At 46.0% G+C, this 108994-nt stretch overlaps 6 protein-coding genes across 6 annotated transcripts; 4 read left to right on the plus strand and 2 right to left on the minus strand.

The window, feature by feature from the left end:
• Positions 1 to 7119: 7119 nt before the first annotated feature.
• LOC128419822 (F-box only protein 44-like) lies at positions 7120 to 10628 on the minus strand. Its single transcript, XM_053400976.1, has 5 exons — positions 10359 to 10628; positions 9707 to 9824; positions 8545 to 8640; positions 7429 to 7564; positions 7120 to 7289 (listed from the first exon to the last, which is right to left on the minus strand). Exons 1-5 carry the CDS (start codon positions 10618 to 10620, stop codon positions 7164 to 7166), a joined length of 738 nt encoding a protein of 245 aa, XP_053256951.1. The 5' UTR covers positions 10621 to 10628; the 3' UTR covers positions 7120 to 7163.
• A 3456-nt stretch (positions 10629 to 14084) lies between these two features.
• On the plus strand, positions 14085 to 34000 carry LOC128419821 (F-box only protein 44-like). Its single transcript, XM_053400975.1, has 6 exons — positions 14085 to 14216; positions 17825 to 18091; positions 21671 to 21848; positions 22083 to 22178; positions 31498 to 31618; positions 33746 to 34000. Exons 2-6 carry the CDS (start codon positions 17851 to 17853, stop codon positions 33959 to 33961), a joined length of 852 nt encoding a protein of 283 aa, XP_053256950.1. The 5' UTR covers positions 14085 to 14216; positions 17825 to 17850; the 3' UTR covers positions 33962 to 34000.
• A 3640-nt stretch (positions 34001 to 37640) lies between these two features.
• LOC128420334 (casein kinase II subunit alpha'-like) lies at positions 37641 to 38623 on the plus strand. Its single transcript, XM_053401939.1, has 2 exons — positions 37641 to 38438; positions 38588 to 38623. Exons 1-2 carry the CDS (start codon positions 37656 to 37658, stop codon positions 38621 to 38623), a joined length of 819 nt encoding a protein of 272 aa, XP_053257914.1. The 5' UTR covers positions 37641 to 37655.
• Positions 38624 to 51172: 12549 nt separating this feature from the next.
• On the minus strand, positions 51173 to 54683 carry LOC128420414 (F-box only protein 44-like). The gene is made up of 5 exons (XM_053402006.1): positions 54413 to 54683; positions 53761 to 53878; positions 52599 to 52694; positions 51483 to 51618; positions 51173 to 51343 (listed from the first exon to the last, which is right to left on the minus strand). The coding sequence occupies exons 1-5, from the start codon at positions 54672 to 54674 to the stop codon at positions 51218 to 51220; spliced, it is 738 nt and encodes a 245-aa protein (XP_053257981.1). The 5' UTR covers positions 54675 to 54683; the 3' UTR covers positions 51173 to 51217.
• Positions 54684 to 58138: 3455 nt separating this feature from the next.
• Positions 58139 to 75379, plus strand: LOC128419823 (F-box only protein 44-like). The gene is made up of 7 exons (XM_053400977.1): positions 58139 to 58270; positions 61867 to 62133; positions 65709 to 65886; positions 66121 to 66216; positions 69509 to 69629; positions 71749 to 71960; positions 74732 to 75379. Coding segments are annotated over exons 2-7 (849 nt in total). The 5' UTR covers positions 58139 to 58270; positions 61867 to 61892; the 3' UTR covers positions 74733 to 75379.
• A 3563-nt stretch (positions 75380 to 78942) lies between these two features.
• Positions 78943 to 81224, plus strand: LOC128419824 (casein kinase II subunit alpha'-like). Its single transcript, XM_053400978.1, has one exon. The coding sequence runs from the start codon at positions 79110 to 79112 to the stop codon at positions 80160 to 80162; it is 1053 nt and encodes a 350-aa protein (XP_053256953.1). The 5' UTR covers positions 78943 to 79109; the 3' UTR covers positions 80163 to 81224.
• Positions 81225 to 108994: the final 27770 nt, after the last annotated feature.

The raw sequence follows: 108994 nt of genomic DNA on the forward strand, positions 1-108994 counted from the left end.
CTTTGCATTGGGTCACCCCAAATTCACCATCAGATCACATAGCATGTCCATGGCTACAGCCTGCACCAAAAAAAATCACACACCCACTGTTGCCTGGGGCTGCAATGGTGCAAAAATGTGGTTACAAAGCATGGATCCACAGGAATTCTCAGGATTTTTGCATTGGGTCACCCCAAATTCACCATCAGATCACATGTCTGTGGCCACAGCATGAAGCACAAAAATGATACATCCACTGTTTCATTCAGAATGTTTTTTCCCTTGTTTTCCTCCTCTAAAAACGATGTGCGTGTTATGGTCAGGTGCGTGTTATAGAGCGAAAAATACGGTAAGTCCAGTCAAAGGCGACTATGGGGTTGTGGCACTCATCTTGATTTTAGGCCAAGGGAGCCAGCATTTGTCCACAGCCTTCCGATCAGCAAGCCCTAGGCTCTGTGGCTTAACCCACAGCGCCACCCACATCCCCCATTGAAATACTGCCCCTCAATGAGGCCAAACTTAGATTCACAAAATGTTTAGGGGTATGTGTACTGCTGCGTACCCCCCCCCCTGAAAAAAGCACTGTGTGGGGATGGGCATGGGTGTGTGTAGGAAACTTGCAGTGGTGGTAGGAAAATTACAACACTGTTGTGGGTTTCAGGGGTCAGTCTGGATCAGTGGCGTGCTACATTTTGGGGTCCTGGAAGCTTTCACTGTCATGAAGCCCTCTTCGCAACCAGCAATGACGTCTGGGTAACTTCTGTTAATCTTCTTCAGTGGGGTTGTTCCACAACAAATCACCACAGTAAATAATAATAATAACTTCCATATCTCAAATTTTGATTAAAATTGCTGTCCTGGATTACCTCCTGTTACACGAAGCACATTTTACAAAATATTCTCTTTTCTGGTTTTTCTAGCAACTTATTCACATACAGTTTCATCCTATGAGAGCTTCCTTGCAATGTCATTTTTCTGGAGATGACGTGCACAACTTACTGTGAGGCTGTCACAACCTCTGGGCTACTGACTCTCAAACCTTTGGGATTGTTAAAATATAGGTAAAGGTAAAGGGACCCCTGACCATTAGGTCCTGTCGTGGCAAGAACAAAAAACCAATCCATTTGAGTCCCTTCCAGTTCTTGGAATCTTGTGCCCAGTGAAGGTTAGGTAAAGGTAAATGGACCCCTAACTGTTAGGTCCTATCACGGACGACTCTGGGGTTGCGGCGCTCATCTCGCTTTACTGGCCAAGGAAGCCGGCGTACAGCTTCCGGGTCATGTGGCCAGCATGACTAAGCCGCTTCTGGCAAACCAGAGCAGCACACGGAAACGCCATTTACCTTCCCGCCGGAGCGGTACCTATTTATCTACTTGAACTTTGACGTGCTTTCAAACTGCTAGGTTGGCAGGAGCAGGGACCGAGCTCACCCCGTCATGGGGATTCGAACCGCCAACCTTCTGATTGGCAAATCCTAGGCTCTGTGTTTTAACCCACAGCGCCACCCGCGCCCCTCCAGTGAAGGTTAGAATCTTATAAATAGAGAATTCTATCATTGAGCTAGTCAGGGGGGGAAATCCCGTAAAACAATAATGTTAGTTGGCCTCTTAAATCAGCATCTCAAATGAATGAATTAGGGTGCAAGAGGCTAGGCTCACTTTCTAAACTCACTTGGGCTGATACAAGGCCAAACTAGATGCAGGATTTTTAAAAAACACAAAGCAGGAGCCCCAGCTGGGGATCACCTGATTAATTAGGATCCCACAAGATGGAGCTGAGTTTTAACCCTTCCTTCTCCAGCTTTGGTGCTAACAAAAACAGCCCTCAAGCTGCTGCTTGGTTTCAGAGCTGGTCTAACATTATAATTAATACGGCTACAGGACAGGAAGCCAGCAAAACCTTTTTTTCAGATCTTTTTCAAAAAAAGCAGCAACTTTGACTCCTCCCCTAATTGAAATCTTTCCACTCCAGCTGGTCATAACAAGGATCTTGGTAAAGTTTGCTTTCTTCCTCCTCCCTCCCAACCTTGTTTCCTTTTGTGCTGTGTGTATTTTTATTTTTTAGTCGTTTTAAGCATGAGGACAGTGCCTTCACATTTCTGAGCTACATTCACAAGCCCCTCCCCTTTTTTTTGCTGGTGAGCAGGGTAAAAATGGTTCAGATAAACAAACACACACAAAGGGAATATTAACGGTATGAAAACAAGCTTCTCTGTACAGGAACAAATTAATGACCGTTCATGCAGGGACTATTGCAGCTGTTTTAAAGTTTGGAGTTTACTCATTTGGTGCTCTGGAGGGAAATAGGAACTAAAAACACATACTCCTTTAAATATATTCCACTACAGCTTAGACTCCCCAACCTGTTTTTCACACTCAACCTTCATTTTATTGCTAGAGGGAACAAAAGTTTTATTGCAAAAGTCTTTTGCTAACAATGCCTTGCATCCAATATTAGTCCTACTCAGAGTGGAACTAATGAAGTTAATGAGCATGCAAGCCAGCATGTGGCGGAAAAGGTGGAATATCAATGTGGTAAATAAAATAAGCCCTAAAAATTCATCCATGCTGATGGCAAATACAGAATACAGAAGCCTAGGCTCCAAGAGGTATGCCACCAGCTATTTTGCCTAGCCTGGAGATAGGTAAGAATTGGCTTTATCAAGCGAAGGAGGGAGTGAAGAGGCACTCTTTCCATGCTCAGAGACCCTATCACCAAAGTGTTGCTGCCTTGAGATTCAACCTCGCAGCTAGTGTAAGCCCTGAGGACACCTCCCAGCCTTACCTCGGTTAAGAAAAGGAATGGCAGCGTCCCAAGCTCTCTGGAAAGACAAAACGAAGGAAGTTTCCGTCTCCGCCCCGCTCAGCATGCAGGAGCAGAAGGCGGGCAAGATAACCCAGGGAGGCGTCAGCGGCCAGGCGCTGCCTCCTTCCTAGGCGGGGCGGAGAAGGGGAACCCCAGCTCATTTGCATTCAGTGACGCGTCTGCAACGTCACGCCCCTTCCAAAAGAACGTTTCCCATGCTAGTGGCAAATCAATGATAGAGAGTTCAATCGCGTCTCCCACCAAGGTGACGTGAGAGGCATTTTCCATATGTTGGATTTTCTTTTTCCTTTTTCAGTTTTTTAAATTTTATGTATACTTTTCAAGTTTATACATTTCACTAATTTTACATTTTTAAAAAACATTTCAGAACTTGACTTCCTTCCGCCTCTTTCTGCGGTTCGTTAAATTTATTTTGAATATCCCCTGCATATCCAAATTAACTTAATTTGCTCATTTATTCATCTACTTCAAATATATACTCTTATAAAACTGCAGGTTATTGCTATAATCCTGCCAATGATCTTATCTGTTTACGATTTATCTATAAATATTCCATAAAACATTTCCATTCTTTTATATAAAAAAGTTTGTTATCTTGAATTCATATTCTTCCGGTAAGTTTCGCCATTTCTGCATATTCCATAAGTTTTTTTATCTATTCTTCCTTTGCTGGGACTTCTGTTTCTTTCCATTTTGGGAGCTAGTAACAATCTAGCCACTGTGGTCGCATACATGGATTTGATTTTCTGTGCACTTTACCCTGAGTTTTAATGACGTTTCTTTTATTTAACAAAATGGGCATATCGCTTGATTGGAAGAAAGCCTAGCAGTTTAGAAGAAATGTGACCAGTTTTGGTTTTTTTAATCAGTTAAAAACATGCAAAATCAACAGCAAAAGTGATGTCAACATCTATGTATCTGGATAGGCTTGTGTGACCAAAAGGTGTTTAAGCCTTAAAGGTAAAGGACCATTAGGTCCAGTCACGGACGACTCCGGAGTTGTGGCTTTACTGGCCAAGGGAGCCAGCAGCTTCCGGGTATGTGGCCGGCATGACTAAGCCGCTTCTGGCTAACCAGAGCAGCGCATGGAAACACTGTTTACCTTCCCGCTGGAGTGGTACCTATTTATCTACTTGCACTGGTGTGCTTTCGAACTGCGAGGCTGGCAGGAGCAGGGACTGAACAACGGGAGCTCACCCCGTCGCGGGGATTCGAACCACCAATCTTCCCAACATCAGGGTCTTTTCCAGGGAATCTTCTCTTCTCTTCATGAGGTGGCTAAAGTATTGGAGCCTCAGCTTCACGATCTGTCCTTCCAGTGAGCACTCAGGGCTGATTTCCTTCAGAATGGATAGGTTTGATCTTCTTGCAGTCCATGGGACTCTCAAGAGTCTCCTCCAGCACCATAATTCAAAAGCATCAATTCTTCGGCGATCAGCCTTCTTTATGGTCCAGCTCTCACTTCCATACATCACTACTGGGAAAACCAGAGCTTGAACCATACGGACCTTTGCTGGCAAGGGGATGTCTCTGCTTTTTAAGATGCTGTCTTGGTTTGTCGTAGCTTTTCTCCCAAGAAGCAGGCGTCTTTTAATTTCGTGGCTGCTGTCACCATCTGCAGTGATCATGGAGCCCAAGAAAGTAAAATCTCTCACTGCCTCCATTTCTTCCCCTTCTATTTGCCAGGAGGTGATGGGACCAGTGGCCATGATCTTCGTTTGTTTGATGTTGAGCTTCAGACCATATTTTGCGCTCTCCTCTTTCACCCTCATTAAAAGGTTCTATAATTCCTCCTCACTTTCTGCCATCAAGGTTGTGTCATCTGCATATCTGAGGTTGTTGTAGGGAAGGCGGGATACTAATTTAATATGGGGGGGGACTCTGATAACGCCTCTTGCTTGCCTAGATGAGGAACAGAGAGCAGCGTGCAAAGGTAAAATTTGCATTCATGGCTCCGCCCCCTTTGTCTCTGGCCCCTCCCATCAGGCATGAGGTTCCCCAGAGGGGAATGAGGTCCTCAGGCTGAGCAGTTTTCATCAGTGCAGTACCGCTTTATTTCCTCTAGAAATCTGACTACTTCCTCACTTTCATTTCTTTATTCTGCTTGCATTCTGGATAGCTCAGTTGGCTAGAGCGTGGTGCTGATAACACCAATGTTACAGGTTCGATTCCCATATGGGACAACTGCATATTTCTGCATTGCAGGGAGTTGGACGAGATGATCCATAGGGGAATTAATTAATAATAATTTATTATTTATCCCCCACCCATCTGGCTCTATTTCCCCAGCTACTCTGGGAAGCTCTCAACAGAATATTAAAAACACGATAAAACATCAAACATAAAAAACTTCCCTAAACAGGGTCCGTTCCAACGCTACAATTCTATGAATCCACCTTTTCATCCAAGCTAGCTCAAGGTGGCATACAGAGTTCTCCTCATTTTATCCCAACAGCCCTGCAAGGGCAGGTTAGGCTGGAAGAAAGCGAGCGGCCCCAGCTTCATATCCAAGCAGAGGATTTGAACCCAGCTCCGAGTCCGCCACTGTATCCGTTATACCACACTGACTTACACCACAGTGTTATCATTTTTTTCCCCTGAAGTGATTCATTGACTTCAGTTCATTATTTTGACACAGCGGAATTGACCGGGGGGTGAGATATATACCATATATCATCTGCCTTTAGTATCACTCCCAGGTACTTATAAGAATGTAAAAAGAGCCTGCTGGCCCAGGCCACTGGCCCATCGAGTCCAGCATCCTGTTCTCACAGTGGCCTAGCACATGCCTCAATGGGAAACCCATAAAGAGGGTTCAAGCACAAAACAAACGTTGCTGCTGTTGTCTCCAGCACCTGGTCTTCAGAAGCATTGCTGCCTCCAACTGCAGAGCCAGAAGAGAGCCATCATGGCTCGTATTATTATTATTATTATTATTATTATTATTATTATTAATACCCCGCCCACCTTGCTGGGTTTCCCCAGCCACTCTGGGTGGCTTCCAACATAATATTAAAATAGGGAAGTGTCAGGGAACTGCCATTGGAGCCAGAGGCGGAGGGAAGGCTCCAGAGGGATGCCGGAGAGGGTCCCAGTAGGGAGAGAGGCAGCCCATCTGCTGGGGAAGGAAATCAGCATGACACCAGGGAGAAAGGGGGGCAGATGGGGGAATCGGCGAGGGGGCTCCAGGACTCCTCGCCGGAGACCAGCGGGGAGAGCACGGGTCCTCTGCTGCCCACACCCTCCCTGCGCAGAAGAATTCCGCGCAGGGAGAGTAGGAGGAGACTAGGCGTCAAAGAACTTCTTTGCTGGAAGAAGTTCAAGAAACGCCCACTGACGGATTCTGCCAGCGATTGAGACAGCCACGGGAGAGAGGCTGTCCAGACAGAAAGGGTTCACCCAGGTAACCTAGCCAGGAGTGGCGACAACTTACGCACGAGCAACCCCTAGAACCATTACAGGAAGCTTTTAATGTTTAATAGATTATTGTAATCAGGGTCGTCTTCAGGTGTCTTCTCAAAGTCTGGTAGTTGTTTTCCTCTTTTACATCTGGTGGGAGGGCGTTCCACAGGTCAGGTGCCACCACCGAGAAGGCCCTCTGCCTGGTTCCCTGTAACTTGGCTACTTGCAGCGAGGGAACCGCCAGAAGGCCCTCGGCACTGGACCTCTCCTCCATGTTGATCTCATATTTAAAGCCATCCAAATTGGTAGCCATTGCTGTCTCCTATTGAAGAGAGATCCATAGCTTAACTGTGAGCTGTGTAAAGGAGGACTTTCTTTTATCTTAACCACGATGGTATATACACACAAACCAAAAAAAAAACCAACCACCCCATGCTGGGAAAATGCTTTTTTAAAAACAAACAAACATGTTTTTAAAAATACATTGAATTTTGCATAGCTCACTGTCACCATCTAGTGTCACATTTGTATACTTTACAACACATTTAAAACGTTTCATTTGCAGCTGTGTAGATGAGTCCCACGTTACGTATTTGTTCAACGCAACTGCAATACCGTGGGCTGGTTGCATTTTCTTTTTTGCAGTATAATATTGTTTGCAGGGTTCCCCCCACCTTCTCTTACAAAATAACATAGACACACCCACACACACACACCGACACACCCTTTTTTTAAAAAAAAAAAAGGTTAACATCCAAAAACTGCACAAAAACACAACTTAGGGGAAACAACTTCGTAGGACCCAGGATTGCAACCCATTTAGCTGGAAAGCGTGTGTGTGTGTGTGTGTGTGTGCGTGTGTGTGTGGAATGACACAACAGAGTGAGCCCTTGTGTGTCTCCTCGCTCAAGCAGATGAGTGGAACTGTCTTCCCCTTATGGTGGTTCCTCCTCTTTCTAGGGAAATCTGGGTCCCACAGTGATGCTGCTGTTAGTTAGGCCCCCAGAGTCCACACCGGTCACTCCGTGTTCAAAATAGATGTAACGGACTCCGGCAGGGTAGTTATGGAATGTATATGAGCCCTAGAGAGGAAAGAGGAGGAGGAATGGTTAGGAGTCAGTTCAACAAAAGGAAGAGGAAGGAACTGACATTTTCAAGAACCGTTTACTCAAGGCCCACGTTAATATCCCAGAGCTGATTCAATGCCTTTTTCCAGCTAACCTCTCTCCATTCTGTCTCTCCGGGCTCACTTAAGACCAACTCTTCAGCGCGACATTTGCAGAGGACTTCAGAATCAGCAGACAAGAGTTTCACGTGCAGAGTGTAGTTGTAGGGGTCCTCGTCAAGGACGTCGCACCTATTTTGGGGCACAAAACGACACATGAGCGATTTCTGAGGAGGAACCGGTCCTGCAAAAAAGAGCTGATCACATTTGGAGAATTTGCAGCTGCCTGCTTATTATGCATTTATTTAGGGTATCTGTATGGAAGTGAGAGCTGGACCATAAAGAAGGTTGATCGCCGAAGAATTGATGCTTTTGAATTCTGGTGCTGGAGGAGACTCTTGAGAGTCCCATGGACTGCAAGAAGATCAAACCTATCCATTCTTAAGAAAATCAGCCCTGAGTGCTCACGGGAAGGACAGATCCTGAAGCTGAGGCTCCAATATTTTGGCCACCTCATGAGAAGAGAAGACTCCCTGGAAAAGACCCTGATGTTGGGAAAGATGGAGGGCACAAGGAGAAGGGGACAACAGAGGACGAGATGGTTGGACAGTGTTCTCAAAGCTACCAGCATGAGTTTGACCAAACTTCGGGAGGCAGTGGAAGACAGAAGTGCCTGGCATGTTCTGGTCCATGGGGTCACGAAGAGTCGGACACGACTAAACGACTAAACAACAACAAAGGGTATCTGTGCCCTGCTTTTCAGCCAAAAAAGCCCCCAGATCAGCTTACACAGAACTGAAACTGAAAACTAGACCACCCCTTCTCGCAGGCTTTCAATCTGCAGCACTTGCTTGCAATCTGCAGCACACAAGAGAGAGAAGGGACAGGGAGGGAAGAGGAAAATCAAAACGTGGGCACCAGTTTCTAAACAGTTGTACCTATAGGGACCAGCTGGCACAATTCAGGGGAAGGAGGTGAAGCCCTGAGATCTTTGAAACCACTAGGAACTTGTTGCTTCCAAATTAAACTGAGTTCTGCTATCTATTGCGTTCCTCGCTTTGCCCAGAAATCATGGCAGACGAACAACCCCAACGGCAGGGGTTTGTTTTGCTTCTGCTATCAAAAAGGGCTACCCAGCCCCAACCCCTGGTTTCATCGACTCTGGCACTCACCAGTCTTTCACAACAATATCAGGCTTGACTTCGTCCATCAGCTCATCCCAGTAGCCATGATCCTTTAAGACGATGACCTGGCTTTTGGGTGTGGGCCTGAAACAGAGATCAAAACCATTATCACCATCACCCATGTGGACCCATTGATATTGGGTTGGAGAGCATGGGTGGGAAATCTCAGGCCCCAGAGCCAACTGCAGCCCTCCATACCTCTCTGCCTGGCCCAGGCTGCAACCCCTTCCCGGCCACATGCCCTACTGACTTTGACAAACTCAGCGACCCAACTCAGAAGCTTTTACCCTCCACGAAAGCATGCAAAGTTTCAACTCCCCATAGCAAACTCACACTGGACAAATAAGTAACTGCTAAGCTCCTTACCTCTCTCGCCCTGACCTAGCCACATGATCCATGCAACGGTCACCTCCAGACTGGATTATTGTAAATCACTCTACGTGGGGCTGCCCTTGAGACTGACCCAGAAACTCCAGCGCGTGCAGAATGCCGCAGCGAGACTCCTTACGGGGTCCTCGCTGCGAGATCACATTCACCCGGTGCTATACCAGCTGCACTGGCTCCCGGTGGAGTACAGGATCAGGTTTAAGGTGCTGGTTTTGACCTTTAAAGCCCTATGCGGCCTAGGACCCTCGTACCTACGGGACCACCTCTCCTAGTATGTCCCACAGAGGAAATTACGGTCTTCAAACAAAAACATCTTGGAGGTCCCAGGCCACAGAGAGGTTAGGCTGGCCTCAACCAGAGCCAGGGCTTTTTCGGCTGTGGCTCCGATCTGGTGGAACGCTCTGTCACAAGAGACTAGGGCCCTGCGGGACTTGACATCTTTCCGCAGGGCCTGCTGGACAGAGCTGTTCCACCAGGCCTTTGGCCAAGGCACAGCCTGACTTCCTCCTTTGGCAATCTTCACAGAACTCTAGCCCAATGGTTGCCATTAATTTGATTTGAATTAATTTTATAATGAAATGATTTTAGAATGTTGTATTATTTTATTGTTGTTAGCTGCCTTGAGCCCGGCTTCGGCTGGGGAGGGCGGGATATATATATATATATATATATATATATATATATATATATATATATATATTATTATTATTAAACACATACCACCACCACCCCAAATTCATTTGATTGGGAATGTGCTCCTTACCCGCTAAATGCACCAAAGCACCATGTTCCATCCTCAAAGGGAGAGTCATCCCTTGACAGCTTCCCTACATCCCAGGCCTCTTCTTGATCTGGCCCAATTTGCCAGGAGTTCAGGCCCTCTGTGGCGAATCCAGAAAGAAAAGGACAGTGAAAGGAAAGGATGCATACAGATATTGAACCTGGGATTTTTGCACTCCCTACACACGAACACTGTCTCCAGATAAAGGTAATCACCCGAGGCAACCAAAACTATTTCCTTCCCGCCAGAGTGGTACCTATTTTTCTACTTGCACTTTGACGTGCTTTCAAACTGCTAGGTTGGCAGGAGCAGGGACCGAGCAACGGGAGCTCACCCTGTCCCGGGGATTCGAACCGCCGACCTTCTGATCAGCAAGTCCGAGGCTCTGTGGTTTAACCCACAGCACCACCCGCGCCCCTATCTAATGCTTATTTTTTGAATTTTGAATTTTATGGTTATTCATGTTTTTATACTGTATTTTATGCTGCTTTTATAATTAAATGTTTTAAATTTGTTGTTAGCCGCCCTGAGCCCGGTTTTTGAACCGGGAAGGGCGGGGTATAAATAAAAAATATTATTATATTATTAAGATTTATGGTGCAGGAGAAGTCTGGAAGAAGTTCTTGCTCCCCACCTTCGCCGCAGGGATTCCTAATGAGGTTCTTCTTCATTCTGCAAAGAATGTAGAGAGTCTTCCAGTCAGGGAGAACACCGGCCAACACCCCAAGTGGGTAGCCGGCCTGCTCACACTTCTCTTTCCAACCCGTGTTCAGAGTGTCCACCATGTCTCGCCACCCGGAGCAAACCAGACGGCAACTGCGAAGAAGGAACCAGGAAGGGAGCCGAAGGAAGATCTCCAGCAGCATCTCCTTGGGAAGGTCCTCAATATTCACCATCTTCCTTCGGGAAATGGAAGAGAAAGCATCTCAAACTCTGGGATTTGCTCCCGCAAGAAGCAGCAATGACCGCTGATTCGGATGGCTTTAAAAGAGGATTAGACAGAGATGGAAAGAAGATAAAGTCCCCGCCAGAGAAGAATGGCAGATCCAGTTGATGGACTATGCCGAAATGGCCAAAAGGACCGGAAGAGTCAGAAATCAGGAAGACCAAAATTTTTATAGGGAATGGGGGGAATTTATAACTTACCATAAAAACCATTGTAAACAGTTAAAGTCGTTAGTAGGATTGGAATATCACTTGTAGTTTAATGGTGAATTTTGGACACAATGGAGAGGTAAAAAAGATTTTGGATTATCATAAGAGATGCTGGAGGAAATGATTAACAATAAGACCCACAAAGGGGGAGGAGGGAAGTCCAAGAGATTCCTTGGAATTTTGTTTTTATGTTGTACATTGGATATGTGACTGTGAATTTTTAATTTGAAAAACCAAATAAATAAATTTAAAAATAAATAAATAAGGATTAAACAAGGTAATGGAGACATGAGAAGAGCCTGCTGGATCAGGCCAATGTTCCATCTAGTCCAGCATCCTGTTCTCACAGATGCCTCCAAGGGAAGCCCACAAGCCAGAGAACCATCTGTGGTTTCCATTGTGATGGCCTGGGACTCGGGCTCGAACCTGGAACCAGAGGAGTCTCAGTCTGCACCGGATCCTTTGCCTCAGGCATCATCTGAAATAAGTCCTAATCCTGAAGGGTCCCAGTCTGCACAGGCTCCCCTGGAACAAACACCAGCTGGGCCGAGTCAGGGGCCTGAGCCTGCCCTGGCTCCAGATGCGGGGATTACCTCGTTGTCATCACCTGGGCCATCACTTACAGCTGCTCCACTACCGGTTGGGTCAGGGGAGGCTGAAGCGACCTCTGGGTCTAGTAACCCACCGACGTCTCCCGAGCTGCAGAGACTCAGGTCTGAGAGAAGGAGAGACCTGAATACTCACAGGAGGAGTGCTCACCTTCGGGCGAGAAGGGAGGTGAGTCACCAGGGGATCAGGACCGGCTGCTACCCTGACAAAGATAAAAGGCTGTCGGACCCTGCCCCAGGTTGCGGGAGCAACATTGCTGTATGCCAGACCCTGCCTGAGATCCTGTACCTGTCCTTGCCTGGGTTCCTGCCTCGTGTCCTGCCTTGACCCTGTCGGACTGACTCCTAGTGGAACCTACAGATTCTGGACCGGACCTGGACCATGGTTCTTGGGTTACCCTCAGGCACAGCACATCCAGCAACTGACATGCAGAAGCATTGCTGCCTCCAGCTGTGAAGGCAAAGCACAGCCATCCTGGCTAGCAGCCACGTATCTCCTCATCTTCTTCCATGAGTTTCCCTAGTCCTCTTTTAAAGCCATCCAAGTTATTATAGAATCGTAGAGCTGGAAGATGCTGGGGACACGATTGGCACTGAGGGTTAAACCACAGAGCCTAGGACTTGCTGATCAGAAGATCGCTGTTCAAATCCCCATGACGGGGTGAGCTCCCGTTGCTCGGTCCCAGCTCCTGCCAACCTAGCAGTTTGAAAGCACGTCAAATTGCAAGTAGATAAAATAGGTACCACTCTGGTGGGAAGGTAAACGGCGTTTCCGTGCGCTGCTCTGGTTCACCAAAAGTGGCTTAGTCATGCTGGCCACATGACCCGGAAGCTGTACGCCGGCTCCCTTGGCCAAGAAAGCGAGATGAGGGCTGCAACCCCAGAGTCAGCCATGACTGGACCTAATGGTCAGGGGTCCCTTTACCTTTACCTAGAGCTGGAAGGGACCCCGAGGGTCATCTAGTTCAACCCCCTGCAAGGCAAGAATGAATCCCAGCGAAAGCATCCATGGCCATCCCAGCTCTGCTTAAAAACCTCCAAGGAAGGAGAATCCACAGCCTTCCACTGTTGGTGGCCATCACTGCTTCTTATTTTCTGATCATGGGGGAAGTTCCTTCTTTCCCTGCTCAGAGGAATTGTGGCCACTTGTGCTCTTGGAGACTGTTTCTGATGTGGGCGTTTTTACCGTACTGACTTATACTAAATACTTATTTACAGCTTGCCCTCGGAAATGCAAGCTTGCTTACTTAGATGATGAGAATCCTCCAAAAGTGCTTTATTATTATTTTTGCAAATTTATTTATTTGGTTTTTCGAATTAACATTTTACACTCGCATGTCCAACATACATCATAAAGACAAGATTCCAAAGAATCTCCTGGACTTCTCTCTTCCCCTTTGTGGGTTCTATCTTTAGTCTTTTCCTCCTGCATCTTTTACATGCATAGGCAAACTAAGGCCCAGGGGCCGGATCCGGCCCAATCACCTTCTAAATCCGGCCTGCAGACGGTCCAGGAATCAGCGTGTTTTTAGAATGTGTCCTTTTATTTAAAATGCATCCCTGGGTTATTTGTGGGGCATAGGAATTATTTCATTCCCCCCCCCCAGAAAAATATATAGTCCGGCCCCCCACAAGGTCTGAGAGACAGTGGACTGGCCCCCTGCTGAAAAAGTTTGCTGACCCCTGTTCTTTAATTATAATAATCCAGATCTTTTACATCTCCATTATATCCAATATTCACCATTAAACTACAAGTGTTACTCCAATCCAACTAACGATTTTAACTGTTTACAATGGGTTTTTAAGAGGAATTATAAATTTCCCCTGTTCCTTATTTTTAAAAAGTGTTGTTAATTAAACCCTCCCACGGATCTACCCCATCACCCACCACCCCCGCCCTCTAGCTCATGGTACCTGGAAGCCCCACCTCACCTCCGGGGTTTAAAGAGTCGTCTCCGCCCGGTTCTGCGCCCAGAAGACAAGGAGGAAGTGAAACTGCCCTGATATGAGGTAACACCACCCAATCTCCGCCTCGAGGAGGGGAATCCTGACTCATTTGCATAACGATGACACCCCTTCGACGTCAGCTGGCTCCTTCCAAAGGAACCCCGTCCCTCCCCTCCCGCTTTAATCGTTTAATAGCTTAAAGCGTCTCCAGATGCAAAGGCAGAGGCGCGCGCAACGCTTCGGTTCCGAGCTGATTCTGGCCACCAGGGCTTCATTTAATCCGGGGCGGGGCGACAGGAGAGGCTCCTCATATTATGCAAATAAGCCTTACTTGGGGATCGCTCCTTGGAGGTGTGCATGGATTTTTTGGAAGCTACAGTATTTATAATAATAGCGCTTTTTTTAAAAGCCAGGGCTCTCCATCGTGGCAGCGAAGGCTTTATAGGGTCCTTCTGCAACCGTGCTCCGGAAGTCAGCCTCCTTGAGCTCAGGCAGATAGACTTCCTTCCCAGGAAACTCAGGAAAAAGTGGACTTGGGAATTGCAGTTGCTCTTTGGAGAAGAGCCTGTGCCCTTGACCGGGGCGCGCTCAATCCGAGAAGCGCATCATCGTGCGCAAAGGCACGAATCCCCTGCTCGCCCGGCCTCCAAGGGGTGGTGCTCCCCGAGAGTTTCCTGCGCCCTCGCCCATGTTCACATTCGCTTTCTTTTTCCTGCAAGGCTGTTGAGTGTCTTGGGGTACCGCGTGGCTCCCGCGTGGCTCTTGCGCATTTTCCAGCCCCGGTAAGCCTGTTGCTGTTTTCTGGAGGGAGGGGACGTTGTGGAGCCTGCGAGCTTCAGTTTGTATCGGAGGGGGGTCCGCCCTCTCCTGCCCTCCGGACCTGTTTGCGGTAGGAGAAGTGAAGGCATGGCCTCTGAGCATGTGCAGAGTGACCCCTCCTTCTTTTCTTCCCTCTAAGTATAAGTTCGTGTGTTTTTTTCCAAGGTTTCAGATACGTGTGAACTTGTGATGGGAGTCCCTCCCCTCGCTATGAAGTGTTGCCACGTGCATGGAGTAATTGCGTTTTGGGGTCCGTGGGGATGCTCAGAATTAAATTTATTGGCCTATCCAGAGGATCCCTGTTAGACCCATAGCCAGAGAAACGTGGGGGTACCAATATGTCAATATAGAACAGTGAAATGCAATAGTTAGTAATGGGCTACTCAGAATAGGCCCATTGAAATGAATGGGCCAAAGTTAGCTAGTTTCACTCATTTTAATGGGTCATCTCTGAAGGCAACTGATGTTGGATATAACCTGATAATAACCCTGCTTAAATTAACATTTTAACGGGGGATGGGGTTTTAACTTGGGTGGGTGCTGTTTTATTTGGGGAGTGGGGCTGATTTAAATGGTTTCTAAATGTAATATGCTAATTTTGGATTTAATTTCACTTCATTTAATTTCATTTCACTTTTAATTGGTATCCCACCTTTCTATAGCACTATACACAGGGTGGTTTGCAAGCAGAAGAAATAACAAAAGATTGTGCACTTTATAACAATATGATCCAATCCATTATTATGACATACAAAAGTTATGTCATAATAAAAACACATCTTTAAAATGAACAACTTATATCCAATAAAGCGTTCTTCAATAACCCATTGGGATATAGTAGTGCACAGTGAAATTAAATATCAGCAAATAAGAATTAAGCACAATTCACTCTTAATTACAATAAACAGTTCCTTTTTTTTATATAAAATTTTTTATTGATTTTCCAACATATATTATAAGACATTACAAATAACAATACAAAAACAAACAAACATATAAACATGTATAATTTCATAACCTTTTTTCCTTATACCCAATTTCGACGACTTCCCCATGCCTCCCTTTTCTGCATCCCTGTTTTAAACTTTTTCAGCAACCCCTGATCTAGATTACTTGTAATTCCCTTTCTTTAACCTTTTTCTCTTACCCAATCATTTATCGCTGCAAATCTGCTTTACCTTACCCATGACATTTTAACACTCAATAATTTTACAACAGTTCTTAAGATAAAGTTTAAATTTCTTCCAATCTTCTTCCACCGTCTCTTTCCCTTGTTCACGGATTCTGCCCGTCATCTCAGCCAGTCCCATATAGTCAATCACCTTTGTCTGCCATTCTTCCAGCGTGGGTAGTTCTTGTGTCTTCCAATACTTTGCTAGAAGAACTCTTGCTGCTGTTGTAGCATACATAAAAAACGTCCTATCTTTCTTTGACACCAATTGGCCTACCATGCCCAGGAGAAAAGCCTCTGGTTTCTTATGAAAGGTACACTTAAGCACCTTCTTAATTTCATTATAGATCATTTCCCAGAAGACCTTAATCCTTGGGCACGTCCACCAAAGGTGATAAAAAGTACCTTCAGTTTCATTACATCTCCAGCATTTATTATTGGGCAAATGATAGATTTTTGCAAGCTTGACTGGGGTCATGTACCACCTATAAATCATTTTCATAATGTTCTCTCTTAAGGCATTACATGCCGTAAACTTTATACCGGTGGTCCATAACTGTTCCCAGTCAGCAAACATAATGTCATGACCAATATCTTGTGCCCATTTAATCATAGCTGACTTAACCGTTTCATCCTGTGTATTCCATTTCAACAGCAAGTTGTACATTCTTGACAAGTTCTTAGTATTGGGTTCTAACAATTCTGTTTCTAATTTTGATCTTTCCACCTGAAAGCCAATTTTCCTGTCCTGTTTGAATACTTCATTTATCTGGTAATAGTGAAGCCAATCTCTTACTTTGGACTTCAATTTCTCGTAACTCTGTAGTTTCACCTTTCCCCCCTCTTGTTCTATAATTTCCCAATATTTTGGCCATTTGGATTCCATATTAAGTTTTTTCACTTCCTTTGCTTCCATTGGTGACAACCACCTGGGGGTTTTATTTTCCAACAAGTCTTTATACCGAATCCAGACATTATATAGTGCTTTCCTAACAATATGACTCTTGAAACCTTTATGAGTCTTTACCTTGTCATACCATATATATGCATGCCAACCAAACCTGTTATTGAACCCTTCCAAGTCCAAAATGTCTGTGTTCTCAAGAAGTAGCCAATCTTTCAGCCAGCAAAAAGCCGCTGATTCATAATACAGTTTTAAGTCCGGCAGGGCAAACCCCCCTCTTTCTTTTGCATCAGTTAATATCTTAAATTTTATTCTGGGCTTTTTGCCCTGCCAGACAAATCTAGATATATCTTTCTGCCACCTCTTGAAACAGTCCATTTTGTCCACAATCTGCAATGTTTGAAACAAAAACAACATTCTTGGCAAAACATTCATCTTAATAACAGCAGTTCGGCCTAACAAGGAAAGTCTCAAATTTGACCATATTTCTAAATCTTTCTTAATTTCAGTCCAACATTTCTCATAATTGTCTTTAAATAAATTCACATTCTTAGGTGTTAAATTAATCCCCAGGTATTTCACTTTATTTGCTACCACTAGTCCGGTTTCACTCTGAAACCTCTCTCTTTCCACAACTGTTAAATTTTTTTCCAGTACCTTCGTTTTTTGTTTATTCAGCTTAAAACCTGCTACTCGACCAAAAACTTGTATTAACTCCAAAACTCTTTTTGTACTAGTGTCTGGCTCTTGTAAAGTTAATACTAGATCATCTGCAAACGCTCTCAGTTTGTTACAATAAACAGTTTCTAAACTATAATCAATAAAAAAGTGCATAAAATAACACAATACAAATTGAGAAGCCAAGACACACAATTTATAAAAAATAAATAATTTTTAAATATCCCTGAACTCCTCTCTTCCCAGCTGCTTCTGCATGGTCTGGGAAAGGCTCCTCCTAGGTCTGAAGGGTGGGCCAGGGCAGGTAGAAAAAGCCATTGCCTGATGGCCAACACAAAATGCAGAATAAAGCTAAGAATGAAAGGGGGCAACAGATGCAGTGTTACCTCGGGTTAAGAACTTAATTCGTTCTGGAGGTCCGTTCTCAACCTGAAACTGTTCTTAACCTGAAGCACCACTTTAGCTAATGGGGCTGCCACACCACCGGAGCACGATTTCTGTTCTCATCCTGAAGCAAAGTTCTTAACCCGAGGTACTATTTCTGGGTTAGCAGAGTCTGTAACCTGAAGCGTCTGTAACCTGAGGTACCACTGTAGATGTGGATAGAGCACAGAATGTTTAACTGGCTCTTAGGGCAGAGAAAGAAACCCAGGGGGAAGAAGCAGGAAAGGAATGAAGCACGTGGCTACAACATTTTGTTGCAGCGTTCCTCTTTACAACTACGTATTTCCCACTGCTGTTCTCTCTCTCTCTCTCTCTCTCTCTCTCTCTCTCTCTCTCTCTCTCATTCTCGCCCTCTTGTGGTTCTTCCCTGGAAGCGGCCGAAAGACCACTCTGAAGAAAGATGCTGACTATCGGAGACTTGCCTGAACGTGTCCTGCTGGAGGTGCTGGCCCGGGTACCAGCGAGGAACCTACTTTGCAACTGCCGGCTGGTTTGCTCCCAGTGGCGACGCCTGGTGGACGACCCTGAGCTGTGGAAGATTAAGTTCCAGCGAAAGAGCGGACCCGAGACCCAAGAGTCGAAGGCTTTCTTCATTTACTCCCACAGGGAGAAGAACTTAATCAAGAATCCTTGCGGCAAAGGTGCATCCCTATTCAGCTGGGGAAGGAGCGGGTTATTGCTTGGTTTCTGTTATTTGTTTTTATTATGTATTTTGTATTCGGTACCTTGCATTTTTACATCCCCAAGATCTACAGATGAAGGGCAGTATACAAATTTAATAAATAAGGAAAGGGAAATGGTCACAGTCCGATAAATGATTTGCGTGACCCTTTTGGAAGGCGGGTGGCGCTGTGGTCTAAACCACTGAGCCTCTTGGGCTTGACGATCAGAAGGTCGGTGGTTTGAATCCCGACGGGGTGAGCTCCCGTTGCTCGGTCCCTGCTCCTGCCAACCTAGCAGTTCGAAAGCACGCCAAAAAGTGCAAGTAGATAAATAGGTACCGCTGCGGCGGGAAGGTAAATGGTGCTTCTGTACCCTGCTCTGGTCTCGGTGTTCCGTTGCGCCAGAAGCAGCTTAGTCATGCTGGCCACATGACCCGGAAAAACTGTCTGCAGACAAACGCCAGCTCCCTCGGCCTGTAAAGGGAGATGAGCGCCGCAGCCCCAGAGTTGTCTGCGACTGGACTTAACTGTCAGGGGTCCTTTACCTTTTTTGGAAGGCACTTTGCTGCGAATGATGGGGAACAAGGCCGAGCAATGCTGGGTTTTCGACATCGCGGTGCATCGCCAGCCAAACATCGTGGTTTGGCGATATACCGCAATTTTGAAAAAAGCTGCATTGGCCCAGCCGGTGAGGTGCCGGGTGAAAACACCACAGATCTCATTGTGGGAGCTGAGGCCTTTTCAGTCCAGTGCCTTGCAGGCTGGGGGCAATACAGCCTGCTGCTCAGCTGGAGGGGGGAAGGGCTCCTGCCCACAGCAGAGCCAGTTCTGAGGCCCTTGGCCTGGCTCTGCTGGGGGTGGGAGAACAACTGCCCCCGGTGGAGCCAGCTCCAACATCCCTGTCGCTCGTGCTGGAGCACAAGGACCCAAGCTGCCTCTACCTTTGCTGGCATTGGGGGCAGGCGAGCTATCTTGCCCCCTCGTCCCCCACTCCCGAAGACTAACCTAGCAGCAATAGCCAAGCACATGGAACCTGTCAGGCTCTGTGCGTTTGACTGCCTTCGCTTGTGCGGGTGTGCTGCCTCTTTCCTACAGTGGGGGTGTCATTCACCCCAGGAGGAATGACACAGCCCACCCTCCCGGGCGCAAGGCGTTGGGTGTCTTCACCTTGTGGAGAGGGGCTGCTGGCGAGTGCTGGGCCTCCCAGCGGCATCAAAGAGCCCCCAAACCGCCTGGCTGCCTTCCACCAGGAGGGTGGGCTCCGTCTTCCTGAGAGGAAAGGCACAGCACCCCCTCCCAGAGGAAGGCAGCCAAGCGGGGTCTGGGTGCTCTCTTTTTCCCCCCAAAAAGTATTTTATTAGTTTCCCAAATTTATAACAAACAAATAGAAAGAAAACATCAAAAAACAAACAAACAAACAAACATTTATCCTAGCTATAATAATTCCACTTTTGTTAACATTGTTGGGTGACTTCCTCAAGTCCCCCTGGCTGAGTTTCCATATAAATCATTGTAGCAGTTCACATAAAATTTACTTGGTCGATTAACATCTTTCTTTCATTTCATTTTTTATTTTTATTACCATAGTATTCTACAACATCACTTATTTAAGTCCTAGGCCGATCTGATACTTGCAAGTAATTCTATTTAAGTTATCTTAACATATTTAGCTAAATAGTCTTTAAATTTCTTCCATTCCTCTTGGTACTCCTCCTCCTCCTGCTCGCGGATTCTACCAGTCAGGTCGGCCAGCTCCCAAATGTCCATCATCTTCATCTGCCATTCCTCCACTGTTGGTACTTCTTGTAATTTCCAATTTTTGGCCAACAAAATTCTAGCTGCAGTTGTGGCATACAAAAACAATCTGACATCTTTCTTGGGCAATTCCAAACCTGTTATTCCAAGTAGAAAGGCTTCTGGTTTCTTAATAAATGTATATTTCAACATTTTTTCCAATTCATTATAAACCTTTTCCCAGAAGTCTTTCACCTTGGGACAAGTCCACCACATATGGTAAAAGGTACCTTCTTTATCTTTACATTTCCAACATAGATCTTGTGGTAAATCTTTGCTAGTTTTGCAGGGGTTAAGTACCATCTATACATCATTTTCATAACATTTTCCTTTAACAGGGGTCTGGGCTCTCTCAGCTGGGGAGGGGTTGCACTTTGACAGAGCCCCCATCCTGCCGCTGGCTCATGCGAGCCGCTGGTGGGTCAAGGGCTCTGTAAAACAGCTTGGCTCAGGCAAGGGCAGCAGCTCGCTCCTCAGCCAAGCAGTTTAAAGAAGCAGAGAAAGGAACTCCTCGCCAGTTCAGCTTGATTCTCCCTCTGCTTGGACAGAGTACGATGGCAGTTTCACCAGCCGTATATCTTCCTCCAGCTCCCAGCTAGTTTGTTTCTCCCTCTGGGCACTGGAGGCAGAAGGACTCCAGAGCGGTGACGGTTTCACCAGCGATATACCGCTGAGTGAAGCCGTCTTCATGGTCTGCCCCCACATAATGGTCCTGGGCGATATATCGATATATTGCCCAGGCATAATGGGGAAAGGCTTCAGTGGCAGTCGGTCAGTGGACTAGAGGTACTAGGCTATTCCCCTAAATGTTCCTGGTATATTTGAGCATTAAAGTACCATATTAAACCCTGACACCACCTTTCCAAAGCCCAGGAAGCTTCTGCCTGACTTAGGGAGGGAGGCGAGATGCTTGAGAGCCAGTGTGGTGTAGTGGTTAAGAGTGGTAGACTCGTAATCTCGTGAACCGGGTTCGCGTCTCCACTCCTCCACATGCAGCTGCTGGGTGACCTTGGGCTAGTCACACTTCTCTGAAGTCTCTCAGCCTCACTCACCTCACAGAGTGTTTGTTGTGGGGGAGGAGGGGAAAGGAGAATGTTAGCCGCTTTGAGACTCCTTCGGGTAGTGATAAAGTGGGATATCAAATCCAAATTCTTCTTCTTCTTCTTCTTCTTCTTCTTCTTCTTCTTCTTCTTCTTCTTCTTCTTCTTCCTCCTCCTCCTCCTCTTCTTCTTCTTCTTGTGGGTGTGATGTCAGTAGGTAAAGGGACCCCTGACCATTAGGTCCAGTCGTGACCGACTCTGGGGTTGCAGCGCTCATCTCGCTTTATTGGCCGAGGGAGCCGGCGTACAGCTTCTGGGTCATGTGGCCAGCAGGACTAAGCCGCTTCTGGCAAACCAGAGCAGCGCACGGAAACACCGTTTACCTTCCCGCAGGAGCGGTACCTATTTATCTACTTGCACTTTGACGTGCTTTCGAACTGCTAGGTTGGCAGGAGCAGGGACCGAGGAGCAGGAGCTCACCCCGTCGCAGGGATTCGAACCGCCAACCTTCTGATCGGCAAGTCCTAGGCTCTGTGGTTTAACCCACAGAACCACCCGCGTCCTGTGATGTCAGTACATCATGCCTAAAACATCCCCCCTGTTGCCCTCACTGGCTCGCATGTTCCTCTCCTTTGTCTGGCTGCCGACTCCTCTGTTGCTTCCACTGACTCAAAAGCCTCCTCCTTCAATGTCCGTCATTTTGGTTTTGGTTTTGTTTCCGCAGAGGGCCTGGACTCCTGGGCGATGAGGGTCCCTTCCGAGGGCCACTGGAAAACCGAGGAGCTGTCCGAGGAGGATTTGGCAGCCCTCCCCATGGAAAGTTTCCTCCAGAGGAATTCCTACGCAAAAAAGAAAGACTCCTCCCCACAGTGGGTCAACAGATGCTTTGCTGCATGTGACGGGTGAGTGTCCGTGGACAGCTGTGAGTCCAAAATGACTCCCTGGCTGCAAATCTGGTCCCTCGGGAACACAGTTACCCCATTTGGGACCAGGGAACCCCACACATGTGTCCACCCCCTGTCCCCCAGAAACAGTACTTCTGTCTTGTCGGGATTCGATCTCAGGCCATCCATCAACCGCCATCCATCCTCCAAACGCCTTCAAACATTCACGCAAGATGTTCCTTTGTGCTCCAGGCTCTGCAGCAAGGCTCAGCTCATCATCCTGAAGGACCTTGGGTACTGGGACGAGCTGATAGATGAAGCCAGACCTAACATCGCAGTGAATGAATAGTAGGTTCAGCGCATCCAGTCTTGGTTATTGGGGGGGGGGCTGCGTGGTCCAAAGGACAGAACAAAAATGTATGGAATATGCGGACATGGGGAAACTTAACGGAAGAATAAGAGATCAAGACAACAAAAGAAAGGAAATGGCTATTTAATATTTACAGATAAATTGTAAACAGAACATTGGCAGGATTGTTGTAATAACCTGCAATTACATACAATTTGCTCATTTATTCATCTGTCTTAAATATATTTAAAATAAATGAACAAATGATTAAATTAAGTTAATTTGGATATACAGAAGATATTAAAAATGAACGTAAGGAACCGCAGGAAGAGGGGGAAGGAAGCCAAGTTTTGAAATGTTAAAATGATTGTAAAATCAGTAAAATGTAGAAACCTGAAAAGCAGGATCTGGTAGGATTCCAGACAGCTCCAAAGCTGGCAATGTGCTCCAACCCAACGCTCTTCAACCTTGGGTTTCCTAGTGTTACTGGACTACTACTGCCATCATCCCTCACTATTGGTGTGCTGGGGATGATGGGACTTGTAGTCCAACCACCTAAGGTTATAGAACACTGTTCATCCACTCTGAGCCTTCCTCCCCCCCAATAATTTTTTTGTTTTACATTTTATAATATTCATTTAAACAACCTTAAAATATCAATTCCTTCCCTCCTTCTCTTTCCATGGTTCATTTTGCATAACATAAATCCCTGCATATTTTAGATAAACTGAACCATTCAGTTTTCCATTATTGCATTCATCCAAACTTATTTGCGCTGTTGAATTTATCTTAATGCTGCCAATGTTTTTGAGTGCACACAATTCCCCCCCATCTATTCAACAAACATTTTCCAATCTTCTTTAAGCATATGTTCTCTTCTTCTATATGTTAAGTCCGCAAGCTGCGCAGTTTAAATTGCCACTCTTCTTTGGTTGGGACCTTGCTCGTTTTCCATTTGGGGGCTAACAAAACACGGGCCGCCGCAGTAGTAGCATATATAAATAACCTTGTTTTGTTAGCACCCTGAGCCTTTTTGCAGCTTTGCAGGCCTTGAATTTCCTGAGCAAGCTGTGCCTCACTGAGATAAGATCCTCCTTAAAGGGCCTGCAGGAAGACATGAATGGCACAGTCAGACATAGCGATGCTTCTGAATAACAACTGCTGGAAAGGCAGGAAGGGAGAGGGTTTTCGTACTCGGGTCCTGCTTTTAGGTTTCCCATAATGGGCATCTGGTTGGCCACTGTGAGAACAGGACGCTGGACTGGATGGTCCATTGGCTTGATCTAGCAGGCTCTTCTTATGTTTTATAGACACACCAAATAATATATTTGCATACAAACATAAGAAGAGCCCTCCTAGATCAGGCCAATGACCCGTCTAGTCCAGCCTCCTTGTGCAACTGGTATTCAAATGTGTCCCACCTCTTGAAAGTGGAGAGAGAACACAGATACCATGGCTGGTAGCTTCAAGAACCACCTCTCTCCATTTGAACCTAGCCAGACCCTGAGATCATCTTCCAAGGGCCTCCATCGTGTGCCGCCTCCTCAAGAGGCCCGGAGCGTGGCAACATGAGAACGGGGCCTCCTCTGTAGTGGCTCCCCATCTGTGGAATGCTCTCCCCAGGGAGGTTCGCCTAGCTCCTTCATTATACACCTTTAGGCGCCAGGCAAAAGCGTTCCTCTTTAATCAGGCCTTTGGCTGACTAACACCCGATGTCCTTTTAAAATGTAGTGGGTTGTTTTTGTTTATATTTTCATTATGTGTTTTGTGGTTTTATATTGCGATTTTATGTTGTAACCGCCCTGAGACCTTCGCGTATAGGGCATTATAGAAATATAATACAGTGGTACCTCGGGATGCGAACGGGATCCGTTTCAGAATCCCATTCGCGTCCTGAAGTGAATGCAGCCCACGTCTGCGCGGGTCGCGTTTCGCTGCTTCCGCACATGCACGTGATGTCATTTTTACTGTCTGCACATGTGCGTGCGGTGACACGCTCCGTTACTTCCGGGTCGCCGCGGAGCGCAACCCAAAAATACTTAACTTGAAGCACATTTATCCCGAGGTATGACTGTGATAATAATATAATAATAATGGCCATTGAAAGCCGTATTCATGCATGAAACTGATTGATGTATATAAGCGTACAGCCATTCGCCATTATTGGCTATATTACTACTAATTATTATTTATTAGAAGTAACTGTTTTAAAGTTGTACATTCAAGTACATGGGAATATTCAAATTCAAATTCAAATTCAAAATCCTTTATTAGGCATAGCACACCTCACATTAACAAACAAACATCATATACAGACTGTATAAAATACGGGCTCAGCGAACACAATTTATCCCAGTCCTATTCTTAACTCCAAGAAATAAATCGATGTACATAAATAATATAATACAACACAACAACTTCACCTACCATTAAAAACCACTAAGTCTCTTTATCATGGCCCATTCTTTCTTCATGGACAGCACTTAAAAATTCAGCCGCTATTAAAGTAATTTTATCATCGCTGTCCGCCAGCAGGTCCTGAACAGTTGGTTGTGTAAAAATCTGTCTATTAAATTTTATTTTTTTTTTTATAATATTTTTTATTACGTTTCTTTCCAAATTTTATACATTACAAACAAGGAGTTTACAAGAAACCATTTTTTTTTTTTTTTAACAAAAATCCCAATTTGGACTTCCCCACCCCTTCCGATTCTGCGTTCTTTATATTAACAATGTCAGCAATTTGTTACCTTATGTCATACCTTATTGTAACTTTTACATGTTATGTATCTATATTCAATGTATTATGTCAGAATTTTTATACCTTTAAAATAAACGTAACATGTTCAATTTCATATTATCTCCTTTTCTCTTTTATCACTTAGTTTACTATTTACTTAATCATAATTGCTAAAGCGTATCATTTTCAAATCATGCACCGTCTTAAGATTCATACAGTTTGTAATACTTTTGCAAGTAGTCTTTAAACTTTTTCCAGTCCACCTCAATTGTTTCTACATCCAAATCTCGGATTCTGCCGGTCAGTTCAGCTATCTCCATGTAGTCCATCAACTGCGTCTGCCATTCCTCCAGCGTGGGTAAATCTTGTGTCTTCCAGTTCTTTGCGATGAGTATTCTTGCTGCTGTACTAGCATACATAAACAAAGTTCTGTCCTTCTTTAACACCTTCTGGTCTACCATGCCCAACAGGAAGGCCTCTGGTTTCTTGGGAAAGGTATACCTAAATACCTTTTTCAACTCATTGTAAATCATTTCCCAGAAAGCCTTAACCTTTGGGCATGTCCACCAGAGGTGAAAGAAAGTCCCCTCTGCTTCCTTACACTTCCAACATTTATTGTCAGACAGGTGATGTATCTTAGCTAACTTGACTGGGGTCATGTACCACCGGTATATCATTTTCATAATGTTTTCCTTCAAGGCCGTACTGGCCGTAAATTTCATTCCGGTGTTCCATAACCTTTCCCAGTCTTCAAACATAATGTTGTGTCCAACATCCTGTGCCCATTTAATCATAGCAGATTTAACTGTCTCATCCTGTAAATTCCACATAAGCAGCAAGTTATACATTCTAGATAACAGCTTTGTCTTTGGTTCTAACAATTCTGTCTCTAGTTTCGACTTTTCCACCTGGAAACCAACTTTTTTGTCCATTTTGAAAACCTCTTGAATTTGAGCATAATGTAGCCAGTCTCGCACCTTATTTTTTAGTTTGTCCTGGCTCTGCAACTTCCAATTGTCTCCAATTTTTTCAGTCAATTCCCAATATTTCGGCCAATAGGCCTCCATATTGGGTCTTTTTCGGGCCTTGGCCTCCACTGGTGATAGCCACCTCGGAGTTTTACTCTCTAGTAAGTCTTTATATTTCATCCAGACTGCAAAAATTGCTTTTCTGACAATGTGGCTTTTAAACAATTTATGTGCTTTAACCTTGTCGTACCATAGGTATGCGTGCCATCCAAAAGCATTATTAAAACCTTCCAGATCTAGGACATCGGTGTTTTCCAACAAAAACCAATCTTTCAGCCAGCAGAAGGCTGCAGCTTCATAATACAACCTCAAGTCCGGCAGGGCAAACCCCCCTCTTTCTTTCGAATCTGTTAATATTTTGAACTTTATTCGGGGCTTTTTGCCCTGCCAGATAAATCTAGATATATCCTTCTGCCATTTTCCAAAGCAATCCACTCTGTCCACGATCTGTAAGGTTTGAAACAAAAATAACATTTTCGGCAACACATTCATTTTTATAGCTGCAATTCTTCCCAACAAGGAAAGTTTCAATCTTGACCAAATTTCTAAATCCTTTTTAACTTCCAACCAACATTTCTCATAATTATCCTTAAATAAATTCAAATTCTTGGAGGACAAATAGATCCCAAGGTATTTCACTTTTTTAACCACATTCAGTTCTGTTTCTCTCTGAAACCCCTCTGTTTCTGTAATTGTTAAATTTTTGGTCAGAACCTTAGTTTTTTGTTTATTCAACCTAAATCCCGCCACCCGACCAAATTCAGATATAAGTTCGAGAACTCTTTTTGTACTGGATTCTGGCTCCTGCAGTGTCAAAACTAGGTCATCTGCAAAAGCTTTCAGTTTATATTGTTTCACTCCGACCTCTATCCCTTGTACCAACCGGTCCTCTCTGATCATATTCAATAGCACCTCCAGGACTGAAATAAATAACAGAGGGGATAGAGGGCACCCTTGTCGTGTCCCTTTTTCAATTTTAAATTCCTCCGTCACCACATTGTTCACTATTAATTTAGCTTTTTGTTCTGAATAGATTGCATGTAATCCATTCTCAAACCCCCGTCCCACTCCCATCCCCTCCAAGTTCTTCTTCATAAACATCCAAGATATATTGTCAAATGCTTTCTCCGCATCAATAAAGATTAACACCGCCCTTATGTTCCTGTTAGTCTGCAAAAGTTCTAAAATGTCAATGATGTTTCTAGTGTTCTCATATAAATGTCTACCAGGGAGAAAGCCAGCTTGGTCTTTATGAATTACTTCATTTAAGACTTTTTTAAGTCTATTTGCCAAAATGTCTGCAAATATTTTGTAATCCACATTTAGGAGTGAGATGGGGCGGTAGTTTTTAAGCTGAGTCTTTTCAGATTCTGACTTAGGTATCAATGTGATGAAGGCTTCTTTCCACGTTTCTGGTGCCCTCTTCCCATCCATAATCTGGTTACATACCTCCAACAAAGGTTGTATCAAATAGTCCTTCAGAACCTTGTAATATTTGGAGGTAAGTCCATCCGGGCCTGGAGATTTGCCTAGTTGCATATTCTGAATGGCACCTTCAATTTCCTGTGTGGTTATTATAGAGTTCAAGATTGATCTTTTATCTTGAGTTATTTTTGATAGTCCATTTATCTTTAAAAATTGATCTATCTCTGATTCTTTCTGGGGCCCCTGTGCATACAGTTCTTTGAAGTATCTGTGGAAGCACCTCCTAATTTCTTCTGGTTTCTGTACGGTCCTTCCATCAATCTCTAAATTTGTTATCGTGTTTAGCTTTTGTCTTTTTTTCAGCTGCCAAGCTAGCAGCTTTCCACATTTATTTGCTGATTCAAAAGATCTTTGCTTCATCTGTTTTATTTTCCATTCAATCTCCTGATTGATCAATTTTGAGTATTCTGCTTGGTGGAATTTAATTTCTCTCAGCACCTCCTTGGACTTTGGTTTGGTTCTCAGTTTTTTTTCTCCTTGGTGTATTTTCTCCAATATTTTGTCCTTCTTTCCGTTCCAGAGTTTTTTCTTGATTGAATTCTGTTGTATCAGAAACCCTCTCATAACAGCTTTACTTGCGTCCCAGATCGTTCTTTTTTCAACTGTAGTATTCAGATTTATCTCAAAATAGTCCTTTAATGTTTTTTGGGCCTTTTTCACAATCTCTTGATCTCTTAGTAGTGTGTCATTCATTCTCCATCTGAAGGAACCGGGTTGAGTTAATCTAAGTTCTATTTTCAAGGCGTTGTGGTCGGAGCATGTTTTTGGGCAGATTTCCACCTTTTTAGTCTTGGGTGCCAGCCCCCTGGAGGTCCAGATTTGGTCGATCCTTGACCAAGACAGGTGGGCCTCAGAGAAAAAAGTTCCTTCTTTACCTAGGGGGTTCTTTGTCCTCCATATGTCAATCAAATCCAGATTGTCAGTCAGTTCGAAAAAAGTTTTAGGCAGTCTGCCATCAGATGTTAAGTTTTGGTTGTAAGACTTATCCATATGTGTAGACACCACTCCATTCATATCTCCCATCATTATGATGTTAGCATAGTCCAGATAGTCCAGCAACGTCTCATGCAGCTTCTTGAAAAATTCTGATTTCCCGTCATTTGGGGCATAAATTCCTAATATCAATATTTTTTCTCCTTGGGTTTGAATTTCAATTGCCAAAATTCTTCCTTGTTCATCCTTAAATAGAAATTTGGGTATCAGGCTCTCCTTAGCATAGATCACCACTCCTCTTTTCTTTACTTTGTCAGACGAAATAAATTCTTGGCCTAATCTTTTATTTACCAAAACCTTCCTGTGGAGCCTGGTCACATGGGTTTCTTGTAGGCAAATAATGTCCAATTGTTCTTTCTTCAATATGTGAAATAACCTCCTTCTTTTCTCCGGGGAATTTCCGCCATTTATATTCCAACTGAGTAGCCGCAGAGACATCCTGAACTATTCTGCTACACCTAGAGCGGTGTATCTTCTTTCTCCTCTGGTTCCGAAGGTGCAGGTATTGCTCCACCTGGGTTGGGTATAGGCCAATTAGCTGCTGCTTCTTTTTGGAGGTCTTCTCCGTGGTCGTGCTGGAACTTTTGTAAGTCCTCTGGTGATCTTATTTTAACCTTCTTCTGTTTGTAAGTGAATGATAGCCCTTGTGGGAACTCCCACCTATAAGGAATTGTGTTGAGTCTCAGTAACTTAGCCAAATCTGAGTAGGTGGCTCTCAAGTCCAATAACTGTTTAGGAATATCTCGATAAATTTCCACCCTTTTCTCTTGTATCACAATTGAGTTTTTGAAGTGTAGGCCTAGTATTTTGTCTCTCTCCTCCCTTGATCTCAAAGCTATTAAGCAGTCTCTGGATCTATCTTTTCTTACTAATCTTCCCAACCGAAAAGCCGATACAATTTTAAAATCAATTTCTTCTTTTAAGTCCCAGAACTTTGTAAACTCTGTTGTCAAAAGTCCTTTCAAATCTTCTTGTTCAATTTCTGGGACTGCCCTTAGTCTAAGGTTGGTCTCGCGATTTTTCAATTCCACCAACGAGAGATAGGTTTGTTGGTCCCCTATCTGTTTATGAAGAGGCTTGACTTCCGCTTTAACTTCCTCGACTTCTTTTTTAGCTGATGTTGCAATTTGAACGGCTTCCCCTGCCAGTTTACGATTCTCTTCTGTTGCTCCTTGCAATTTTTCAATTGCTTGAGTATGTTGGGAAACCTGATCTGTCAATTTCTGAATCGAGGATGTTGCTTGGTCAATTTTTGTTGATTGGTTATCAATTTTTTGATTTATTGCTGACAGTTGTTCCAAAACTTGTTTCAGTACTGCCTCAGCTCCTCCTGCTGCCATATCTTCCTCTTCAGATTTTTCAGGCTTTTCGGTTTCTACTTTTTGTGTCGCAAGCACAGCTGGAACTGATAATCTACGTCCCTGAGTTAAAGTTGTTTGCAAAAGCTGTGCTTGCTTTTTTGCTTTCTCTTTCTCCTTAGCTTCCTTAGCTTTGGCTGCTCTTGTCTTTCCTGTGCCACTCATCAGTCAACGTTCAAGGTCAAGTGTTGTAATCCCATGGGAAAGGCAAGTCCAGAATTAAAAACAGTCTATTGAGAGAAGGTAAACAAAAAAAACTTTCCCAGGCCTCTGTATTCCCAATGTCCTCTAGGGGGAGTGCCACCAAAGTTTTAGTAAGAAGAAGGTAACTTTCCAGAATTAAAGTCTCTTTGTTCCAACTTTAAAAACAATTTTAAAAGCAAATTAGTTCCAGCACGCTAAAAAAAAAAAAGTCCTGCAGAGCCCTTTTCAACATATAACAAAGTTCCAGCAAGGTGCCTGCAATTGTATCCACTTCAGCTAGATGAGCTCAAAAGTTACAAAAGTATCTGGAAGCTTGCAACAGTTCCGCAGTTTAAAGAACTTTACCCGGCCACCCGGGAATTTGGGGTTAGAGTCTTCCCTTGCCCTTGGGGTGTCCGCTCCAGGTCAATTTTATGCTGTATTTATTCTTTAAAAGTGAAATTCAAATGTGCACGAAAGTCCCGATTTAAAGCTTCAAAGCTTCCCTGTTCACAGCGCTTTCCGCTCTTTAGACCGTCTGCTTTGATCTTGAAAGCAGTGTCGGAAGACGGACTTCCTCTTTCTCGTCTCCCGTTTTTAGCCAAATTTTCCGATTTAATTTGTAAAGTCTTAGGTCCTTACTCACGGGTTTGATGTTTCAGCCCGATGTTTCTTGGAAGAAAGGTCAGTGCTCATCCGTGACAGCCGCGCGGCTTCGCCTCCGCAGAAAGAGCGATGAACCCACAGCACCGCTCCCCCTCCTTCACTCCGGAGCCCCTTACGGGGTTCCTTTTGTGAAAATCTGTCTATTAAATTTTAGGGCCTCAAATAATTGTCTTCTGGCATAGCTGCCAAAATCACAGGAAAAGAATATATGCTCTAGAGTATCGGGTTCCTGTTTTCTGCATTTGCAGAGACGCTCTGATTCTGGGATAGCTAAGTATCTTCCTCTCACTACCGCCGAGGGAAACATGTTAAATCTGGCCAACATAAACAGCCTACACGATTCATGTTTCTTCAGATTTGTCATGTATCCCTTTTGGAAATCTCTACACAAAGGGAGATTTAGGTGGATAGGAGAGCAGGTGCTGTGCTTTGCAACCTCAAGCATGGCGAGAACACTTTTTTCTGTGAGGGTCTTCCTGATAATTTCCCATATATCTTTGGGATCAGAGATTTCAAAATCAGTTAGAGTGAGCCCTATCAAATACAGTTTTCTCCTACAAATCGATGATAGATTGTAGATTGCACTATCACTTAAAAGATCGTAAAGTATAGAATTAGGGGATAGGGCTCTATAATGGAGGAAGATCCAATATTTCAAGGTCCTCAGCCATGCTCTTACTGATAAAGGCAGTAGTACATGGGAATAGATTTGTATCAAAAGGTCTAGGCTGCCTTGATTTTTTTATCTGGAGGTTATCGGTCGCGAGATATATACTCTTGGTTTGGTGTTGAGTGTTCAAATCATGCCTAGTTTGGTTTCTGCCCAAACTGATGTTTTTTCTCCCCCCCCCCCAACAAAACCCAGCTATTATTGTCCCCCTGGCAGCCGCTATCAACTTAGTGTGAAGCTGTTGGATGCAGACTTTCAGCTTCTCCACATCCTCCATACGGAAGGGCGCGGTTCGGAAGCTCCACGCTGGCGTCGGGTCTGTAAGCCCCAGTGGGAAATGCTTAGGGTGGGGAGCAGAAGCAAAGCCTGCAGTAGATGGGGGAAGGATTCATCGATCTGAGGGCCAGCATTCCCTTGTATGCAGGCTTCTGGGGGCCACATTCCAGTGATGGGCAGGAGCAGAGGTTGAAGTGGGCAAGCGGGTGCTTATTCATTTATTTTTATCTAAAGGAGTTTGTGGTCATCACAAAAGGAGGGAGCCAGTGTGGTGTTTTAGTTAGAGTGTCAAGACTATGACCTGGGAGACCAGGGTTCGAATCCCCACTTGGCCATGAAGCTTGAGCCCATTCAATGTCTTCTCTAAGCCTAACCTACCTCCCCGGGGATAAAATGAGGAGGCGAGAGTTATATACGGCATCTTGAGCTCCTTGGAGAAAACATGGTCTATAAAAGTAAGAAATGAATACTTTCTTTGGCTCCATGATCACTGCAGATGGTGACAGCAGTCACAAAATTAAGACGCCTGCTTCTTGGGAGAAAAGCAATGACAAACCTAGACAGCATCTTGAAAAGCAGAGACATCACCTTGCCAACAAAGGCCCGTATAGTTAAAGCTATGGTTTTCCCAGTAGTGATATATGGAAGTGAGAGCTGGACCATAAAGAAGGCTGATCGCTGAAGAATTGATGCTTTTGAATTCTGGCGCTGGAGGAGATTCTTGAGAGTCCCATGGACTACAAGAAGATCAAACCTGTCCATTCTGAAGGAAATCAGCCCTGAGTGCTCACTGGAAGGACAGATTGTGAAGCTGAGGCTCCAATATTTTGGCCACCTCATGAGAAGAGAAGACTCCCTGGAAAAGACCCTGATGTTGGGAAAGATGGAGGGCACAAGGAGAAGGGAACGACAGAGGACGAGATGGTTGGACAGGGTTCTCGAAGCTACCAGCATGAGTCTGACCAAACTGCGGGAGGCAGTGGAAGACAGGAGTGCCTGGCGTGCTCTGGTCCATGGGGTCACGAAGAGTCGGAAACGACTAAACAACAACAAAATTAAAAAACCTGTATGTGATATACACAAAATTATCGATAAAGCAAGTTCAGAGAATCATAGTTGGAAAGGACCGTGGGGGTCATCTAGTCCAACCCCCCTGCAATGCAGGAATATTTTGCCCAACATGGGGCTTGAATCCACAACCCCAGGATTAAGAGCCCCGTGCTCTAACGACTGAGAAAGAAGATGAAAAAACCAAAATGTACAACATAGGAACAAAATCAGATTGTTGTTGTTGTTTAGTTGTTTAGTCGTGTCTGACTCTTTGTGATCCCATGGAGCAGAGCACTCCAGGCACTCCTGTCTTCCACTGCCTCCCGCAGTTTGGTCAAACTTATGTTTGTAGCTTCGAGAACACTGTCCAACCATCTCGTCCTCTGTCGTCCCCTTCTCCTTGTGCCCTCCATCTTTCCCAACATCAGGGTCTTTTCCAGGGAGTCTTCTCTTCTCATGAGGTGGCCAAAGTATTGGAGCCTCAGCTTCAGGTTCTGTCCTTCCAGTGAGCACTCAGGGCTGATTTCCTTAAGAATGGATAGGTTTGATCTTCTTGCAGTCCATGGGACTCTCAAGAGTCTCCTCCAACACCATAATTCAAAAGCATCAATTCTTTGACGATCAGCCTTCTTTATGGTCCAGCTCTCACTTCCATACATCACTACTGGCGAAATCAGACAACATGCATGTTATAAAACAAAGTTGCACATTATTATATGCATGTCTTTGGATGTGCCTAAAAGAAAAAAGAGGTTAGCTGGGCACTGAAAGAAGGACAGCAAAGGCACCTGACAAACATCATGTGCAGGGAGTTCCAAAACATCAGTGCTGCCATGCTAAAAGAAGGAATCCAAGTGCACAGTGAACATTTGTGCATCCCTTGTAATCTGGCAGGACATATTGGTTGAGTGTGGGGGGGTCAGGGAGATCTCCCAGCCCCCTAAAAATACCTGCCAAGCAGGACTGGTAAGTGGAGTGTCCAGAGGGGAGATCCAGGGGCCAGGCTTGAGGGCCACATTCAGCCCAAAGACCCCTACCTTTGAGGGGGGTAGTTTTCCTCCTACCTCAGCATCCTTGCCCCGTATTCAGCATCTCTCTCTTTCTCTCCTGTCTTCAGATTTCGCAAGGGATTATCGAATGCCGGGTTGGACTCCGCTACATCCTCTTTGAACACCTGGCTGTAAACGGGAGCGGCCAGCCGCCCGAGAACAGCGTAAGAGTCACCAGGAGCAGCGTCACTCTTGGGCCATTTAATTGGGATGAAGACTTCATAGAGCCCTTTCCCAACTCAGATGACGAAGATGGCGCTAGTGGCAGCGGATGCAACTGGTGAGGACCCTCCCCCCGTCTTCTTGCAACCAATAAAGGGGAGGCTCTGTCAGCATCACCCCTGAGCCAGTGCCACCAACTGGACTCATCCACTTCAGCCCCGACTGGGCCAGTGAGCTGGGTAGCACTTCCAGAGACCACCTTCTGCACAGGAACAGGTCAAAGTGCTGTGGACTCACAGCTTAGAGTTGTGAGCACCGGATTCACTCCCACAAGAAGACAGTCGTTGACACAGCAGAGTATAGTAGAGCATAAACCACTCGGAGAGCAGCTCTGTAGAATATCTTTTTTATTCTATCTACAACTATAATATATAACTATATACAGAGCTAAATGAGGTCTAAAAGGAAAATGCTGAACTGCACTGAGTGTCTGCAGCTGCTCTTAGCAGCAACCTTATCTATACAGAGATCACACACAGTCTCTCTCTCTCTCTCTTTGATGTGAGGCTGGAGCGGAATAAGTAGTGAGCAGAAAACCGCCCCTCCTCTCTGGAGAATCAGCGGAGAACATCAGCAGATTCTTGGATATGGGAGGGGTGAAATCTCCTCAGGCTCTGCCTGTCATTGGCTCTCCATCTGTCTTTGGCCGTGGCACCACCTAGAGGTGGGCTCCCTACCTACTGCCCTACCAGTGCCAATGGGCACTGCCAGCCCCCACTGCCAACCTAGCAGTTTGAAAGCACACCAGTGCAAGTAGATAAATAGGTACCACTGCAGCGGAAAGGTAAATGGCATTTCCGTGCGATCTGGTTTCCATCACAGTGTTCTGTTGTGCGAGAAGTGGTTTAGTCCTGCTGGCCACACAACCCAGATGTAGACAAACGCCGACTCCCTCGGCCTGAAAGCGAGATAAGCGCCTCACCCCATAGTCACCTTTGACTGGACTTAACCATCCAGGGGTCCTTTACCTATATCTATATATCTACCTCTAAATACACACAATAGTTGAGTTGGAATGGGCCCAAAGGGTCATCTGGCCCAACCCTCTACAATGCAGGAATCTCATCTAGATCATACATGACAAATGTCCATCCAACCTCTGCTTAAAGACCTCCAATGAAGAAGAGTCCATTCCACTGCTTAACAGGTCTTAGGGTCAGAAAGTTGTTCTTGATACTTAGTCTGAATCCCCTTTCTCGTAACTTTAATCCACTGATTTGGGTCCTACCCTCTGGAGCACCAAAACAACAAGCTTGCTCCATTCCTTAGGACAGCCCTTTAGTTATTTGAAGATGGATCGGCTATTGCTACCATTTTGTCGGGATCAAGCCTTAGTCAGAGGAATTTGCCACTCTCCAGGCACTCTGCTTGAGTCCCTTGTTGACCTCCCTGTCTGCGACTCCCGGCGAGATCAGGCGAGATCTCAATTGGCGATCCTCCTCAACGTGAGAAGAACACACCACTCCTCCCCTCTCCCCTGCCATCCCAGGGAGGGGAAGGAGACAGACAGAAATGTATTTACATGCCTTTATTCCTGTCTTTCCAGCAGTACAGAGAAAACGTGTCTGCACTCTCTTAACATCAACAGCAGAGAGAGAGAAAACTCCTCCCATGTACTTCCAGTACAGATCATGTGACACTCTGAGCTAACATCCGGTGCTCAGTACACTGAATAGACTGTCCTTTGTTCCCACGGTACAGTCCCAAAACATCAACATCCTGTTTGGCTTTCCAGCCATCTGGAGCACTCTGCTGCATTGCTCCTTTTTCGTAACAATTGTATCCCCTCTTAGTCTCCTCCAGGCTAAACAGACCCAGCTCCCTCAACCGTGTCTCACCTGTCTTAGTTTCCAGACCCTTAAACTGATACCTTTTATGACTTCTTCAAGGTAACCTCATAATACAATTTTCATTTTTTGTCATAGCGAAGTATCTGAGTTGTTACTTTTTTATTTAGTTTTTATGTTGGTTCTTTTGAAAAATTTGTTAAAGATATCTGCGTGCTTTGTATGTTATATATACTGCTTTAAACTTTTGTACAGCACCCTTTTGGAGGAAGTAACCAAGCAAAATAAATGCACCACAGAGGGTCGTGGAGCACCTTCCAGGGGCTACAGCCATGCTTCATGGGGACCAGTGGTGGAGCTGAATTCAGCCTAGTGGGTCACACAGAACATTGGGGCTTTTTTGTGCTAATCATAATGCTTGCTAACACACAATCTTAACATAGCAGCCAACTCCTAGGGGCTGAAGGGTCTCTCCCCCCCATAAAATGTTCATGGGCACTGCCCTTCAAATAGTGTGCCTGCACTACGTCATGTGATCAGTTATCAATATTTTATTCGAGTTGGCTCCCCTGCAATATAAGCTTTGCATCCACTTGCTTTGTAGGCTGCAGGGTCCTGAGTCCACCTTTGGAAATCTGCTTCCTGGAGCTCAGAGCAAATTCCTGCAGGCTGAGCTAAAACCTTAGGAGCAGCAAGACTGGGGCTTAATAAGCGCCTGTGGCCTTGAAAGCGGCGTGGCAGGCTGGGAGGAGCATCATCTTATGCAAATACAGTCTGGCAGGGATTCCACTGCTTGCCCAGCCCACAAGGGGAAGAACTTGCTAGAGGCCCCGCCCCTAAGGGGAGGATTGGCAGCAGGAGGTATGTCTCTTCCTGCACTTCCAGTGCCTGGACTAGGATCGCTTCCGATTTCCTCTTGCTGCCTGGTGACTGAGCAGGGCGGTGACTAGATTTCCTGTCGGAAGCGCTATGTAGTTTCTGTGCTCATTCCAGACCAGGGACTCAGCTTGTTGTTCTTGTTTAGTCATTTAGTCGTGTCCGACTCTTCGTGACCCCATGGACCAGCGCATGCCAGGCACTCCTGTCTTCCACTGCCTCCCGCAGTTTGGTCAAACCCATGCTGGTAGCTTTGAGAACCCTGTCCAACCATCTCATCCTCTGTCGTCCCCTTCTCCTTGTGCCCTCCATCTTTCCCAACATCAGGGTCTTTTCCAGGGAGTCTTCTCTTCTCATGAGGTGGCCAAAGTATTGGAGCCTCAGCTTCACGATCTGTCCTTCCAGTGAGCACTCAGGGCTGATTTCCTTCAGAATGGAGAGGTTTGATCTTCTTATAAAGGTAAAGGGACCCCTGACCATTAGGCCCAGTCATGGCCGACTCTGGTGTTGCAGCGCTCATCTCGCTTTATTGGCCAAGGGAGCCGGCGTACAGCTTCTGGGTCATGTGGCCAGCATGACTAAGCCACTTCTGGCTAACCAGAGCAACACACGGAAACACCATTTACCTTCCTGCAGGAGTGGTATCTGCTTGCACTTTGACGTGCTTTTGAACTGCTAGGTTGGCAGGAGCTGGGACCGAGCAACGGGAGCTCACCCCATCGCGGGGATTCGAACCGCTGACCTTCTGATCGGCAAGCCCTAGGCTCTGTGGTTTAACCCACAGTGCCACCTGTGTCCCAACCCTTGTATACCCCTCCCTATTTGTGACGCTCCACTGATGTAGTGATGATGTATCAATGATGCTGCTCGAATGGGGTCCGCTGCGGCGGCGCTCCGAAGGAAGCCAGGGAGTGTGCCGCCCACGTAGCGGCCGGCCTGGCGCCGCTCTTCCCCGTGACTGCCCCGCTGGTGCTGCTGCTGCTGGGCCGCCGCCAGCACCGCCGGTGTTGGGGCTACCGCTACTACTCCGCCCCGCCGCAGCAGCCGCCTTGCCTCGTCTCCCGGCCCCTCCTCGCCGCCGCCCGCCCCCGCCATGGCCGGCCCGGCCGCCGGGAGCCGGTCCCGCGTCTACGCCGAAGTCAACAGCTTGAGGAGTCGCGAGTACTGGGACTACGAGGCGCACGTCCCCACCTGGGGTAATCAAGACGATTATCAACTGGTTCGGAAACTCGGCTGGGGGAAATATAGTGAAGTCTTTGAGGCTATAAACATCACCAACAACGAACGAGTGGTTGTGAAAATTCTTAAGCCAGTGAAGGAAAAGAAGATAAAACGAGAAGTTAAGATTCTGGAGAACCTGCGAGGTGGAACAAACATCATTAAACTGATCGACACTGTCAAGGATCCAGTGTCAAAGACTCCAGCTCTAGTGTTTGAATACATCAATAATACAGATTTCAAGCAACTGTATCAGATCCTGACAGACTTTGATATTCGGTTTTATATGTATGAATTGCTCAAGGCCTTGGATTACTGTCACAGCATGGGAATCATGCACAGAGATGTCAAACCTCATAACGTCATGATAGACCACCAACAGAAAAAGTTGCGGCTCATAGACTGGGGCTTGGCAGAATTCTACCATCCAGCTCAGGAATACAACGTCCGTGCGGCCTCGAGGTACTTCAAAGGGCCAGAGCTCCTCGTTGACTACCAAATGTACGATTATAGCTTAGACATGTGGAGCTTAGGCTGTATGCTGGCCAGCATGATCTTCCGAAAAGAACCTTTCTTCCATGGTCAAGACAACTATGACCAGTTGGTTCGCATTGCAAAGGTTCTGGGTACAGATGAATTATATGGTTATAATCTCCAGGTGCACCCGGGAGAGACTCCTGCCAGAAACCCTGGAGTGCTGCTGCCAGTCAGTGTATGCCATAGTCTATACCGACTAAGCAAGGGCCACTACAGCAAACCTCTGCAAGGCTCTACACGCTGAGGATGCCAGAACCTCTGTTCAAACAGCCACACACTTTGTTGCTGGGCAACAGCCCTTGGTGAGATGGAATGCACGGCCACCGTGCCAAGATTCTAGGAGAGACAGTGTGTCATAGTAGACTTGGACCTGGGATAGCAGGGTTAAAAGCCCCACTCAGCCAGGAGACTCCCTGGGTGACCTCGGGCTAGTCTCTCACTTTCAGCCTAGCTGGCCTCACCAGATTCTTGTGAGGAGAAGACAAGGAGAAGGAGAAATATGGACCTTACCTTGAGAGAGAAAGGCAGGATATACATGTCATAAACCACCAGTTGTGAAAAGCTGACCCATACCAGCTGCACAGTATTTCTTCCACAGGATTTTGTACTTGATAGTCCCCTATGCTAGACTGGGAATATCCCTCCCAACTTGCCTGCATTTAGACACAGCCATGAGATTGAAAGTGAAGTCAATTTGGGTTCAAGCAAGACCCGAGGCTTAATGGCTTTACTGAGGCCTCAGCAACAGACACTGGGGAAACAGGGAAAGGGTCTGATTTATATAAACCACAGCCATCCCCTGGCAACACTCACCTAGTGCATGACTGGCTGCATTGTGATGTGGACTCAGGCTCAGAGGAGACAGAAAGCACCTGCTGAAGTCCCTGCAGGCAGCATTGGATACAACCCTGTGTTTTCAGCAGGGGCTTTAAAGTGCAGAAGGGACAAGAAGTTGAGCTTTTCTCCCAGAGGCAAGAAGACCCTTTTCAGTCCTGCTTCCCAGTGTGAACAGGATGGAAGACATTGGCAAAGACAACAATTATTTACGTTGGCTAAGCAGTCCCAATAGAAGTACGCAGGTGGCGCTGTGGTCTAAACCACTGAGCTTAGGGCTTGCCAATCAGAAGGTCGGCAGTTTGAATCCCCGCGACGGGGTGAGTTCCCATTGCTCGGTCCCTGCTCCTGCCAACCTAGTAGTTCGAAAGCACGTCAAAGTGCAAGTAGATAAATAGGTACCGCTCCAGCGGGAAGGTAAACGGCGGGAAGGTATTTGTGTATGAATAGAGTGAGCCTGTGACCTGGAGTCAGGAACCCAAAGTATTAACCATCACAAAAGAATAGCCAGGCTGCCCTGGTAATGCAATCAGTGACCGTTATCAGGTATCCTGGGAGTCAGGATTTCTGCTGGAGACTGCCTCATTCTGTGATGTATGTATGATGTTTTGGCGGGAGCTCCCCCTGTCAGCGGGGGCCACAACTTTATTGGTTACCAACGTGAGCTGTCTGGCTTAGACATTGGGGTGAAGCCAGGCTATATCTTGACTCCTGCCCATCTGCAGGGAGTCCATAGAAGGGTAAACCACTGATATGGGATGCCCAATAACTTACGTCAGATAGTGGCACCACCCTGAGAGGTCCCTGTAGGGGCTGTGACATGGCCCTAGCCCATGCCCAGGCTTTGGACAGTATTCACAAATCCCTTTAACAGGATACCCTTACTGAGGAGGGGCAGGCGAAGGCAACAACATCCCCTGCAACCAAATGGAGGCCTAACCTCACAAAGGTTGCAATGATTGCTACAAGACAGGCGAAAACCAAATGGCCGGTTCCAATTTGCCAAGTGGAAAAAATTCCGACCCGGCCCCAACAACATGGCGACCGACGATTGCCATAGCAAGGTCATATCAGAGCAAAGCATGAAAACAGGGTGGGTGGGTATAGTGGTGTAGAATGGTCAGTTGGTACCTGGGGCAGAACTTGTTTTTTGTCACCCCCTCACATTGAAATTCCCCCTCCACCCCCCCCATCAAAGAAAACCGCACAGGCAGCAATCCATTGTAGATCCCGCCTTCCTCCTTTGTTTTGACAGATCGGGGAAGGCTCGGGTGGGGGGGCGTTGCCCAGTTTTTTAAAAAAACTGCACATTTATGTTTCACAGGGTGCGAAAGAAGGGCTTTGCACATAGCTGTCAACCACCCCTTATTTGGTGGGAAAGTCCCTTATCCCAGGGCTGTGTCCCGCTGCTGTCCCTTATTGATGATGTCCCTTAAATTTCCCAGGTTTCAAAGGAAGCAGCTCCTCTCCCTCCCTCCCCTGCTGGGCAGGGAGGAGGGAGGCTCCAACTTTGTTGCTTAGCTGCGTTGCTCACCCAATAAGGATCTCAGAACGACTGGGGGGTGGAGCTTGCATGCCTTGTGCCGATCAAATTGGCTGCGTTGCCTGGGGACTCGCCTTTGCTCAGCGCTTCCCAGCGGAGAGGTGACGGTGGTTTTCCTTGCTGCATCCCCTTTGCCGGGTTGCTGCGCTGTGGGAACCACCGCTTGAGGCTTCATTTGGCTGCTGGCTGGGCTTTCTGCCTTTGGCTCGGAGGGGCTCAGAAGTCGAACCTACCTGTGCTCTGAAAATCCCTTATTTTGGCTGCTGATCCCTTATTTTCGAGGCTGCTGGTCCCTTATTTTCAAATCTGTAAGTTGACAGCTATGGCTTTGCACCTTTATACAATATGCATGTGTGCTTGGGCCCAGGGTCTTTTGCCTCACCATCCCCACTACTGACTCCCTGTTGCTACTCAGCCTCAAAAAAAAAAAAAAAAAATTCATTGGATTCATTGGAAAAAAATCTAATAACCATAGGCTAGCAGCCAGGGGTAACCCTCTGCCACCGAACAGAGACCCACCTTTGCCGAAAGGATTCCGGACAATGTTCTTCTGCAGCTTGCAGAGAAGGCAGAAGACCTTCCAGTCTGGGAAAGGACTGGTCAGCATCTCAATGGGGTAGCCGGCCCGTCTGCACTTGTCTTTCCACAGAGCGTTCAAGGAGTCCACCAGGTCTCTCCACCAGCAGCACACCCAACGGAAGCAGCGGAGCAGGTGCCACGAGGGGAAGAAGTCAAACACATCCAGCAGGATCTCCAGAGGCAGGTCATTGATGGACACCATCTTCCGCAAGAGAAGTCTTGGCCGAGAGAGGTTTTAGAGATGCAAAATAAATGCAAAGGCAGGAGACCTGGGCTACTCAGACCCAAACCCGCTAGGAATCAATAGGGCTTGCTCCTTCAGAGCGACCTGAAGTTTACAGCATGTTATTCCCTGAAGGAGAACTACTTGAAAATGATTTATATTTAACTCCAAGGGTAGTGCTGTGGGTTAAACCACAGATCCTAGGACTTGCCGATCAGAACGTCGGCGGTTCAAATCCCCGTGACGGGGTGAGCTCCTGTTGCTCAGTCCCTGCTCCTACCAACCTAGCAGTTTGAAAGCACGTCAAAGTGCAAGTAGATAAATAGGTACCGCTCTGGCGGGAAGGTAAATGGCGTTTCCGTGCGCTGCTCTGGTTCGCCAGAAGCGGCTTAGTCATGCTGGCCACATGACCCGGAAGCTGTACTCCGGCTCCCTCAGCCAATAAAGCGAGATGAGTGCCGCAACCCCAGAGTCGGTCATGACTGGACCTAACGGTCAGGGGTCCCTTTACTTTTATCTTTAGACTGGCTAAGATGTGTAAGACTGAATCAGATCAGTGCTGGAGATGCAATAAGGTTGGGGGTACTTCCTTTCATATGTGGTGGACATGAAAATGGGTAAAAGAGTATTGGGAAATAATCCATAATGAATTGGAAAAAAAAATGTTTAAAAACACCTTTCCAAAAAAACACCCCCCTTTTTGTAGGGGATGATTCAGATGGAAATTCCCAGGTGTCAAAAAAGGTTATTTATGTATGCCACTATAGCGGCCCATGTTTTGTTAGCCCCAAAATGGAAAACTAGTGAATGCCAACTTATCTGATGGAATATGCACAGCTTACGGACCTAACTTATAGAATAAGAGAACAAGAAGAACATTTGTTTGGAGAAGATTGGAAAATGTTTATTGAATATATGGGAGGGGAGGGTTGTGTATACTTGAAAACGTGGGCAGCATTAAGATAAATTCAACAGTGTGAATAAGTTTTGAGGGAAGTAATAATGGAATACTGAATGGTTTAGTTTATATAAAATATGCAGGGATTTATGCTATGCAAAATGAACCATGGAGAGAGAAGAAGGGAAGTCATGAATATTTTAAGGTTGTTTAAATGAATATTCTAAATTGCAAAACAGAAAATTTAATAACAAAATTTACACACACACACAAATGCTTTTTTCTTTTAAAAAAATGTTTAGGGGTACTCTCATTTTCCTACTTGTATTGAAATAAAGGTAAAGGACCCCTAACAGTTAAGTCCAGTCATAAATGACTCTGGGGTTGCACGCTCATCTTGTTTACTGGCCAAGGGAGCCGATGTTTGTCCACAGACAGTTTTTCCAGGTCATGTGGCCAGCAGGACTAAGCCACTTCTGGCAAAACCAGAGCAGCGCATAGAAACGCCGTTTACCTTCCCGCCGGAGCGGTACCTATTTATCTACTTGCACTTTAACGTGCTTTTGAACTGCTAGGTTGGCAGGAGCAGGGACCGAGCAACGGGAGCTCACCCCGTCACAGGGATTTAAACCGCCAACCTTCTGATCAGCAAGTCCTAGGCTCTGTGTTTTAACCCACAGCACCACCCGCATCCCGTTCTTTTATAAGGTAAAGGTAAAAAAGGTAAGGGACCCCTGGATGGTTACCGTATTTTTCCCTCTATAACACGCAGATTTTTTCTCCTAAAAAGGAAGGGGAAATGTCTGTGCGTGTTATTGAGCGAATGTGTGGTCCCTGGAGCCGAAAAAGCAGGCAAAAATCAAATCGCGCTTCACGGAGAAGGGAAACCTGAAAAGAGGAAGTGGCTGCTTTCCTGCATTCTGCCTCAGGGTCTTACTGCCCACCGGTCTCTGTTTCCTTGCTGTGTTTGCTGAAACGGAACAAAGAGCAGGGAAAGCCCCTCCCCTCCAGGCAAGCAGAGGGGAAAGCAGAGTGTGTTCCTTCTAATTCCTCTCTGTGCTCCGGTGCTGCTGGGGGAGAGGGAGAGGGGGGGGAGGGAGAGAGGGGGGGGGAGGGAGAGAGAGGGGGGGAGAGAGAGGGAGAGGGAGAGAGAGAGAGAGAGAGAGATGGAGAGAGATGGCTGGCTTGGGTGGGGGGAAACTTTTGCCTTTCTTTTCTCCCTCCCGTTAAATCCCTCTCCTGCATTCTTAGCCAGCTGCTTCTCTGCACACCCCCTCATGTCCCTTCTTTGTTTTTCCTTCGCTCCCCACTTAAAATGTGGTTACAAAGCATAGATCCACATGGATCCTCAGGATCTTTGCATTGGGTCACCCCAAATTCACCATCAGATCACATAGCATGTCCATGGCTACAGCCTGCCCCCCAAAAATCACGCACCCACTGTTGCCTGGGGCTGCAATGGTGCAAAAACGTGGTTAAAAAGCATGGATCCACATGGATCCTCAGGATCTTTGCATTGGGTCACCCCAAATTCACCATCAGATCACATAGCATGTCCATGGCTACAGCCTGCCCCCCAAAAATCACGCACCCACTGTTGCCTGGGGCTGCAATGGTGCAAAAACGTGGTTAAAAAGCATGGATCCACATGGATCCTCAGGATCTTTGCATTGGGTCACCCCAAATTCACCATCAGATCACATAGCATGTCCATGGCTACAGCCTGCACCAAAAAAAATCACACACCCACTGTTGCCTGGGGCTGCAATGGTGCAAAAATGTGGTTACAAAGCATGGATCCACAGGAATTCTCAGGATTTTTGCATTGGGTCACCCCAAATTCACCATCAGATCACATGTCTGTGGCCACAGCATGAAGCACAAAAATGATACATCCACTGTTTCATTCAGAATGTTTTTTCCCTTGTTTTCCTCCTCTAAAAACGATGTGCGTGTTATGGTCAGGTGCGTGTTATAGAGCGAAAAATACGGTAAGTCCAGTCAAAGGCGACTATGGGGTTGTGGCACTCATCTTGATTTTAGGCCAAGGGAGCCAGCATTTGTCCACAGCCTTCCGATCAGCAAGCCCTAGGCTCTGTGGCTTAACCCACAGCGCCACCCACATCCCCCATTGAAATACTGCCCCTCAATGAGGCCAAACTTAGATTCACAAAATGTTTAGGGGTATGTGTACTGCTGCGTACCCCCCCCCCTGAAAAAAGCACTGTGTGGGGATGGGCATGGGTGTGTGTAGGAAACTTGCAGTGGTGGTAGGAAAATTACAACACTGTTGTGGGTTTCAGGGGTCAGTCTGGATCAGTGGCGTGCTACATTTTGGGGTCCTGGAAGCTTTCACTGTCATGAAGCCCTCTTCGCAACCAGCAATGACGTCTGGGTAACTTCTGTTAATCTTCTTCAGTGGGGTTGTTCCACAACAAATCACCACAGTAAATAATAATAATAACTTCCATATCTCAAATTTTGATTAAAATTGCTGTCCTGGATTACCTCCTGTTACACGAAGCACATTTTACAAAATATTCTCTTTTCTGGTTTTTCTAGCAACTTATTCACATACAGTTTCATCCTATGAGAGCTTCCTTGCAATGTCATTTTTCTGGAGATGACGTGCACAACTTACTGTGAGGCTGTCACAACCTCTGGGCTACTGACTCTCAAACCTTTGGGATTGTTAAAATATAGGTAAAGGTAAAGGGACCCCTGACCATTAGGTCCTGTCGTGGCAAGAACAAAAAACCAATCCATTTGAGTCCCTTCCAGTTCTTGGAATCTTGTGCCCAGTGAAGGTTAGGTAAAGGTAAATGGACCCCTAACTGTTAGGTCCTATCACGGACGACTCTGGGGTTGCGGCGCTCATCTCGCTTTACTGGCCAAGGAAGCCGGCGTACAGCTTCCGGGTCATGTGGCCAGCATGACTAAGCCGCTTCTGGCAAACCAGAGCAGCACACGGAAACGCCATTTACCTTCCCGCCGGAGCGGTACCTATTTATCTACTTGAACTTTGACGTGCTTTCAAACTGCTAGGTTGGCAGGAGCAGGGACCGAGCTCACCCCGTCATGGGGATTCGAACCGCCAACCTTCTGATTGGCAAATCCTAGGCTCTGTGTTTTAACCCACAGCGCCACCCGCGCCCCTCCAGTGAAGGTTAGAATCTTATAAATAGAGAATTCTATCATTGAGCTAGTCAGGGGGGGAAATCCCGTAAAACAATAATGTTAGTTGGCCTCTTAAATCAGCATCTCAAATGAATGAATTAGGGTGCAAGAGGCTAGGCTCACTTTCTAAACTCACTTGGGCTGATACAAGGCCAAACTAGATGCAGGATTTTTAAAAAACACAAAGCAGGAGCCCCAGCTGGGGATCACCTGATTAATTAGGATCCCACAAGATGGAGCTGAGTTTTAACCCTTCCTTCTCCAGCTTTGGTGCTAACAAAAACAGCCCTCAAGCTGCTGCTTGGTTTCAGAGCTGGTCTAACATTATAATTAATACGGCTACAGGACAGGAAGCCAGCAAAACCTTTTTTTCAGATCTTTTTCAAAAAAAGCAGCAACTTTGACTCCTCCCCTAATTGAAATCTTTCCACTCCAGCTGGTCATAACAAGGATCTTGGTAAAGTTTGCTTTCTTCCTCCTCCCTCCCAACCTTGTTTCCTTTTGTGCTGTGTGTATTTTTATTTTTTAGTCGTTTTAAGCATGAGGACAGTGCCTTCACATTTCTGAGCTACATTCACAAGCCCCTCCCCTTTTTTTTGCTGGTGAGCAGGGTAAAAATGGTTCAGATAAACAAACACACACAAAGGGAATATTAACGGTATGAAAACAAGCTTCTCTGTACAGGAACAAATTAATGACCGTTCATGCAGGGACTATTGCAGCTGTTTTAAAGTTTGGAGTTTACTCATTTGGTGCTCTGGAGGGAAATAGGAACTAAAAACACATACTCCTTTAAATATATTCCACTACAGCTTAGACTCCCCAACCTGTTTTTCACACTCAACCTTCATTTTATTGCTAGAGGGAACAAAAGTTTTATTGCAAAAGTCTTTTGCTAACAATGCCTTGCATCCAATATTAGTCCTACTCAGAGTGGAACTAATGAAGTTAATGAGCATGCAAGCCAGCATGTGGCGGAAAAGGTGGAATATCAATGTGGTAAATAAAATAAGCCCTAAAAATTCATCCATGCTGATGGCAAATACAGAATACAGAAGCCTAGGCTCCAAGAGGTATGCCACCAGCTATTTTGCCTAGCCTGGAGATAGGTAAGAATTGGCTTTATCAAGCGAAGGAGGGAGTGAAGAGGCACTCTTTCCATGCTCAGAGACCCTATCACCAAAGTGTTGCTGCCTTGAGATTCAACCTCGCAGCTAGTGTAAGCCCTGAGGACACCTCCCAGCCTTACCTCGGTTAAGAAAAGGAATGGCAGCGTCCCAAGCTCTCTGGAAAGACAAAACGAAGGAAGTTTCCGTCTCCGCCCCGCTCAGCATGCAGGAGCAGAAGGCGGGCAAGATAACCCAGGGAGGCGTCAGCGGCCAGGCGCTGCCTCCTTCCTAGGCGGGGCGGAGAAGGGGAACCCCAGCTCATTTGCATTCAGTGACGCGTCTGCAACGTCACGCCCCTTCCAAAAGAACGTTTCCCATGCTAGTGGCAAATCAATGATAGAGAGTTCAATCGCGTCTCCCACCAAGGTGACGTGAGAGGCATTTTCCATATGTTGGATTTTCTTTTTCCTTTTTCAGTTTTTTAAATTTTATGTATACTTTTCAAGTTTATACATTTCACTAATTTTACATTTTTAAAAAACATTTCAGAACTTGACTTCCTTCCGCCTCTTTCTGCGGTTCGTTAAATTTATTTTGAATATCCCCTGCATATCCAAATTAACTTAATTTGCTCATTTATTCATCTACTTCAAATATATACTCTTATAAAACTGCAGGTTATTGCTATAATCCTGCCAATGATCTTATCTGTTTACGATTTATCTATAAATATTCCATAAAACATTTCCATTCTTTTATATAAAAAAGTTTGTTATCTTGAATTCATATTCTTCCGGTAAGTTTCGCCATTTCTGCATATTCCATAAGTTTTTTTATCTATTCTTCCTTTGCTGGGACTTCTGTTTCTTTCCATTTTGGGAGCTAGTAACAATCTAGCCACTGTGGTCGCATACATGGATTTGATTTTCTGTGCACTTTACCCTGAGTTTTAATGACGTTTCTTTTATTTAACAAAATGGGCATATCGCTTGATTGGAAGAAAGCCTAGCAGTTTAGAAGAAATGTGACCAGTTTTGGTTTTTTTAATCAGTTAAAAACATGCAAAATCAACAGCAAAAGTGATGTCAACATCTATGTATCTGGATAGGCTTGTGTGACCAAAAGGTGTTTAAGCCTTAAAGGTAAAGGACCATTAGGTCCAGTCACGGACGACTCCGGAGTTGTGGCTTTACTGGCCAAGGGAGCCAGCAGCTTCCGGGTATGTGGCCGGCATGACTAAGCCGCTTCTGGCTAACCAGAGCAGCGCATGGAAACACTGTTTACCTTCCCGCTGGAGTGGTACCTATTTATCTACTTGCACTGGTGTGCTTTCGAACTGCGAGGCTGGCAGGAGCAGGGACTGAACAACGGGAGCTCACCCCGTCGCGGGGATTCGAACCACCAATCTTCCCAACATCAGGGTCTTTTCCAGGGAATCTTCTCTTCTCTTCATGAGGTGGCTAAAGTATTGGAGCCTCAGCTTCACGATCTGTCCTTCCAGTGAGCACTCAGGGCTGATTTCCTTCAGAATGGATAGGTTTGATCTTCTTGCAGTCCATGGGACTCTCAAGAGTCTCCTCCAGCACCATAATTCAAAAGCATCAATTCTTCGGCGATCAGCCTTCTTTATGGTCCAGCTCTCACTTCCATACATCACTACTGGGAAAACCAGAGCTTGAACCATACGGACCTTTGCTGGCAAGGGGATGTCTCTGCTTTTTAAGATGCTGTCTTGGTTTGTCGTAGCTTTTCTCCCAAGAAGCAGGCGTCTTTTAATTTCGTGGCTGCTGTCACCATCTGCAGTGATCATGGAGCCCAAGAAAGTAAAATCTCTCACTGCCTCCATTTCTTCCCCTTCTATTTGCCAGGAGGTGATGGGACCAGTGGCCATGATCTTCGTTTGTTTGATGTTGAGCTTCAGACCATATTTTGCGCTCTCCTCTTTCACCCTCATTAAAAGGTTCTATAATTCCTCCTCACTTTCTGCCATCAAGGTTGTGTCATCTGCATATCTGAGGTTGTTGTAGGGAAGGCGGGATACTAATTTAATATGGGGGGGGACTCTGATAACGCCTCTTGCTTGCCTAGATGAGGAACAGAGAGCAGCGTGCAAAGGTAAAATTTGCATTCATGGCTCCGCCCCCTTTGTCTCTGGCCCCTCCCATCAGGCATGAGGTTCCCCAGAGGGGAATGAGGTCCTCAGGCTGAGCAGTTTTCATCAGTGCAGTACCGCTTTATTTCCTCTAGAAATCTGACTACTTCCTCACTTTCATTTCTTTATTCTGCTTGCATTCTGGATAGCTCAGTTGGCTAGAGCGTGGTGCTGATAACACCAATGTTACAGGTTCGATTCCCATATGGGACAACTGCATATTTCTGCATTGCAGGGAGTTGGACGAGATGATCCATAGGGGAATTAATTAATAATAATTTATTATTTATCCCCCACCCATCTGGCTCTATTTCCCCAGCTACTCTGGGAAGCTCTCAACAGAATATTAAAAACACGATAAAACATCAAACATAAAAAACTTCCCTAAACAGGGTCCGTTCCAACGCTACAATTCTATGAATCCACCTTTTCATCCAAGCTAGCTCAAGGTGGCATACAGAGTTCTCCTCATTTTATCCCAACAGCCCTGCAAGGGCAGGTTAGGCTGGAAGAAAGCGAGCGGCCCCAGCTTCATATCCAAGCAGAGGATTTGAACCCAGCTCCGAGTCCGCCACTGTATCCGTTATACCACACTGACTTACACCACAGTGTTATCATTTTTTTCCCCTGAAGTGATTCATTGACTTCAGTTCATTATTTTGACACAGCGGAATTGACCGGGGGGTGAGATATATACCATATATCATCTGCCTTTAGTATCACTCCCAGGTACTTATAAGAATGTAAAAAGAGCCTGCTGGCCCAGGCCACTGGCCCATCGAGTCCAGCATCCTGTTCTCACAGTGGCCTAGCACATGCCTCAATGGGAAACCCATAAAGAGGGTTCAAGCACAAAACAAACGTTGCTGCTGTTGTCTCCAGCACCTGGTCTTCAGAAGCATTGCTGCCTCCAACTGCAGAGCCAGAAGAGAGCCATCATGGCTCGTATTATTATTATTATTATTATTATTATTATTATTAATACCCCGCCCACCTTGCTGGGTTTCCCCAGCCACTCTGGGTGGCTTCCAACATAATATTAAAATAGGGAAGTGTCAGGGAACTGCCATTGGAGCCAGAGGCGGAGGGAAGGCTCCAGAGGGATGCCGGAGAGGGTCCCAGTAGGGAGAGAGGCAGCCCATCTGCTGGGGAAGGAAATCAGCATGACACCAGGGAGAAAGGGGGGCAGATGGGGGAATCGGCGAGGGGGCTCCAGGACTCCTCGCCGGAGACCAGCGGGGAGAGCACGGGTCCTCTGCTGCCCACACCCTCCCTGCGCAGAAGAATTCCGCGCAGGGAGAGTAGGAGGAGACTAGGCGTCAAAGAACTTCTTTGCTGGAAGAAGTTCAAGAAACGCCCACTGACGGATTCTGCCAGCGATTGAGACAGCCACGGGAGAGAGGCTGTCCAGACAGAAAGGGTTCACCCAGGTAACCTAGCCAGGAGTGGCGACAACTTACGCACGAGCAACCCCTAGAACCATTACAGGAAGCTTTTAATGTTTAATAGATTATTGTAATCAGGGTCGTCTTCAGGTGTCTTCTCAAAGTCTGGTAGTTGTTTTCCTCTTTTACATCTGGTGGGAGGGCGTTCCACAGGTCAGGTGCCACCACCGAGAAGGCCCTCTGCCTGGTTCCCTGTAACTTGGCTACTTGCAGCGAGGGAACCGCCAGAAGGCCCTCGGCACTGGACCTCTCCTCCATGTTGATCTCATATTTAAAGCCATCCAAATTGGTAGCCATTGCTGTCTCCTATTGAAGAGAGATCCATAGCTTAACTGTGAGCTGTGTAAAGGAGGACTTTCTTTTATCTTAACCACGATGGTATATACACACAAACCAAAAAAAAAACCAACCACCCCATGCTGGGAAAATGCTTTTTTAAAAACAAACAAACATGTTTTTAAAAATACATTGAATTTTGCATAGCTCACTGTCACCATCTAGTGTCACATTTGTATACTTTACAACACATTTAAAACGTTTCATTTGCAGCTGTGTAGATGAGTCCCACGTTACGTATTTGTTCAACGCAACTGCAATACCGTGGGCTGGTTGCATTTTCTTTTTTGCAGTATAATATTGTTTGCAGGGTTCCCCCCACCTTCTCTTACAAAATAACATAGACACACCCACACACACACACCGACACACCCTTTTTTTAAAAAAAAAAAAGGTTAACATCCAAAAACTGCACAAAAACACAACTTAGGGGAAACAACTTCGTAGGACCCAGGATTGCAACCCATTTAGCTGGAAAGCGTGTGTGTGTGTGTGTGTGTGTGCGTGTGTGTGTGGAATGACACAACAGAGTGAGCCCTTGTGTGTCTCCTCGCTCAAGCAGATGAGTGGAACTGTCTTCCCCTTATGGTGGTTCCTCCTCTTTCTAGGGAAATCTGGGTCCCACAGTGATGCTGCTGTTAGTTAGGCCCCCAGAGTCCACACCGGTCACTCCGTGTTCAAAATAGATGTAACGGACTCCGGCAGGGTAGTTATGGAATGTATATGAGCCCTAGAGAGGAAAGAGGAGGAGGAATGGTTAGGAGTCAGTTCAACAAAAGGAAGAGGAAGGAACTGACATTTTCAAGAACCGTTTACTCAAGGCCCACGTTAATATCCCAGAGCTGATTCAATGCCTTTTTCCAGCTAACCTCTCTCCATTCTGTCTCTCCGGGCTCACTTAAGACCAACTCTTCAGCGCGACATTCGCAGAGGACTTCAGAATCAGCAGACAACAGTTTCACGTGCAGAGTGTAGTTGTAGGGGTCCTCGTCAAGGACGTCGCACCTATTTTGGGGCACAAAACGACACATGAGCGATTTCTGAGGAGGAACCGGTCCTGCAAAAAAGAGCTGATCACATTTGGAGAATTTGCAGCTGCCTGCTTATTATGCATTTATTTAGGGTATCTGTATGGAAGTGAGAGCTGGACCATAAAGAAGGTTGATCGCCGAAGAATTGATGCTTTTGAATTCTGGTGCTGGAGGAGACTCTTGAGAGTCCCATGGACTGCAAGAAGATCAAACCTATCCATTCTTAAGAAAATCAGCCCTGAGTGCTCACGGGAAGGACAGATCCTGAAGCTGAGGCTCCAATATTTTGGCCACCTCATGAGAAGAGAAGACTCCCTGGAAAAGACCCTGATGTTGGGAAAGATGGAGGGCACAAGGAGAAGGGGACAACAGAGGACGAGATGGTTGGACAGTGTTCTCAAAGCTACCAGCATGAGTTTGACCAAACTTCGGGAGGCAGTGGAAGACAGAAGTGCCTGGCATGTTCTGGTCCATGGGGTCACGAAGAGTCGGACACGACTAAACGACTAAACAACAACAAAGGGTATCTGTGCCCTGCTTTTCAGCCAAAAAAGCCCCCAGATCAGCTTACACAGAACTGAAACTGAAAACTAGACCACCCCTTCTCGCAGGCTTTCAATCTGCAGCACTTGCTTGCAATCTGCAGCACACAAGAGAGAGAAGGGACAGGGAGGGAAGAGGAAAATCAAAACGTGGGCACCAGTTTCTAAACAGTTGTACCTATAGGGACCAGCTGGCACAATTCAGGGGAAGGAGGTGAAGCCCTGAGATCTTTGAAACCACTAGGAACTTGTTGCTTCCAAATTAAACTGAGTTCTGCTATCTATTGCGTTCCTCGCTTTGCCCAGAAATCATGGCAGACGAACAACCCCAACGGCAGGGGTTTGTTTTGCTTCTGCTATCAAAAAGGGCTACCCAGCCCCAACCCCTGGTTTCATCGACTCTGGCACTCACCAGTCTTTCACAACAATATCAGGCTTGACTTCGTCCATCAGCTCATCCCAGTAGCCATGATCCTTTAAGACGATGACCTGGCTTTTGGGTGTGGGCCTGAAACAGAGATCAAAACCATTATCACCATCACCCATGTGGACCCATTGATATTGGGTTGGAGAGCATGGGTGGGAAATCTCAGGCCCCAGAGCCAACTGCAGCCCTCCATACCTCTCTGCCTGGCCCAGGCTGCAACCCCTTCCCGGCCACATGCCCTACTGACTTTGACAAACTCAGCGACCCAACTCAGAAGCTTTTACCCTCCACGAAAGCATGCAAAGTTTCAACTCCCCATAGCAAACTCACACTGGACAAATAAGTAACTGCTAAGCTCCTTACCTCTCTCGCCCTGACCTAGCCACATGATCCATGCAACGGTCACCTCCAGACTGGATTATTGTAAATCACTCTACGTGGGGCTGCCCTTGAGACTGACCCAGAAACTCCAGCGCGTGCAGAATGCCGCAGCGAGACTCCTTACGGGGTCCTCGCTGCGAGATCACATTCACCCGGTGCTATACCAGCTGCACTGGCTCCCGGTGGAGTACAGGATCAGGTTTAAGGTGCTGGTTTTGACCTTTAAAGCCCTATGCGGCCTAGGACCCTCGTACCTACGGGACCACCTCTCCTAGTATGTCCCACAGAGGAAATTACGGTCTTCAAACAAAAACATCTTGGAGGTCCCAGGCCACAGAGAGGTTAGGCTGGCCTCAACCAGAGCCAGGGCTTTTTCGGCTGTGGCTCCGATCTGGTGGAACGCTCTGTCACAAGAGACTAGGGCCCTGCGGGACTTGACATCTTTCCGCAGGGCCTGCTGGACAGAGCTGTTCCACCAGGCCTTTGGCCAAGGCACAGCCTGACTTCCTCCTTTGGCAATCTTCACAGAACTCTAGCCCAATGGTTGCCATTAATTTGATTTGAATTAATTTTATAATGAAATGATTTTAGAATGTTGTATTATTTTATTGTTGTTAGCTGCCTTGAGCCCGGCTTCGGCTGGGGAGGGCGGGATATATATATATATATATATATATATATATATATATATATATATATATATTATTATTATTAAACACATACCACCACCACCCCAAATTCATTTGATTGGGAATGTGCTCCTTACCCGCTAAATGCACCAAAGCACCATGTTCCATCCTCAAAGGGAGAGTCATCCCTTGACAGCTTCCCTACATCCCAGGCCTCTTCTTGATCTGGCCCAATTTGCCAGGAGTTCAGGCCCTCTGTGGCGAATCCAGAAAGAAAAGGACAGTGAAAGGAAAGGATGCATACAGATATTGAACCTGGGATTTTTGCACTCCCTACACACGAACACTGTCTCCAGATAAAGGTAATCACCCGAGGCAACCAAAACTATTTCCTTCCCGCCAGAGTGGTACCTATTTTTCTACTTGCACTTTGACGTGCTTTCAAACTGCTAGGTTGGCAGGAGCAGGGACCGAGCAACGGGAGCTCACCCTGTCCCGGGGATTCGAACCGCCGACCTTCTGATCAGCAAGTCCGAGGCTCTGTGGTTTAACCCACAGCACCACCCGCGCCCCTATCTAATGCTTATTTTTTGAATTTTGAATTTTATGGTTATTCATGTTTTTATACTGTATTTTATGCTGCTTTTATAATTAAATGTTTTAAATTTGTTGTTAGCCGCCCTGAGCCCGGTTTTTGAACCGGGAAGGGCGGGGTATAAATAAAAAATATTATTATATTATTAAGATTTATGGTGCAGGAGAAGTCTGGAAGAAGTTCTTGCTCCCCACCTTCGCCGCAGGGATTCCTAATGAGGTTCTTCTTCATTCTGCAAAGAATGTAGAGAGTCTTCCAGTCAGGGAGAACACCGGCCAACACCCCAAGTGGGTAGCCGGCCTGCTCACACTTCTCTTTCCAACCCGTGTTCAGAGTGTCCACCATGTCTCGCCACCCGGAGCAAACCAGACGGCAACTGCGAAGAAGGAACCAGGAAGGGAGCCGAAGGAAGATCTCCAGCAGCATCTCCTTGGGAAGGTCCTCAATATTCACCATCTTCCTTCGGGAAATGGAAGAGAAAGCATCTCAAACTCTGGGATTTGCTCCCGCAAGAAGCAGCAATGACCGCTGATTCGGATGGCTTTAAAAGAGGATTAGACAGAGATGGAAAGAAGATAAAGTCCCCGCCAGAGAAGAATGGCAGATCCAGTTGATGGACTATGCCGAAATGGCCAAAAGGACCGGAAGAGTCAGAAATCAGGAAGACCAAAATTTTTATAGGGAATGGGGGGAATTTATAACTTACCATAAAAACCATTGTAAACAGTTAAAGTCGTTAGTAGGATTGGAATATCACTTGTAGTTTAATGGTGAATTTTGGACACAATGGAGAGGTAAAAAAGATTTTGGATTATCATAAGAGATGCTGGAGGAAATGATTAACAATAAGACCCACAAAGGGGGAGGAGGGAAGTCCAAGAGATTCCTTGGAATTTTGTTTTTATGTTGTACATTGGATATGTGACTGTGAATTTTTAATTTGAAAAACCAAATAAATAAATTTAAAAATAAATAAATAAGGATTAAACAAGGTAATGGAGACATGAGAAGAGCCTGCTGGATCAGGCCAATGTTCCATCTAGTCCAGCATCCTGTTCTCACAGATGCCTCCAAGGGAAGCCCACAAGCCAGAGAACCATCTGTGGTTTCCATTGTGATGGCCTGGGACTCGGGCTCGAACCTGGAACCAGAGGAGTCTCAGTCTGCACCGGATCCTTTGCCTCAGGCATCATCTGAAATAAGTCCTAATCCTGAAGGGTCCCAGTCTGCACAGGCTCCCCTGGAACAAACACCAGCTGGGCCGAGTCAGGGGCCTGAGCCTGCCCTGGCTCCAGATGCGGGGATTACCTCGTTGTCATCACCTGGGCCATCACTTACAGCTGCTCCACTACCGGTTGGGTCAGGGGAGGCTGAAGCGACCTCTGGGTCTAGTAACCCACCGACGTCTCCCGAGCTGCAGAGACTCAGGTCTGAGAGAAGGAGAGACCTGAATACTCACAGGAGGAGTGCTCACCTTCGGGCGAGAAGGGAGGTGAGTCACCAGGGGATCAGGACCGGCTGCTACCCTGACAAAGATAAAAGGCTGTCGGACCCTGCCCCAGGTTGCGGGAGCAACATTGCTGTATGCCAGACCCTGCCTGAGATCCTGTACCTGTCCTTGCCTGGGTTCCTGCCTCGTGTCCTGCCTTGACCCTGTCGGACTGACTCCTAGTGGAACCTACAGATTCTGGACCGGACCTGGACCATGGTTCTTGGGTTACCCTCAGGCACAGCACATCCAGCAACTGACATGCAGAAGCATTGCTGCCTCCAGCTGTGAAGGCAAAGCACAGCCATCCTGGCTAGCAGCCACGTATCTCCTCATCTTCTTCCATGAGTTTCCCTAGTCCTCTTTTAAAGCCATCCAAGTTATTATAGAATCGTAGAGCTGGAAGATGCTGGGGACACGATTGGCACTGAGGGTTAAACCACAGAGCCTAGGACTTGCTGATCAGAAGATCGCTGTTCAAATCCCCATGACGGGGTGAGCTCCCGTTGCTCGGTCCCAGCTCCTGCCAACCTAGCAGTTTGAAAGCACGTCAAATTGCAAGTAGATAAAATAGGTACCACTCTGGTGGGAAGGTAAACGGCGTTTCCGTGCGCTGCTCTGGTTCACCAAAAGTGGCTTAGTCATGCTGGCCACATGACCCGGAAGCTGTACGCCGGCTCCCTTGGCCAAGAAAGCGAGATGAGGGCTGCAACCCCAGAGTCAGCCATGACTGGACCTAATGGTCAGGGGTCCCTTTACCTTTACCTAGAGCTGGAAGGGACCCCGAGGGTCATCTAGTTCAACCCCCTGCAAGGCAAGAATGAATCCCAGCGAAAGCATCCATGGCCATCCCAGCTCTGCTTAAAAACCTCCAAGGAAGGAGAATCCACAGCCTTCCACTGTTGGTGGCCATCACTGCTTCTTATTTTCTGATCATGGGGGAAGTTCCTTCTTTCCCTGCTCAGAGGAATTGTGGCCACTTGTGCTCTTGGAGACTGTTTCTGATGTGGGCGTTTTTACCGTACTGACTTATACTAAATACTTATTTACAGCTTGCCCTCGGAAATGCAAGCTTGCTTACTTAGATGATGAGAATCCTCCAAAAGTGCTTTATTATTATTTTTGCAAATTTATTTATTTGGTTTTTCGAATTAACATTTTACACTCGCATGTCCAACATACATCATAAAGACAAGATTCCAAAGAATCTCCTGGACTTCTCTCTTCCCCTTTGTGGGTTCTATCTTTAGTCTTTTCCTCCTGCATCTTTTACATGCATAGGCAAACTAAGGCCCAGGGGCCGGATCCGGCCCAATCACCTTCTAAATCCGGCCTGCAGACGGTCCAGGAATCAGCGTGTTTTTAGAATGTGTCCTTTTATTTAAAATGCATCCCTGGGTTATTTGTGGGGCATAGGAATTATTTCATTCCCCCCCCCCAGAAAAATATATAGTCCGGCCCCCCACAAGGTCTGAGAGACAGTGGACTGGCCCCCTGCTGAAAAAGTTTGCTGACCCCTGTTCTTTAATTATAATAATCCAGATCTTTTACATCTCCATTATATCCAAAATTCACCATTAAACTACAAGTGTTACTCCAATCCAACTAACGATTTTAACTGTTTACAATGGGTTTTTAAGAGGAATTATAAATTTCCCCTGTTCCTTATTTTTAAAAAGTGTTGTTAATTAAACCCTCCCACGGATCTACCCCATCACCCACCACCCCCGCCCTCTAGCTCATGGTACCTGGAAGCCCCACCTCACCTCCGGGGTTTAAAGAGTCGTCTCCGCCCGGTTCTGCGCCCAGAAGACAAGGAGGAAGTGAAACTGCCCTGATATGAGGTAACACCACCCAATCTCCGCCTCGAGGAGGGGAATCCTGACTCATTTGCATAACGATGACACCCCTTCGACGTCAGCTGGCTCCTTCCAAAGGAACCCCGTCCCTCCCCTCCCGCTTTAATCGTTTAATAGCTTAAAGCGTCTCCAGATGCAAAGGCAGAGGCGCGCGCAACGCTTCGGTTCCGAGCTGATTCTGGCCACCAGGGCTTCATTTAATCCGGGGCGGGGCGACAGGAGAGGCTCCTCATATTATGCAAATAAGCCTTACTTGGGGATCGCTCCTTGGAGGTGTGCATGGATTTTTTGGAAGCTACAGTATTTATAATAATAGCGCTTTTTTTAAAAGCCAGGGCTCTCCATCGTGGCAGCGAAGGCTTTATAGGGTCCTTCTGCAACCGTGCTCCGGAAGTCAGCCTCCTTGAGCTCAGGCAGATAGACTTCCTTCCCAGGAAACTCAGGAAAAAGTGGACTTGGGAATTGCAGTTGCTCTTTGGAGAAGAGCCTGTGCCCTTGACCGGGGCGCGCTCAATCCGAGAAGCGCATCATCGTGCGCAAAGGCACGAATCCCCTGCTCGCCCGGCCTCCAAGGGGTGGTGCTCCCCGAGAGTTTCCTGCGCCCTCGCCCATGTTCACATTCGCTTTCTTTTTCCTGCAAGGCTGTTGAGTGTCTTGGGGTACCGCGTGGCTCCCGCGTGGCTCTTGCGCATTTTCCAGCCCCGGTAAGCCTGTTGCTGTTTTCTGGAGGGAGGGGACGTTGTGGAGCCTGCGAGCTTCAGTTTGTATCGGAGGGGGGTCCGCCCTCTCCTGCCCTCCGGACCTGTTTGGGGTAGGAGAAGTGATGGCATGGCCTCTGAGCATGTGCAGAGTGACCCCTCCTTCTTTTCTTCCCTCTAAGTTCGTGTGTTTTTCTCCAGGGTTTCAGATACGTGTGAACTTGTGATGGGAGTCCCTCCCCTCGCTATGAAGTGTTGCCACGTGCATGGAGTAATTGCGTTTTGGGGTCCGTGGGGATGCTCAGAATTAAATTTATTGGCCTATCCAGAGGATCCCTGTTAGACCCATAGCCAGAGAAACGTGGGGGTACCAATATGTCAATATAGAACAGTGAAATGCAATAGTTAGTAATGGGCTACTCAGAATAGGCCCATTGAAATGAATGGGCCAAAGTTAGCTAGTTTCACTCATTTTAATGGGTCATCTCTGAAGGCAACTGATGTTGGATATAACCTGATAATAACCCTGCTTAAATTAACATTTTAACGGGGGATGGGGTTTTAACTTGGGTGGGTGCTGTTTTATTTGGGGAGTGGGGCTGATTTAAATGGTTTCTAAATGTAATATGCTAATTTTGGATTTAATTTCACTTCATTTAATTTCATTTCACTTTTAATTGGTACCCCACCTTTCTATAGCACTATACACAGGGTGGTTTGCAAGCAGAAGAAATAACAAAAGATTGTGCACTTTATAACAATATGATCCAATCCATTATTATGACATACAAAAGTTATGTCATAATAAAAACACATCTTTAAAATGAACAACTTATATCCAATAAAGCGTTCTTCAATAACCCATTGGGATATAGTAGTGCACAGTGAAATTAAATATCAGCAAATAAGAATTAAGCACAATTCACTCTTAATTACAATAAACAGTTTCTTTTTTTTTTATAAAATTTTTTATTGATTTTCCAACATATATCATAAGACATTACAAATAACAATACAAAAACAAACAAACATATAAACATGTATAATTTCATAACCTTTTTTCCTTATACCCAATTTCGACGACTTCCCCATGCCTCCCTTTTCTGCATCCCTGTTTTAAACTTTTTCAGCAACCCCTGATCTAGATTACTTGTAATTCCCTTTCTTTAACCTTTTTCTCTTACCCAATCATTTATCGCTGCAAATCTGCTTTACCTTACCCATGACATTTTAACACTCAATAATTTTACAACAGTTCTTAAGATAAAGTTTAAATTTCTTCCAATCTTCTTCCACCGTCTCTTTCCCTTGTTCACGGATTCTGCCCGTCATCTCAGCCAGTCCCATATAGTCAATCACCTTTGTCTGCCATTCTTCCAGCGTGGGTAGTTCTTGTGTCTTCCAATACTTTGCTAGAAGAACTCTTGCTGCTGTTGTAGCATACATAAAAAACGTCCTATCTTTCTTTGACACCAATTGGCCTACCATGCCCAGGAGAAAAGCCTCTGGTTTCTTATGAAAGGTACACTTAAGCACCTTCTTAATTTCATTATAGATCATTTCCCAGAAGACCTTAATCCTTGGGCACGTCCACCAAAGGTGATAAAAAGTACCTTCAGTTTCATTACATCTCCAGCATTTATTATTGGGCAAATGATAGATTTTTGCAAGCTTGACTGGGGTCATGTACCACCTATAAATCATTTTCATAATGTTCTCTCTTAAGGCATTACATGCCGTAAACTTTATACCGGTGGTCCATAACTGTTCCCAGTCAGCAAACATAATGTCATGACCAATATCTTGTGCCCATTTAATCATAGCTGATTTAACCGTTTCATCCTGTGTATTCCATTTCAACAGCAAGTTGTACATTCTTGACAAGTTCTTAGTATTGGGTTCTAACAATTCTGTTTCTAATTTTGATCTTTCCACCTGAAAGCCAATTTTCCTGTCCTGTTTGAATACTTCATTTATCTGGTAATAGTGAAGCCAATCTCTTACTTTGGACTTCAATTTCTCGTAACTCTGTAGTTTCACCTTTCCCCCCTCTTGTTCTATAATTTCCCAATATTTTGGCCATTTGGATTCCATATTAAGTTTTTTCACTTCCTTTGCTTCCATTGGTGACAACCACCTGGGGGTTTTATTTTCCAACAAGTCTTTATACCGAATCCAGACATTATATAGTGCTTTCCTAACAATATGACTCTTGAAACCTTTATGAGTCTTTACCTTGTCATACCATATATATGCATGCCAACCAAACCTGTTATTGAACCCTTCCAAGTCCAAAATGTCTGTGTTCTCAAGAAGTAGCCAATCTTTCAGCCAGCAAAAAACCGCTGATTCATAATACAGTTTTAAGTCCGGCAGGGCAAACCCCCCTCTTTCTTTTGCATCAGTTAATATCTTAAATTTTATTCTGGGCTTTTTGCCCTGCCAGACAAATCTAGATATATCTTTCTGCCACCTCTTGAAACAGTCCATTTTGTCCACAATCTGCAATGTTTGAAACAAAAACAACATTCTTGGCAAAACATTCATCTTAATAACAGCAGTTCGGCCTAACAAGGAAAGTCTCAAATTTGACCATATTTCTAAATCTTTCTTAATTTCAGTCCAACATTTCTCATAATTGTCTTTAAATAAATTCACATTCTTAGGTGTTAAATTAATCCCCAGGTATTTCACTTTATTTGCTACCACTAGTCCGGTTTCACTCTGAAACCTCTCTCTTTCCACAACTGTTAAATTTTTTTCCAGTACCTTCGTTTTTTGTTTATTCAGCTTAAAACCTGCTACTCGACCAAAAACTTGTATTAACTCCAAAACTCTTTTTGTACTAGTGTCTGGCTCTTGTAAAGTTAATACTAGATCATCTGCAAACGCTCTCAGTTTGTTACAATAAACAGTTTCTAAACTATAATCAATAAAAAAGTGCATAAAATAACACAATACAAATTGAGAAGCCAAGACACACAATTTATAAAAAATAAATAATTTTTTAATATCCCTGAACTCCTCTCTTCCCAGCTGCTTCTGCATGGTCTGGGAAAGGCTCCTCCTAGGTCTGAAGGGTGGGCCAGGGCAGGTAGAAAAAGCCATTGCCTGATGGCCAACACAAAATGCAGAATAAAGCTAAGAATGAAAGGGGGCAACAAATGCAGTGTTACCTCGGGTTAAGAACTTAATTCGTTCTGGAGGTCCGTTCTCAACCTGAAACTGTTCTTAACCTGAAGCACCACTTTAGCTAATGGGGCTGCCACACCACCGGAGCACGATTTCTGTTCTCATCCTGAAGCAAAGTTCTTAACCCGAGGTACTATTTCTGGGTTAGCAGAGTCTGTAACCTGAAGCGTCTGTAACCTGAGGTACCACTGTAGATGTGGATAGAGCACAGAATGTTTAACTGGCTCTTAGGGCAGAGAAAGAAACCCAGGGGGAAGAAGCAGGAAAGGAATGAAGCACGTGGCTACAACATTTTGTTGCAGCGTTCCTCTTTACAACTACGTATTTCCCACTGCTGTTCTCTCTCTCTCTCTCTCTCTCTCTCTCTCTCTCTCTCTCATTCTCGCCCTCTTGTGGTTCTTCCCTGGAAGCGGCCGAAAGACCACTCTGAAGAAAGATGCTGACTATCGGAGACTTGCCTGAACGTGTCCTGCTGGAGGTGCTGGCCCGGGTACCAGCGAGGAACCTACTTTGCAACTGCCGGCTGGTTTGCTCCCAGTGGCGACGCCTGGTGGACGACCCTGAGCTGTGGAAGATTAAGTTCCAGCGAAAGAGCGGACCCGAGACCCAAGAGTCGAAGGCTTTCTTCATTTACTCCCACAGGGAGAAGAACTTAATCAAGAATCCTTGCGGCAAAGGTGCATCCCTATTCAGCTGGGGAAGGAGCGGGTTATTGCTTGGTTTCTGTTATTTGTTTTTATTATGTATTTTGTATTCGGTACCTTGCATTTTTACATCCCCAAGATCTACAGATGAAGGGCAGTATACAAATTTAATAAATAAGGAAAGGGAAATGGTCACAGTCCGATAAATGATTTGCGTGACCCTTTTGGAAGGCGGGTGGCGCTGTGGTCTAAACCACTGAGCCTCTTGGGCTTGACGATCAGAAGGTCGGTGGTTCGAATCCCGACGGGGTGAGCTCCCGTTGCTCGGTCCCTGCTCCTGCCAACCTAGCAGTTTGAAAGCACGCCAAAAAGTGCAAGTAGATAAATAGGTACCGCTGCGGCGGGAAGGTAAATGGTGCTTCTGTACCCTGCTCTGGTCTCGGTGTTCCGTTGCGCCAGAAGCAGCTTAGTCATGCTGGCCACATGACCCGGAAAAACTGTCTGCAGACAAACGCCAGCTCCCTCGGCCTGTAAAGGGAGATGAGCGCCGCAGCCCCAGAGTTGTCTGCGACTGGACTTAACTGTCAGGGGTCCTTTACCTTTTTTGGAAGGCACTTTGCTGCGAATGATGGGGAACAAGGCCAAGCAATGCTGGGTTTTCGACATCGCGGTGCATCGCCAGCCAAACATCGTGGTCTGGCGATATACCGCAATTTTGAAAAAAGCTGCATTGGCCCAGCCGGTGTGGTGCCGGGTGAAAACACCACAGATCTCATTGTGGGAGCTGAGGCCTTTTCAGTCCAGTGCCTTGCAGGCTGGGGGCAAATACAGCCTGCTGCTCAGCTGGAGGGGGGAAGGGCTCCTGCCCACAGCAGAGCCAGTTCTGAGGCCCTTGGCCTGGCTCTGCTGGGGGTGGGAGAACAACTGCCCCCGGTGGAGCCAGCCCCAACATCCCTGTCGCTCGTGCTGGAGCACAAGGACCCAAGCTGCCTCTACCTTTGCTGGCATTGGGGGCAGGCGAGCTATCTTGCCCCCTCGTCCCCCACTCCCGAAGACTAACCTAGCAGCAATAGCCAAGCACATGGAACCTATGAGGCTCTGTGCGTTTGACTGCCTTCGCTTGTGCGGGTGCGCTGCCTCTTTCCTACGGTGGGGGTGTCGTTCACCCCAGGAGGAATGACACAGCCCACCCTCCCGGGCGCAAGGCGTTGGGTGTCTTCACCTTGTGGAGAGGGGCTGCTGGCGAGTGCTGGGCCTCCCAGCGGCATCAAAGAGCCCCCAAACCGCCTGGCTGCCTTCCACCAGGAGGGTGGGCTCCGTCTTCCTGAGAGGAAAGGCACAGCACCCCCTCCCAGAGGAAGGCAGCCAAGCGGGGTCTGGGTGCTCTCTTTTTTCCCCAAAAAGTTTTTTATTAGTTTCCCAAATTTATAACAAACAAATAGAAAGAAAACATCAAAAAAAACATTTATCCTAGCTATAATAATTCCACTTTTGTTAACGTTGTTGGGTGACTTCCTCAAGTCCCCCTGGCTGAGTTTCCATATAAATCATTGTAGCAGTTCACATAAAATTTACTTGGTCGATTAACATCTTTCTTTCATTTCATTTTTTATTTTTATTACCATAGTATTCTACAACATCACTTATTTAAGTCCTAGGCCGATCTGATACTTGCAAGTAATTCTATTTAAGTTATCTTAACATATTTAGCTAAATAGTCTTTAAATTTCTTCCATTCCTCTTGGTACTCCTCCTCCTTCTGCTCGCGGATTCTACCAGTCAGGTCGGCCAGCTCCCAAATGTCCATCATCTTCATCTGCCATTCCTCCACTATTGGTACTTCTTGTAATTTCCAATTTTTGGCCAACAAAATTCTAGCTGCAGTTGTGGCATACAAAAACAATCTGACATCTTTCTTGGGCAATTCCAAACCTGTTATTCCAAGTAGAAAGGCTTCTGGTTTCTTAATAAATGTATATTTCAACATTTTTTTCCAATTCATTATAAATCTTTTCCCACAAGTCTTTCACCTTGGGACAAGTCCACCACATATGGTAAAAGGTACCTTCTTTATCTTTACATTTCCAACATAGCTCTTGTGGTAAATCTTTGCTAGTTTTGCAGGGGTTAAGTACCATCTATACATCATTTTCATAACATTTTCCTTTAACAGGGGTCTGGGCTCTCTCAGCTGGGGAGGGGTTGCACTTTGACAGAGCCCCCATCCTGCCGCTGGCTCATGCGAGCCGCTGGTGGGGCGAGGGCTCTGTAAAACAGCTTGGCTCAGGCAAGGGCAGCAGCTCGCTCCTCAGCCAAGCAGTTTAAAGAAGCAGAGAAAGGAACTCCTCGCCAGTTCAGCTTGATTCTCCCTCTGCTGGGACAGAGTATGATGGCAGTTTCACCAGCCGTATATCTTCCTCCAGCTCCCAGCTAGTTTGTTTCTCCCTCTGGGCGCTGGAGGCAGAAGGACTCCAGAGCGGTGACGGTTTCACCAGCGATATACCGCTGAGTAAAGCCGTCTTCATGGTCTGCCCCCACATAATGGTCCTGGGCGATATATCGATATATTGCCCAGGCCTAATGGGGAAAAGCTTCAGTGGCAGTCGGTCAGTGGACTAGAGGTACTAGGCTATTCCCCTAAATGTTCCTGGTATATTTGAGCATTAAAGTACCATATTAAACCCTGACACCACCTTTCCAAAGCCCAGGAAGCTTCTGCCTGACTTAGGGAGGGAGGCGAGATGCTTGAGAGCCAGTGTGGTGTAGTGGTTAAGAGTGGTAGACTCGTAATCTCGTGAACCGACTTCGCGTCTCCACTCCTCCACATGCAGCTGCTGGGTGACCTTGGGCTAGTCACACTTCTCTGAAGTCTCTCAGCCTCACTCACCTCACAGAGTGTTTGTTGTGGGGGAGGAAGGGAAAGGAGAATGTTAGCCGCTTTGAGACTCCTTCGGGTAGTGATAAAGTGGGATATCAAATCCAAATCCAAATTCTTCTTCTTCTTCTTCTTCTTCTTCTTCTTCTTCTTCTTCTTCTTCTTCCTCTTCTTCCTCTTCTTCCTCTTCTTCTTCTTCTTCTTCTTGTGGGTGTGATGTCAGTAGGTAAAGGGACCCCTGACCATTAGGTCCAGTCGTGACCGACTCTGGGGTTGCAGCGCTCATCTCGCTTTATTGGCCGAGGGAGCCGGCGTACAGCTTCTGGGTCATGTGGCCAGCAGGACTAAGCCGCTTCTGGCAAACCAGAGCAGCGCACGGAAACACCGTTTACCTTCCCGCAGGAGCGGTACCTATTTATCTACTTGCACTTTGACGTGCTTTCGAACTGCTAGGTTGGCAGGAGCAGGGACCGAGGAGCAGGAGCTCACCCCGTCGCAGGGATTCGAACCGCCAACCTTCTGATCGGCAAGTCCTAGGCTCTGTGGTTTAACCCACAGCACCACCCGCGTCCCGTGATGTCAGTACATCATGCCTAAAACATCCCCCCTGTTGCCCTCACTGGCTCGCATGTTCCTCTCCTTTGTCTGGCTGCCGACTCCTCTGTTGCTTCCACTGACTCAAAAGCCTCCTCCTTCAATGTCCGTCATTTTGGTTTTGGTTTTGTTTCCGCAGAGGGCCTGGACTCCTGGGCGATGAGGGTCCCTTCCGAGGGCCACTGGAAAACCGAGGAGCTGTCCGAGGAGGATTTGGCAGCCCTCCCCATGGAAAGTTTCCTCCAGAGGAATTCCTACGCAAAAAAGAAAGACTCCTCCCCACAGTGGGTCAACAGATGCTTTGCTGCATGTGACGGGTGAGTGTCCGTGGACAGCTGTGAGTCCAAAATGACTCCCTGGCTGCAAATCTGGTCCCTCGGGAACACAGTTACCCCATTTGGGACCAGGGAACCCCACACATGTGTCCACCCCCTGTCCCCCAGAAACAGTACTTCTGTCTTGTCGGGATTCGATCTCAGGCCATCCATCAACCGCCATCCATCCTCCAAACGCCTTCAAACATTCACGCAAGATGTTCCTTTGTGCTCCAGGTTCTGCAGCAAGGCTCAGCTCATCATCCTGAAGGACCTTGGGTACTGGGACGAGCTGATAGATGAAGCCAGACCTAACATCGCAGTGAATGAATAGTAGGTTCAGCGCATCCAGTCTTGGTTATTGGGGGGGGGGCTGCGTGGTCCAAAGGACAGAACAAAAATGTATGGAATATGCGGACATGGGGAAACTTAACGGAAGAATAAGAGATCAAGACAACAAAAGAATGGAAATGGCTATTTAATATTTACAGATAAATTGTAAACAGAACATTGGCAGGATTGTTGTAATAACCTGCAATTACATACAATTTGCTCATTTATTCATCTGTCTTAAATATATTTAAAATAGATCAATAAATGATTAAATTAAGTTAATTTGGATATACAGAAGATATTAAAAATGAACGTAAGGAACCGCAGGAAGAGGGGGAAGGAAGCCAAGTTTTGAAATGTTAAAATGATTGTAAAATCAGTAAAATGTAGAAACCTGAAAAGCAGGATCTGGTAGGATTCCAGACAGCTCCAAATCTGGCAGTGTGGTCCAACCCAACACCTTTCAACCTTGGGTCTCCTAGTGTTACTGGACTACTACTGCCATCATCCCTCACCATTGGTGTGCTGGGGATGATGGGACTTGTAGTCCAACCACCTAAGGTTATAGAACACTGTTCATCCACTCTGAGCCTTCCTCCCCCCCAATAATTTTTTTGTTTTACATTTTATAATATTCATTTAAACAACCTTAAAATATCAATTCCTTCCCTCCTTCTCTTTCCATGGTTCATTTTGCATAACATAAATCCCTGCATATTTTAGATAAACTGAACCATTCAGTTTTCCATTATTGCATTCATCCAAACTTATTTGCGCTGTTGAATTTATCTTAATGCTGCCAATGTTTTTGAGTGCACACAATTCCCCCCCATCTATTCAACAAACATTTTCCAATCTTCTTTAAGCATATGTTCTCTTCTTCTATATGTTAAGTCCGCAAGCTGCGCAGTTTAAATTGCCACTCTTCTTTGGTTGGGACCTTGCTCGTTTTCCATTTGGGGGCTAACGAAACACGGGCCGCCGCAGTAGTAGCATATATAAATAACCTTGTTTTGTTAGCACCCTGAGCCTTTTTGCAGCTTTGCAGGCCTTGAATTTCCTGAGCAAGCTGTGCCTCACTGAGATAAGATCCTCCTTAAAGGGCCTGCAGGAAGACATGAATGGCACAGTCAGACATAGCGATGCTTCTGAATAACAACTGCTGGAAAGGCAGGAAGGGAGAGGGTTTTCGTACTCGGGTCCTGCTTTTAGGTTTCCCATAATGGGCATCTGGTTGGCCACTGTGAGAACAGGACGCTGGACTGGATGGTCCATTGGCTTGATCTAGCAGGCTCTTCTTATGTTTTATAGACACACCAAATAATATATTTGCATACAAACATAAGAAGAGCCCTCCTAGATCAGGCCAATGACCCGTCTAGTCCAGCCTCCTTGTGCAACTGGTATTCAAATGTGTCCCACCTCTTGAAAGTGGAGAGAGAACACAGATACCATGGCTGGTAGCTTCAAGAACCACCTCTCTCCATTTGAACCTAGCCAGACCCTGAGATCATCTTCCAAGGGCCTCCATCGTGTGCCGCCTCCTCAAGAGGCCCGGAGCGTGGCAACATGAGAACGGGGCCTCCTCTGTAGTGGCTCCCCATCTGTGGAATGCTCTCCCCAGGGAGGTTCGCCTAGCTCCTTCATTATACACCTTTAGGCGCCAGGCAAAAGCGTTCCTCTTTAATCAGGCCTTTGGCTGACTAACACCCGATGTCCTTTTAAAATGTAGTGGGTTGTTTTTGTTTATATTTTCATTATGTGTTTTGTGGTTTTATATTGCGATTTTATGTTGTAACCGCCCTGAGACCTTCGCGTATAGGGCATTATAGAAATATAATACAGTGGTACCTCGGGATGCGAACGGGATCCGTTTCAGAATCCCATTCGCGTCCTGAAGTGAATGCAGCCCACGTCTGCGCGGGTCGCGTTTCGCTGCTTCCGCACATGCACGTGATGTCATTTTTACTGTCTGCACATGTGCGTGCGGTGACACGCTCCGTTACTTCCGGGTCGCCGCGGAGCGCAACCCAAAAATACTTAACTTGAAGCACATTTATCCCGAGGTATGACTGTGATAATAATATAATAATAATGGCCATTGAAAGCCGTATTCATGCATGAAACTGATTGATGTATATAAGCGTACAGCCATTCGCCATTATTGGCTATATTACTACTAATTATTATTTATTAGAAGTAACTGTTTTAAAGTTGTACATTCAAGTACATGGGAATATTCAAATTCAAATTCAAATTCAAAATCCTTTATTAGGCATAGCACACCTCACATTAACAAACAAACATCATATACAGACTGTATAAAATACGGGCTCAGCGAACACAATTTATCCCAGTCCTATTCTTAACTCCAAGAAATAAATCGATGTACATAAATAATATAATACAACACAACAACATCACCTACCATTAAAAACCACTAAGTCTCTTTATCATGGCCCATTCTTTCTTCATGGACAGCACTTAAAAATTCAGCCGCTATTAAAGTAATTTTATCATCGCTGTCCGCCAGCAGGTCCTGAACAGTTGGTTGTGTAAAAATCTGTCTATTAAATTTTAGGGCCTCAAATAATTGTCTTCTGGCATAGCTGCCAAAATCACAGGAAAAGAATATATGCTCTAGAGTATCGGGTTCCTGTTTTCTGCATTTGCAGAGACGCTCTGATTCTGGGATAGCTAAGTATCTTCCTCTCACTACCGCCGAGGGAAACATGTTAAATCTGGCCAACATAAACAGCCTACACGATTCATGTTTCTTCAGATTTGTCATGTATCCCTTTTGGAAATCTCTACACAAAGGGAGATTTAGGTGGATAGGAGAGCAGGTGCTGTGCTTTGCAACCTCAAGCATGGCGAGAACACTTTTTTCTGTGAGGGTCTTCCTGATAATTTCCCATATATCTTTGGGATCAGAGATTTCAAAATCAGTTAGAGTGAGCCCTATCAAATACAGTTTTCTCCTACAAATCGATGATAGATTGTAGATTGCACTATCACTTAAAAGATCGTAAAGTATAGAATTAGGGGATAGGGCTCTATAATGGAGGAAGATCCAATATTTCAAGGTCCTCAGCCATGCTCTTACTGATAAAGGCAGTAGTACATGGGAATAGATTTGTATCAAAAGGTCTAGGCTGCCTTGATTTTTTTATCTGGAGGTTATCGGTCGCGAGATATATACTCTTGGTTTGGTGTTGAGTGTTCAAATCATGCCTAGTTTGGTTTCTGCCCAAACTGATGTTTTTTCTCCCCCCCCCCCAACAAAACCCAGCTATTATTGTCCCCCTGGCAGCCGCTATCAACTTAGTGTGAAGCTGTTGGATGCAGACTTTCAGCTTCTCCACATCCTCCATACGGAAGGGCGCGGTTCGGAAGCTCCACGCTGGCGTCGGGTCTGTAAGCCCCAGTGGGAAATGCTTAGGGTGGGGAGCAGAAGCAAAGCCTGCAGTAGATGGGGGAAGGATTCATCGATCTGAGGGCCAGCATTCCCTTGTATGCAGGCTTCTGGGGGCCACATTCCAGTGATGGGCAGGAGCAGAGGTTGAAGTGGGCAAGCGGGTGCTTATTCATTTATTTTTATCTAAAGGAGTTTGTGGTCATCACAAAAGGAGGGAGCCAGTGTGGTGTTTTAGTTAGAGTGTCAAGACTATGACCTGGGAGACCAGGGTTCGAATCCCCACTTGGCCATGAAGCTTGAGCCCATTCAATGTCTTCTCTAAGCCTAACCTACCTCCCCGGGGATAAAATGAGGAGGCGAGAGTTATATACGGCATCTTGAGCTCCTTGGAGAAAACATGGTCTATAAAAGTAAGAAATGAATACTTTCTTTGGCTCCATGATCACTGCAGATGGTGACAGCAGTCACAAAATTAAGACGCCTGCTTCTTGGGAGAAAAGCAATGACAAACCTAGACAGCATCTTGAAAAGCAGAGACATCACCTTGCCAACAAAGGCCCGTATAGTTAAAGCTATGGTTTTCCCAGTAGTGATATATGGAAGTGAGAGCTGGACCATAAAGAAGGCTGATCGCTGATGCTTTTGAATTCTGGCGCTGGAGGAGATTCTTGAGAGTCCCATGGACTACAAGAAGATCAAACCTGTCCATTCTGAAGGAAATCAGCCCTGAGTGCTCACTGGAAGGACAGATTGTGAAGCTGAGGCTCCAATACTTTGGCCACCTCATGAGAAGAGAAGACTCCCTGGAAAAGACCCTGATGTTGGGAAAGATGGAGGGCACAAGGAGAAGGGAACGACAGAGGACGAGATGGTTGGACAGGGTTCTCGAAGCTACCAGCATGAGTCTGACCAAACTGCGGGAGGCAGTGGAAGACAGGAGTGCCTGGCGTGCTCTGGTCCATGGGGTCACGAAGAGTCGGAAACGACTAAACAACAACAAAATTAAAAAACCTGTATGTGATATACACAAAATTATCGATAAAGCAAGTTCAGAGAATCATAGTTGGAAAGGACCGTGGGGGTCATCTAGTCCAACCCCCCTGCAATGCAGGAATATTTTGCCCAACATGGGGCTTGAATCCACAACCCCAGGATTAAGAGCCCCGTGCTCTAACGACTGAGAAAGAAGATGAAAAAACCAAAATGTACAACATAGGAACAAAATCAGATTGTTGTTGTTGTTTAGTTGTTTAGTCGTGTCTGACTCTTTGTGATCCCATGGAGCAGAGCACTCCAGGCACTCCTGTCTTCCACTGCCTCCCGCAGTTTGGTCAAACTTATGTTTGTAGCTTCGAGAACACTGTCCAACCATCTCGTCCTCTGTCGTCCCCTTCTCCTTGTGCCCTCCATCTTTCCCAACATCAGGGTCTTTTCCAGGGAGTCTTCTCTTCTCATGAGGTGGCCAAAGTATTGGAGCCTCAGCTTCAGGTTCTGTCCTTCCAGTGAGCACTCAGGGCTGATTTCCTTAAGAATGGATAGGTTTGATATTCTTGCAGTCCATGGGACTCTCAAGAGTCTCCTCCAACACCATAATTCAAAAGCATCAATTCTTTGACGATCAGCCTTCTTTATGGTCCAGCTTTCACTTCCATAAATCACTACTGGCGAAATCAGACAACATGCATGTTATAAAACAAAGTTGCACATTATTATATGCATGTCTTTGGATGTGCCTAAAAGAAAAAAGAGGTTAGCTGGGCACTGTAAGAAGGACAGCAAAGGCACCTGACAAACATCATGTGCAGGGAGTTCCAAAACATCAGTGCTGCCATGCTAAAAGAAGGAATCCAAGTGCACAGTGAACATTTGTGCATCCCTTGTAATCTGGCAGGACATATTGGTTGAGTGTGGGGGGGTCAGGGAGATCTCCCAGCCCCCTAAAAATACCTGCCAAGCAGGACTGGTAAGTGGAGTGTCCAGAGGGGAGATCCAGGGGCCAGGCTTGAGGGCCACATTCAGCCCAAAGACCCCTACCTTTGAGGGGGGTAGTTTTCCTCCTACCTCAGCATCCTTGCCCCGTATTCAGCATCTCTCTCTTTCTCTCCTGTCTTCAGATTTCACAAGGGATTATCGAATGCCGGGTTGGACTCCGCTACATCCTCTTTGAACACCTGGCTGTAAACGGGAGCGGCCAGCCGCCCGAGAACAGCGTAAGAGTCACCAGGAGCAGCGTCACTCTTGGGCCATTTAATTGGGATGAAGACTTCATAGAGCCCTTTCCCAACTCAGATGACGAAGATGGCGCTAGTGGCAGCGGATGCAACTGGTGAGGACCCTCCCCCCGTCTTCTTGCAACCAATAAAGGGGAGGCTCTGTCAGCATCACCCCTGAGCCAGTGCCACCAACTGGACTCATCCACTTCAGCCCCGACTGGGCCAGTGAGCTGGGTAGCACTTCCAGAGACCACCTTCTGCACAGGAACAGGTCAAAGTGCTGTGGACTCACAGCTTAGAGTTGTGAGCACCGGATTCACTCCCACAAGAAGACAGTCGTTGACACAGCAGAGTATAGTAGAGCATAAACCACTCGGAGAGCAGCTCTGTAGAATATCTTTTTTATTCTATCTACAACTATAATATATAACTATATACAGAGCTAAATGAGGTCTAAAAGGAAAATGCTGAACTGCACTGAGTGTCTGCAGCTGCTCTTAGCAGCAACCTTATCTATACAGAGATCACACACAGTCTCTCTCTCTCTCTCTTTGATGTGAGGCTGGAGCGGAATAAGTAGTGAGCAGAAAACCGCCCCTCCTCTCTGGAGAATCAGCGGAGAACATCAGCAGATTCTTGGATATGGGAGGGGTGAAATCTCCTCAGGCTCTGCCTGTCATTGGCTCTCCATCTGTCTTTGGCCGTGGCACCACCTAGAGGTGGGCTCCTTACCTACTGCCCTACCAGTGCCAATGGGCACTGCCAGCCCCCACTGACTCTTAATTCTGCTACACTCTGCTGCATTCCTCTGACATCTGTTCTTATGTCCGACAACATTTGCATCACCGCCTCTTCAAAATTTGGTGTTTTGGAGTCTCTTCTGTCTTTCATTTTACTTTTGTCAGACTTATCTACACCATTAGCCATAACTATTCCATAGTATCAAGGTCAACTCACCCAGTCACAGTCAACAAGATTTTTAGTGCACAGGCAACAGCAGACAGCTCAGCAGCTCCCCCCTTTCAAAGTCTTAATTTCTTTACTCTTCTTATTCTTTTTAAAAACCATCCAAAATCCATTTACACACTTATATCCAATTCAAGGAAGGTAAAACAACACTGTATACTATTTTAACAAGCTCAGGCAGCAGCAGTTACTTTGTAGTCCCCAAAGCGGAAAAAGAAAGTTGAATGTTTCCTCTCCCTTTGTGACACAATAATGGAGTCTAGCCTTCCCCCACCAGGAGTCTATTCCCCTGTCAAATCTATCTCTTGCAGGGTCTTTCAATTTAGTCAAATTCCCCCACCCTGCAGAAAGAGGGGTTTAGAATGTTTCCTTGGAAGTTTTGACAAGTCTTTTAAAGTTACAGCTTCGGTCAGCGGTAACTTCTTTCATTTCTACTTCAGCGGAAAGGGATCGACCTCCGTAATTTAAATCCCTTCCAATCCAATTGACAGTCCGAATTTAAAACCTTTTTTTACTCACGATTGTCCAGTCTTTTAAAATTTGGTCAGAGAAATTGGCCGCTCATGATTGCCAGACTTTGGAGCTTCGCACGATGAAGAAAGCGAGTAGATTCCACAATACCCGCGTCTCCAACCCCGCTCGCTCTCGGGGCTCTTATTAGAGCTTACCGGGGAGCAGGGGAGTCGCAAGAAGTACCCGCCGGAACACCAGGTCCTCAGAACACTTGATCTGAGGTTTTTTCGGGGTTCCGCGACGCTCTTGCAGTCACCAAAGCGCAAGGACTCCTTCTTCCGAAAGAGCTCTCATCCACCATTAATCACGCAGCCAACCGGAAGTCTCAATCTGCAGTTTCATAAGAGTACAGCGGTACCTCGGGTTACATACGCTTCAGGTTACATACGCTTCAGGTTACACACTCCGCTAACCCAGAAATAGTGCTTCAGGTTAAGAACTTTGCTTCAGGATAAGAACAGAAATCTGGCTCCGGCAGCGCGGCAGCAGCAGAAGGCCCCATTAGCTAAAGTGGTGCTTCAGGTTAAGAACAGTTTCAGGTTAAGTACGGACCTCCGGAACGAATTAAGTACTTAACCCAAGGTACCACTGTATATATTTAAAGTAGATAATTAAATGAATTTGGATATGCAGAAGATATTGAAAAATAAATTTAAGGCACCACAGAAAGAGGGGGAAGTCAAACTTTGAAATGTTAAATTGATTGTAAAACTAATGAAATGTATAAACTTGAAAAGTATAAATAAAAACTTTTTTTAAAAAAAGATGCATCAGGGCTTCCTGATCTGTGTAGTCTGGCCAGTTAGGGAGAACAATGGAAGCTGACTTTTGAACGAAGATAATTTTGGGCAGCAAAGAGTCCTCTGTCTTTCTCTACTGTGACATGTAAATAAAGTATCTCTTCATGAGCTGGGTCTTTCTCTCATCCTGAATTAATAAAATAGGAATAGACACTGCAATCCTAACTGTGTCTACTCAAAAGTAAGCCCTATTGAATTCAGTGGGGTTTATTTTCAAGTAAGTGGGGTTAGGCTCGCAGCCTAATTTGTGTTTGGCATAGTAACTGGATACCAAACATTGTATTTTTCTGGGTTCACTTTTTTATTTTTTTGCTGGGGTAGGATGCTCCCTTCCTTCTCTCTGCTCTTCAGAGACATATTTCTATGTAACCGACTGTGAGGGCTTATTTACTATAAAAGGAATCTCAGCACAGCAAAGCAAGCTATGAGGATTACTGTGGTTCACACTAAGTCAGGTATGGGGAACCTTGGGCCTGCCACAACTCCCATCATTCCTTGATATTGGGCATGCGATGCTTGCCGGGGCTGATGGGAGTTGTAGTTCTGTGACAAGCCAAGGGTTCCCTGCCCCCGTGCTAAATCCATATCTCTGTCCTCCTTTGCAGATGAGCACTCCGGCACACCATTCAAGCTTCTAGTCCCTAACTTTGAGGTGATGAACTGTAGCCCTGAGACCAGATGCGGCCCTCCCACCTGGCCCTCGGGGTTCTCCTCTCACTGGCCCTGCTCTGCTTGCTTCCTTGAGTGCCTTTGCCTAGCAGAATGTGTCCCTGAGTTGTAATAAAGCCTTTAGCTTGCCTGGATGGAGAAACCTGCATATACGAACCTCTGGATTGTGCATGGTTTGGATGAAGCCTTCTGTTGCTCCACCCATGTTTTGCTTCAAGCCAAACCTACTGCTGGTTTGTGGCCCCTGGAAAGTTGTCCTGGAGGGAATGAGGACCCCTGCCTTTTCCCTAAACCGAAGCCCTGATTACTGCATTTCCCAATGCAATCCTCGCTGCAGACATCTTGATGCTGATTTCCTTCTCATAAACAAATGCATAGAACTCCGAGACTTCTCCCAAATCCTTTGCCAGATGAATTTGATGAATTCGTTTTTCTGCCATGGCTATATAGCACTGCCTACAATACTCTTTGAAGAGTAAACTGTGATAGTGGACATTGGACTTATGAAAAGAGAGAGGGGATAAAGAACTGTCTTACATGAAAAGAGTTAAAGCCTCAAATCCAAGCTCTTATGATAAGAGGGAGGGGGGAAGAAATTTGGTTGAGCACCACCCCGACATTTACTGTGACAAAACTTGGCAAATAAAGTCCATCTTTCAACAAATGTGTTTGCCTGTTCTTTACATTAATCACTTTTTAAAGACATCAACTTAGAGGAAAATGCTACATTCTCTATCCCTCCTGTAACATTACAAGATCAAAGGAGCAATCGGTTTTTCCACTTCCAATGTGCTGCCATGGATATTTCAGCTACTAGAAGCAGATTTATATCTGGGATGCGTGTGGCGCTGTGGTCTAAACCACTGAGCCTCTTGAGCTTGCCACTCAAAGCCGCACGACAGGGTGAGCTCCCATTGCTCTGTCCCAGCTCCTGCCAACCTAGCAGTTTGAAAGCACACCAGTGCAAGTAGATAAATAGGTACCACTGCAGCGGAAAGGTAAATGGCATTTCCGTGCGATCTGGTTTCCATCACAGTGTTCTGTTGTGCGAGAAGTGGTTTAGTCCCGCTGGCCACACAACCCAGATGTAGACAAACGCCGACTCCCTCGGCCTGAAAGCGAGATAAGCGCCTCACCCCATAGTCACCTTTGACTGGACTTAACCATCCAGGGGTCCTTTACCTATATCTATATATCTACCTCCAAATACACACAATAGTTGAGTTGGAATGGGCCCAAAGGGTCATCTGGCCCAACCCTCTACAATGCAGGAATCTCATCTAGATCATACATGACAAATGTCCATCCAACCTCTGCTTAAAGACCTCCAATGAAGAAGAGTCCATTCCACTGCTTAACAGGTCTTAGGGTCAGAAAGTTGTTCTTGATACTTAGTCTGAATCCCCTTTCTCGTAACTTTAATCCACTGATTTGGGTCCTACCCTCTGGAGCACCAAAACAACAAGCTTGCTCCATTCCTTAGGACAGCCCTTTAGTTATTTGAAGATGGATCGGCTATTGCTACCATTTTGTCGGGATCAAGCCTTAGTCAGAGGAATTTGCCACTCTCCAGGCACTCTGCTTGAGTCCCTTGTTGACCTCCCTGTCTGCGACTCCCGGCGAGATCAGGCGAGATCTCAATTGGCGATCCTCCTCAACGTGAGAAGAACACACCACTCCTCCCCTCTCCCCTGCCATCCCAGGGAGGGGAAGGAGACAGACAGAAATGTATTTACATGCCTTTATTCCTGTCTTTCCAGCAGTACAGAGAAAACGTGTCTGCACTCTCTTAACCTCAACAGCAGAGAGAGAGAAAACTCCTCCCATGTACTTCCAGTACAGATCATGTGACACTCTGAGCTAACATCCGGTGCTCAGTACACTGAATAGACTGTCCTTTGTTCCCACGGTACAGTCCCAAAACATCAACATCCTGTTTGGCTTTCCAGCCATCTGGAGCACTCTGCTGCATTGCTCCTTTTTCGTAACAATTGTATCCCCTCTTAGTCTCCTCCAGGCTAAACAGACCCAGCTCCCTCAACCGTGTCTCACCTGTCTTAGTTTCCAGACCCTTAAACTGATACCTTTTATGACTTCTTCAAGGTAACCTCATAATACAATTTTCATTTTTTGTCATAGCGAAGTATCTGAGTTGTTACTTTTTTATTTAGTTTTTATGTTGGTTCTTTTGAAAAATTTGTTAAAGATATCTGCGTGCTTTGTATGTTATATATACTGCTTTAAACTTTTGTACAGCACCCTTTTGGAGGAAGTAACCAAGCAAAATAAATGCACCACAGAGGGTCGTGGAGCACCTTCCAGGGGCCACAGCCATGCTTCATGGGGACCAGTGGTGGAGCTGAATTCAGCCTAGTGGGTCACACAGAACATTGGGGCTTTTTTGTGCTAATCATAATGCTTGCTAACACACAATCTTAACATAGCAGCCAACTCCTAGGGGCTGAAGGGTCTCTCCCCCCCATAAAATGTTCATGGGCACTGCCCTTCAAATAGTGTGCCTGCACTACGTCATGTGATCAGTTATCAATATTTTATTCGAGTTGGCTCCCCTGCAATATAAGCTTTGCATCCACTTGCTTTGTAGGCTGCAGGGTCCTGAGTCCACCTTTGGAAATCTGCTTCCTGGAGCTCAGAGCAAATTCCTGCAGGCTGAGCTAAAACCTTAGGAGCAGCAAGACTGGGGCTTAATAAGCACCTGTGGCCTTGAAAGCGGCGTGGCAGGCTGGGAGGAGCATCATCTTATGCAAATACAGTCTGGCAGGGATTCCACTGCTTGCCCAGCCCACAAGGGGAAGAACTTGCTAGAGGCCCCGCCCCTAAGGGGAGGATTGGCAGCAGGAGGTATGTCTCTTCCTGCACTTCCAGTGCCTGGACTAGGATCGCTTCCGATTTCCTCTTGCTGCCTGGTGACTGAGCAGGGCGGTGACTAGATTTCCTGTCGGAAGCGCTATGTAGTTTCTGTGCTCATTCCAGACCAGGGACTCAGCTTGTTGTTGTTGTTTAGTCATTTAGTCGTGTCCGACTCTTCGTGACCCCATAGACCAGCGCATGCCAGGCACTCCTGTCTTCCACTGCCTCCCGCAGTTTGGTCAAACCCATGCTGGCAGCTTTGAGAACCCTGTCCAACCATCTCGTCCTCTGTCGTCCCCTTCTCCTTGTGCCCTCCATCTTTCCCAACATCAGGGTCTTTTCCAGGGAGTCTTCTCTTCTCATGAGGTGGCCAAAGTATTGGAGCCTCAGCTTCAGGATCTGTCCTTCCAGTGAGCACTCAGGGCTGATTTCCTTCAGAATGGAGAGGTTTGATCTTCTTATAAAGGTAAAGGGACCCCTGACCATTAGGCCCAGTCATGGCCGACTCTGGTGTTGCAGCGCTCATCTCGCTTTATTGGCCAAGGGAGCCGGCGTACAGCTTCTGGGTCATGTGGCCAGCATGACTAAGCCACTTCTGGCTAACCAGAGCAACACACGGAAACACCATTTACCTTCCTGCAGGAGTGGTATCTGCTTGCACTTTGACGTGCTTTTGAACTGCTAGGTTGGCAGGAGCTGGGACCGAGCAACGGGAGCTCACCCCATCGCGGGGATTCGAACCGCTGACCTTCTGATCGGCAAGCCCTAGGCTCTGTGGTTTAATCCACAGTGCCACCTGTGTCCCAACCCTTGTATACCCCTCCCTATTTGTGACGCTCCACTGATGTAGTGATGATGTATCTTTGGAGGCCAATGGCGTCCGGGGGGTCCGGCACACTTCCCTTCGCGGCTTTGACCCTTCCTAAAGACCTTTGACTCCAGCAGAGTAAACACAGCGGAACAGAAGCAGGAAACGTTCTTCGTGTGAGAGCATTAATTCAGGCTGAAACGCAGCAGTCTCCTTATCTTTAAAGACTTTATTCCTTAGCAAAACACAACAGCAATAAATCTCCTGCCTGGCGACTGTTCGCACATGGCTGCTGCTCTCTCCTTGGAGCAAACACGCACACTGAAAGAACACAGTAAAACCACACCCTTCAGTGTTCTAGACCCGCCCTCAGAATGTGAGGCGTCATCACTCAGAACTCTTAACCCTGTAAGTTCTGAGCCTCTCCTAACAGACGCTCCGAAGGAAGCCAGGGAGTGCCGCCCGCGTAGCGGCCGGCCTGGCGCCGCTCTTCCCCGTGACCGCCCCGCTGGTGCTGCTGCTGCTGGGCCGCCGCCAGCACCGCCGGTGTTGGGGCTACCGCTACTACTCCGCCCCGCCGCAGCCGCCGCCTTGCCTCGTCTCCCGGCCCCTCCTCGCCGCCGCCCGCCCCCGCCATGGCCGGCCCGGCCGCCGGGAGCCGGTCCCGCGTCTACGCCGAAGTCAACAGCTTGAGGAGTCGCGAGTACTGGGACTACGAGGCGCACGTCCCCACCTGGGGTAATCAAGACGATTATCAACTGGTTCGGAAACTCGGCTGGGGGAAATATAGTGAAGTCTTTGAGACTATAAACATCACCAACGACGAAGGAGTGGTTGTGAAAATTCTTAAGCCAGTGAAGGAAAAGAAGATAAAACGAGAAGTTAAGATTCTGGAGAACCTGCGAGGTGGAACAAACATCATTAAACTGATCGACACTGTCAAGGATCCAGTGTCAAAGACTTCAGCTCTAGTGTTTGAATACATCAATAATACAGATTTCCAGCAACTGTATCAGATCCTGACAGACTTTGATATTCGGTTTTATATGTATGAATTGCTCAAGGCCTTGGATTACTGTCACAGCATGGGAATCATGCACAGAGATGTCAAACCTCATAACGTCATGATAGACCACCAACAGAAAAAGTTGCGGCTCATAGACTGGGGCTTGGCAGAATTCTACCATCCAGCTCAGGAATACAACGTCCGTGCGGCCTCGAGGCACTTCAAAGGGCCAGAGCTCCTCGTTGACTACCAAATGTACGATTATAGCTTAGACATGTGGAGCTTAGGCTGTATGCTGGCCAGCATGATCTTCCGAAAAGAACCTTTCTTCCATGGTCAAGACAACTATGACCAGTTGGTTCGCATTGCAAAGGTTCTGGGTACAGATGAATTATATGGTTATCTGAAGAAGTACCACATAGAACTGGACCCCCACTTCAATGATATCTTGGGACAGCATTCACGGAAACGTTGGGAGAACTTTATCCATAGTGAAAACAGACACCTGGTCAGTCCCGAAGTCTTGGATCTTCTGGACAAACTCCTACGATATGACCATCAACAGAGGTTGACAGCCAAAGAAGCTATGGAGCACCCCTATTTCTATCCAGTTGTGAAGGAGCAGGCCCAGCCCAGCTCCGACAGCCCTGTGCTCTCCAGTGGCCTCACAGCAGCACAATGAAGTTTGGGGGAACGACGGGTAATTCCAGAGGTTTACAAATACAAACACACCCTTCAGTCACCTAGGGAAGGGATGAACCAAACCCCTGTATGCTCTGCAGCAAGCCTCGTCTTGAAGGGGGTTAGGGCTTAGCCTCCCTCTCTCTCCAGCACTTACGGCTACCCAAACTTTCTCTCTGTGTTACTGATCCAAACAGTTGTGCGAGATTTACTTGGATAAGCGGCTGTACCCCCACGGTCTGCACGACTGGCTCTGGGTTGATTCTGCAGTTTCGTACTCTACCTTTCCCAGCCTACCATTTTCTCTGTTCTTCCGTTGGACAACATTTCAGTTTCTCCCCTCCCACACACACTGGAATGTAGCATATGCACCCCATAGAGGCAAGCTCCTGTGGGGTCAGATTCTACTTAAGTCATAAGCAAATTAAAGCCTGTAAGTAGTGGGTTTCACCTCTACTCTCTCCAGGTCTCACCCTGGCCCTCATTTTCCTGTTTTTAAACCAGCAAGTCTTGGAAATGGTTTTGAGTCGGTCAAAAGTACATTCAAAGCAGGTAGCCATTGGGGAGAATCCTACTTCCTCCCTCTTCCATTCCCTCTGGGGAAGTGCCTGCCTTAGTTGGAGGAAAGGTCATTCTTTGAGACAGAAGGAGAGCTTCCTCTGGCGAGGCATGTTATTATCGCTAGAAAAGCCAACCTGGTCATTCCCATCACTGTGCAAAATTCAGAATTGTGTTGATTACAGCTGCTTTGACTATGTGAAAGAGGCAAAGAGGAAGTGTTTGGGCAAGGAGACCAGTGGGGAATTTTGGAAGCCAGACACGGAGGGGCTGTTCAGAATTGGTGTGCAACAATCTGCCAAGGGTTCAGATCCCTATAAGCATTTTTACATGCCCAGCCCAGTGTTGGAATTGTTGGGGTAGAATCCTCTGCTTTGGGGGAATGGTGTGTAAGATGCTCCTTTTGTTTTTCCATTGGGTCTTGTCATGAGCCCCATAGTTCAACCCCACCTTTTGGGGGGATTATATTGTGTGATTCTGGTGACTTCATATACCTAAATCCACACACACACACACAAATTGTCGCCATGCCGAAATACAGATTTTTTTTCTTTCTGTTACATTGTCAAATATTTAATTTTAAGTAAGAAGGTTAGATTGTTTCTATTTGAAGCATCTGTTTACATTCCACATCCCCATAACGACATGTTAGCATTGATATCAGGTCAGATCCATTTGTACAATTCACTGGAACCAATAAATCTCTCTGTGTACAAAAAAAAAATAAAAAAAAATGATGCTGCTCAAAGTTTGATCTTCTTGCAGTCCATGGGACTCTCAAGAGTCTCCTCCAGCACCATTATTCAAAAGCATCAATTCTCCAGCGATCAGCCTTCTTTATGGTCCAGCTCTCACTTCCATACATACATCACTACTGGGAAAACCATAGCTTTAAGTATATGGACCTTTGTTGGCAAGGTTTGTTGCCCAGGGACTCAGCTATACAGCTGCAAATAAAATGTTTTAAATGTGCTGCAAAGTGCAATATACAAATGTGACACTAGATGGCGACAGTGAGCTATGCATAATTCAACATATCCTTCAAAACTTTTTTTTTTATTTAAAAAAAGCATTTTCACAGCCTTTTTTATACGTGTGCAGATTCCACCTAGGACTTCATTGGGGACAAGGCAGTGGGTCTACTACTCCGAGTGAAATTTAATTGGACATAGCCCAGTGCCTCAAGGGACGGAAGATCTTGGGCAGGGGTGCCAACCTGAAGAAAATATTGGGGGGGTCAAGCACACCGCAAACCAAACCTTGTCCAATTGACTGCAAACTGGTGCCAAAGTGGAGTGGGTTTGGTGTGCCTATGGCCCCCAGTTTCAGTGTCAATTATTCAAATGTAGGGGGGACGCGGGTGGCGCTGTGGGTAAAGGCCTCAGCACCTAGGGCTTGCCGATCGAAAGGTCGGCGGTTCGAATTCCCGCGGCGGGGTGCGCTCCCGCTGCTCGGTCCCAGCGCCTGCCAACCTAGCAGTTCGAAAGCACCCCCGGGTGCAAGTAGATAAATAGGGACCGCCTACCAGCGGGAAGGTAAACGGCGTTCCATGTGCTGCGCTGGCTCGCCAGATGCAGCTTTGTCACACTGGCCACGTGACCCAGAAGTGTCTGCAGACAGCGCTGGCCCCCGGCCTCTTGAGTGAGATGGGCGCACAACCCCAGAGTCTGTCAAGACTGGCCCGTACGGGCAGGGGTACCTTTACCTTTACCTTAGGGGGGGAGCTGCTTATGTGAAACACTTTGTTAAGGAAAATTCTGGGGTGAGAGACTACTCAACAGCCCCACTCATTGGGGCAGAGCCCGCTGGTCTATACAGTCAGAAAGGAAGGAAGTTCCAGCCAAATATAGGAGCGAAACAGCAGTCAGTAGACCAATATCTTTATTATTGTGCAACCGGTCCCCACAAGAGTAAGAACACCAAGCATGGGGCGACATCCTCTTTTAAATCTTCACTCTTTCCCCCAGAATACACTTCGAGCAGCATCACTGATACATCATTACTACATCAGTGGAATGTCACAAACAGGGAGGGGTATAAGAAGATGAAACCTCTCCATTCTTAAGGAAATCAGCCCTGAGTGCTCACTGGAAGGACAGATCCTGAAGCTGAGGCTCCAATACTTTGGCCAGCTCATGAGAAGAGACTCCCTGGAAAAGACCCTGATGTTGGGAAAGATGGAGGGCACAAGGAGAAGGGGACGACAGAGGACGAGATGGTTGGACAGTGTTCTTGAAGCTACCAGCATAAGTTTGACCAAACTACGGGAGGCATGGAAGACAGGAGTGCCTGGCGTGCTCTGGACTAAACGACTAAACAACAACAAATACAAGGGTTACAGGAATTCAACATTAGGTCACTTTATCAGACACCTTTCCCAACACCTCTTAAGTACCCATCACTGAAAGAACAATAAAACACTTTACATATCCTTGCCCTCAGGACTTGTCTGGAGAGGGGCTTTCAGAACACCTGACTTGCTAAACTGCCTCTGTGGATGTCTATTGCGTGGCGAGTTCCCGCCCCCCACCAGGAAAATAAAGAGACGAGACACCATAATTTAAGGTTAAATGGGCGAATTAGGCCACAACTTTATTGAATTCAGGAATGAGAGGCATTGGCTTAGGCATTGGTCCTATCGACTATCCGGCTCCAGCCCATTTGCTGGAGACACGGGGAAGGGTTAACACTATATCGGGGGAGTCTCCTGCCAAGGCACGTCGACTAGGAGCTCCCCCGGGTCACCGCTCTGGGGCGTGCCTTTGGCCCTCACCTCCATAGGCTTCGGACAGGGCCACGCCCCCCGGAGTCCTTTAACAGACTACCCTTCGCTCACTGGGGGGAGGTGATGGCGTTCCTCCCCCCCCCCACATCCTCTTAACCCCTTCCTACCAATGCCTACCGCCACACGAGCAATCGCTCGCCGCCAATACTCTCATGCCTGAAACCCATTTCTTATCCCCTTTACTATATCAGTCAGCCACATGTCATCTCCCGCATCTGAAAGATGCACGCCATCCAGCCAAATATCATTTCCCGCATCCGAAAGATGCACGCCATCAAGCCGGTAGAGGGCCTTGCAGTTGCCCGGGTGGTCAATGACCTCACCCACCCAGGGCTGCCACTCTACGCACCACCGCCCGATCCAAGGCTTTCCTAGCCCTATTTGTGGCTATCGGGCACCTGCTCTCTCTCCAAACCCGGCTTTCCATCAACAAGCCCCAAAGCATGGTGATGTTTGGATAAGAGGCCTTAAGATAAATCCTTTTCGCCTAATTGGATAACTAAAGCATCTGGGGAGCCCTCCGCTGCCGCTCTGGCCCTAATTGCGGGCAACATTTCGGCCCAGCGCGTTCCCCTCTGATAGATCCAAGATATATTGATGTAGTTAAGGTGCGGCCCGAGACTGGAATTGATGGCGCGGACCCTGGCCTCATGCACAATGCTGTGCCCGATTATCCAGATGCGCGCCCTCATAGCTCCTGCACCCTAGGGTCCCCGTTAACGGCATAGTTTCTATCCGAGTGGACAGTGCAGGGCCTATAATCCAAATGTGCGCCACAATGTCGCCTGAAAGCAAAAGAAGGTAACGAAGCCAGGTCAAGTATACTGTGAACAATCACAAGGTTTTACGAATATATCCCTTAAATGCATCAGACTTACACTGCCCACAAGTCCTTCATCCTTTCAGCTGAGAGTCCCAATTGCAGTGCTGTGGAGGCGGCCCCAATCCTAAAGGAGTTAGCCGCGAATTCGGCTGAGGATAAACCGCAGGCAGCAATCTCCCTTCGCATAACGCGAGTGGGCTGATGCCGTGCAAGGCGGGAGCCACCCAAATGTATAAGGAATGGACCTGAGATGGTTGGTCTCACGTACATGAAATGTTTAGTGTCCTTTACTGCTGATCGGTTTTGGAACATTGGACATGCAGGACTAAATTGGATCTGAACAACGCCAGGTCTCTCAAACTAACCCTGGGCAGCGGATTCTGGTTAGCCCTTACAAACCACTTCGCCAATGCGCATAGCGCCAAAGGCAATTGAGTATGCAGCTGAAAATAACCGGCCTTGTCCTCGGCCCAACAGATACATTATTTATTTTATTTATTTATTTTGGACTTGGCATAGAATGTCATAACGGCCTTCTACCATCACTTTTAGGAGGCTGCAGCCTGCGCCAGCCCTATAATAATAATAATAATAATAATAATAATAATAATAATAATAATAATAATTCATTATTTGTACCCCGCCCATCTGGCTGTGTTTCCCCCAGCCACTCTGGGCGGCTTCCATAGAAACCAAAATTACACTAAAATATCCCACATTAAAACAAAAAACAAAAAACTTCCATGCACAGCAGCCCTACAGAGCCCTTCACACTAAGAAGTCCACACCAGGGTCTGTGGATTAAACAACCTTACAGAAAAAAGGATATTGCCGCCTACTGGATGTTTAAGAGCCTTTGCTGCACGACCCAGCACCCTCCAATGTACCAAGTATTGCAGAGCTTCAGCCTGGTAGGAGGTGTGTCAAGCCTAGGATTTTTTAAAAAAAAAAAAATTGCCTTGAGGTGTGTCAAGCCTAGCATTTATTCATTTATTCATTCATTCATTCATTATTCATTATTTATTTATTTTTTTTTATTTATAAATTTGCCTTGGAACTCCATAAAGTCCAACCAAGCCTTTTATAAGATCTACGCGTGGACGGGGCTCCTGAAGCTAATACTCCCTTCAGGACATCACGTTCCCAAGGCCACAAAGGTGCTCCCGGAATGGCTGTGGCAATTTGCTGCGCCTGGACATCCGTGATGTCATTGTTAACCCTAGGGGTAAATTTGGTAGAGAAATCAATGTTCAATTCTAAGCACAAAAGGACAAAGGTCCAGGGCAGATCTGCCACTCCAGGAGAGTGCGATAATTGCTTTGACAGGACACTGACAACTGTTTGATTGTCGGTTCGGAAGCATACCTGGTGATTCCAGGACTCGTCAGCCCGTAAATGCCATTGTACTTTCCAGGAAATTTAACCCACCTTCAGGTCTGACTTGACCACTTTAGAGAGGCGCACTCAGTGTTGCGGAGCACGCAGTCCCGCTGACAGCTTAGCCAATCGCCCACAAAAGGGGCAGCCAGGGGACACTACCCAGCATGCAAAGTTGAGGTGGCCGAAGCGTGAATTGACTCTGGCCAAGGGTGACCTTCTTAAGGGGAAGAAGTTGCAGAATTATTATTATTGTTTATATATATATATATATATATATATATATATAGTGCTAATAGCCTCTTCCCTTGATAGGCGGGATGTCTGTGCAATTGTGTCCGATTCGATACCCAAAATAGGTTATGGTCAAAACTGGACCCTCTGTTTTGTCCGCCACCAAAGGTACCCCAAGCTCCTCAGCCAGGGAGGTGAAAGCCTCTAAAAGAGAAGCGCAATCAGGGCTATTACTAATTATTGGGGGGAGAAGAGTTATTGAGTTATTGAGGTAATGGGTCACCCCTTCAGAACCAGTTCTAGAGCCCAGTCCAAACTTGCACTAAATGACTCAACGGCTGCACAAGCTACTGAGCACCCTAGCCATAGAAATTCGTCAGGATGAATTGGCAGGAGACGGAAAGCCGACTCAATGTCGCACTTAGCCAAGAGTGCCCTCCTGCTGAACCTGCGCATAAGCTTTATAGCCTGATCAGAGGAGGCATATTTCACAGAACAAAGCTTCTGTGGTATTGCAACATTGACTGAGCCACCTCTAGGGTAGGATAGGTTGTGGATCATAGGATACTCTCCTGGAGTCTATGGGGGGGACAACGCCTAAAGGTGAAATGAGTAAACCTGCTATAGATGGCTCCCTGAAGGGGCCGGCCACCCTCCCGACCAGAAATTTCTTTGATTTCTTTTTGCAGTAGCTGGCATTTCCCCAACTGATTCTTTGGTTTGGGGGGGGGGTTCCCTGAGTTAGGGGGTAATGAAACAAGGTTCTTGAAGCCATAAGTGAAACTCGTCCCCAGGGTACTTTGCTGCCTCTATTTTAGGGTATTTATCGAGGAGAGTTCTAAGCGGTGAGAGCTCAACAGAACACCACAGTCAAGGGCCAAATTCATACCAGTTTGTGGCTGTTCTTTTTTGGTGGGTCTGTGAGCTTTTCAAGACCCCTGGTGGAAATGCCCCCTGCTGCCCGGAAAGGGCTGTTTATCTTTAAAACATGAAGACGCTGGGTGGTTACCTAGGCACTTCTCACATTCCTGCGCATACTTACAATTTGGCCCCTGGCACACACCCTTGTTGTACTCCCAGCAAACCTCATGGTGAGGGACTCGCTTAGCTTCAAATTTCCAACTTAAAGGGATCTGGCTGCTTCTTTCCCACATGCTCCATCCAGTAATTCTGGTCGCTCAGGACCCAGCGGGTGGTGGGCAGCAGGAAAGCTTTTCTGAATCATCCTCAGCATCAGAAGGCTTACTTCTTTTGCTCTTCTTGGCCGAATGTTTCTTCTTACTTGGACTTCTTTCTCCCTTGCCCATCATTGGAGACTGGTGCTGTTCTGCAGCCGCTGACACTTCCTGTTGCCCCTGCGTCTCTTCCTCCGATGATGTTTCGGAGCCCCCTTCCGTGGTAAAGACTGAGGTTGTGAATCCTGAAGCACACTGGGAAAGTCTGGGGTATACTGAGAGGCAGAAAGGTTATAATTGGAAGCATGAGACCTACCACCCGAGGATCTGGCATTGGAAACCCAGGGACATGTAGACTGTAATTATGTGGATGCCTAAATGGATTGCTACCTGACTTTGGAACCCTAAATAAGGAGGCCAAAATGCAAGGGAGCTCCTCATTGCTGGACGGAAGTACTCACTATTTGGGAAGAGGCCGCAGTGACCATGGGCCTGAATTGTTGGTAAAAGGTTTCAAAGCGGAGAAAACACTGACTAGGCCTGTGGGTTGCAGGGCACAAGAGGCTACCCAGACCCATCTTGAACACAGGACCAACTTGTATTGCGGAGTTCTTGGGGAGGAACAGAAGATTGTGCCAGATGGGTTCTCTTGGAAGCCATTATATCGCCCGCACATTAACCCTTGTATGCTAAACTTTAATTGTGCAAATTGGTCAAGCAGGCCAGGCACCGTTTAGAACCGCCAGCCTGTCTCTTTTCCTTTTAACTTAAGCCTTTATTACAAGAGGACACCTTAGCCCAGCCGGCCTAGTTCAGTATTGATTAAACCGACCATACTTGGAAAGAAACCAGATTCAAACCACTAATCCCTGATGGCAAAAGAAACTGGGATCAATTGTTTATTATTTATCTATTTTAAAAGGGGATCCTCTAGTCCAGCCCCCTGAAAGGCAGGAATCTTTTGCCCAATATGGGGCTAGAACCCACGACCGTGAGATTAAGAGCCTCATGCTCTACTGACTTGAGTTATCCCAGCTGCTTCCAATTTATAAACAACTCAATATTTAACAGAGTTGTATTACCTTTCCCCCCCCAAAAGGGACGTGAAGGATACTAAAACAAACGCCGGCCTTTATGGACAAATAACTCAAATCACTTACCATGAATTAATGTATTCAAGTAAACTGTGCTGGGCGTAAGGCAACAAAATTGTAATGAAATAATTAAATTATTATTATTATTACTATCATTGAATTTATTTTGTTTTATTTATTTATTTTATTTTTATTTATTCATTCTTATGGTGTGTAGTCAACTGCGTTCGGTTCAATAGACTTGCCCCTAATGACTGCGCCCAACTTCGGAACTAAATTGTAGCAAACAAGACTCTTGATTACCTAGTTCAGTAAAGTCAGCGGCCACTAGCTCAGCTTATATGCGTGAGCGACAAGCAATATGAGCGTAGTTCAGTATTGTCTGCACTGCTCCAGCTGGCTCCAGCTTCTCTCTAGCGTCTCCTCAGCTGGCCACACACACACCGGCAGGGTAGCAGCCCAAAATACCAGCCCATCCCTCAAGGCAATGTGTTAAAGGGAGGGTCCCCCCGACAAGCAAAGCTTAATATCAAGCACAACCCCTAAAGGAAACGGGGAAACTGTATTGTTGCTTAAGGCTGATCTTTATTACACAGATTGCTTGCTGAGTCTATAATAAACCGAAGAGAACCTGTGATAATGTAAGCAGCTATGCAGCAAGCTAGAGGTATAACTATAATTGTAACCCAGCAATACAGCAGTGAAAAAAGATAAATTGACTTATGCAGCAAGCCTAAATAGCAAGGCAAAACTCCCAGGAGCCCTTAAGCAGTTTATCAAAGTCAACGAACTGAATTAAATTGCCAGATTAAATATAGCCTTATAAACTTATAAACAGCTGATAAGCCTTTTGCATTCTCCCTGTAATGCTATATAACTTAAATAAAATTACTATCTGCGTTCCAACAATCTGTGAACACATGCAAATACAATTAAGCCTTATGAACTATTGTTTATCTTATAATGCAATGAACTTAGTTATAGTCTAATTATTTGAGCAGAAAAGGAAAAAAAAATTGACCTTAGATCAGCTTATTGAAAAGAGCAATGCAGCCAAATGTATATGCTTACAAGGCAGGGTGAGGGGGCTCCCTGCAGCTCCTTGTGCACCTTTATTTAAATAGGCAGATGACTTTAATTGTCCCAATAATATAGCCTTTGCCAATCACCACAAAGCACAAATTGTAGCAGAACGCTATATGCGCTATCACCCTTTGTTTATGTTGTTTATGTTGATTTCCTTTGTTTATATTGATTTGATTCCAAAACTACAAGGAAGAGAGGGGCACTCGAAAAGTAACTAACTCCCACGTGGTTTTGCCTCACCCAAAATGGCTACCGCCGCTAGGCCACGTGGGCAATCAAAATGGCGGCCGTGATGCGTTCCCGTTGCCTAGCGACGATGAACATGTGTGAAAAAACACTTAACGCCAGCCCTTTAACACTAAAGCAATTCCGCAGCCTCAAGAGTAAAACCTGCTGGCATTCCCCACGTGCCCCTTATGAACGTTAATTATTCCCTTATTTTCCTCGCCTTTTAGACCTAAAAGGGGGGCTTGCAGAAATTAGTTCCCAGGTGGAATGCCTATAGTAAGATGGCGTCCGCCCGGCAGGCCATGTGGTTACTTAAAATGGCGGTCGGGGCGGTCCGGTAACCCGGCAACGGCACAGCTGCTTCCCTGCCTGTGCTGTAGCGCTCAAGCACAGCAATAAAGGGATGCGAAAGCTGCCGCTGCTAAAGCTGCCTCCCTCCTCGCGCTGCCCCTTCATGACCCCGCACGACCTGGTCTTCAAGCGATGAATCCTTCCAAGGGAAGCTGATTTGGCAGAGTGAAGGGGTAAATGCCTTTGATGAGGCTTCTAGCTGGTAGACTGGATCTGAGTGTAGGCGGGGCTTCTTTGCGCTCCTGGATCCCGGCGACGGCTGTTGCAGTGAGCCTGCAGGACGAACGGGCTTGATGCGGGCAGGGAAGCAGCACGGGGTAGTCATATACCCAGCGAATATGCAAAAGCCGAGCGCGAAAGAGGTGAGCGTCCAACGATGCCACGCGACCCTGCAAAAAACGACTCTAGCAAAAACAATGAGCAAAATAAAAAGCAAACCCACACCATACAAACCTGTGCAGAAAACGTGGGGGCTAGCCGACGAAAAGAGGGCGAGCCCCCTCTGCGCCGGCCCTAAATAGGGCAGGCAACCCCCCCCCAGCCAGCCGATTGGCTGGCTGGGGGCAGACGCGGCCAGGATTCCCCTGTTCTCGCGGGGGCTGAAACCAGCCCCCGCTCATGTGGGGGGGTGGGCGTGAAGCCCGCAACCCCACCTCCTGGGCAGGCCGGAAGTGGCTTTGTTGCCCCCTTGGTCACTCCCTGGGTGGGGTGTTGTGTATGTGCTCTCACACTTGGGGAATTATGGCAGGATGCCCTGTTCCTGCTGCCTACATGACTTCCTGCTTCTTAGTTCATGGAGGGAGGTGGAGACCAAATTCACCTTTCTTTAAGGGTTAAAATGACCTTGGAATGAGGAGAGTTGGTTAAAGTATGGATTTTCTACGAATTTATAAAGAAGGGATCCACTACGTCTTTATATACTTTTTTATTAAAGAGTTTTTTATAACAACAGAAACATAACAATACAATACAATAAACACAACAAATAAACAAACAAAAACAGAAACAAGTACAATTTCAGATCTTATTTTCTTATACCTTACTTCTCCGACTTCCTCATGCCTCTCTTTTCTGTATTCCAATTTCTAATCATTTATTCAGCAAATCTTCCCTTATTTTAAATTTTAGTTTAATCTTCCTTAATCTCCTTATCTTATCCATTACTAATAGTACCCATTTATTTTCTAGTCCAACATCATTTTAGTTTTCATTAATTTTGTAATATTTCTTTAAATAGTCCTTAAATTTTTTCCATTCTTCTTCCGCTGCTTCTCTTCCCTGGTTTCGGATTCTGCTCGTCATTTCTGCCAAACCCATGTAGTCAATCACCTTCATCTGCCATTCTTCCAGAGTGGGTAGATCTTGTGTCTTCCAGTACTTCGCAATGAGTATTCTTGCTGCTGTTGTAGCATACATAAACAAAGTTATGTCCGTCTTTAACACCCCTTGGCCGACAATACCCAAGAGAAAGGCCTCTGGTTTCTTAGGGAAGGTATATTTAAATACCTTTTTCAGTTCATTATAGATCATTTCCCAGAATGCCTTAATCTTCGGGCACGTCCACCAGAGGTGAAAGAATGTGCCTTCCTTTTCCTTACATTTCCAACATTTATTATCAGGCAAATGGTAAATCTTTGCTAGCTTGACTGGGGTTATGTACCACCTATAAATCATCTTCATAATATTTTCTCTTAAGGCATTACATGCCGTAAATTTCATCCCGGTGGTCCACAACTTCTCCCAGTCAGCAAACATAATGTTATGACCAATGTCCTGAGCCCATTTAATCATACTTGATTTAACCGTTTCCTCCTGTGTATTCCATTTCAGCAGCAAATTATACATTTTTGACAAATTCCTAGTGCTGGATTCTAACAGTTCAGTCTCCAATTTTAATTTTTCCACCTGGAAGCCAATTTTACTGTCCATTTTAAACACTTCATTTATTTGATGATAGTGCAACCAATCTCTCACTTTAAGTTTCTCAAAACTCTGCAATCTCAGTCTGTCCCCTTCCTTTTCCAGAATTTCCCAATATCTTGGCCATTTAGACTCCATATTTAACTTTTTAACTGCCTTAGCTTCCATTGGCGACGGTTGTAGAAGATAGGTGACCAAGGAGAGAAAGAAGCAAGTGGCTTTTTAAAAGCAAAGATCCTTTATTTGGTTGCAACTGGGTTCCCTATACAAAGGTGACAAAAGGTATGAGGAACCCCGTCCAATGATAAATCCAGAATCTTGTACAGTCACAATTGTAGGTGGTCTTATTCATCACAGGTTCATTAGTTTACAAGGTAAGGGGGAGGTACATGTGTGCGGGATGCAAAAGGGAGGTTCGGGTGCAAGATATAAGGTGGGGTGCAAATCCTATCTACATAAGTAATGTAATACCTAGAAATCCAGGAAGAGATGGCAAATGGTAATGTAATCTGGTTTTTCTAGAATGGGAATTGGATGAGAATTTTATCCAACAGCTGAATTCCTCACCATGCAGGGTCAAAGGAAATGGATCTGGTCATCTGACAGGAAGAAGGAAGGGGAGCTGAGTGGAAGTGATTAGGTTGAAGCTAAAAATAATATTTTTACTTTCATGGTTACAATAAAGTGATGCTATTTGAGTTCCAATTCTTATTTTCCTGAAAGTAGTTACAATCATTGAGAAGTTGAACAAACACTGATAAGGCCTAAGGATACAAAGGGGTCAATTCCATTGCAAAGACACCAAATGTAACAATTGCATAAGGGTCACAGAAAGGATTCACATTTACAAGTAGTAAAGACACAATTACAAGAAAAATGAAACTAGATACAATTTAAAATTACCCGGATACAATTATAAAAACAACAGCAACACTTGGATACAATTACAAAAAATGCTTGGAAACAATTATAAAAACAGAGGTAGGGTAAATTCAGGAAATAGGGCAGTGCTGGGAAGAAAGAAAAATGCTTTATTTTACAGAAAGGAAAGAGGTGATTTGAAGGAGGGGAATAACAGGAGAAGCATATTAAAAGGAGCGCAGACTGGAAGGCAAAATTGAGGAAAAGATTGATATCTCTCTCTCTCTCATTTGGTTTATTTGGTCTTGGTATTCAGCTTCTTTAGCTATTTTTCTACATCACTGGGAAAGCAGGGTTTGTGGCACAAAACAGCACAAAACCAGCACTCTGCTTTGGGACCAGTTTGGTGTCAGTCAATTGGGTTTTTGGCCCTTTACTTGTGACCCCGGTTCGAGTGTCAGTAACACAATTGGGGGGGGGCAGCTGGGAAAGTGGGGTTTGCGGCACTTTGACACTGGTGTGGAGTCAATCGGACAAGGTTGGATTTTTGGCATTAACTTGTGACCCTAATTTGTTTTGTCAGTTACTCGGTTTGGGGAGTCGCACAAAACGCGGGGTTCACAGCATTGAAATAAAAAACTTAAGGTCATGTGTATGTGTGATGTAGGTATGATGTTTCTGGGGGTGGTCTTGGACTCCAAGGCAGGGCAATTTAAAATGACTATATAAGGGTGGACACACCTTTGTTCTGGGTCTATCTCCTTGTCCTGCGTGTGAAGGGGGCACCCTGTTGCAACAGTTCAATAAAGATTAGGCTTACTAACTGCTTTGCTTCTCAATAATCTCTGTTATTTTCTCCGACTGATGGAGAACCTGCAAAGGACGCTACAAGGGCTTTTGTGCTCCCCATAAGGGAATAAGGGCAGATTTATGTTTATTGGGACGCGGGTGGCGCTGTGGGTAAAACCTCAGCGCCTAGGACTTGCCGATCGCATGGTCGGCGGTTTGAATCCCCGCGGCGGGGTGCGCTCCCATCGTTCGGTCCCAGCGCCTGCCAACCTAGCAGTTCGAAAGCACCTCCGGGTGCAAGTAGATAAATAGGGACCGCTTACCAGCAGGAAGGTAAATGGCGTTCTGTGTGCTGCGCTGGCTCGCCAGATGCAGCTTGTCATGCTGGCCACGTGACCCGGAAGTGTCTGCAGACAGCGCTGGCTCCCGGCCTATAGAGTGAGATGAGCACACAACCCTAGAGTCTGTCAAGACTGGCCCGTACGGGCAGGGGTACCTTTACCTTTACCTTTTATGTTTATTACAGCATAAAACTGCACAAAACTTTCGCATCAGTTTGGGAGGGATCCTGAATTTCGGGGTTGCAGGTTAATGAAGCCATGGGGAGAGTTGCTCCTGCGCTCAGGACCTGCTCAGGGGCTTCCTGTAATGGACTCGAGACTTTAACTGCTATGTGATCAGCCAGCCCAGCTCCCAGGATGACCTTTAGGTGTGTGCAGATTAAGAGATCGAAGGTGGCTGCTCCACCTGCATGGAAAACACTGTGAAACTGATTGCTCTTATTTAGGGCCCATAAAGGAAGCTTTCATTCCCCCCCCCCCCCATTCCGTCCTTCTTTTCTGCAACCTAAGATGACTAGCTCCGGGAGTCATGCTTAATGGGTGTGCTTCTGTGGATCGTAAATCCAAAAGAGCCCAACTACAAGGAAAGGAGCGATTAGATGGGTTTACGGCCAGATTTACTGCCTCCCTTGGCTTCTCTTTTAAATTCCGCGCGTTGACAGGTTAATATCTTTCTTTACAAGCTGCTGCAAGGCATAGACAAAGCTGGGTGGAGGAAGCACAGAGAGAAAGGTTGTAATGCATATGCGGAGTGTGTGTGTAAGGCTTCTTGTCAAGAGTTGCATCACAATCCTGGATTTGGAATGCAGTCAGAATGCAGGGGGAATTCTAGGGTAGGGGATCTCAAAGTGGCCAGCAGGATTCCCAGGGGCCAAGAGGCAAGGGGGAATCACAGGTGCGATGGAGGTGTCAATGTCTACCAGACTCTAAAAAGCCCCTATCACTGGATCAAGTTCAAAAGCTTTGTTGAGTTCAATAAACTAAATAGTTTTAGCTGGCGTTGGAATAAATATGCCATTAATGGTTACTGTTTAGGATTGGATTGTGTTATTTTCTTCCTTAGTGGGTCCTGCAAAGCGCTATTCTGGATGGTTTTTTATTTTAGAGTAGCGGGCACTAGGTATGAGTTTATGGAACCCAAGGGAGTGGGTCCCCCAAAATTTGGGAACCACACCTCTTACTGAGCCTGCTTTGCACTAAAGTATTTGGAGGTTTTTGCCTAGCTGGAATAGAGAACCAGTGAGACCTAGTGGTTAGAGCAGCGCTGGATTTAGGGAAGTGCTGTGGGCGGTTCCCCCAAACAGTGCGCCAAGCCAAAGGAGCACAAAATATGCGCAGAACAGAAGGCAAGAGGCTGGAGGGCATGAAAATAAGAAATATTTAGGGGTGTGGGCCAAATTTTGTCCTCGCTCAGGGCTGACATATTACCAAAGTTCTCCCCTGGTTAGAATAACCAGGGGAGAACTTTGGTAATATGGCGGCCCTGAGCGAGACTCTGGAGACCAGGGTTCAAATCCCCACTTTGCCAGGGAGCTCAATGGGTGCAACTTTGGGTATGAGGTCGCTGCCTTTCCTCAGCCTAACCTACCTCACAGGGTTGTTTTGGAGGGGGAGAACCACGTGTGCCACCTGGTGTTCCTTGAAGGAAAAATATGGCACCCAAATGTAGTCATAATAGTGATTGTAGAATCATAAAAGTGCAGAGCTGGAAGGGATCCCCAACGGTTATCTAGTCCAATGCCCTGCAATGCAGGAATCCCAGCTAAAGCAGCCATGACTGATGGCCACCCAACCGCTGCTTAAAAACCACCAAAGAAGGAGAGTCCACAACCTCCAGAGGAAGACTGTTCCACTGTCAAACAGCTCTTACTGTCAGAAAGTTTTTCCAATTATAGGTGATTGTAATTGTTAAAGCCAGGAATGGTGGGGACAGTTAAATGAATCCCCCCAAATCCCAAGTCCCCAACACAGCCTTGAACTAAGCCAGGACAATGACCGTTTATACAAGAACCATACATACACAACAGCAAAGAGGTGCAGAAATTCAACGGTTTGACTGATTTCCTTGGTTCTAATGGCTAATGACTCCTCTGGAAGAGGGGAATCCAGGGCTCCCCCTGCCTTCTGGTTGCTCTTAGCCAGTCCTGCTGTTCGGAATGGAGCCCAAAGAAGGTTTTGGAAATGCTGCCCTGTTTGAAGGCGTGGACAGAATCAAAGAATTGTGGAGTTGGAAGGGACCCCTGAGGATCATCTAGCCCAACCCTCTGCAATGCTGGAATATGCAGCTGCCCCATACAGGATTTGAACCTGCAAGCCTGGTGTCATCAGCACCATGCTGTAACCAACTGAGAAGATTCAGTTACTGCTCCTTTCCTGATGGGGCTCATGAAAGCCAGTAAGTTTTTAAAATTTGTGCAGGTCTGGATGAGCTCCTGGCAGACAGACTTTTGCATCATGACAGCAAGTATGTGCAGGTAAACCGTTATCAGAGTTCAGGTGACTCTGGACCTTTTCCATCCCACCTTGAATTTGCAGTGCGGTTTCCATTCCACCTCAGTTTGCCTTTTGCAAAAACAAAACAACAAAACCCAAAACCCCTACATTGTTTGTCCCACTGTCCACTGTGGTACAATTATATAACACCCATAATTAATCACATGAATTGCATTGTTGTTATGTTATTCCACCTCATCATTTCAGTGCAAAGGAAGCACAGTGCAAAGGAGGGGAAGGGAAAAAATCAATTATGTATCATTTGCAGATGGAAAGCAGTGTAAATGCCTATTGTACTTGCTAGATTGATTTCCTTTCCAGAAGCGGGACAAATAGGCAAATTTCTGCTCCTGTTAATGGTGGCATTGAGCAATTGTGTCTAGGTTGAACCCCAGCACCTATCTAGAGTCACACACTGCGTAAGATCTGCAAAACATCTTCCCTGGAATAGAAAGACATTTTGTTTTGTTTCCGTCATCCAGTAAACACCATACCACAACTTCCCCTGGCAGCTGGTTTCTATTGCCCAACTCTCTTCGGCAAATGTTTGGCTCCCTTTTTTGTAATCTCCTTTCCTCATTCCTAGACCTTGCCATCAGCATCTCTTTCTGCGTCCAAAGACAGATGTTCTGTTATTTTTCAGCCCCACGTAGGCCTCATAACACTTCTCAGCACCTGTCACAAATGACAGCTCCCAGAAGCCGTGACTGTTTCAAATGGCATCGTAGTGCTTTGAATGTCTGGCACCCATCTGAGCCTTTGGCCTTGCTGGCCGGGGCTGGTAGGTGTTGGAGTCAAACCACATTTGGAGGGCCATGAGTTCCCCCATCCCTGAACTAGACCCTCACATGCCTTCACTGCCCCTGGCTCCCTCCATTCCCCCTCTGCCTTCTTTTAATGCTGGGATGGCCAACCACTGGCCAACCTCTGACTACAACTCCCATCCTCCTCCTCCCTGACCACGCTGCCTGCGGCTGATGGGGGTTGGAGTCCATCAACATCTGGAGGGCCACAACTGTTCTCCATCTTCCTTCCTAGGCCTGGTGACATCCAGGTCTTTTTTTTTTTTTACTTCGAAATATCGACCAATTGCTGGCTGGGGCTGATAGGAGCCATAGTCCGAAATATCTGGAGGGCACCAGATTGACGAAGGCTATTAGGCCCAGGGATGGGTGAAATTGTCCATCTCAGTTTCTTTCATTTTTCCAATTTTCAGTTCTCTGCATTGCCAGATTAGTGTGCAAAGTGTGATTTGCGTCTTTAAAATGCCTTCGTGAAAATTTCACCAGCAGTTCAGTATGGATTTCTCCCAATATATACATTTATGCATTCAGTTTCCCCTATTATTATTATTTTTGCAAAGCCTGTGTTCCCTAATATTTACATTCCCCCATATGGTTATTTTTCCACATATATTTAAATTTCACAAGAACATAGGAAAAAGCCAAAGGGGGCCCATTTAGTCTAGCCTCCTCTTCTCACAATGGCTGACCAGAAGCGCCGAAGGAAAACCCACAAGCAGGGTTCTCTACTTTTGAATGCCATCTTCATTTTATCGTATGCATTTTTACGCACACTTTACCTCAGCATATGCATTCTTTGGTACACATGGCCAGAGAAGTGCATTGCAAAATATGGAAAAATGCAAATTTGGAAGGTGGGCTGCATTTCAGTTCCTGTCTTGTTTTGGAAAGTGCAAATAAAGCTGATTCTTCTTTAAACAAATCCATCTCCCCATTCATTAGTCGGGCTGACAGAAAACAGTCGCTTTGCAAAACAAACAAACACCGGACTGCAGAGGTGCAGATTTCCTTTTCATGGAGGCCAAATTTCACACTAAGAATCACAAACCCCAATAGCAATGTGGCCTAACACACCAGTCACACTCCTGTCGCCTCTTGGATTTTAAGAAGTCAGTTATGAACAATCGCTTAGTTGACATGGATCAAAGTCACTCCCTTTACCCGCTAACAAAAACATGTTTTTAAAAAACTGGTCCTTTTAAAATAAAAGCTCCACACCTCTTTATAATCTTCCGGGAGCAATCGCAATAAGGAAAGAGGAAGATGTCAATTTATTTCTCGCTGACTGACAAGGGGAGCGCTGTTAGCGTGACCTGTGTCATTACACCCTGAGGTAAAATTTGAGGTAAAATGTAATGCCGAGCCAGATATTCATGGCCATTTCTATCCTAACCACACAAGAAACCAAATTCCACAGCGATTATGAACAAACAACTGTGGTTAGCTAAACTGAGGCGATCTGGAGATAAAATAAAAAGGCACGACTAGGGTTTTTTGTTTTTTACCTCAGACATGGACTGAGCATAGATTGCTCTCCTGACCTAAACAACAACAACCATGAAGTAAAATGGGAGAATTACAAAGTGCTTCAGTTCATGAGGCTGTTTTACCAAAATAAATTAACAACAAGATAGTCGATTTCCCCCACCATTGTTGGTTAAGGTTATTTACTTTGCTTTATTTTTCAGAAAGGGGGTAGTCAAGATGGCATCCTCCTGGTGCTGAGGGACTAGAACTTCTGTCATTCATACACACACACACACTTTTCTTTTTTTATAAAAAAAGGTATTTATTGAGTTTTTCCACCTTTATACATTAAAAAATCTAAAAGGAAAAAACAAAAAAGTTAAAAACACATAAAGTTTACAATCCTTATTTTCAATAACATATTTCCCTGACTTCCCCACACCTCCCCTTCTTATATTCCAATTCAAATGGTTAATTCAACAAGTTCTTGTCCCCAATTTTTGACCTTTTTATATTTAATTCATTTTTTTTAAAAAAACCAATTTTAACTTATAAACATCAGTATTTAAACATCAGTGCTCATTCTTAAAACTTTTTTCTAAAGTCGACCCAAATTCCCTTCCACGAATTCCCCAATTCTCATACTAATAACAAAACAAAATAAAAAAACAGATTATTATTCTGCACCCTTTGGATTCCCAAACCCCACCCCACCCTTTCCCGGTTTCAATCCCCAACAAATGTCCATCAGTCTTAGTCTACTATCAGCCTGGAGACCTCACGTCCGAGGCTCTTAATTCTCTCTCAATTCCTCTCTGCCGGTTTTTTTGGTAGTCCTTAATATTAAACACCAGATCTCGGAGAAGCTCTATCCCGATAGGGTCCATATTTCTTCCAGCCAGACCACCATACCTAAAAGTGGAGCCTGAATCTTGTTTCTTACTCCTTTTAAGTCCAAATGTCCCAAAAGCTCCAGCTTTCACCTTAATCAAATTTGTAATCCGTAGGTCTTCAGATCTCCACATAAGGAGATCTCTCCATTCTTCAATCTTCAATTCAAAACAGATTTTCATAATCCAATACTTATTTTCCTTTATAGCCATCATGTCAGGCCTCTGGCTCTCCTTTGTCATCTGCAACATTACATCTCCTCCTTCCTTTTCCTCAGAAACAACATATATCTCTTTCTCCACACTCTCAAATCTTTCAAATTTCTCTTCTTGTCCAGCTGCATGGACTTCATGAGTCAAGTCCTTATCAATATCAATGGATTTGTTTACTGTTAAGTCCAGAGTTGCAACATTTGTAGCCAAAACATCAATTTGGCCTTGTAACTTTCCCAAGAGAAGAAACACTCTGTCCAATTTAGCTTGAATTTTTCCTCCTTCAGCCATTCTTGCAATGTCCCAAAATCCCCTCTAGAAGGATTTTGGTTACTTTATCTTCCTTCCAGTTCAAATCCAAAAATCAAGTTAGTTTGTATCAGTTCTTCCTTGTTTTCAACAAAATATAACCAAATTGTAGCAAATATATCCAGCAGAGATAGCAGAAACAAAGTTCTCTTTTTCCTTCTTGACAGCTAATTTGACAGCTGTCAAACTCTTCTATATCTCCTCAACAGGCTCTCTCGTGGATCACTCCCGGGTCCGGGGGGGTGGCACTTCAGCTCTCAAAATTAGCTCTTATCCTCCAGTGAAATTACTTATACTGCCAAATCGTGAAATTAATGTCTTTTACCCAATAAAGAAGAAGAAATTCTCTCGACCTTAGTTAGCTAGTCCTTGCTTTAGATTATTTATAAGACGGGGAGACGGACTTCCTGTTTGCGCCTTCCCCGATCGTGCCTAATTAAAAAAAAAATTTTTTTTTTCTTTACAAATCCAATTTCCGTATTACTCACGGGTTGTTGCTTTTAGAGTCCAATTGTTCACAAGAAGAAGTCAGCGCTCTCCGACCATGGCATGCGGCTTCACTCCACAGGAAAAGCAGTCGACTCTCAGCACCGCGCCGCTCACCCCGTCCCCCGTTCCGAAGCCTTTAAAAAGGCTCCTTCGCGGGTCGGGGGGGCGCAAATGGTGCCCGCCGAGTCACCAGGTTCACAGGCTTCAGCGCCTGTGATTTCTGAGGGTCCCCGCGTCGCCGCAGCGGCAAGACCCGGATCCTGCGGAGCCGATTCCCACCGGAGCTCGGAGGGAACCCGCCATTAGCTGATGGCGCTAACCCGGAAGTCCCAGGAATCACACCCTTTAGTCAAACATGACAGAAGTTCAGAAAAAGGAAGTCTTCATTCAGTAGATTTTAAAATAAGAAATATATGTCATATCACCTCTGAAAATCATTTGTTACTCATCTAGTCCAAACCACTGAAATGCAGAAGTCACAGTTAAAGAATCCCTAACTGGTGACCATCCAACCCAGGGGTCAGCAAACTTTTTCAGCAGGGGGCCGGTCCACTGTCCCTCAGACCTTGTAGGGGGCCAGACTATATTTTTTTTTGGGGGGGTGAAAGAATTCCTATGCCCCACAAATAACCCAGAGATGCATTTTAAATAAAAGGATACATTCTACTCGTGTAAAAACACGCTGATTCCCAGACCGTCCATGGGCCAGATTTAGAAGGCAATTGGGCCGGATCCAGCCCCCGGGCCTTAGTTTGCCTACCCATGATCCAACCTCTGCAGAAAACAAGCTTGCTCCATCTTCTATGTGACAGCCCTTAAGATGACTCTCTCCTCTTATCTCAGTCTCCTCTTTCCCAGGCTAAACATACCCAACTCCCTCAAACATTCCTCCTAAGGCTTGGTTTCCAGACCCAGATAATCTCATTCACCCTCCTCTGCACACATTCCAACTTGTTAATATCCTTCTTAAATTGTGGCACCCAGAACAGGACACAGAATTCCAGGTGTGGTCTGACCAAGGCAGAATAGAGCAGTACTGTTATTTCCCTTGCTCTGAACACTAGACTTCTGTTGACGCAGCCTAGAATCACGTTAGCATCGACTCCTGTTAAGCGGGGGTCTTCTAAGACCGCTAGATCCTTTCCATCCTATTCTTTTATGTATAATTTATGCCCAGCATGATTTCCCTGGAAAATATCCCTTCTTGCCCTTAAGGATGATTACTCCAGTCATCCAAAGGGAAATCAATTGGCAAGTTTCTGAGGAGATGGGATTCTGAGCATATGCAGAGTTGCATACATCTGGGTATGGCTGGGGGTGTAGATCAGACAACTGATTCACTCATTTTCAGCATAAGAATATGAGAAGAGTCCCAGGGCGAAACCTAAAAACAGGATCTGAGCACAACAGCAACGCTCTCCCCACCTATAACTGCCTCCCCCCCCCCGGCATTTGGAGACAAATGGCCCCTGACAGGTGTAGCCATTGCCAGTCTTTGTCCTCCTCCATCAAGTTGTCCAATTCTCTTTTAAAGCCATCCAAGTCAGTGGCCATTATTGCCTCCTGCGGCAGTGAGTTCTGTAGTTTACGTAAGTGCCATGCAGAGACTTGATGGGTCTTTCCGCCCTTGATGGGTGACTAAGGACCAGCCTCAAATGTCAGGCGGAAATGAAAGGCCTCCACCCATTGATTTATCTGGGTGCTGTTATTGACACACCTCACTTGTCAAGGAAGAACAAGAGATTTTCCTGTTTTACAAGTTGCAGCAGTAACCAGGAACCAATCTGGAGGGGGTGGGTGGTTCCGAGGTGGCCATTGTAATGTGGGTGGCACTGGGGGTCTAAACCACTGAGCCTCTTGGGCTTGCTGATTGGAAGGTTAGCAGTTCAAATCCCTGTGACGGGGTGAGCTCCTGTTGCTCTGTCCCAGCTCCTGGTAACCTAGCAGTTCGAAAGCACACCAGTGCAAGTAGATAAATAGGTACCACTGTGGCGGAAAGGTAAACAGTGTTTCCATGTGCTCTGGTTTCCGTCACGGTGTTCCGTTGTGCCAGAAGTGGTTTAATCATGCTGGCCACATGACCTGGAAAGCTGTCTGTGGACAAACACTGGCTCCCTCAGCCTGAAAGCGAGTCACCTTGGACTGGACTTACCCGTCCAGGGGTCCTTTACCTCCCCCCCCCATTGCAATGCAGAGCACATGTGTATATTAATGGGGGGAAATGCACTGAAATGCGGATGAATGTTCATGGGGGCACACACACACACACCCTGATCTGGAAAAGTGAAGAACTGAACTTGAAAAAAATGAGAACTGGAAAGAAACCGAAATTGACAGGGTTGGATGCAACTAGGTTTTACTCAAAGTTTGCAAGGGGCTGTTTTACAAGTTGCAGCAGTAACCAGGAACCAATCTGGAGGGGGTGGGTGGTTCCGAGGTGGCCATTGTAATGTGGGTGGCACTGGGGGTCTAAACCACTGAGCCTCTTGGGCTTGCTGATTGGAAGGTTAGCAGTTCAAATCCCTGTGACGGGGTGAGCTCCTGTTGCTCTGTCCCAGCTCCTGGTAACCTAGCAGTTCGAAAGCACACCAGTGCAAGTAGATAAATAGGTACCACTGTGGCGGAAAGGTAAACAGTGTTTCCATGTGCTCTGGTTTCCGTCACGGTGTTCCGTTGTGCCAGAAGTGGTTTAATCATGCTGGCCACATGACCTGGAAAGCTGTCTGTGGACAAACACTGGCTCCCTCAGCCTGAAAGCGAGTCACCTTGGACTGGACTTACCCGTCCAGGGGTCCTTTACCTCCCCCCCCCATTGCAATGCAGAGCACATGTGTATATTAATGGGGGGAAATGCACTGAAATGCGGATGAATGTTCATGGGGGCACACACACACACACCCTGATCTGGAAAAGTGAAGAACTGAACTTGTAAAAAATGAGAACTGGAAAGAAACCGAAATTGACAGGGTTGGATGCAACTAGGTTTTACTCAAAGTTTGCAAGGGGCTGGGCTAAATGACTCTTTGAGTCCCTTCTGTCTCTACAATTCTTTGACATTAATAGATCTAAGTCAATCATGGTCGTGGTTTTCAATGGGTCTACTCTGTGTAGGACCAGCATTGGCTACTACCCAAAGGTTTGCCCACAGAACCTGCTGGGTCCATTCTATTCACCTGCACCTACATGCCTCCCAACTGGGAATAATTCAAAAAGTGGACTGACTCTGACCCACAAAAACTTGTCACACACAGTGAGCTTCATGGCTGTGTGGGGATTTGAACCCTGGGACTCAGCTGCATTGGCAAAGGAAAGGCACTTTATATGTGACACCATATGGCACTGTGGAGTTCCGCTTTTTGCCAACCTGATTTCTCAAAGTTTACAACGCGTTAACTGAAACGCTTCTTTGGTGTGTCTAAATCCAGCCCTGGTCCAACACTAACCACACCACACTGGCTGTCAGAATACGTGTGTGTGTGTACTTATGCTTCGTTTTACATAACTTACTTTTCTATGACTGTGGCCTCGACGTCGTAAATACCGGTTAATCCGGGTCTGTTATCCAGTCCCATTATAAGAGGCTGGCAGTGTTGAACCCTTTGCAATATTGAGCCCAAAGCAAGCAGACCTTTGTGCTCTAGAGGCATAGACAGACAGTATTTCCAATGCAGATTTTATTGCCATTATATTTTCCTCTGTGCTTGCGTTCTCCTGGTCTTGTGACTCCGGCCCTAAACTGCAAGGCAAATCCTTTGGAGATGGGTGTGTGGAGTCTGCCAGCCTCACGTCCCTGATTAGATGACATCCTCATCTCCATAGATCTCCAACGTCCTTATAATAGGATGTTGGGCAACCCTTGAGTCTCAGGCGTCGGCTGCTCTGTAGGTAATTTGTCACAGATGCTAACTCTCCTGAGACAGAGAAAGTCTTAGGATGGGGTGTGTAAGGTCAACGCTCGCCAGTAAGCCCTATCCTTTTGTGGTGGTGTGTTTTTTGGGGGGAGGGGACTGGGCACCAAATCCAAATGTAGTCTTCCAGGTCTGAGGGCTTTGCCCTAGGAAGTCAAGACTGCGTGACCTTCTAAGATCACGTAAAGATCTTATAATTACGCAATGACCATAATTAGGGCTGCATTGCAAGGATCAGCTACCTGTGGTTCTTCCTACCACAGGCCTGCAGCCCCAGGGAAGCTGCCCACAAGGCAATGAAGGCCTTGGGCTGAAAAGGTTGTTGTGATTCCTGCACTGCCGGGGGTTGGGCTAGATGACCCCTGGGTTGCCTTCTGACTCTATCATTCAGTGACCGCAGAAGCTGCTTTATATGGAGTCAGACCCTTGATTCGCCTAGCTTCTGAAATATATTCCTCTGAAATATTCGGGATTTCTTTAGCTACTGGAATGCCACCTTCTCCCACCCCCCACCTAATGGAACTCATGCAGGATTTGATTTTGAGCTGCTCTTCTGCAAATGGAATGGCTCCTTGCGTTCCCAGAAGGAACTGCGATCCATTAGAGGTGGCCAGTTGGGGAAGGAAAGGCAATTTTTTGTTGTTAGTCAAGCATGCAACCTTCCTCACGGTTCTGTTGGGTCCCCCTGCTGCCGCCCCCGAGCAAATTCAGGGAGAATGCACTGCAAAGGGGGTGACAGATCAGGGAAGGTTGCATACCCTCCAACATTTCAAAATAGGGACATTCTATTCTACATCAGGAATAATAATAATAATAATAATAATAATAATAATAATAATAATAAAAAATTTATTATTTATACCCTGCCCATCTGGCTGGGCTTCTCCAGACACTCTGGGCGGCTTCCAACCAAATATTAAAATACAGTAATACATCAAACATTAAAAGCTTCCCTAAACAGGCTGCTTTCAGGTGTCTTCTAAAAGTTTGGTAGTTGTTGTGCTCTTTGACATCTGGTGGGAGGGCGTTCCACAGGGTGGGCGCCACTACCAAGAAGGCCCTCTGCCTGGTTCCCTGTAATTTGGCTTCTCGTAGTGAGGGAACCACCAGAAGGCCCTCAGCATTGGACCTCAGTGTCCGGGTAGAACGATGGGGGTGGAGGCGCTCCTTCAGAAAAGGGGGTGGAAATGTGTGAGGGAAGGGATTGTGTACAACACTTTCAACAGATAAATGGAATGAAATAAGATTTTGGCTGGAAGTTGTCTTGAAATAATAATAATAATAATAATAATAATAATAATAATGGTGGAAACCGTGAGAATGACTAGGAACATACCACAGTGTAAATCCTATTGAACTCAGTTGGACTTAGTTCTGAGTAGGCAGTGTAAGGCTCAATTTACAATAAAGGAATAAACACTTCACGTGTTTCCTTAAAAAAAATGGCTGGCTGCTGAAGCTTTGCAATTAAATAATTTCAAGCGGATTGATGACCTTTTCCTTCAAAATTATAGAGAGGGCTTTGTATGCCATTGTTATGTACTGAGTTGAATAGGATCCAAAAGGCAGCAGTCTGATTGGTCCTAGAACAATAGGATCCAAAAGGCAGCAGTCTGATTGGTCCTAGAACAATAGGATTCAGAATGCAGCAGTCTGATTGGTCCTAGAACAATGCAGCAGTATGATTGGTTGGCAGGAACTACCCAAACATGCTCCAGATAGAAGTGAATCCACAACCTGATTGGCTTACAGTAGAATTCCGGAATTAGCCAATCATGTGCAGCCCATTGTGTAAATAATGTATATAAAGCAGATACTTTGAGGGGACATTCATTCATTCCTCCTCACCACTATGAGCTGAATAAAGAGCATGAAATCACTTTGCGACTCTATTTCAGCCATCTTCAGCATTTCCTTCATTTGCTGAAGCTATTTTATTTTCAGTATAAACAGGACTCATTTTTTAGACTGACAATCACTTTTAATTGTTCAAGACAGAGAGGAAAGGGAAAAGGAAAAGCGGGATATTCCAGGATCAAATCGGAAACCGGGATGGCTTCTGTGATTTCGGGACTGTCCCTGGAAAATTGGGACACTGGAGGGTGTGCAGAATGGGCTGCTTTGAGAATAGGATGCTCTGCTGTAACTCTGCAAGGCTGAGAAAGGCGGGGACTCACCCCCAAGCCCATCCAGTGAGCTTCATAGCTATGTGGCAGCATTTGAACCTTGGTTTCTCTCAGGTCCTAGTCTGCGACTCTAACCATTAGATCACACTGTATTAGGCCCTGTAAACAGCACAATTATTTTTTAATAAGGAATGGGGGAAATTTATAACTTATCTTAAAGACCATTGTAAACAGTTAAAATCATTCGTATGATTGCAATATCACTTGCAGTTTAATGGTGAATTTTGGATATCATGGAAGGGGTAAAGGGTTTGGATTATCATAAAAGATGCGGGAGGAAATGATTAATAATAGGACCCACAAAGGGGAGGATGGAAGTCCAGGAGATTCCTTGGAATCTGGTTTTTATGATTTATGTTTGATGTATCTCTGTAAAATTTTAAGTTGAAAAACCAAATAAATAAATTAAAACAGCAGCAGCAGCACAATTCTTGTTTGGATAATGCCTGTGTCTATATCACTAGACACATTTGCAATGATAATAATCATGCCAATAAGAAAACATAACAACAATTCCTTGCTTTGCCGAATGTCAGGGCAAGGCGGCTCTCACAGAGCCTTCTGAAATGACGGTGCTTTTCTGAAATAGACAAACATTGTGCTCCGGTTAAGAAATCATTAGTCACCCATTGCAATCAGAATTTCTCATTTTGTTGTGATGGAGGGAGGATAGCCTTCCTCCTGAGAAAACACACTTTCTTCAGAAGCAGCGGGTGATAAAGAACTTGCAGTAACTGTACATAAAATGCAAAGGCTGGACGAGATGACCCCAGGGAGTCCGTCCAACTCTGCAGTTCTCTGATTCACTGAATGCACAAGGTTGGCAAGTACACCCGAAGGTCATCTGTTCTAGCCCAGCTCTCTACATTGCAGCTCAGTATGCTGGACCATAAAGACCATAAAGAAGGCTGATCGCTGAAGAATTGATGCTTTTGAATTCTGGTGCTGGAGGAGACTCTTGAGAGTCCCATGGACTGCAAGAAGATCAAACCGATCCATTCTTAAGGAAATCAGCCCTGAGTGCTCACTGGAAGGACAGATCCTGAAGCTGAGGCTCCAATACTTTGGCCACCTCATGAGAAGAGAAGACTCCTTGGGAGAGACCCTGATATTGGGAAAGATGGAGGGCACAAGGAGAAGGGGACGACAGAGGACGAGATGGTTGGACAGTGTTCTCGAAGCTACCAGCATGAGTTTGACCAAACTGCGGGAGGCAGTGGAAAACAGGAGTGCCTGGCGTGCTCTGGTCCATGGGGTCATGAAGAGTCGGACATGACTAAACAACTAAACAACAATGCTAAATGCCATTCCAGAGGAAGCACTATTTATTATCATTATTGCTACAACAAAACAAATCCCAGAACTGAGCTTTGGCACAAGAAAGAGAAGCAGCAGCGTCTCCAAGCATGGAGAGACCCCTGCTTGAAACCCCGGACAGCTGCTGCCAGCCAGTGTAGACGGCACTGAGCTAGATGGACTGAGGACCCTTTATAAGGCAGCTGCTCATCTTCCTGCTGAAACCAAGCCTTTATGGAGAACTAGTATGGCCAGAAGCTTGCTTTATTTTTAAGGGAAGGCCTGTTGGAAACCCCAGGCAGCTTCTGCCAGTCAGTGTCGACACTACTGAGCTAGATGGACTCTACGCAAGGCTGCTTCCTTTGCACAGAGAGATCCTGGGTAGAGGTGCCAGTAGAAAAATCAGGTTATTTATGTATGCTGCTACTGCAGCCCATGTTTTGTTAGCCAGAATGGAAAAGGGGTGAGGTCCCAACTAAAGAAGGATGGCAACTTAAGTTGACAGGATATGCACAACTTGCAGACTTAACATATAGAATAAGAGAACAAGAAGAACATACGTTTAGAGAAGATTGGAAAACGTTTATTGAATATATGGGAAGTAATTGTGTACAGCTGAAAACACTGGTGGTATTAAGATAAATTCAACAGCGTAAATAAGTTTTGATGGATGCAATAATGGAATATGGATTGGTACAGGTTTTGTAAAATATGCAGGGATTTATAATATGTAAATTGGGGATGCAGGTGGCGCTGTGGGTTAAACCACAGAGCCTAGGACTTGCCGATCAGAAGGTCAGCGGTTCGAATCCCCGCGACGGGGTGAGCTCCCATTGCTTGGTCCCTGCTCCTGCCAACCTAGCAGTTTGAAAGCATGTCAAAGTGCAAGTAGATAAATAGGTACCGCTCTGGTGGGAAGGTAAACGGCGTTTCCGTGCGCTGCTCTGGTTCGCCAGAAGCGGCTTAGTCATGCTGGCCACATGACCTGGAAGCTATACGCCGCTCCCTCAGCCAATAAAGCGAGATGAGCGCCGCAACCCCAGTCGGTCATGACTGGACCTAATGGTCAGGGGTCCCTTTACCTATAATATGTAAAATGAACCATGGAAAGAGAAGAAGGGAAGTCATTGAAAACTTAAGGATGTAAAATGAGTATC

This window comes from Podarcis raffonei, chromosome 8 (assembly GCF_027172205.1).
Source record: "Podarcis raffonei isolate rPodRaf1 chromosome 8, rPodRaf1.pri, whole genome shotgun sequence".
NCBI lineage: Eukaryota > Metazoa > Chordata > Lepidosauria > Squamata > Lacertidae > Podarcis > Podarcis raffonei.

Coding starts and splice junctions, on each gene's coding strand:
- LOC128419824 (XM_053400978.1), top strand. CDS start 79,110: ATGGCCGGCCCGGCCGCCGGGAGCCGGTCCCGCGTCTACGCCGAAGTC.
- LOC128419821 (XM_053400975.1), top strand. CDS start 17,851: ATGCTGACTATCGGAGACTTGCCTGAACGTGTCCTGCTGGAGGTGCTG. Junction 18,092..21,670: donor CAAGAATCCTTGCGGCAAAG/GTGCATCCCTAT, acceptor TTGTTTCCGCAG/AGGGCCTGGACTCCTGGGCG. Junction 22,179..31,497: donor AACATCGCAGTGAATGAATA/GTAGGTTCAGCG, acceptor AACAAAACCCAG/CTATTATTGTCCCCCTGGCA.
- LOC128420414 (XM_053402006.1), bottom strand. CDS start 54,674: ATGGTGAATATTGAGGACCTTCCCAAGGAGATGCTGCTGGAGATCTTC. Junction 53,879..54,412: donor TAGGAATCCCTGCGGCGAAG/GTGGGGAGCAAG, acceptor GATTCGCCACAG/AGGGCCTGAACTCCTGGCAA. Junction 52,695..53,760: donor TGCTTTGGTGCATTTAGCGG/GTAAGGAGCACA, acceptor TCTCTGTTTCAG/GCCCACACCCAAAAGCCAGG.
- LOC128420334 (XM_053401939.1), top strand. CDS start 37,656: ATGGCCGGCCCGGCCGCCGGGAGCCGGTCCCGCGTCTACGCCGAAGTC. Junction 38,439..38,587: donor TATATGGTTATAATCTCCAG/GTGCACCCGGGA, acceptor CTGTTCAAACAG/CCACACACTTTGTTGCTGGG.
- LOC128419822 (XM_053400976.1), bottom strand. CDS start 10,620: ATGGTGAATATTGAGGACCTTCCCAAGGAGATGCTGCTGGAGATCTTC. Junction 8,641..9,706: donor TGCTTTGGTGCATTTAGCGG/GTAAGGAGCACA, acceptor TCTCTGTTTCAG/GCCCACACCCAAAAGCCAGG. Junction 7,290..7,428: donor GAGAGACAGAATGGAGAGAG/GTTAGCTGGAAA, acceptor TTTCCTCTCTAG/GGCTCATATACATTCCATAA.
- LOC128419823 (XM_053400977.1), top strand. CDS start 61,893: ATGCTGACTATCGGAGACTTGCCTGAACGTGTCCTGCTGGAGGTGCTG. Junction 62,134..65,708: donor CAAGAATCCTTGCGGCAAAG/GTGCATCCCTAT, acceptor TTGTTTCCGCAG/AGGGCCTGGACTCCTGGGCG. Junction 66,217..69,508: donor AACATCGCAGTGAATGAATA/GTAGGTTCAGCG, acceptor AACAAAACCCAG/CTATTATTGTCCCCCTGGCA.